This window comes from Cyprinus carpio, chromosome A10 (assembly GCF_018340385.1).
Source record: "Cyprinus carpio isolate SPL01 chromosome A10, ASM1834038v1, whole genome shotgun sequence".
NCBI classification, from domain to species: Eukaryota; Metazoa; Chordata; class Actinopteri; order Cypriniformes; family Cyprinidae; genus Cyprinus; species Cyprinus carpio.
In genome coordinates, this window is record NC_056581.1 from 4,243,818 (window position 1) to 4,367,104 (window position 123,287).

General features: G+C 36.6%; 9 protein-coding genes and 1 long non-coding RNA gene across 14 annotated transcripts; 4 read left to right on the top strand and 6 right to left on the bottom strand.

The window, feature by feature from the left end:
• Positions 1-9,603: 9,603 nt before the first annotated feature.
• On the bottom strand, positions 9,604-12,543 carry LOC109065230 (NADH dehydrogenase [ubiquinone] 1 alpha subcomplex subunit 8-like). Its single transcript, XM_019082231.2, has 4 exons — positions 12,365-12,543; positions 11,690-11,853; positions 10,038-10,203; positions 9,604-9,913 (listed from the first exon to the last, which is right to left on the bottom strand). Exons 1-4 carry the CDS (start codon positions 12,413-12,415, stop codon positions 9,776-9,778), a joined length of 519 nt encoding a protein of 172 aa, XP_018937776.1. The 5' UTR covers positions 12,416-12,543; the 3' UTR covers positions 9,604-9,775.
• Positions 12,544-12,912: 369 nt separating this feature from the next.
• Positions 12,913-38,059, top strand: LOC109079164 (MORN repeat-containing protein 5). Its single transcript, XM_042764794.1, is given in 5 exon segments — positions 12,913-13,001; positions 13,335-13,437; positions 13,539-13,670; positions 21,646-21,739; positions 37,809-38,059. Coding segments are annotated over 5 exon segments (423 nt in total). The 5' UTR covers positions 12,913-12,920; the 3' UTR covers positions 37,822-38,059.
• LOC109079163 (LIM/homeobox protein Lhx6-like) lies at positions 23,243-38,366 on the bottom strand. Of its 3 annotated transcripts, none has more exons than XM_042764789.1 (9): positions 38,055-38,366; positions 37,360-37,431; positions 36,731-36,898; positions 34,877-34,998; positions 27,445-27,662; positions 27,257-27,357; positions 26,242-26,337; positions 25,968-26,142; positions 23,243-24,815 (listed from the first exon to the last, which is right to left on the bottom strand). In XM_042764789.1, exons 1-9 carry the CDS (start codon positions 38,130-38,132, stop codon positions 24,736-24,738), a joined length of 1,110 nt encoding a protein of 369 aa, XP_042620723.1. In that variant the 5' UTR covers positions 38,133-38,366; the 3' UTR covers positions 23,243-24,735. The 3 variants fall into 3 exon arrangements, with proteins under 3 accessions (XP_042620723.1, XP_042620724.1, XP_018949875.1); XM_019094330.2 differs by having other exon boundaries at positions 23,245-24,815; positions 27,445-27,665; XM_042764790.1 differs by lacking the exon at positions 37,360-37,431 and having other exon boundaries at positions 27,445-27,665; positions 38,055-38,189.
• Positions 38,367-40,305: 1,939 nt separating this feature from the next.
• On the bottom strand, positions 40,306-53,122 carry LOC109079150 (probable RNA-binding protein 18). The gene is made up of 6 exons (XM_042764793.1): positions 52,961-53,122; positions 51,547-51,660; positions 45,646-45,772; positions 45,016-45,096; positions 41,629-41,717; positions 40,306-41,427 (listed from the first exon to the last, which is right to left on the bottom strand). The coding sequence occupies exons 2-6, from the start codon at positions 51,651-51,653 to the stop codon at positions 41,265-41,267; spliced, it is 567 nt and encodes a 188-aa protein (XP_042620727.1). The 5' UTR covers positions 51,654-51,660; positions 52,961-53,122; the 3' UTR covers positions 40,306-41,264.
• A 26-nt stretch (positions 53,123-53,148) lies between these two features.
• Positions 53,149-70,723, top strand: LOC109079133 (ribosome-recycling factor, mitochondrial-like). Of its 2 annotated transcripts, XM_042764792.1 has the most exons (8): positions 53,149-53,284; positions 57,122-57,306; positions 57,637-57,789; positions 62,500-62,618; positions 65,862-65,953; positions 68,932-69,091; positions 70,105-70,199; positions 70,249-70,723. In XM_042764792.1, exons 2-7 carry the CDS (start codon positions 57,138-57,140, stop codon positions 70,180-70,182), a joined length of 771 nt encoding a protein of 256 aa, XP_042620726.1. In that variant the 5' UTR covers positions 53,149-53,284; positions 57,122-57,137; the 3' UTR covers positions 70,183-70,199; positions 70,249-70,723. The 2 variants fall into 2 exon arrangements, with proteins under 2 accessions (XP_042620726.1, XP_042620725.1); XM_042764791.1 differs by having other exon boundaries at positions 70,105-70,723.
• An 11,535-nt stretch (positions 70,724-82,258) lies between these two features.
• On the top strand, positions 82,259-87,740 carry LOC109083037 (annexin A3-like). 2 transcript variants are annotated; one of them, XM_019097858.2, is made up of 14 exons: positions 82,259-82,378; positions 82,788-82,832; positions 82,975-83,022; positions 83,122-83,209; positions 83,358-83,452; positions 83,541-83,654; positions 83,769-83,859; positions 83,950-84,029; positions 84,135-84,191; positions 84,897-84,990; positions 85,161-85,256; positions 85,383-85,441; positions 85,589-85,711; positions 87,018-87,740. In XM_019097858.2, exons 2-14 carry the CDS (start codon positions 82,818-82,820, stop codon positions 87,078-87,080), a joined length of 1,023 nt encoding a protein of 340 aa, XP_018953403.1. In that variant the 5' UTR covers positions 82,259-82,378; positions 82,788-82,817; the 3' UTR covers positions 87,081-87,740. The 2 variants fall into 2 exon arrangements, with proteins under 2 accessions (XP_018953403.1, XP_042620729.1); XM_042764795.1 differs by having other exon boundaries at positions 82,338-82,372.
• Positions 87,741-88,825: 1,085 nt separating this feature from the next.
• On the bottom strand, positions 88,826-93,290 carry LOC109083035 (progestin and adipoQ receptor family member 3-like). The gene is made up of 7 exons (XM_019097854.2): positions 93,117-93,290; positions 92,481-92,679; positions 92,246-92,408; positions 91,998-92,153; positions 90,735-90,932; positions 90,544-90,634; positions 88,826-89,702 (listed from the first exon to the last, which is right to left on the bottom strand). Exons 2-7 carry the CDS (start codon positions 92,663-92,665, stop codon positions 89,560-89,562), a joined length of 936 nt encoding a protein of 311 aa, XP_018953399.1. The 5' UTR covers positions 92,666-92,679; positions 93,117-93,290; the 3' UTR covers positions 88,826-89,559.
• A 366-nt stretch (positions 93,291-93,656) lies between these two features.
• Positions 93,657-104,360, bottom strand: LOC109083034 (anthrax toxin receptor 2-like). The gene is made up of 18 exons (XM_019097853.2): positions 103,889-104,360; positions 103,520-103,591; positions 103,022-103,093; positions 102,830-102,911; positions 102,637-102,741; positions 102,341-102,409; positions 101,649-101,729; positions 101,504-101,564; positions 100,464-100,562; positions 100,093-100,162; positions 99,585-99,663; positions 98,661-98,756; positions 98,511-98,561; positions 98,331-98,426; positions 98,075-98,248; positions 97,884-97,964; positions 94,325-94,391; positions 93,657-94,240 (listed from the first exon to the last, which is right to left on the bottom strand). Exons 1-17 carry the CDS (start codon positions 104,023-104,025, stop codon positions 94,353-94,355), a joined length of 1,464 nt encoding a protein of 487 aa, XP_018953398.1. The 5' UTR covers positions 104,026-104,360; the 3' UTR covers positions 93,657-94,240; positions 94,325-94,352.
• A 2,391-nt stretch (positions 104,361-106,751) lies between these two features.
• LOC109083031 lies at positions 106,752-108,645 on the top strand. Its single transcript, XR_006161036.1, has 4 exons — positions 106,752-107,146; positions 107,221-107,409; positions 107,852-108,059; positions 108,609-108,645. It is a non-coding gene; the product is annotated as an uncharacterized LOC109083031 (long non-coding RNA).
• Positions 108,646-109,845: 1,200 nt separating this feature from the next.
• On the bottom strand, positions 109,846-119,198 carry LOC109083036 (ras-GEF domain-containing family member 1B-B-like). The gene is made up of 15 exons (XM_042764796.1): positions 118,858-119,198; positions 116,390-116,579; positions 116,172-116,294; positions 113,920-114,057; positions 113,338-113,562; positions 112,327-112,401; positions 112,115-112,207; positions 111,740-111,846; positions 111,651-111,664; positions 111,532-111,593; positions 111,080-111,175; positions 110,894-110,989; positions 110,683-110,806; positions 110,374-110,446; positions 109,846-110,277 (listed from the first exon to the last, which is right to left on the bottom strand). Exons 2-15 carry the CDS (start codon positions 116,570-116,572, stop codon positions 110,256-110,258), a joined length of 1,431 nt encoding a protein of 476 aa, XP_042620730.1. The 5' UTR covers positions 116,573-116,579; positions 118,858-119,198; the 3' UTR covers positions 109,846-110,255.
• Between the last annotated feature and the right edge of the window lie 4,089 nt (positions 119,199-123,287).

Here is a 123,287-nt window from a genome sequence, read left to right on the forward strand (position 1 = left end):
ATGTTTTATTATTTTAAAGAAATGGTAGGCAAGTGTCCATATATTTTATATTGTTCACTTTAAAACAAACATACTTATAGGTGGATTGGAACCATAGTCAACTATTGGAACATTAAAGATAAAGAAAGTCTTGAAAGTGGACATAAGGTGAAAGGTTTGGGACTCCCAGAGCTCAGAAGCGTGTGGATCACATCCAGGACTGGAGTGGGAGGTGGTCCACAGTGACTGATGGCCCACCACGGCCCAAGAAACTCGAGTTGCAGGGAAAGCTTAACACACCTTGACATCCATAGGAAACTCAAGCCCAGCTCCAAGCAGAGTCAGATACGTACCACCAAAGCAGCTCAGCCGCACCGCTCCGCTCAGCACAGCTTTTAACTCAATCTGTTTAGATGAGCGCACAGAAAAAGAATGTCTCCATCCTGCACCTCCTCCCCTTTACTGCTCTCTCCAAAAGCCCTGAAACCACATATACAAATGCATTAAAATGACATGTAGGCAGATACGTATGGGAAATGAGCAACAGTGCCAACCAGTGAGCTGACATGAGATCTCGCTTTATACGTTTGCTGGGGAGCAACAAATATAGGCTGCTGCCTACAGGACGGTGCCAAGATGTTTGGAGAAATCAAGGAAATAGCCCTACAGGAACATTTCAGTATAGAAAGACAGCAAATAGTTTGAATAAAAAAACTGTAGAGGTTTGTTTGATGATCGCATGCATTGGCTGGAGAGCCTGATGTACCTCTATCTGAGAAAGAAAATGAAAAATCAAAGGCGTGGATGGAAAGATAGACAATCTCGGGAATAAAGCGAGTTTAAGTGCACCTAAAAATAGCCATTATTTACTTGCCCTTGTGTTGTTCCAAACCTGTATGCTTTGATTATTTACATGGAGAACTTGGCTCTTGACTTTTTTAGTCACTATGATAATAGTGGAATAACAGTTTTCAAAAATTCTCATTTTATGTGTTTCTCAGACAAAATAACAGCAATTACATGAGGGTGAATAAATGATGACAAGAAGTTTCATTTTTGGCTGAACTATACCCTGAACATCTCAGTTCATCCTCGGTAAAATCTTGCCTGAGGATACTGTGATTATTCTCCCTACATTGAGTGAAACCAATGAATCGAGGTTGAAGTTTCAACAAACAATGCCATATATAACACTGCCCCTCTGACAAGAAATGAGGGTAAGGAGTGAGAGAGAGAAAAAAAGAGAGAGAAAAGGATTCGGAGCTTGCACGAACACTGTGGCCAGGGCTGTAAATAGTCCTGAAAGCTGTATCTCAGAAGGAGAAATGGGAGGCTGGTCACAAGCCAACACAAACACAGGGCTGGCCCAAGAGGATCTGCACCGCTGGGCCCGTTTTCCTCCTTTTCAAATCCAGAGCCCCATGCCCTCATCAGCTGCCCTCCTCCACATCCCCTTGCAGCTGTCAACAGCTGGGTCTGTCATTCACTGGAACCTCTTTTAATGAGCAATCAATCACTCTGCTATTTGTTTATCTATCTATATACAATATGAAGTCAAGTATGGAGCCTCCAGCCAGGCTTGTTGCATTCAAATCATGCATACACTCCAGAGGACTCGGTTATGTTGCCACATGCATACGATGGACGGAGCTCTGCAATTAATCTTTGGAAAAAGCGTGGTGACACCTGTAGGAAGGCCGTGATGCGTTTAGACGTCGCGTGTCATCACATACTTCAGTAACGGTTTGCAAAAGATTTGTGACGCACTGACACTTTTCAAAAACTTTTACTTGTGCCGAGCGCAATATCGCATTATGCGGCCAATTCAGAAAATAAACAAGCGTTCATACGCCGAGAGCTTTCAATTTCAACACGCGCGCCTTCGCGCCAAAATAACGGTTATTGTGAGAGCGCGCGCTTGATAAACAAGCAAAAGTACGGCGGTTTTCTGCCGTTGCTCAGGTGTGGTCAGGACGGTACACACGTGTGCTGTCTTGTCCCGGTTGTAGCACCTCGTTTTGGCTTGTAAAAAGAATCGATAAATGGATAGCTCTGGCAAAGCTGTCACGAGCCTTTTCAAAAAACAGAAAAGCCACTTCACACGCCGTTTGGATTTCAAAGAGCGAAGTGGCCATTAGTTATCAGATGTCTTAAAGTGTCTTTTTTTTGAAAGGATATACTGGAAATTCATGCAAAATCACCGCGGGAGGTCCAAGGATGCTGCCGTGTCAGCTGAGGTAAAACCTGGGTGGAATTTAGGGTAGGCAGAGTACAGTAGACTGCTTTTTAATCACTACACGAAAACTAGATGCTAAAATGAAGTGATTTTTCACATGATATTTCTTTTGCTTATTTACTTAAATATCATAAATTGATAATAGCCATAAGCAGTTTATATTTTCCACAATTAGCTCATAAACATAAGGTGTATTTTTGTCTCGACTGTACCAATATAGAGTACAGTTGAAACAGTACCATGGTACACTTGAGACACCCATTCATTATGCTCTAAAGCTGGCTAACCATTTATTGCAAACGTAATGAATTACATTTGTGCATTTTTTTTAAAATTGCATTTAATTATTCACTTTATTTAATTCATATTCAGTTAAACAAAATAGCAACAAAATATTTAACACTGGAAAAGATACGGCAAACAGTACAAATGTAAACAGTACACTCAAAAAGAAAACAATCGTGGCGTTTTCTGTGATCGTGGCTCCTAATCGGTTGTCTGTCGTACAGAGAGAGAGGTTCAAAGATGGCCGTCGTCACAGTCTTGTGACCAAAGATAGCCTACGATAATATTCTTGCAGTGTCAGAAATTCAGCATGTTCAGCACACAGTGTGTTTGCAGTTACGACCCACGTTTACTGACCAACCAGTAAAAATGTGACATGAAATAAGCTCAACGTGGCGCTAAAACATAAAACTGCTTATCTCAAGCTCTTATTTCTTCCACTTTCGCCGCTCTCCCTTTTATTTCAGAACGCATAAAAACTACAACTGTCAAAGTGTGATTCATTATGCTCTTTTGTTTACCACTAGCGCATGCTAATGACGTTTTATTCTTCTATAGCCTACGAAATTCGCCTACGAATCAGTAGGTATCATCATCGTGCAGTCTACATGCATGTCATACCCAAGTTTATTAGATCCATATCGCACAGTGTGACCAGTAATGATCTTATAGGATTGTTAAAATCGTGCAGTGTGTAGAAGGCTTAACACACACACTCACACACACACACACACACACACACACACACACACACACACACACACACACACACACACACACACACACACACACACACAGGTATTTCTAACATTATAGGGACATTACATAAGCGTAGTGCAGACAGTAGACATTTTATCCCCCTACATACCAGTAAATTCTATAACCCTATACCCCTAAACCCATCACTCAAAACTTTCTGTATTTTTACATTTTCAATTATTCTGTATGATTTATAAGCTTGTTTCCTCACGGGGACCTACAAAAATGTTTGCATAAGGTTAGAATTTACTAGTTTTACTATACTTGTGGGGACATTTGGTCCCCATAACAGGTGATACCAGTACACACACACTCACAGCCTCTGAATATGCATTTTATTTTCTATGATTGAACTGTTACTACATACATAGTGACCTATAATGGGTGTATCAACTGTACCCACTTTACCTCCTTGTATATTTCACAAAATGCTAAGTTATCCTTTTAACAGTCATGTTAGAAAATATGTCCATTAATAATAGACAGTTGAAACATCACAAATATAATTTTTAAATATAATTTGTGTAGCATGTGTGTAAATTTGATTTTTAACCTATTATCATAACACTGTACAATGAAATAACATGTGTCGCAATAGGACACCAATTCAGGTACAGCTAATACGCTGCATCACAGCCGTACCTCTGACATACTCACACATTTCTCTAGATTATGCAAAGACCTTGCATGGCATGATTTCACAAAACATGTCTATATTAAGAGCACAGAGTAACATTTGCAATGATATGCGTTAAGTTTAACAATCATAAAAGGATAATAAGCTATTCATTGTGGAAGGAACATGGTGAAATGAAAATCTTACATTGGAGAAAACCTTTGCCGATATCTTCGGAGTGGAAAGTCGCACACCTTTCAAATTTCCCACGATCAAAGAGAACGCTAATATGCATGTGTGCAAGTTCTTTAAGGTGTTTTAACTGTACACATTTCCCAAATGTACTCAAGTCCACCTCTACTTGTTAAACTTTCACAAGTAGGTTTATTTTACATTAATTAATATATTTAAGATTTTATCATTCTAACCAAAATTTTGCAAAATGTGTATCCTTCCTTAGAGTTGAGTGCTTAATGATCTTACCCCACTTTAAGCGACAGTTCACCTAAAAATTAAAATTCTGTCATCATTTACTCACCCTTGTGTGGTTAAAAACTCATCTGACTTTCTCTATTCTGTGAATCACAAAAGGAGAAATTTCGAAGAATGCACTGGCTGCTCATTTCCATTGAATTACATTGAGTGGGGACTAAAGCTTTCAAACTTGAAATGACTCAAACATACCACAAAAAGTTTTTTTTTTTAAATTCTAGTATGATAAGAGTGGTATGATCTCCAAAGTAAAATCCATGCTCTGAAGATAAACCATTTTAGTGGTTTAAAAGTTACCAGACTACTTATAATGGCCAATTTCTTAGATATAAGGAGCTTCACATGTGACATGTCAGGGAAAAAATGGATTTCATAGCTATGAATGAATAATTCCTGTGACTTATTAACTCATGACAATGTTTTATTAATGAATTCCCTCATTTTAGTTAAATCGTGGCCATGTTTTCCTAATTTGTCCCTCATTTTAGTTAATTTGTGCCGACACTGTATACTAATTAATTCCCTCATTTTAAACAAGGTAACCAATTAGTGCCATGATTTACCTAAAACAAGACAACAAATTAAGAAGCTGTTGGAACAAATGATTAATTCATGACCACAATATCTTGTTTTCCCCCCATAATTATCTGTACTGCCATGTTCTTTAGTGCATGCTTCAATGGTAACACCTTTTTGGTCAAACAATAGTCCCTCACTCACACACACACACACACACACACACACACACACTAAAGTACTCAAAAGTATTACCTTTGCATGTAGGCTACCACTGACATCCATGCTGTGCTGTAGTATTTACATGGTACTCTAAGGTCCTTCCAAGTATACCATGGTACAACATGCTAGATCCAAATATCATGGTAGTACAATGCTATTGATGGTAATATATCATGATATTTTGATAAATGCCATGGTACTGAATGATTACCACAATATAGTATTCCAAGTATTTCAAAATATTACAATGCTATTATCATCAACTGTAGAAAAAATCCATGACATCGCTATGGTACTTTTTACTTTAAAAGTATGATGTAAACGGCATGCTATATGAATCTGATAATCAGATGGTACCTTAGTATGAGCATCTCAAAGTTGTTCCACAGTTGTACCTTATAGTCACAGTACTTTTTTTGGTGGAGACTGTCAAGGTGTTCAATGTGTTTCTTGTATTCTGCCAACCGTCATTTGAGTTTGCTTGTGAGAATGAGTAAAATCAGTCTGTCCTGTCAAACACATGACATTAATCCCATTAAAATGCAGGGTCCATTATACTTATGGTATGGATCAAGTGGTGCGTTATCCTGCAATATACATGTATTGTTACACACAGTGACATCTGGAGCACTTGTCTACAGGCTGTGGCAGCCTGTGTATTTTACTTAGACCTGCATGTGAGTTCAAAGCCACTTGAGTGAGAGGCCATTTTAAGTGGAAACATGAAAGCGCCTCTTAACACGCCAGATCAGAGACGAGGAGAAAGCCTCAGGTAAACATATAACATGCAGCCTTGTCGTAAACAGATGCAACAAGGAGTTAAAACTACAGCAAGCCACGTACACCAGGACAAAACCACAATCGATAGGTTGTTTCAACATATCACACGGGCAGCAGGTCCAGGTTCTGGGGGGCCTCTGAGCAGGTCATAGCGCACACTTCATAACATTGCATCCCCTGGCTCGTGTTCATGCGGCCCGATGACTGAACGATAAGGTAACACCAGGCAACAAGCCGTTTGTGCACATATCGCTACCTCAAATATTTATTTGATCCTGTCAAAGTCAGCAGCGAACAATAGGAATATTGACAGTTTGGGAATGAGAATGAGCTCGTTTGTTTGAGTGTTTTAGCACCATGGACTCCCGTGCGGGCTGTTGCTTTGTGAAAGTCCAGTATTGTATTTCTTTCCGCTGCCAAAGCATGCTTCCTGCGCCGGGGCAGAGTCGACCAACACTGACCTCCATTTCCTTTGTTGAGGTCTGAACTAGCGCTGCCACGAGCCCCCGGGCCCTACCTCCAGACTCCGGCCTCCCTGTGTGGACCTGCGAAGCGGCCCAGGTCACCGCCACTGCTGTCGACGTTTCCTGCGGGAGTCGGTGGATCGGACCGCACCTTTGGCTATCTAGGGGGAATTTTGCAGTTAGACACTTCTGGCGTAATGACAACAATGGTGCTTGACTTGCTAGACCTTAAAGGGATAGTTCACCCAAAAATCCAAAATCCATTGACTGTGGAACACAAAAGAAGATTTGGGAAAATGTCTTACATTGAAAGTCAATGGGGTCAGATATTTTTTGGAGCCCAGTCTTCTTCAAATATCTTTTTTTGTGTTCTGCAGAAGCAAGTCATACAATAATTTTAATTTTTGGGAGAATTATTCCTTTAATTGAACCGCATCACAAATAGATGTTCAAAGGAAAATAGCCACTCATGGGTTAAGACAAAATATCAGGCCAAAAAGCATCCAAGACTGGCCATGCTGGTCTGATTTCATGGTGTTATAATGGTTTTGGGACACTTTTTAGCTGGTCTGTTTCTATATATATTGAGTCTATCCAGTTAAAGCCTAAGGTATATTTGTATTTTTTATTGTCCACTAAAAGTGTACATTTCAGTTTGAACCTCTGCTTAAGTTACTGTATTATTTGAGGTGATCAGATCATTAACCCTTAGTATGAGCAACAGTTTAGTGATGCTTGTATTAGCCATGACCAGTAATGTTTGACATGAAATTGACCTATTGTGAGTCACTGGTTAAGCACAAAAAATATGACTGCCAGGATGTCTTTTTGCTCTTACAGCTCTGGTCATAAGGGTGGAGTTTTAAATTCATTTATGAAGAGCTCTAACATCTATCACTGTGTTTTTGGACAAACACATATTATATTGTTCTATGCTTACAGGATGGAAACAAGGCCATCTGTGGACCTTAGCAGTCCTGTTAAAAGTCAAATCAATGTCACATATAAAACATTTATCTACTGTTTCCACCTACATTTACCAAAGAGAAGATTTATTAGTCCAAACTAATTAGTGACGGTTCCAAGTCTCTATTCTGACTGGATTTGCTGCAGGGTTGTCAAAGTTAACTTAAAAAAAAAAACTTTATGTACTAAATTAAAAAAAAAAAAAAAAAAAATTATATATATATATATATATATATATATATATATATATACATATATGAAAAAACAATAAAAATGAAAAAAACAAAAAAATACTAACTTAAAAAAATATAAAAAGGAAAATATAAAATGAAAGACAAATTTAAAATATGAATAAAAATTATAGTAGTATCTCAATGTTGCTAATGTATCTGTCAATGAAACCTGCAAACAGCAATAATAAATGTAATTATTTATTGGAGATGTTTATCATATTTCTGCCACCGCTTCACATCATGCATGTGCAGTAAAGTTTCTCATAGCTTATGGCTTTATCTCAAAACTGTTTACTGTAGTAAGTGTCATTGCCAGTGAGCTTCAGCCAGGGAGACCCCATAAAAATTTCTCCCAGGAGCTGGTAATTTAAGCAATGACCCTGTTGTAAAACATTAAGGCGATTTTGTTTTATAATATTGTTATTATATGTTTACATTTATTGTTTTGCCCCAGTGTTAACTGGTACTCTTTATATTTGTCATACTTCCCTTGATCTGATACCTGCAGGGCTCGTATCCCATAATCCCTCAACTGGCACAAAGCTGGCCTTGCTCTGTTATGTTTCTCTAGCCAAGAAAATGTCAACGCAAATTCGCCAGTGCCTCTCAGGCTGCAGTCTGACATCAGCTTACTTTTGTTCTTCAAAGAGTATGAATTTCATCCAGAATGACGTTTGACTTGTATGGGGTAAGAACGACTCTTGAGCTAAATTTGCACATATGAGGGAAAAAAAGAACAAATTTAGTTCCACAGTTTGATTAAATTTCACATGTGGGACCTCCCAGAAAATGCTCGATATTGATAGAGAATGATACAGCACCACTTTACTGGGACAATGAGCGTCTTTTACCTGCATGTCATAAAGGTTAACGTTTGAAAATATGCTGCAAAATGGAGCTTTGCACACAGGTTTATTTACTTAAGACAGCAGTGCTGTTGCCTGTAGGGCCAATTGACCTGTGCTGCTCTGGCTGTGCACTACTGACTCTTTGAACTTGTAGTGTTGTTCAGACAGGCCTGCTCCAGGGGCTGCTAAGGAAGTGAGGAGGGAGCTCTGGGGGAAATTGGCCTTTACCCGAGGGGACCGAGTCTCCAGCCCAAGGTCCATGACACTACACAGCCACAATCTGGTTTTGAAACACACACACCATACCTCTGGATTAAGACAGGAGGTGATGTCTGGCCAGAACAGAAGGCCAGGTTAATGAATGAAAGAATGCACCTTTATAACAAGCTTTTAGGGTGAATACGTGATTGTATGAACACTTCTCACAGTCACAACACAGTTACAGAAAACACAGACCAAAAACTTACAAGCTGTAGAAGGTAGAGTACCTGGACTATGTGCTTGATCTCAAAATTCAGCACTGTATTTAATCTCCATGGTATTTGTTGATTGCTGTCAATTCGAACAAACTCGCTTGTCAGCTTATAAACCAACAGATTTAGGGAATAATACACTTTCAGTGGAAGTCAATAGGTAAAGGCGTCACACACTAGAATAAACAATACAGAATAAAACAAGAGAATTTTGTCATTTTGAAAGATCGCATTTAACAGTGCCATTACATTATTAAGCTTAAAGGGTTAGATGGCAGCAGAGGTAATATAAATGTGAAATATGGGCAATAAGCATGCACATTTAAACATTCAATATCTGACGATACAAAATAAAAATCTTTAATATTAGCTGAAACAGTAATAACTATTAGTTGATTAAATATACTAAATTAATCTGTATACCAAAACTGTACATTTTTTCAATTAAACATTATTTTTTAGGAAAAATAAAAAGAAATACATTAGGCTATCATTATTTAAATCTTATTTTTAGCATTTTAATTGCAATTAGAAATAGATTACTTAATTATCTTAAAAATAATTTATTATAAATCATCCTGCAGCTGAGGAAAAACTGGCCTATAACACTAGGACAACATTACATCTCAAATTATTGTCTGTGGTCATTGATAGAATGCATTGAGTTGTATTGAACCTAGAATATTCTTAAATCAAAATCATATGAAGTACACATAAAGCAAACTGAAGCCAAGTTTAAATTAAATCTTTTTAATTCGATAACATGTTTTGAGTGAACAAAATTTATAAACATTTCTACACAGTACGTTAGGATTACAGCACATCCACAGGCACCACTGTCTCTCGTCTGGTCAGAAGCACGGAGATGGTGAACATGATATAAATAGGACAGCAATTGGCCCTTTTTTACCAGTTCCAGAAGAACATACGGCTGCCGTGCTTGGATGGCTGTAGCTCAGCCTCAATTGGAGGATTGGGCTCAGGTCTTTGTCTCGAAAGGTAGGGGTTTTCAGGCAGAGGCCGAGAGGTCGCCACCTTGGTCACCTGTGGCAGAGGTCAAACGTTTAAAGTACAGGATGTGGACCAGGAGACCAAAAAGACATCGAAACCACTTCTAATATAAATTGGCTAATTTTAAAATAACAAAGTAATGGATATATTGACCCACTTTGGACAGGTCTCCTAGCTCTGGCCTCTCCCAGCTCAGCTTTTCCAGCACACAGTTATCAAACGCCTTCTGCTGTTTACGGCAGTGGCGCAGCTCAGCCAGGTTAGAGTAATCCAGACAGGTCCAGTACTCTGTGAAGGACTCGGCGCAGTTCCCCTTTATCTGCCTGAGGGTCAAACAATATGTGATTAGAAAAAAAAAATGTAATTACATGCTAACAGTGGGGTTTACAATCAAAAAAGCATGGGTTTTTGTTTAATTTGTTGTAAAATATCTTGAATAATGATTCCTGTATAACTGCTTTCTGGAAATCTTTCAAGTTTAACCCTTACAATGTGTTGTGGTCTTACTGACTCTATTCAACTTCCCAAACTTTTTTTTGATACTTTTTGTATTTTTGGAACTTAACCCATCTTTGTTAAACTCTCCCCGGTGTTCATGTTCAAAAATAACCTACAAAAATTGCTTATAAATGTCTCATTATACTATTTTATTACAAATATTGGATTACTTTTTTTTTTTTTTTTTTTTCAATTCCAGGTTTTGTATTTCTTTTTGGAATTGATTGATCATAGGCCTCATTGATCTGAGCTTATGCACCTCCGTTTTTTTTTTTTTTTTTTAACTCAAAAACTATGTGGCATAAGCGTAGATCAATGAGGCCTTTGATCAATCAGTTCCAAAAAGAAATACTGCTAACGTGATAATTAAAAGGAGGCTTGAATCCAAGATTTGGTGATAATATAGCAAATATTAAGAGATTTACAAGTAATTTTTAAAAGGCTGAACATTTTTAACCTGTGAATACCAAAGTAGATTTAAAGATTTTCAGCATAGCACAAGGGTTAATATAAATGAAGAGCAGGACTTTGGTTTAGTGACTTTTAAGGAATGGATGGTGCTATTCGGCTCAACACCGCAGAACAGTTACTGGCAAAATGCAGCAATGCTTGTCACTTCTTGTGTCGCCTCTGCTTATTAGGCAGGTCAGTACAGTATTTATTCTACTGCAAAAAAAAAAAGGTGTTCTACATTTACTTCGATTCTGATTCTATTACATGGAAAATGTTAATGTTGTTGGTAAAACATCTCATCCACATGATCAGATTTTGGTATTTTTAGAAGTGCATCTTTCTGTACACTTGCCCATTCATGACAGACAACAGTCACACTGCAGATGCATGACAATATGAAAATACAACACAGTCAGTAATTCACCTGTTTGCTTAGCTAGTGATGAGCAAAACATCTCGAAAAACAGCTAAGTGATGAAAACATGTACTAGTGACTCATCTAAACATTAGCAATGATTTTTTTTATTACCCCTTATTTTCTTTATGCAAATAATTAATTTCAAGTCACATCACGACAATTTGTTGTATGTTATTAGAATCACAAGTTTACTTCATTCCGATATACTGCAATAAATCTCTGTATTACTGTGTATTATTTAGCATCTTGAAAAGGATCCCAACGAGATATCAGAGAACGATAAATACTGAGAATTAAAATCTAAAGGAATTTCTAATTTGCTTACAAAAAAGTAAGTGTGCATTTTGCTTCACAAGTACAATGTGCTCGTAATAAAAGAGAGCACATATCTGAAAGATTCTGAAGCAAAGTCAGGACAAACAGCTAAAAGAGTTGAGTACCTGAAGAAGTTGAGTGCACACTCATTGACTTTCCTCCCTTCTTTCAGACACTTTCTGGGGTCTTTCTCTTCCCAGCGGCACAGCATGAACTCTTTGTTGGCCTTGTCACATTGAGAGCCATAGTGATGAGCAGCTGCCTTCAGTACGGCTGACGAAACATTAACCTGCACAGAAAACAGCAGAGTCCTGAGAGCACGTATAATGCAGCACAAAATGATTCACCTTTCAGAGAAAGCATTATTTTCTCCAGCAAGAAATACATGCATGACATTAATGAGATCTTGGCTATTAATGCACAATGTCTGATGTTAAAGTCTTGTTATTGCATTAGATATTAATCTCCAGAATAATATGGATTGCATGGCATGCCTTTTCACCCAATAACCTATTGCGTCTATAATAAGCCTGCTATAGTAAGACAAAGGCTGTCAATGTTAGTTTTATTTGTTACCTATTATATTACCCTTACCCTTACCCTTACCCTTACCCTTACACACGCACGCACGCACGCACGCACACAGATATAGTAACTTTCTGATCTTCACTAACCAGCAAACACTGTAATACTAGCTGAACACATTTAACTGAACTTCACAGGTTAACGTTAGCAGTGCTAACGTTACTCCTGCGGCTTCAGGCTAACACCTGGTTGTGTTTTCACTCTTTCAGACGTACCTCTTCGACGGTCAGTTCCTGCAACGTCGGAACCTCAACCACATCGGGCATGGTGCGACTTTTTGTCCACCAGAACTAACCCAAATAAGTTTGACAGTTCACGCAGCAACACAACTCAAGGACCTCGTCTGCAGCAGGACGAGGCCGCACGGCGAAGGTCAGTTACCTGCGCATGCGCGAAAAATTACGGGCGCCTTTAAACGACGTCATGCATGTGGAAACTGAGAAGCTGTAGCGCCATCTTGGCTCCAAACGCAACGCAAAGTTATGGCACTACTGATACCTTTCAAAACATTTACCTAATTCTAGGATTATTAAATATTACTTATTCTTTCACTTTTTTCATGCATGACAGTGGCATCTGTCCCAGAGGAGTGTTAATGTTAATAAATGTAGATTCTCGGTTGGGTTTCCTCATTACTTTTCTAATAACAACAACATTGTTGTATAATATAATAATAATTTCCTTTTTGCAATATGTTCATATCAGTTAGCAGTTATCTTGATTGATATATTAAAGATTCAGTAATTTTAAGAATAAGGACGAAGTGAATCAATGTTCCATGGAAAAGGAGTGCTGTATTTCCCCAATGGAAGCAAATATGAGGGAACTTGGGAGAAAGGAATATGCAAAGAGGTCTAATGTTAATGTTAATAACGTATAGCTGTTGGCAACAACATGCAATATTTAACAAAGTTTTAAAAATATATTCTAACATATTTACAATAATAAAATAATGGATATACTGATTAAATTGAAGACAAAAAGTACAAGATTCTGGTTGTAAACATTTAATGGGTGATGTTGGTAGTTGATGGTTTGAGCTGCACCTGTGGTTAGTCTGCTACTGAGTGCATTTGAACCGATGACACTTGATTTGATATTTTGTATTTAATGCAATTACATTTTTAAGTGTGTCTGTGTGTTAAGTGTCCAAATACTTGGACTAAATATTTTTGTTACACATAGGGAAGGTACACATTTTCTGATGGCCTGGAGTATAAAGAGACGGACTGGGATTACTAAGACAGGCGGTTCTTCTCTGAGAGGTGTAATGGGCTCAAACCAGCAGGTATGGTTGAAATTATTGGAATTATTGTGTGTGATCATTTATAGCTAAGCAGCATGATTCTCTAAAAATATAAGAAAGAAAACAAGTCTGTCTTTGAATAGGAGAATTCCTGTTAACTGATCGGGACCCCCTGCAGGCCATCCCTGATGGTTGCTATGACAGCGGCGATGGCTTTTATGATCCCAGCACTAGAGTCGTCAAAGACTATGATTGCAATTTTCTCAGGAACACAGGTAAGAGAATGCGTCATGCAGTGCCAGAGCAAATTTTAGTCTGCAAGTGTGTCACAGAGTGTGTGTAGTCTGCGAGTCATTCACAATTTCCTACACAATGTTCCATGAAATCTCAATATATTTATATATATCTTTTTCTGATCTGAAGTACCTTTTAGCAGACATTTGCCTTTGGTCCTTCCACCTGGAACACATAAGACCACAAGCATTAGAGTGGCATAAATGGATTAGCTAAATGCATGTAGATAGTGTAGGGCTAAAGACTGAGCTGTGAGATTGTAAGATAACTCATCTGTAGGTCTTTTCTCTCGGGCAGACATGCCTCTGTGCTGTAGTCATTTGAATTGTTTTCAAGGAAAATGTAAAACACATTTCCCAGTGCCCGACGTGGGATCTCTGATTTGAGGTGAATTCATTATGTCAGCCTTATAGATAGGAGGCCAGAAACCCCTATCAGCACAAGACCAAGACATGTTATTGATTAGAAGACGTTGTGGAATTAATAATCCTTTCGTTACCTGAATTAATTTATTGAATGTATCTATGTTTGTATATGTTTTGAGAAAGCTACAAGCTATATATAATTGTTTTTAAGGGGCCAGTATTAAATAAATATATAACTACACAACCATTCAAAAGTTTGGGGTCAGTAGGATTCTTTTTTTTTTTTTTTACAAAGAAATTAATACTTTTATTCAGCAAGGTTGTATTAAATTGAACAAAGGTGACAGTGAATATGTTTATAATGTTACAAAATATTTTTATTTCAAATATTGTTTTCATTAACTTTCTGTTATTCAAAGAATTCTGAAAATGCTTCTTGAGCAATATATTAGAGTGATTTCTGAAGGATCATGTCAGAAGACCGGAGTAATGATGTTGAAAATTCAGCTTCGCATCACATAAAATAAATTATATATTAAAATAATAGTCATTTCAAGTTGTAGTGATATTTCACAATATTACAGATTTTCCTATATATTTTTTTTTCAAGAATGTTTTTAAAAAAACATTCAAAATCTTACCAAACATTTGAACAGTAGTCTAGAGTCTAGCATTTATTTTTGCAGTCTGAGTAGAAGTGCATGATATATTATTATTTGCTTATTGTGAAAATATAATTACCCTCATTAGCAAACAGTAGAATTACATTCTATAAATGTAACCTATAATGTGTTATGGTATATTTGCTTGTGCGGTTTCTGTAATGTGCACATAAAACATAACCAGTCAAATGTGTTAATGTGCACAAACCCAGAAAGATTAGCATGTCATGTTGTAGTTTGCATTGGCTAGTTTTACTTAGATTTATCTGCAGTAGTTATCAATATGCCATATTGCATATGATTATATGTATTCCATCTGCATTTTTTAATTTTTTAGTACTGGCCTATGTATACATGTGTCAGACTCACATCTTTAGCTGCTGTGCTATTTTTTCTGCTCTCATATCCAGGTATCTCTATTTGGAAGGTTGCTTGGAAATTATTTGGCAGTTTGCTGTATTTTCCATTATTGTGAGATGCAGAATTTGGTAAACACTGTCTAAAGCAACTACATGCAACACGATCTGCAGCCCCAGCTTTCGTCACAGTCTGACTGTGAGCTTGCATGACTATTTCATACAGTTACTATAACATAGGAAGACAGACACATCCTGAACAGATGTCAGAAGAGTTATGTATCAAAATGCATACAGATTTTCTTCTGCAAAGCAGAGCTCATAACAGAGTAAATTGGAAGCTGTTTATTGATATTGTTAAGAAACAGGATCCGTGCGTCACTGTAGATTTCTGTAGAATTAAAACACCCATCATTTACAAAGTGTTACAATCTCCAGCCATTTAGTGTTTGTGGCCAGTCTGTATCTATTTGCTTTGAGACCAACTATTAGTAAGAATATTGATATTACTTCTGAGCTTAGCTAAGGTGCTCTTTTTCCCAGACACGTCCTGGCCAGGATTTCTATATTACCTGAAATATCCAGGTTTTGGCTTTGTTCTCCTGTTTTCATACTTGCTGAAGTTAGTGATCGAAAAGTAGTTTGACCAATAACATGTCAAATGCACGTACATGGTGTGTTCGACTTGAAGCAGCGGTTGAAGAACTGGTACCACGAGTGTGATTCGAAAGCATAAGGAGCCGTCTACTCTGTATAGCTTTCACAGTACTTTGATGTCAAACACAGATCAGTCTGTGCAGCGCAAACAAAGCCAAAACCTGGATATTTTAAGCAATATAGAAATCTCGGCCAGGACATGTCTGGGGAAAAATGGCACATATGGTCACCCTAGCTTAGCACAGTCTCAGTGTTTTGAACTTTAACTTCCAAGTTACACTGATATGTGTCTTTATATTGGACAGTTATTTGTGTGCCTGGTATATTCGTACACATTTCCATGTGTCAGTCACTCCATGCCTCTTTTCAGGGTTAGCAAACACACTGTCACTTCTGCGTCAGTGTGGTACTTGTTCAGTCTTCAGATCAGATAATTTCCAGGCCTCTGGGATTACATCCTTACCACATGCGGCTGGAAAGTGAGAGCAAACATCAGAGACCGAGACTTACACAAGAGTGCAGACCTGTCACATTAAACCACATCCTGGTTATGACTCCCAGAGCCAAAGCCCACCCGCTTCCACAAGAGTCCACATCACAGACTTCATTTGCATTTACATTCATGTTGTAAGTAGAAGCTTTCAAACCAAAGCCACTTACAATAAAGTGGACATATCCCATAAGCCGTAGTTACCAGTTATGACTGCTCAACATAACAATATTGGCTCAACCTATATCAATAAATATTTTTTATTAGTTAATGTTGTTCCAAACCTGCATGAGTTTCTTTGTTCAAAACACCAAAAAATTTGAAAATCTGAAAATTAATACGGGTTTGGAACGACTGCTGGTTAATTATCCCTTTAAATCCCTGGTCCTGCTTAGAATTTTTGCTATCTGTTTGTCCGACCAATGGCAATTAAACATGATGTCTTGATTAAGTCCCACGGAGCAGGAATTGAGAGATTTTTCACATAGACTTCATAGCGGAATTCCTATTCAAACATAAATCAATGGCAATTCTTACACTGGAACGTATTACAATATGGAATATTGTGCATCCTATGGATTTATTTTTATCGCCTGGAGGTGATGGTGCATTTGTCAAAATGGGTGTGAAGACAGAATTTATTGCCAGTAGCTTCCCTTCAGGACGAAGGATCACAGAGGGCGCAGACGCTGAAGAGGCAAACGAAGAGGAACCACATTCCCTGTGTGAGGATGTTTTTGGGAGGAGAGGAAAGAGGGACAAATTCAACTACAGCTGTGAGGCAGAGAAACAGTAGGATCCAGGAGGTAGGCATGATGGGGGTGGCAATCCTAGGCAGCAGCAGCCCAGGCTGGACAGGAAGGTCTGCGGAAATGCCCAGGCTGTAAGCCAACTCTGAAGCTGGTTGGAGAGCACGAGAAAAGCAGATGGGAGGAAGCCCTGAAGAATCTCAACACACTGGTCATTTGAAGTCAGGGAGGGTGGGTTATTACAAGCAGCGGTTGCTGATGGTTGCTGATCATGACGGACTGCCCCTTGAGATGGGTACAAGGCAGACTGGGTCTCCTCCATATGTCCTCTTCTGCCCTAGTTGACCAGATTCCTTTGTCTTCAATCCAAGCACACCAAAGCACAGTAACTGTATACCCATATAACTTGTCTTTTCAAAAAAAGGGACAATTATATGACCAAAAAGAAAAACATTTAAAGGGATAGTTAACCCAGAAATGAAAATTACCCCATGATTTACTCGCCCTCAAGCCATCCTAGATGTATATGACATTCTTCTTTCAGACAAATAAAATCAGAGTTATATTAAATAATGTCCAGGCTAATCCATGCTTTATAATGGCAGTGGATGGTAGCCCAAAATTTGAAGTCCAAAAAATTGCACCCATCCATTATAAAAGAAGTCCACACGGCTCCGAGGGGTTAATATAGGCCTTCTGAAGCGAAACATGCACTCCCATTATAAAGCATGGATTAGCATGGACATTATTTAATATAACTGATCGCATTCATCTGAAAGAAGAATGTCATACACACCTAGGATGGCTTGAGGGTGAGTAAATCATGGGGTAGTATTCATTTTTGGGTGAACTATCCCTTGAAATGACCAAAATAACAGTAGATACATAGTTAGTGGTATTTGCTCTTTCACTTTTGTCTCTTCTAAACCTCCAACCCCAAGTATTCAACATTGGCGTGTAACCGTTTGTGTTGCGGAGATGAACAATACCTCAAATCTTGCAGCTTGTTGAGGAGAGGTGAGCTGGAATACACCAAAATGACTTTTGCCCAGATTTTTGCCCCAGTTTAAAGTCTGGATGAGTCACTACTAGCAGCCAAATGTCAGAGCCAAGTATGATGCAGCTGGAGTTGACATATCATAAAAAATCTTGTAGTGCATGATGGGCGCACACCCTTAGTTTTTTTTTCGTCAGATTATGATCCCATCCAGTCGGAGGATATAAAAAGTATTTGATATTTTGAGTTCCTTTCAGAACACTGTATTGTATGATGCCCCTTTTTAACTGACTTAACGGCACTTACCTCCATCTCCAGCTGAGTTTACCCAATTTTTTTTTACTTAGTGACTTGCATTAAAGGAAGGACCCAAGCCATATCTAGGGATCAGAACAGCTTAGAGACTTGGGAGGACGGCTCTTTTGACTTTCACTAGTAAGTAACCAACTCACAATCACATTGCATTACGGGGTCATCTTTTGCACAGGAAGTACTCTTTTCTGAAAATGTAAAAAAATCGTTTTAATTACATTACCCAAATCATTCCATAATGACACACTTATTTGTCATTACACAGATTCCTGGAGAGGAAGTTTTGCCTGGAAGACTGCTATAAGAACATGGGATGATTCCTCTGGTTCCTTCCTGACTAGAAAGGCTTTGAAACATGAGTGGGGGTGTCACTAAAGCCCATCATTATACAGAACGTTTGTAATGAGCCTTGCCCAGCTGAGGTAGCAGGATTATAGGCTTTAGGGAGTACATAGGGTGCCTCGGTTGTAGCAAACTACCTGGAGCCAAGCCGGCAGTAGGAGGCAGGCGTTTAGTTTATGATATGACTGGAAATCCTGTTTACAACCAGTTTTAATAACACTGTGTGTAAATGAGCGAAGGAGGTTGATACACTCCATTTACAGTAATTAAATTTGATTGACCTGTCAAGACATACTAATGTATGGACCATATCTAGTACTATCCACAGTGTATTTTCATACTGAAAGTTACTTTTATAGTTTTTTGAGTGGTGATTGCCAATGCAGAACTCCACTGTGGATGTTGTGTGGTTGCCAGGGGGTTGCTATTAGGTTGCTAAAGTGTTTGGGTGGTTTTTAGTGCATTGCAATGTCATTGCTAGGTGGTTACTTACTGGCCCAAGTAAAAAAAGTCCACCCTAAATTTCCGTAATATTCTAGTCTCTATAGATATGATTTAGATCCCTAGTCTATGAAAGTTTTGGGCTATTGTATATTGTGTGTGTGTTATATTGCTCTATCCTGTTAAATATTTGGAGATTTGATAGTGATTAAACATTTTAAACAACACTATTTGTCTTGTTTTAATGCATGTTCTTTGGTAACACATAACATAAGCCGGAAGATGTACGGCCATATGGTTTGCAGTGGTTTCCCGCTTCTGTGATAATTGCTAAAGGTTCATGGTCTAAAAACAGCCTAGGCCTGATCAACTTGTCACTGTTTTAATGTAACATCAAACCTTGTCAGGAGATGATCCTCCAGCTGGTGAGGATACACACACTCAGCTCTTCGAGCCTTTGAATAATTTCAGATGATCAGAGATCCTAAAGCCATTAATAAAAAAAAAAGTGCAGCTCTGGAAGGAAACACTTTTCTTTTTTACTGTATTTTAAGGATTAAGATAAACACCTTCTAACAAGGTACAATTACTGCTTTCCTTCTGATTCCTGGGCTTTGATCGTGGAAGACTGTGTATCATATTTGTTAGGCCACCTAAGTGAGGGGGCTAAACATGAGCAGAAGGAGAGGAAGCTCAATTAACTGATTATTACTAGAAACAAAGAAATAATTTGTTTTGTACAAAATACAGGCACATAACTGCAATACATTTGGGGGGGGGCAAATGTTGGGAAAGTGTAAAAAAAATAAAATAAAGTCCCAAAAACAGGGATTGTATAAAACGACTAACACAAACAAGAAAAATGAAGAGAAAAGACAAGAAAAAAAGCTAATAAATTGATAAGGGTAAAATCTGAATTTTAAAAAAGCTGCAAGAAGAAGGAACTAAACATTAGTAATGAAAACAAATAGATGGTTATATGGGTTACGGAAACTGAAGGAGATGCATTTCAGCAAAGTTTGAGGACGTATGAAGGCTACGACAGTTCTTTAAACAGCATTCCCACAATGAATGTGCAATTGTGAATGACTTATGAGTGACTATTCCAGTCATTTGTGGTTACTGGACAAGGATTTAAAAAAAATCATTTAATAGAAATTGCATTCAAAATATTGTATAGAGCAGACAGTTCTATTACTGAAAAACACAATTTGAACATTCATTTTTCCATGACAGTGGGAACCCTGTGAGAGGGGCCATTAAGACTTGTACTATTTATGAAATTGTGAATTGCCCCAAAGATGTCAAGAAGACAGAACTTTGCACTGAAATAAAAAGACTGTGGCCTGTTAACAAATAACAAATTTTCCAGCAGGAACAATATTCAGGCCTATAGATGTATTTTGTTGTAGTGCTTGTTGAATTGATGCTGTTATGCTATATTATAAGAACTTTGCTTTTGTACACTTTTTTTGACGTCTACGGTGGACACACAGACTTACCTGTAACGCAGTTCAATCTGAAACACTACTGTCATGTAAATCGCATGTCAGAAGTATAATTTACAGACCCTTTCAGCCCTCGAAAACTGATACGGAGGTTGGTTTATTTGTAGTAGATTTGATGTGAGTGACACGTGTGCTCTGAAATAGGATTGTATTCGCCTATGAATTTAGCAAGTGCATGAATGCCAGGCAAACAATAAGCACTGAGGTGCTAATTTCGTGCAAATATAACCGTGCGAACTCAGTCCATTTACCAAAACTCGTTTACCGAGACGTAATTGTAGACCGACCTTGTCCATCAGCCATTGGTTGAAGCGTCCACGGAGGTATTAACTGGTTTAAAATAGTGATGAAATGTTCCTCTCGAGTGTGACCTCCATGTGGAGAGCGTGAGGTGGGAGCGACTGAATGAAGTGAGGCGTTAGCATGCAGCTGTCGCAGAATGGAACGGTCGCGTGCTGGAAAAGTCTCAATTGCCCGCGCGCGGGAGCCAGGTAGAAGTGGCGGGAGGCGCGTGGAGAGGCCGTTTAGGGCCATCGCGTGCAATTACCGACAATCAGAGGAGAGCTTAAGACCTGTTCTCAACAATGGGCCCAGTTCGCCACGTTCATGGGGGTGAGCGCTCAAGTGCGTGCAGCTGCGCGCTCACATTCAGCACCAGCAGCAGAACTACCTCGCACTCCGCAATTAGCAACTCCTTTCAGTTTTAACCATTTAAAAAAAAACCAGTATATTATCCACTGTTTTTGGTTGCGGAATCATCTCTGGGAAGGGGAAGAAAAAAAAGAGAGTGATTGATTGTCGCGTGAAGTAGGCTGCTGAGAGCGAATTTTCATAATTGTTGTCTTAATCCCGCACGTAAAAAATGTAAATTGCCTTTAACCGCATATGAATGAGTTTGACACATGCCTTTTGGAGCTCGATTTTTGACCAAACAATTTTCAAAAGGAAAAAATAGCACGTAGGCATATCTCATTTACAAGCGTGCTATACGCGTGCAGATTTCTTGCTTTTATTATGAATCTAAAAAGCGTTTTTCTTTATCAAAATGAGTGAAATATGTATTGTCTGCCCTTGTAGACGACCAAGAACACGAGTGGATCGTGCAGACCTGCAGGAAGAGCTGGGATGAGTTTATTGGCCGCTGTCCAAGAAGCAACACACTAGAGGAGAAGTGAGAACACTCACACACACGGGCAGGCCATGGTTTATAATGACATATTAATGCAGCTTTGTGCTTTTTAAATTAGTTTTGTCAATGTTTTCTTTTCCAAAACTGAACTAAGAGTTAAACCTAAAATATTATCACATTAAAAATATATTTAAAAAATGAGTAATTATCACCAAACTGACATCTGCAAAACTGCAACCCACAGAAATCATGCAATATGAATGAATGCTTAATGGAAAAATAGAAATAAAACATGAGTTTGCATTAAGTGATATAAGTGTATCTATATGCAAAAGCTTTATATGTACAAAATATATTCTTTATATTTTTAAAAATGTTTTAATATAGGCTACAGTTAGCATATGCATTAAATGTGCTTTATTCTCTGTTTTTTATTATTATTATTATTATAAGTGAAAAATATCTCAACTGAACAGCTACATAGCAAACCACAAAAGAATAAAATATTGTTGAGTGAGTTTAGGTTTTAAAAGTCATTACATACTTTACAGTTTATTTTAATTACAAAATTATGTTTGAATACTTAATAGTGGGTTTGGGTACAAACTCAAGTAAGAAATGTTACATCATTGCTGTATTCTGCCCAAGCAAATGACCAGTACTGCGAAAACATTCAACAGCTGAATACAGCTCAGTGTTCTAATGACGTGAATGAGTCAGATTCCTGCTCGGCTCGAAAAAAAATAAGTGATTCAAAATCTTCTGCATTTAAAGAAAAGTGTGTGCATGAGTGAAGAGAGGATAGTTTAGTAAAATATTATGTCTCAGTGGGTCTTTTGAAACAGAACACGGGATACAGGATCATTCCTGTGATGTGGACTGACAGGGAATTCCTGTATGTGATGGTGATGGAATCAGTGATGGAGTCATTACTGCACACACTGGCCCGTGAAGGGCCTGCCAGCTCCTCCATCAGCCTCTGATTGCTTCCTGCTTCACTCGTGCACACAGACCCAACACTGGCCCATGCATTTATACCACAGACAGAAATTAACCAGATCTCAGGGCAAAAATACTACTTAAAGTGCCAAAAAAAAACAACATCTAGATATTCTTTTCGGATTATCTGTTACCTGTAATATTTAGCATATGTCATAATAGCCTATCCTAACTTGTCATCATGTTCCCTTGCAAAAAAACACTGTGCTGGGAATGCAATGGCAGTGAATGAAACATATTTATATGTTTACTTCAAGAAATGTTATAAATGTAAATAAATAAATAATAATAAAATAAACTGTTTTTAGAGAAAATGTAATATTGATGTTTGTTTAACTACAGATATTCTGATTCATTGTCAACTTTATTTTGTCAATTTTTATTTGAATTATTCATGAAGTATTTAACAATTGGTGCCTTGGTAATTTTGAAATAATATATATATATATATATATATATACAAAAAAAATAATCTGATTTAATCATTTACATTTTTTAACTAATTTCATTTATTTAAAAAAAAAAAAATGATGCACAGCCAAAGAAATAGTTAATTATTTTTTTTATTTTTTTTTTACAAAACAGACATGTGGAAGTGGGGAAAAGTGCTTACAGGCTACCTGTCATAATAAATACAAGAATTTAGAGGCCTTGTCCTCCATTCAGAACACAAGTTACAATTTCAGACTTTTCCCCCGGTTTCAGACCTGTACACAGCTCCTATCTGTTAGTATACAACACTCCCGCTCCCTCGTCACAGCTGAGGCATATACGGCACACATGTATGAAGAAAACAATGAAACACAGACACTTTCGTCTCCCACATAAAGTCAGGACACTGCTTAAATAAAAATACATTACATGTACATTTTCTTTACATGTAGCCATCTTTACAATTTACTCAAGTGCTCTTTTTAGTCTCAGTCTTCCTCTTATGCACAAAATACTGTTGTTTGTCATTGATAATCCCTTCTTGATCCTCAAGTTTAATATTTGCTTTACATTTTCTTGTAGGAAATGTTCAGAGCACTGTTTTTGATTTGAAATAATCTCACACTAAGATCAGTGTCATTTGTAGTCTATGATTGCAGGTAAACTGCAATGACAAGAGTTATTGAAATTCATTTTGGAAACGAATAAATATTAGGGAAGAAATAAAAGCTTTTGACATCTTTTTAAACTATAGAAATTATTATTTAACATTTAACCTGGGTCTAAAAGGAAACGATTTCACTTTTCTAAAACTATCTGCTTTCAAAACAAGATGTCGTCAAATAATTGCAGAAACAATTTGCAGTTATGTTTACAATTAAGTGATGGACTTTAAGTCCTTTAAGGAATTGAAGTACAATTATTTTTAAATTGAAATATGTGGACAAATCAAGCCTGCTGTTTTTTTAGGCCCAAGGAAACGCATATGCTTTGCATACGGGTGTAAGAACAAGAAAGCAAGAAAAAGTGAACTGAACTGTAGCTTAAATTCATTTCACTGGCTTAGTACAGATTCCATGTTCAATCGTGGTGTGTTTCGGCAAGGAAAAAAAGATCAGATTTGTCTTACCACCTGGTCCAATGCCATTTATTTCCCATCCACATTTCTTGTGCTTTTGCCTTTTTCAATCTAAATGTTTAACACTGATGCTGGTAACTTTACATTCCTTTTGAGTCTCCAAACGCTGAACACGAGTCAGATGAGACTGTCAGAAGAGAGGACGCACCAAGAGCGCTAGTCTTTTACAGTGTGTGCTCGAGTCTTTTTTTTTTTTTTTTCAAAAGTCCAGATCCTGGTCTTGGTGACAAAGTCCTAAATTCACATGTCACATATGCGGGTTTCCTTAACCGAGAGTGACTAGATGCAGGTGAATAAAATCCTGTCCAATGAAACCAGAGAAAGGAAACAGTCTCTCTCTTTGCGAGTTCAGAGGTCAAGAGCAAAAGGGACCGTGACCCTCTCCTCCAGCCAGATCCGACCTCTGGGGTCGGCGCTGTGGGACGGAGGTTTGAAGCAGGAGGTCAGGGGTCAGTGCGAGGCGGGGGTGTTAGCGGCTGAGAGGGAGCTGCGGTAACGTCATGGCCTGATGAGGGAGGCTCTGTGTAGTGAGCACTGAAAATGGATGGCCTGTGAAACCAAAACAAAATAAAAACACCATAATATTAATCTTTATCTGTATTAATTCATTTCTACATATTTTTAGATCGGCGAACGTAAGTAAAAATGCCACCAGTTTGGTTTGAAAAAAATGATCACTACTTTAAAGTCTTCAGTGTCACATGAGCCTTCAGAAATCACATTAATATGTGCTGCACAAGAAATATTTGATCAAAATGTTATCGTTTTAGTTGTGCTGCTTAATATTTTTGTGGAACCCATGATTCAGTTTTTTCCAAGATCCTTTGAAGAATAAAAAAGTTTAAAGGAACATCATTCATTTGAAACAGAATTCTTCTGTGAGATTATAAATGTCACTTGATCATTTTAATACATTCTTGCTGAATAAAAGTATACAAGTATTTTTTGTATCTTACTTACCCTAAACCTTTGAATGGTAGTTTCTCACAGTTTTAACAAAAATATTAAGCAATTCAACTGTTTTTAACATTGATTATAATCAGAAATGTTTCTTGATTAGCAAATCAGCATATTAGATGACTTTCTGAAGGATCATGCGACACTGAAGACTGGAGTTATGATGCTGAAAATACAGCTTTGCATCAAAGTTATAAATTACATTTTAAACTACATTACAATAGAACACCGTTATTTTAAATTGTAATATTTCACAGTATTGCTGTTTTTACAGTATTTTGATCAAATAAATGCAGCCTTGGTGAGCATAACAGACCTCTTTCAAAAACATTAAAAATGTGATTATTCCAAACTTTTGACCAGAAATGTGTATTAAAATAAGGTTACACTTTATTTTAAGGTACCCTTGTTAAAGTGATGTATATATATATATATACATATAAGTACTGAGTAATATTAATTAACTACATGTGCTTACTATATGGTTAGAGGAAGGATTTGGTTTGTCTTAAGGTTACTTGCATGTAATTATGCATAATTAATTGTTATTATAATAGTAAGTACATGTAACATGTAACAAGGACACCTTAAAATAAAGTATTACCCAAAAATAAATACATTTTATATATTATTATTATTGACATTTTATATTATTATCAGTAACAGTTGAAATGAAAAGTGCCACTGAATTACAGTTTTCTTTCCTTTGGCTTTAATAACAGCAGTTCTTGAGGAAGCACTCACTTTCGATGTACCCGTGCAGGGCCACCATGCGTGCTCTCTCAGGACTGCCGAAAGGGGAGTAATGCAGCTCGTCGGGGAGCGAGGGGGGCATGCGGGCCTGAGGGTGAGCTTGAGGTGGACCGCTGTGCTGTGGAGTGTGCTTTTTATGTCTCGCTCTGCAGTTTTGAAACCAAACCTATGAAAATACAACCGTCTGTCAAGATAAGCGGTCTCTTTTTATTTCATTTGAATGGAAGCATGAAGCACTAAGGAAACATTAAGAGAGTTTCGTCACCTGTATGACTCGTCTACTCAGTCCGGTCATGTCTGCCAACTTCTGCAGGGTCTGAGCGTCAGGGTTGTTGTCCTGTGCAAACTGCGCCTGCATTACCTGTGCATGCAACAAGTCTCACATAAGCTCATTTACTGAAGGGACATGCATAGTTGTAAAGAATTTATACATTAAATATATTAAAAATAATATCAACAATTTAATTATAAATTATTATTTTTTTTTTAATGGAACAGTTTATTGAAAATTTAGACAAAGAGATTGCATGTGTTTTTTGTTGAGTATCATATTTGATTCGTCAGGCTTTTATGGCTCATACAGTATGATATATGAGAATATGGAGCTTACACTCAAGGAGAAAAAAAACCCCTCAGTTTTATTCAGAAGCCCAAACTGAGCAAAAATGTGCAATTTTGTGCAGTGTTGTTATGTCAAATCATATAATGCAATGCAGTACAATGATGATTGAGAGACAAACAAATAAATTCCTCAAATGTCTGATGATCATATTTAATACTCCTATTTAAAAAAAAAAATTTTTTTTCTAAAAAGTGATATATGGATAATCAAGTAAACCTGAGTTGCTTCAGTCCAGTAAGTGTTCGTCTTGAAATACTAACAATATAAATTATTCTTATGTTAACTTTATAAAATCAGTCAAGATTTCAAAGCAAAAAGACTCATGAACCACAGCCTGGAGGTGGATGTTTTTGCAATTATTCTAAAAGGCATTTTACTTGCTAAGAATAAACGATCACTCAGACGACAGAAAGCATGTAGTAGATTGTGAACAAGAAGTTTTGATCATGTTGATCATTTAGAGACCTTATATCAAATATGATACAATAGGCTTTATAGGGTTAATATTATAATATTGGTTGCTTGCTGATAGTGTCACGTGAAAAAGCTGTTTCAATGTGTTTAAAACATTAAATGGAACTGAAATATGAATTAATATTGAACAAAAGCATAAAGAGGGCTTTGCTTCCTCATTTCAGACACTGTTTGATCATCTTACCTGCAGTTGTTCTGCAGTGAAGGACGTTCGTGCCCTTTTAGCCGGTTTTGGTTGACTGTCCTGTTCTGACGGCACCGCCCCCTCCAGAGTGAGTCCGCTTCCTGCGTGAAAACCCAGGAAAAGTGGTTAAAACCAAAACTTTTCAGATGAAGGAGATTTAAAGTGAAATGCATCTGAAACACACGTACCGCTCTCAGCAGCCCGTTTCAGGTTCTCCACCATTGTGTCGTAATGGATCCGACAGAGTACTTTCTCCTCCACCAGCCCGAACTCCTCGCCTGTGGACAGCTGCCGTTTGCAGGAGAAGCAGGCGAAGCAGGCCAGATGGTAGGCATTGCCTCTGGCTCGCCGTACCCAGTCGCTGGCGTAGATCTGCCGGCCACAGCGGGCACACTTTGTACCAAACCTACTGTGAGACAGAGAAGGGCTTGAGCATCAGTACTTATTCAATAAACAATTAAACATGTTACGCATGTGCTTAGTATTACAACCCATAAGCTAGTATAATGATAGACGCATTTGTGCATTTTGCTTCTTGTTCTGAATATGTAATAGAAGGCAGTTTAACAGTGAAACAGGTATTTTCTCTCTCCACAGAAAGCTCTCTCTGGCAGAAGACAGAATACAGATAGGCTGAACCGTGTCCAAAAGATAACCGCTAAGCGTGTCAGACACGGCTGTAAAACTCTCAGCACAAACAAACCACGAGTAATTCTCTGAACCGCAGGTCGACAGGAAATATCTGCTGATAGGATCCATAAACTCATGATTTTATCCAACAAAGTGCGTAATACATGTACGATTGTCTATTTTTAAAGCACCTTCACTTTTTCTTTTGTGTAAAGGACTAGAGATCTAATTTAGAGACATATGTAAATTAATAAAGGCAAGGTAGTGATATATTATCTTGTTTAATATATGACACAATATTAAACAATATATTTTAATAATTAAAAATATTATTAATTTATTATATATGTATGTGTATATACATATATAATATATGTATATACATGTATTATATATATTGCATTGTTTAATGTTATATAATATATAATAAACTATATATTTTAAATGTTTGAAAAAATATATAATTAGCTTGTAGTATTTTATATATATATATATATATATATATATAGTATGTTATATGAAAATACTATATAATATTAAACAATATATTTTACTTACAATATATTAATTTATAAATGTATATAATTGTAATTAACATTATAATTATTATATATACATTAATATATAATGTCTTTTCAGTTGAATTTAAAGGTTAGAATTAATCAAACATTTTCTGCAATAAATTTTACTCTCTCTCTATATATATATATTTATATATATATAATTTTAAAAATAGAGAATTGTTTGCAATAAATTAACCTGAAACTGCTTACATTACATACTTAAAACTCTTTTTTTTTTCTTTTAGCTTTGTTTAATCAATCAACTTTTTTTTAAATTCCAGATTATTGTACTATCTATCTGTTTGTTTGATTATTTATTTATTTATTCTGTAGTTTATTCACTTACATTACTAGAATATCTGCCATTCACCATTAGTCATGATGTGATTCAAATATTTGCGAATGCGATAGGTTCTCTTTATTGCAATTATTTGCACACTACATTGTGATTGGCCCTTTCCGTTTTTCATCGGTTTAATTATATCTAATTATACAATACACTGCACAGTTGATGCAGAAATGGAGTTAAGATGCTGCATGTTATTGGTGTTACTGCTGATGTTAATCATCACATTTTCAGCCAAATGTGATTCGTAAACCACATACATCCATATTTAATTCAGCCCTGCATTTTCAGCAACCGCATGGCCATGTAGTTGCTCATAGCACCTCTTCTGTTATCCTGCTATCAACAGGACTCGATAAACAACCCTGTGGCGATACAAACCAACAGCAAGTACTGCCATAATGAAGCGTTATTTTGGCTGGACGGGGTTGAACATGCCCTTTTTTTTTTTTTTTTGACCCAGACATCACATTTGGGTGACCAAAGAGAGATCCAGTGTTGAGAGGACTAGAAGAGACTAATGCTCTGCAGATGGCCAGGCACGGCCCTTTTTTGGCATGAATCTGAGCCCCCCTCCACCTCTTCATCTCTGTCATTGGGAGCCCTTGTGTAAACAAAGTGTCACACACAACCTCCTCCGACTGCAGAGAAACACGGGATATTAAGATAGCCATGCATGTTTCCCCCGTATACGCTACTGAAGAATGATGACACTGGCCCCGAAAGTCCCACAGTGAGGCCCTCAGGGCGTTCATCCACTGGAAATGACATCATAGCCCACCAGGGAGACCCCCGGGGCTCAACAAACCAGGAAATTTGGACCGGCACTTGTGTGTATGTATAATAATTTGTCTGTGCCGATCAGCACTTGGATGCAGGATGAGCCAAGAAGCAAAAACAAACCTGAATCAAAAAATATTTACAGTCCACTTATGTGCAAAGTATCGACACATAAAACACACCTCACGTATTAATGCCTGCATAAAGCATTCAAAGGGCTTTCTGTGTACATTGCACACCATATTCTGACAGCATCATCCCAGACAAAGAATACAATGTTTGAGTAATGATGCATTTCAGACATGTGTTTAGAGGAGAAACATTGTGGAACGGAGCCGTAATCTGTCATGGCAGTTCATTTACCGCAAAACCTTTCAGAAAAGCCATAAAGATCTTAAGGGGGTTTTGTTTTTGTTCAGATCTGCCGCACGTCTGATTGTGCGTTGTTGTGCTTATTCTGGATTTATTTCTGTCCTGCAGATCATAACTCGCCGAGGAAAATTCCTGCAGCCGCAAAGCGTTTCCCTCAGCATCGAAGGAATTCACCTTTGGCTGGAAAAGAGAAGCTTGTGGAAGTAGAAATTCGCTAGATTAAATTTGATATACTCTTGGAGTATTATAATCTGGGGGAAATCTCCCTCTCAGAGACTGCTGAGACATATTAGTGGTGTTTGCTACGGCAAACATCGCTATTACTATTGCTCATGGTGGTTTTTCAAAACCCCAAACCGTGAATTTGGTATGTTACTCTTCCCATTCTATTGCTTGTGCAACAGGCATAAATAATACCACAAATCTTACGACTTTCTGAGGTATGCTTTTCCATTCCTTAGCGATTGCATTGGCGAAACCTGGTGGATGATAAATTGTCCGAGAAACAAGGTAGACACATATCAGCCATGTCAAGAAAGCATAAGAGAGACTTGTATCTAGTTTGCCAAAAAAAAAAAAATATATATATATATATATATATATAAAAATGAAATTTAGTCATAATTTATTCACCTTCTTGTTGTTACAGACTTGTATTAATTTCTTTATTCTGTTGAACACAAAAGAAGATATTTTAAAAATGTGTTTAACGAAACAGTTGCTGGTAGCCATTGACTTCCACAGTATTTTTTTTAATACTATGATAGTCAATGGCTACTAGCGACTGTTTGGTTAAACATATTCTTCAAAATATATTCATTTGTGTTCAACAGAAGAAAGAAATTCACACAGGTCCCTTTAATGCATTTGAAAAAGCCTACTTCCACAGTAAAATAGTATGTGAAAAACAGTACTGAAAAGAGTTGTACCTACAAATTTATAGTATTCAAAAAACAGTACCTGGATTATCTACTACTTCTGTCGAGTGTCTGAAGTGCGCATTCTATGGACTATCCCATGAGGCCATGGGACAGGATTTGTGGATGGCAGTGAAGCAACCAAGTGGCAAACTTCCAGTCTCTCTCGTGAAACCAACACGGAAGTGACTAAAACTGCAATTCATCTACTGGCCGCTAGAGGCTGGCTCCAAAAGCAAGTCAGTCCCATAGACTCCCCATGTTAAAATACCCAACTTTACAGCAGAAAAAAAAAACGTTTACAGCATGGTTCAAAACATGATTTTGGTCTATATAGCTAATTTTGCCCTTCATGACAACTGTGAGGGGGGTGAATTTTTTTTATAACTCATCTGTTTAAATTATATTAAGCCTTAAATTACTGCATAATTAAGGGCGTGGCCACTTGAGTGACAGGTGGATTGCTGCTGTCACCGCCATAGCGCTAGGTGGGCATGGTTTCAGCAACCAGCTCCCACCTCTTTGCCCATTTTCGATTATCCGGGAGTGACGTGCTGCCAAGACGGCGACGGCCCGCTCCGTCCACTTTAGGCTTCAAAAACGCTCTTCAGAAACCTTCAGGTGACGTCACGGACACTACGTCCATGTTTTTATACAGTCTATGGAAGCAACGCAACTGACATCGTAGGTCACATGACAGTAACAACACGCCAGATGTCTGAATTTTATTCATGCTAAAAATTTATTCTATATAAAACATACTTTTTTTTTGTTCACAAAATATCCAACCAAATGTAGTACCTAGCAGATAGTATGAGATTTTGGACAACCTAGCAACCTTAGCACTCATCTACAGAAAGAAATAATAATAATTATATATATATATATATATATATATATATATATATATATATATATATAAGTTTTATTCTCAAACATATCCATGTTGAAGCCATTTTTCTCTGTTAACCAGAAAAAAAACACATTTCATTTTGCCATTGTAATTTCAGTCACTCGTATAATTTCCTGCATTCTCCAGCAAGTTATGAATTACACAAGCTCTGTTTACTTCTGTTTGCATTTAAACACAAGGAGTCCTGTATGCGCATATGGCCATTACAGTACGTCATCTCCTCCAAATCTAGCGATCGCAGCTCCACACAAGCCCACTCGGGTTACCGCCTTACTCCATCACCCTGTCCTTATCCTTTGGTTCCTCTGATTAACAGCCTCCTCTGACTTCCTGTGTGGCCTGATGCTCGTGCCTTTGTGGCTGTTTCTTTTTAGTGTAGGTACAGTCTCCGCTCTGACCCTTACCGCCAGATCTGCCCCCCTCGCATACACAGCAAACCCCCATTGATTTCCTGTAATTACACTCTATTAGAGCAGCTGTCAATCTGGCCCAGATGAGAGACTAACACAAATGAAACATATCTCCTTATGTTTTCTTTTCTTTTTTTTGCAAGAAATCAATGGAGATCCTTTTTCCTCCAAGCATATGATGGCCGTCTTTTATTAGTGTTGTGCAGCACCAGCGAAACAATCCAGCTGCCAAAGACAAACATGGCATCATGTTCATGAGCCTGTGCTACAGGTTCACCAATCACAAGTCTACTTATTATGTTAGTGGCCAAAGAAAACAAATAATTTCTAATCAAACTGATTCATAGAATAATTTGACCATGTGGCATGACATCTAAACTTAAAACCAGTTTAGGGATAAATTTATGTCCAGTTAAATAAATAATGGGCTGAAAAATGGTTTTCACTGTTTTCTCAGTGTGAAGAACATTTTAAAAATCTAAAGAAACTTTCCGATATAAAGAATCTTTTATGGAATGAAAAGATTCCATGAATGTTAAAGGTTCTTTATGGAACCATCGATGCCAATAAAGAACTTTATTTTTAAGAGTGTGGAGATAAATGTACAGAATTAGTTTCAAGCAATTATGTCGAATGCTGCGTTCTGCTAACTGCTAGTGGTTATGATCTCAAACTCTTTATATGAAATATATATAAAGGGTTATCAAGGTGAAATCCGCTTATGTAGGCCTACCAAGAAACATTTGTATTTGCAGAAGACTTAACAAGAGGGATGTTTCAATGCCACTGGAGAAAAATACATGTTCAGTCTACTTCAGATCACTGAACCGACTCCACAAGCATGGAGCTATTACTGTCTCTTTTCAAGGCAAACGTGAGTCAATCAGTATTTCGCTGCCGGGGATGTTCCTGCAATTCCATGTAAAAAAACCGTTACCAATATATATGATTACGTTTCCTGATAAACTCAGATAATTAGGGAAAAACGCTTCAATCCGAGGCTGCATTTTGTTATGCCAAAACCAACATAAACCCCTGCTGCTTTGACATACAAAACTGTTGAGAAACATTGATATATATTAATATTTTTTGATATCACATTAATATAAAAAATAGAATACAGTTAAAAGAAAAAACTTTTTGTATGTACTGTATATATAGCTATTTTAAACATCTGGAAAATAAAATAAATGCTAATTTCCGGTATCCAATTTATCTGAATTTTATCTTTTGCTTTTATTTATTCGTTAAGCTACAAATCACACTTTAAATTTCAAGATCAGTTAAAAGAAACATGAAAATTAATTGCATATTTATGCTAATACAATACTATATATTAAACATTTGTAAGAATTTGTAAAACCCTTGTCCATTTCATTGAACTGCCGTCATTTCAGATTTCTATTGTACTAAACCACAACTCGCCATCTACAGAATATGGTTTCTTCCATAAAAAGATCTATAACATAATCCCCTATCAAATCCACTTTGTGGAGTTTTCTTGCATTCCTTTCTACATCTTCTGTGCCAAAGTTCTCAAAGTTTTGTAATCATGGATAAACAGCCTGAGAGATCCTGACGCTCTAGACTCAACACAACCGCTCAGTGTTGCTCAGTGAAGATCAAGGCATTGATGCACCATCTTGAGGAGCATCTCTTCAGATTATTGGCCTTAACGTAGAAAACAAACCCTCTCCTGCAAAACAGCATTGACTTTAAAGGGGCCAGTCATTCATATTGACAGGCAATAAGCAGGGAAGGCTGGCCAATATCACACTGCCATTCACAGGCCTCGCTAAGTGCTCTGCAATCATGCCATATCCCAGCCCTTCTAGCCTCAATGCAATCTCACAACTTCCCTGTCGGATCTCCCTCACTCCATGCCTTCCCATCAGCATATTACTGGATCTAAACCAGAGCTTGATACTTCTGAGATTGAATTATGTGACTTGTGTTTGATTTCTAACACTATTCAGTCGCATACAAGGAAATACTGGCAAATTTAACTCTACTAATAATCAAGTACTATTTATACCTCTCATTAGCTATAACTATTGACACCATATCCTTTTGTGGGCAGTAAAAGATTTATTTATTTTAATTTATTTATTTATTTTTGCATAATCCAATGCACACAGCAAAAATGTGCTTCATGTGGTAACATCTAAATTAGTCAAAAATATGATTTAATATGACTGAATCAGAAAGTATTTTAAGTTGTAAAATAGCTATTTAATTAGAATAAGCTACAACTTTATTATTTTGGTCTCAGATCAATCATTTTTGTTTACGATTATAATATAAAACGTAGTTCTAAAGGCGCTTTAGAGAAGACAATATTTTCTAAATGATAAATAATCTGGCTACAAATACTTCTAATAAATCGATTGATATGAATATTTCGGTTCATGATGTTAGCAATATTTAAAGTGTTGTATGAGGTCTTTTTTCACTGAGTTTATAACTAGACAATTAACTTAATTAAACACGGCGTAGTACGTAATGATATGTATTTGTTTCGGTAAACATTAGATTGCTACTTTTTAAGCCAAAAAAAAAGAAAAAGTATTTTAGCATTTAACTCTACCACGCGACACGCATTTTCAACTGTAAATAAATAATTAGGCAGTATTTCGTTTATATGCACACCTGATATTTCTGAGGACAGAAAGTGAAAAACTTACCCTACCTGAAATAATCCATTTTACAGAAGATTTCCTTATTTTTAATGTAGCAGCTGCTGTGTTGACGTAGTGACGTCCTGCAAACGGAACACTCCAGACACCTCACGTGCCAGATCAGATTATTAACCTGTATCAAACAGAACAGCCAAAATGAAAATATAATAATAATAACAACAACAACAATTCAAAATAATGAAATTAGCTTATTTTTTCTTTTAAAAGGCTACCTTTATGTAAGCTAGGCTACTTGTATTTTTTGCATTTCATAAAATTCGTGCATATGTTGTAAAATGAAATGTCAATGTGCATTAAAATTCAATCGAACCGCACACGTTTCTATATGCACAGTCTCAAAATGACTGCCACATAATTATGTGATAGGCTACTATAGGAAATGATTTGTTTAGAATTAAAGTTGTGATTTAAAATTCGATTCTGCTAAATATTTTGTGAAAATGCCATTTGAATTGCGCTGTGTACAAAGGTGTATGTAATATAAATGCAGATGTATGCACATTAAGTAGCCTATTTTGCTCTATGTTGCAAATGGAAAAAAAATATATATATAAAAATGTAGGCTATAATTAATCATGTTAATGAAACTTGCAACATACTCCGTCTTAGAAATTTGTAATAATTGGTATTTGAAATGTGATTATTGATAGGCCTATTTGGGATTTAAAATTAAGATTTTAACCATGTCTTCTATGTGGAACATTTACAACACACGGGAGGTCCATTTAAGGAATATTTATTTAAAGATTGTGTGTGAAAAAAAAAAAGTATAATTAAGCTCTCAGACCCCAAGAACTGAGAAAAAGGAAAGTGTACAAAAAAGGGATCCAAGTTTGTTCATCCTGAATAAATTGTCATAAACTCACGCACTGTTTTATTATTTTCCACAAAAGAGCAAAACACGACGGTCAGAGGCAGCGCGCTCACGCGCAACACACGCACTTCCTGAAAAACAAGCAGGCCGAGAGCACATGCACGCGAGCTGGAGCACAGCGATCCTGTCAGCATCTCCACTAAACACGGCTGCTCATTTCTATTAAGCAAAATGCAGACAATTTATTCGTTGAAAAATCTAAATCTAGCCTATATCCGTAGTTTTAAAAAAATCGCAATATTTTTATCCATCATTCTGCTGAGATTTACTTTTTTTACGATGAAGCTGTGTAAAATAACAGCAATTTCGAAATTAACCTCTTTTCCCGTTCACATTATTATATAATGCTCCTTTGACCAAATCAAAACACACGCAGACATTACAGAAACCTGAACCCATATCAAAGTTGGCATGCATTTTTCAGAAATATGACTGGTTCTAATAACGTTTCTGCTTCTGATCCATCTGACCCTAGCAAGAAAAATAAAAATAAAATAAAAACATTGTAGAAAGTACAACAAAACAAATTAATTTTTTTTTTTTTTTTAATTACTCATAGGCATAAACAAGGGCTCTGATACCCAAAACATAAGTATCCTCATGTAACATTTTTTTATTGAAGCGTTTAATCAAAAATCTGTTTAGAATCAGTTATCATTATACGATTAGACAAAATCACACGTTAATCAATTATTTAGTCAATCACGTTTAAGTAGCCTATATTTTTCGATCTATAAAATTGTCCGCGCTGTCTCAGACCCCAAACATGAGAGCTAATACAGATAATAATTAATAATAAACAAAATTAAAATATATATATTTTTAACAAAAGCAACAATTCAGGCAAAGTATGCTATAGCTACTATATCGTTCCAACTAATTTTGTCTGCATGCGTTTTACGAAAAGTCATTCAGAAGCTCCAGTCCCAACACTAATATCACTCACAAACACACACTCACGCCCTCGTACCTTGAGCAGATATCTGTCCAGGATCTCGAGACCGCAGCTCGCGCACACGTTCTTCCCGGTGGACGGCTCGGAGGAGGCGGTGGACGTGGGCGAGCAGATGGACGGAGTCGAGGGCGGACTGTCGTCTTTCTCCATATTAGACCTGTGAGATTCTCCGTCAGACTGCGACTGCAAGAGCCAGAGAGGAAAAAGCGCGATAAGCATGACGTTCAGAAGGTTCTTTTATTGACAGGAATATTCTGTTGAAAAAAAAAAATCAACCCAATGTAAAACTGAAAACATAGAACAGTAAATAAATAAATAAATAAATAAAAATACGTCACATTGATTTGCTGCACTTTTTCGAACATTTCGAATTTAATTAGCCTACTTATAAAGAAAATCGAAACAATTCTCAAGTAGGAAAGCCTGAAATAGTCGTGTCAACTCGGAAACAATATTTTCTAACATATACGGGGAAATTCAGTGACATCTAAAGCGCTCTCTAAGCGCAGTAATATAAGAGCCAACATGCATTACATCAGCAGAGAGCTTTCTGTTGTGGCTGAAGGCCTTTTCTGCAAAAGCAAAACTCTCTGAACTCGCAGGGACGCAACGAAGGCGCATTATCGCTCCTCGTGCACACTCACCATCGCGCGTCCGTGTTGTCCGTCCACGCAGCGTGATGCTCCCGGTGTGCTGTGCGAATCTGGAGAGATCACCTACAACACAGTCAAGCCACAGTGCTCCATGTCAGGCATGGTCCCTGCTCTATATATGCGTCAAAAAACAATAAAAACGCTTTTAACTGTGCATTGAGAGCCTCGCGACAAAAGCCTCTGTTTTAATGAAGCGATTTCAATTTGGATTTTTTCCCCCACACTTAACCCGTGCCTCTTCCCATAATCGTATTTCCACGCAATCCAGGGAGCTGAAAAAAATAAACTACCTGCAATTACAAATAGCTTGAAATGCTCGCGATAAGAGGACCCTAGAGTGTCAATTTCAGCTGCCAATCAGAGAAAGCAACGGGCCACCCAAAGAATTGCAAATTTGATTTTTAATGGCAGTAATTAAAATCTAATTTTTTCCTCTGCAGACTTGGCATGTGAAGAGGATGGACCGCAAATCACACTATTCAGAATAGATCCTGATTCTCGTGACATCACTTCAAGGTGAAGATGTTAAAGGCTGCAGGAGATGAAACCGAGGACTTTCACATCGAGCAACATGTTGGCTACTTCTCCGCTGAAACCAGCCTTTTCTATCCATGCAATTAAATGGAGAATAATAAGCATAACTGCATTTTCATCCACACTTGAACAGGATACGGTAAAAGTCTTACCTGTTTTGAGGGAATTCCTTCGGAGAGAAACTGATTTCCCTCTGATAGAGGGGCCAAAGCCTCATTTTTCCAATACATTTGACGACTTCAGCTTCTCTTTCGATATCTTCAGATTGCTTTAAGCGTTTTCTGGTACAAATGTGTTATCCCATGCGGTCAAAATCGATTTGATGTGAACCCAGGTCGCCGTTTCCTTCCGTACAGACAATCAATAGCGATCGGTAAAGTAATAAAACCGTCTAAAGCAAGTCTTGACATTCGTGCTGGGTCAGTAAAGCGGCAGCAGACGCGCCGAGCGCGAGCGGTTCGTCGGGACGCCTTATTTAGAACCGTTTGCAGGATATTTCCTACTTTTCCCCTCTTTTGGGATGCAGTTGCTTGAGTACAGGAAGTGGAGAAAATTGAGGGGCTGGCAGGTTTGGCTCCTGCTCTCCTCATAGGCAGTCAGAGCACAGCCTACCTTCTGAAAGTTTACAGATCAGAGGGGAGGGAAGAGATGTGGCCTGAGTATGTATCGACATTTTGTAACGCTGAAACCTTGCATGATGTTTGGGTTTTAACTGTCTGACAAATTAGCGATTAAAAATGATAGGTCGATATTTAGCCTACCAGGGCTGTTATTGGTATCGAGTGTATTGAGATTTAATTACATTTTTTTTTTTTTTTTGCCTATTAATATATTATTACATTTAAGAGATTTCTAAGAATATTTCATAGATTAATAAACTGGAATATAAAATAAGAAATATGCACGATTTTAAAGAGTATAAAATATAAAACAAAATTAATTATATTTCGTTAAAAAAACATTATTTGAACATCAGAATGTTATTCGTAAATTGGTAGGCTATAATAGTTAGATAATGGTAATAATGTGCTTCAAGTTTTTGTGACGACAACAAACTGACATTTCTCCCTGGGGCCGTTTATGAAATTTCCAAACCCACATAATTTTTATTATATTAGTATTTATTTTATTTGTTAAGAAGTCCGCTCAGCTATGTGTCGTATTCTGTCTATTTGCAGTAAAATCGTTAATGTAGCCTATATTTATTAAAAAGCCAAACTGTAGGCCTACATATTAAGGCTAGTCTATGCAGTTGACTGTATCGCAAACTATGCATTCACAATGTCATCTGTTTCTTGAATTGGTTTAAAATGGGCATGCGAGATAAAAAAAAATATATATATATATATATATCCTTTACCAAGCCTGAACCCATTAAGCTATTATTATGTCGGGGAGAAACAGCGGAAAAATACTTTCCATCAGATAATATTCAGGTAGAGGGAGCGGCGTACACCTTTTCTCTTATGCAACAGTTGCATTACGAGGAAAAGATCGTCTGGATATATGTTGTTAGAATGAAGGGTTGCATGAGATGTAAGAGATTAGAAAGGAAAGAGCTCAGGTTCAATAGGAGCAGCAGTTATAAAAACCCAACTATTACTTGTCTTTCATTTGAATTTTAACTATAAGCCTGTTGTTGTTCGGGGTTTGGAAATGAATACGAATAAAAGAGGAACAATAGTGACGTGACCTAGCAGAATTTAGTTACATCAGCATATTCACCTAATGATTATTTTACCTCTTTACACACAAAGGTTACAAAGTGGTTGTTGTTTTGTGCAGAGATGGCATAGAGAAAAAAAGAATATTTTTGGTTTTCCAAAGAACTTTTTTCCCCAGTGTGGAGAACATTTTTTTTTTCTACTATAAAGAACATTTTGTAAGGGAAAGGTTCCATGGATGTTAAAGATTCTTCGTAGAACCCTCAATGCTAATGAAGAACCTTTATTTTTAAGTGTGCATGGCGGAAACTTGCCTCGTTAGTCAATGTGACCACTTATTTTAATATCACAAAAAAAAAAAAAAAAAAATCAGGAAAAGTAGTAGTGCCGAAAAGTCCTCTAATGACGCACGCTAATCCGAATTTAAAAACGAAAGTTTTAATAGAGAAGAAAACAGATTCTTTAAGGGTTCAACTGATAAAAATAATTAAATTCTGCTTATGTGAAGAGACTAACTAATTATACTCATCACTAGGCCTGTTCGTAATTGAAAACGGTCGCAGTCTAATAAATAAACGTAGGCTACTGAGACAACGGTGCTATAAAAATTGTAAATAGGCTACAGCACTATTATCGAACATTACAGACAGTTCAAAGCCATGCAAAAACGGCACAGCGGACCTTTCTGTCATTTAAATACACAAACATGTCCATTTCAAATAAAAGCACAAGAATCCAGTTTGGACACCTCACAGGAGGACCGTTTCATTTAATTTTGAACACGACATGAGCAAAATCTATCAAAATACCTGGATATTTACACTTGATCAAAACTGTTCATGACATCAGCTGCCCTGATGCCCCCTCTCCAGATCATATTATAAAAGCCCTTTTCACTTAAGACTTAAAAAGGCAAGATATTAATAGTTAAATAAACAATGCATAATATTGTGCTTCCTTTACACATACAACAGTGTAACAAAGAATTGGAAATTCTGAGTAGTATGTAGATTTAGGATCATAAGAGTCACAACACAACAACACTTTCGAAAGCAGTATATTGGGCAGTTTACAAGTGAATAAAAATCCATGTGTTATATATATAGACAAAGGATATATAGAAAGGTATGTAAATTGCGATTTTGAAAAGGTGCAGAACTCTAAAAAAGACAGTTCAGCCAAAAATGAAATCTCTGTCCTGATTTAAGTACCTTCATGTTTTTCTGAAGCCGTACTCTTGTTTCTTCTGTGGTGCACAAAAGGAGATATTTTAGGGTTCAAACAACATTGGACCTCACTGACTTGACAAAAAACAACAACAACAACAACAACAACAGACATTTATCAGAATATCCTCTGAGGGCGAGTAAATGAGGAAAGATCTGTCATTCTTTGACTGAACTATCCCTTTAAAACCTGAAGAACTGAAATTACTTGGGTAACAGCAACAATTGGAAAAAGGAAACACTAAATTCACTAGAATTTTGTGGTTAGATTTTGCTTACATCAGCTTTCTTTCACAGTAAAAAGACTCCTCCGCTGGCTGAGAAACAGAACAGCACTACCAATCGAAGGTCTTGGACACTTTCTTCTCATAATACATTATAGTCTCACACTGGCCAAGAGACAAGAGCAGCTTATCTTCGCACATCTCACAGTCCGCTCAGTGCAGAGACACTTGGCCAGTTGTTGGAGAGGTCATCTTCTGAATTTGCGGAACTGCTTGTGGTAGGGTTGGGACCGTTTGTCTCTCTTTTCAGGGGGTTTGTTGTAGATGTACGCAGATGGGCCGCAATAGTCATCTGGGTTTTCTTCCATCATCTGCAGCTTGGCTTCGATGGCACGGATCTTTGCATTAACACTTTAAACAGTAGAGGAAAGGGAATCAAGAGAAAAGAAAAGAGCATTAACCTTCTTATTCAGCCCAAATGGGTCACTTTCATCAATGGAAAGTGAATGGTTGAGAACGAAAACAAAAACAGAAAGGAAAGTGAACAGGAGAAATTCGAAACATTGAAGAAAACGAAAGGCAACAGAGTTTTCGAGTGGTAATGTCCCAAACCTCAATGTGGTTGGCAGCTCATCTGCTTCACTGGATGAAGGCTCCAAACTGGCAGGCAGATTTTTGTCCCCTCTGAAGGGTTCAAACTTCTGAAAGACAGCAAACACACACAAGGATGGATACAAGACAGTTTCTGAGACAACATGCACTGAGAGGTTGTTTAACTTTGGGCCTTTAGTAACTTAAATTCATTTGGTTGCATTAGAGACAAGAAAAAAAAACAAGAGTTGGCTGCTTATTAGTCATATGCTCCCATGGAACAGTGTGGGAAAAGTTGGACTATGCAACGTCATAAACATTCATTCCACTCAAAAACGTCCATCCAACAACCCTTGCGACCATAAGGATGATGATTGCTCATGGGAATCTGTGGGGAATAAAAACAAAGAGAGATTAGATGAGAGACTAGAAAATGCTTTACTACTGGTGAAGACACTTTTTTTTTTTTTTTTTTTCTAGAACTATATGTCACCACCTATTGTAACAAACAACTTGACATTGCAAGAAAATATTTCTCCAACCCTTGGATTCTATACTGTATCGAAATGCAATTAAAAGACAATATAAAGTTGCTTTCACAATGCATTTAACTTCCATAACGTTTGTGTTTATTCACAACATTTATTGAGTTAAACTGAATATTAGAATATAAGAGTGTGGGCTGGGACTTTTATCTGCTGGGATCGATTTTGTTTGAATAATAAAGAGTTTGCCAATGTTCAGAAGTGCTTGCTGTTCCAAGTAAACTTTGGTATGTAACTACTGCACATTAATTGTTCATTATGAGCGGTGCTATTGCTTTTCGAAAAAATCAGACCTGGAGGATGATAAAACAGGGAAAAAAAAAAAAAAAAAACCTTACATTGAATGACATCTAGGGACCAAAATATAATAGATAAAGTGACATTCTCCTTTGAAATCAGGAAAATAATTTCACAACCCCATTATACATCCATATTACGAAAAAAGAACACATAATTCATTCATTAAGCTTATAAAAATATTAAATTATTAAATATAAAAAAAAATAAACAGGAGTCCACAGTTTGCATTTGCAGATGAATGTTTTACTGAAAAAATAAACTGTATTTTACTGTACTTTATGTCAGAATTATATTTTCTCAGATAATCTTTTTTTAATATTTTTTTTTATTGATAACATTTTGTTCAGTTGTAACTTTTTGTTAAATAATGAAAGGAATGAACATGCATGATTGATTTGCCAGCAAGGCAAACATACTATTACATACTATTAAACATACATTCATACTATTAAGAATTAAAATGTACAGAAAAAAAAAAAAAATCTAAAAATAAATGAATAAAGTATTTTCATCCGATTTGATTCATCCGATATTTGGACATTAACACAATTGCTTCATTATGATTTTTTTTCTTCTTTTTTAAAAAGTAAAAATTTAGTTTACTTAGTATTTTGTTTAGTTACGTAAAAAGGATCAACTTTGTTTTCTTCTTTTGTAAAATCACATCTTTTTAAATAAAGAAAACCATAAAGCAATGTTCTAACAGCCTGTTTCTGATCCTTTACATTAGGTTACAATCATTTAACTTTTGTTTATTTTCCTTTAGATAGTTACACTCCACCCAAACAACTATGTATAAAGAGGAAGCCATTTTTTTAAATACACCACATTGATCAGACAGCTTCACTGAACCAGAGGCCTTCAAAGGGCAGGCTGATATAAACACAGCGCTGAAGAGTGCACTGATACCTGCACACGACCTTTAGTCAGTGAGATGCCCAGACGATTCGAACACATTCACCAGCCTCACAATGAGCACAGTGTTGGGTGGAGGACCTGGAACCAGACCTGTCTGCTGCTACTTGATGTCAACAACACTGCACTGTTGACCTTGACCCCCGCCTGGTGTCCCGCTCCCCTCAGACAGGGAGGGGCAGAGGGGGTGCGCAGGAGGGGCGCGATTCTCAACCATACAGGATTTCCTCACTCTCAGCGTCAGCTGCCTATTGTTAAGGAGCCGGGCAGCTTCAGGAGCCCCTCGCTTTAGCTCTACTATATGTGTGATCCATGATCTTTATGTTCTGTTTTGTCGTAGCGGCACCCAGATATTCCATGGAACAACAATAGAAGCATTTATTAATGTCCATGTCTGTGTTTTCAGGTTGCTGCTTTGTGGTTGCTTAGGTGCTCTGAGTGTTGCTAGGATGTTTTGAGTGGTTACTGGGTGGGCTTGATGGCCCAAGTCAAAACAGCCCACCCTCAAGTCTACATGGGACCATTCATACTTTTCTAGATGCTTTTTAAAAGGCCAGTTCTATGCATACCTCTTTAAACTCACCATGTGTAGTATTTATAAACTACCGTTCAAAAATGTGGGGTCAGTAAGGGTTTAAACGCTTTCATTTAGAAATGTTACATTAAATTGATCAAAAATTACATTTGTAATGTTACAAAAGCTTTCTATTTCAAATAAATTCAGCTCTTTTGAACTTTCTATGCACCAAATTTAAAAAAATTATCACAAAAATATTAAGCAGCAAAACCAGATTTCAACACTGATAATAATAATAAATGTTTCTTGAGCAGCAAATCAGAATATTAGAATGATTTCTGAAGGATCATGTGACACTGAAGACTAGAGAAATGATGCAGAAAATTCATCTTTAAATCGTGGGGGAAAATTACATTTTAAATATATTACTGTAGATAACAGTTATTCTAAATCAAAATAATATTTCACAATATTAACTTTTACTGTATTTATTTATTTTTTACAATGCAATCTTGATAAGCATAAGAGACATTTAAATGGGAGTGTATATTTGTGATCTAACAATTTCTATATTGTGAGAAAAATACTAGTAGGATTAAAGAACAGAATCAAGAAGTTGTCTTTTTTTTATTTAAAAATTAAGCTCAGATATTTTTATTTAATTATCAAATTATTTCAAGTTAAGCAAATATTATATAAAATAAATGTTAATTTTATTTGAGCAATATTGTGTGTTATTTACTATTTTTTAATTAAATTGGGTGATATATCTATAAGCTTTATATCAGCCAACCTGCTCTCAAAGTTATCAGTATTAGCCATTAAAATGTCACACAACAAAAAATGAAGACCCACATGAAATTCAGTCTGAACAAGGTCCATGATATTCTGGTCTCTAGAAATGGCCTTCCTTCAATATAAGTTGGATTTTGAATTTTGTCCTGTTTTATGATCTTTCAGGTGAAAGACTGATCGCTTAATAAAATAATTATTTGCACTCCTCCAAAAACTGAGCAAAATGAGTTACATGGGATTGGAGATTTTAACAGACCACTAACCTATAGCATGAGTGATAGTTATAGTGATGATTGCCTTAGCAAAGACCACAACTTACGCGACACCCACCTTTACCTGAGCATGAGCCCAACGCACCACTAACTTCTTAGAAAGTGCCAGTTTTCCATTCAGACACTGAATAGCCCGTTCAGCCTCCTGTGATGGACAGAAAACACTGATGATCACAAATGTTATGCTTTTATGATTATCATAATCATGCATGCTTCGCTGACACTATCAGGATTACAAGAGTGAATTATTTCATGTCTATTTTTGAAATCCTCCAATAGTCTTGTTCAAAGATTGTCTCTGAAGTGTCTGGATCCTGAACCTTTGTGTGTGTGTGTGTGTGTGTGTGTGTGTGTGTGTGTGTGTGTGTGTTTGTTTGTTTGCTACTTTCTAGTTTCTGGCTGTTGCTGGAAGCATGGCGTAATGATAGGGAACAATAATGGCTGATGATGGATCACTAGTTTTCCCAAGCTCTCACAAAGGGCGTGAATGAGATCTGTAAACACACATTTCCCCTTCAACAACACCCTTGGGACTGCCTCATATTACACTCAAGAGAGCCAACAGCTCCTTATCTGCATCAGCTGTCTGGGTGCCTCTTAAAGACTTGCATATCATTACTGCATCAAAACTGAGACTTCCTTCGGTCGTTTGAGTTGTTAATTCTCAGATGTTGTTAAGAAGAATGGACAGAACCTCTTTGGTGTGGAAGTTGACAAAGCAGTATCCTCTTGGCTGGCCCTCCAGAGGACCTGACTTGTGGAACAGGAAGTCAAACTGCTTCACTTGGCCAAACTTCTCCAGGAGCTTCACTAGGTGGTACCTGCAGGAACACAGAGTGGTTTTATTTTAAGTCTATTTGCAACATACTCCCAAGATATAGGGGTTCAGCACTCATAATGACATAACCAAGGGCACTAGAATTATGAGCGATTGTAATCGTGATGCTTCCTTTAACAAATGACTAATAATTGTACTGATCAAGAATAAAACAATGAGTTATTAAAGCCACAAAGGAATAATGCATGTCATGGTATCATAATTCTTTGTTAGCAAGCCTTGATCAGAATGACAGGTCTCTTTACACCTTTTTAGCTGCTGTAAATCTCTTCTTCACACAATACAAAGGATACAGCAGGGGGACAATGAGGACATAAAAAAGCGGAAGACTGAATTCCCTCAAGAGTTTAATTTAAGACAAACTATTATGACAAGTACAGCTTCTATAACCTGCTGTCATGGAAGACATGAGTCCCTTATTATTGGCAAAACAGCACTGATTATTCCGTTACTTAGTGAAACACGTCTATATAATGAAGTTCAATGGGGTCCAGTGTCATTTTGGACTCCACTAACTTCCACTGTATAGACCAAAACAGCTCAAACATTCTTCAAAATATCTTCTTTTGTGTTCTTCGGAAGAAAGAAAGGCCAGATTCAAATTCACAATGCCCACATGATCACCATGGTCCTATGTGTTGGAGCCTGTCAACATGCAATGGCATTTGCAACTTATTTGACTGAAAGTGGGATGTGACTTCATCGAGATTTGAACTGATTGTAAAAAGTGGGTGTTGCATATAAGAACAGCCGGCTTGATGTGGTCTCTATATGAATAAACGTTGGGGAAAAAATAGAGGGTTTAAAGACATCAGCCAAAAATGATAGAAAAGCAACTGGTCAATTCTTTAATACAGCTAAGTGTATAGGCAGAGAGCTCCCGTAAAACAAGAATCACACTGAACCTGTGCTATTCAAACAAAGAGAGCTTCGTACAAATAGGCTTCTTCAAACAACCATATCCAGAGCATTCAAGAGCAGTCTAGCATGCAGTCCGTGCATAAAAGAGAATGTTTGCAAGTATCCTTGCTTCTGCATGTTCATCTGTACGTCATCCGAAACCGTTAACATTTAATGTGACTTAACGCTGCATGAACACAACTGTATTTGCACCTAAAGTTTTTTCAGTATGTTGGCAAAACAACATCTGACGAAAGCAACGTCAAGGTTCAATGACATGACGCTCATTTTTTTGTCCAGATCTATGATTTTATCAAAAACACAGTAAAAGTGCAATTTCTACAACCAATTACTTGAAAAACAAGAGGTAATAATTAAAAAAATAAAATAAAATAATAATAATTACGTACAACAGCTCTGCTATTACAATGAAGAAGAAAAGCCTCATTATAAGAATGAAACTCTTGAAAAGAAAACATTTTTAAAAAACTTATGTCATGTGGTGCAACCAGTGTGCAGAAACACGAAGGGGAAAAACAGGACATGGTATCAACCTCATGACAGTGTGTCAAGGTCAGTAAGTCTTTATCTCAAGTATATGAAGCAACTTGTCGCTAGTGTTGGCATCATCTCAGTGATTCACCTTGACGTACGATGATGAATGAGGCATCACATGGGCATCCCTGAAACCAAATTCTAAAGACTTGAGTAATGCAGCTCAGGAAGGCATTCAATTTCCTTCAGCTGGGAAAAGGCTGGGAAAGCTACAGAACTGAGTTTCGAGAATGTGCTCAAGACATGCTCGAGATAAACAACAATACATTTGTGAAACGTCTTGCTATATTGTTGTTCTTCCAGCATGACAGCCGGAGTGGTCTGGGAGTTGCCTCCTGCACAGAGACAAGGAGATGCCGGGGATTTCTTTGTTTTGGATGGTTGAGGTTATTTTTATTCCTGGAAAGGTAGGAACACAGATAGAACTGGGGGTCCTGGCTTTGGTATTAATGTTTTCCCCTCCTCTCCCAGGAGCTTTTCTCTAATAGTACTTCGCACTTTCCCAGCCACCACCCTCTCAGGCTCGGGTCACAGGATCTTCCTGACTTGCCACAGATTGAAGAATTGACAGTGGTCCTGATTCAAAAGGACAACCTGTAGATTTTTCTCAGGCCACAATGCACACCCCCAGAGGGCCATAAAATGTGCAGTTGGGAGGAGAAAGAAGGGGTCCGTCCAAGGAGCTTGGAGTATTTTGTGAAAGAGTTCATGTGAGCCAAGCATGTCATCTGTTTGGGCCAAAGAAGTCGGAGTGCTGCCCACCCACCTGCAGCGTCTCCCGTTTCAGTATCGCTTTGCAGCATACAGACCCGAAGACCTTGAGAAACATTTAGCAGCACAGAATCAAGAAAACAGCACGGATATCAGGTCAAGGCGCGATTCCATCAGACACGTGTCTATTTTAGATGACTGGAGGGTGTGGTCTAAGGCCAGTGCTGTTTTCCTCCTCGGCCGTCCCATCGGATAGGCCTCCCGTTCCCTTCTTCCCGCATAACGGACAATGCAAAGCAGGCCTCCAAATGCACAAACAACCTGCAGCACATGGTAGATCCATCACCGGCCCTAAATAGGCCCCAGCGGAGCATGGACAGGTCAATATGTCAGCCAGTTATTACGACAGCAGCTCCTGCTTTGTGTGAACAGCCGCGTCCACCACAGGTCTCAACTGTGGGAAACCAAACCTGAAATAAAGTTTGTATGTTTGTGCATGTGTGATGGGGTGGAGCTCTGAAAATCATTAGATGGAAAATGTCAAGAAATGTTGTCATCACTGTCCTCAACATGGGTTGGTCGAACTTTAGCACCTGGCATCTGAATGTCACTAAAGCTGCAGGATTAGTGAAGGTGGATCTGACAGATGCCAGAGTGTTTGAGAACTTGTGAAACACCTGTGAGGTGGTCCTTTTTAGGCTGTGTCCCATTATACTTCCTAATTCCATAAGCTGTATATCTGTACATCGGAAATTGGTGATATTGGGACAGAGATGACTAAGTCTGTGGTGGTGAAACAACTTTTCAGTTTTAGATAGATTTGGACAATGGGACAGGTCTAGAAATGGCTGACTCCTTGGGAAGTGTACTTACCTCATTAGCGGATTGAGACACACCCTGGATAGAGCATCGACACTGGGCTGATTGGACAGGTGGAAAGTGCAATTTCAGTAATGTGACTTTCATGGTGCCCAAGCACTGACTATACCACTAATCAGTGTCATACATTTAAACCACATTTCAATGGAAAAGAAATGAGAGGAATTAAGCAACTGTGTCCAGAAACTGTAATTTTTCCATCTAGCTACAGCTTGTGATTAATGTAACGATGATGGTGAAACTTACAGTCAGTAAGGTAGATGGATTAGCACTCAGGAGAGACTGTTTACAGTGAAAGATCAGAATGATTTTCTTTTTGTCTGACTGAAATTTGTTAGTGACAATTTGCAGAACTGTAAATATGTACTTCACAGACTTTTCCAACCCTGTGATGTGTTGAGATTAATCATATTGAATAAATGAGGCTGTTTGTGAAGTGATGGAGTGTCTGACAAGAAAAAGTGGTTTTTCTATAAAGTACCGTTACATCAGAATCTAAGCATGAAGGCTCACAGTGGATTTTTCCTAGATTTTAATTTCCAAAATGTTACTTTACCTTGCTAATTTATTGCAAACTGACAGATGAAAATTGATTGTTAATGCACAAAGGCCAGGAAAATAACATGAGAATAACATTAGACAGACAAATGAAGTGTTCGTACTGAGTTTTTGCTTTCAATCCCAAAATCTACTTGGTAAACTCACGAAAACTGTCAAGAAATGTCATATTTCACACAAATACTTTACATTAAAAAATGAAGGTTGTATTTAGGACCACTAAATTATTTTTTCATCGTGACATTATTTTTATTATAATTATGCACCCTCCTGTGCAATATTAGGTTACTATAAAGCCAAAAAACATTTTTTACTACTGTAATACAAATAAAAAATGACATATGATTTAAATAATAAAAAAAACTATAAATATAAAAAATAATTATAATTTATAGTAGTATTTGTTGCATTAAATTGTAATGAAAATAATGTCCCAGTGCAAAATAATAAATAAATATAAATGATCTTTATTTATTTAATAAAAAAATACAGCCTTTTTTCTTTTGATTTTTGGGTAAAATATAATAGACATTTTAGCGCAAGATTCACCTTATTATGAGATCTGCCATATTAAGCTATGTGGACATTTCTGACTACTTTATTCACACCTGAATTTAGCACTGACCCCTAGTTGTCACCAAATAATTCAAAAGCCAAAATATCGACTGATATTTGGCCGATATTTTAAAATTATCGGCAACAGTAATTTTGATCTGTTTGGCCGATAATTGTCAGAAGTAGCTTTTTAGACAGTGACAGGACTTTTAATTTTGACAGTGCTAATAACAGCAGCACCTGTACACAGATATGAGTGTAATCTTTAAACTCTTGATTTCAAACTTTGCTGAGTTATATCCAGTTTGCTGATATTTCATATGTCAAAGTTTACTGTATATAAAATTAGCTTTACCTGTTTTTTATTTGAGAAAATAGGATTTCCAGTGCACATAAACTTAACAGAGGTTGGTTACAGCGTTTACGTCCTTTTTATTCCATGTTTAATAATTTTGTAAAAAACAAAAGAAAATAAAAATTAATAATATCAAATAAGTTCAAATTATTTTTTTCATATTGATTAATTTCAGATAATTATTTTAAATTTAATTTAATTGCAGCAATTGTTATGCATTGCATGTAAAATTATATAGTGCAAAACCATACTGCATGTTATTTAAATTATACAGTGTAATATAGGCTTTACATCAGGCATTGGTCACCCTGCTCTCTAAGATCTCTAAGGTCACCAAAAAATAAATAAATAAATAAGTTCATTTCAGTTGATTACTACTGACCACTTGTTTTTGGATGACCAACGTAGCATATTAATAGGCGTAAACAAGATCAAAATGCCTAAGCGTTGTAAAAAGTCATTGCCACCAATTCTTCAAAGTTTTTACCTCATCTCCATGGTTTCTTCATAAATCTCTCTGGTGATCTGTCCACAGCTGCTACAGTGCAGTACCTAAAGTACCTTTTCACCTCCCCACTCAATTACTGCTCTCAATTATCCACTTACTTGGAAACCCCAGGAAAAAGTTGCCTTTGGGTGAACGCTGACCTCACATAGCAGGACTCCACCACTGTGTGTGTGTGTGTTTGTGCGTGTGTGTGTGTGTGTGTGTGTGTGTGTGTGTGTGTGTGTGTGTGTGTGTGTGAGAGATCTGCAGGACGCTGAAGTGGAACTCGCTACTACAAACACTCCCAGCATGTGAACTAATTAATCTTCCCAATCACCAGCCTGTGGGCACCACGGCTGTTTTCATTCAAGCAGGTTACTTAAAGAAAAACAGAGGAGAAAGGGAAGGAAACGCCTGTCTAGACGCCAGCCCGGGCAAGCCGTACATTTTCCAGGGGCGCTCCAGCAACGTGTGCTATTTCTCTGGCGCTTCCCTTCTGTGTCACCCAGCCACCCCCTCTCCACCTTGAGCAGCCGCTACAGGTTCACTAAGTAAACACGCCAGGTGAATGAGAAATGATGGCAGCCCCTCAGCAAAACAGGTCTCCACGGCCGAGTGGCTCTCTTTAACACGCCTTGTCGTCATCTGCTCATTCTCCAGCACAAAGACACACTTGGCTAATCAATCACCCGGGCAGCTCCGCAGGTCTGCCTGGGAGGCAGCGCAGGGCTGGCTCACTGCATGGGCAAACACTCACTCTGTGATTTTGGGGTCAATGTTGCCGATCCAGAGCCGATGACCGTCCTGTGCCGAGCCACCTGACAGGATGGAGGCATTCTCCACAGTCTCTGCAGCAGACTGCATTAGGCTCCTGAGAAAAGACAGAGAAAGTTTCAATGACATTCGCATAAGTATGTGCCACAGGAATATATATATATATATATGTAACTTTCTTCTATCTATCTATCTATCTATCTATCTATCTATCTATCTGTCTGTCTGTCTGTCTCTGTCTATCTATCTATCTATCTGTCTGTCTGTCTGTCTGTCTATCTGTCTGTCTATCTGTCTGTCTATCTGACTATCTAACCAACCAACTATCTATCTATCTATCTATCTATCTATCTATCTATCTATCTATCTGTCTGTCTGTCTGTCTGTCTATCTATCTGTCTATCTATCTATCTATCTGACTGTCTAACCAACCAACTATCTATCTATCTATCTGTCTGTCTGTCTGTCTGTCTATCTATCTGTCTGTCTATCTATCTATCTATCTGACTGTCTAACCAACCAACTATCTATCTATCTATCTATCTATCTATCTATCTATCTATCTATCTATCTGTCTGTCTGTCTATCTATCTGTCTATCTATCCAACCAACTATCTATCTATCTATCTATCTATCTATCTATCTGTCTGTCTGTCTGTCTATCTATCTGTCTGTCTATCTATCTATCTATCTGACTGTCTAACCAACCAACTATCTATCTATCTATCTATCTGTCTGTCTGTCTATCTATCTATCTATGTGTATTTGTCTGACTGTATCTAACTATATATCTATCTGAATTTATCTCTCTCTCTCTGTCAATTAATCAATCTATTTATTTCTATTTTAACGTCATATCAGCAACAATGGCTGTATTCATGGCAACAATAACAATCTCATTTCAATACATCATTTACAATGATATAACATTTCCTTAAGAAACAATCATTATACAAAAACATACAAGAAACAACAACAGTATTGCTAAAAATCATATACAATCAAACAGATCGTATTTACATAACTGATCTGACTGGCAGCCATAAAAGCTCTAATCTCAACATTTCTTCTCAAACGGTTTAAGTATAAGACATTCTGTTATAAGAGTGTGATACACGCAGAACGGTTTTATTTTAGGACCCTTAGTGTGAAAAGAATCATTAATATTACGTTAAATGCAGTATGAAGACGATAATAACATCAACGATATTTTACAAATTATGTAGTTCATAAACAAGCACATTTAGTACGCAAACATGTCATATTATAGAAAAACTGTAACTGATAAATAACATAAACCTAGCCGAGAAATAATTCATTTTAAATATGTGAATGGTTGTTGTGCTAACAGCTAGCAAGCAATGTTAACAGATTACACGGATTAGCAGAGCACTCACCCTCCTCTCTTGTTCCTGTCCTCTTCTCTTTAAACCTAAGCTAAAGATACTGTGTGTAAAAATTTGATGGCAATGCCTCAAATCCTAAAATACATCGCGTATATCTGCCACACGAACGTGTCAGACAAAACAATTGAGTGAAGCCCGTTAGCTTAGCATTCCTGACATCAACAACGGCGCCGGGGAGTGACGTTAACAACCTGTTCTGATGACGCAAAACACTAAAATGCGGTGACGTGTGCCCTTGAGCTGCCCATGTTGTCAGAAAGGGACTGTACTGCAAGCCATGCCTGCTAAGAAGACACACTTTTCTACATGAGGAAAGTGAGTATGTGTGGATTACGCTTGCGTTGTTTATCACGTCGGAGAGTTTAAATTATGTGTAGTCGCTGTGTATGTTTTTGTTTGTAGCAATGTGTGGGTTTGATTCCTGCACTGTTCATAACGTAGCCTAGCAGCTCGTCTTCGTATTCATTGTAAATTATTTCTTGGGTAATGCCTGGAAACATTGTTATTAATACCATAGGGCATAAATAAATGAAAGGCAGAGTAAAGCATGTGTTTCTTTTTTAGTTTCAGAACATAATATCCATAAATCATTGTTTAAAGTGTTGTTATAGGTTGATGAAGCTGAAGATGAAGAATTGTTTTTGCAGAATTGCACTTTACTCTCATAAATGATGGATTAAAAACCGCTCACTTCTCATTACTATGTGCAAAATACAATATTTAATGAGCTAGAGGGTTTAGATAAAAAAATGAAATAAACTGGAAGATAAACTGAATGCACTGAGCATACTGTACATTATATAATTAAATAAAATAAAAGCATTTCTGTGATTAAAAAAATAGAACATTTGTAAAATTAACATTGTTCAACCAGTTTTATAATGATTATATATATTAAAAATAACTGCACATCATTATTATTTTTGTAGCAACTCTCACTTCTCTATTTTAATGTTTTTTGTTTGTTTGTTTGTTTTTAATTAAAGGCATAACTCATGTCATGTCATTGTTTATTTCCTCTTATTTTTTATTATTATTCTTTTTATTTATTTATTATTTTATTTATTTGTCATTTTAAACGTAATATTTAATAACAATTAACTTATTAAAATATACATATAATGCATATAATATAAAAACACATTGAAATACTTCTTTAATAATGACTTTAACTGTATGATAAATTCGTTTTTTTTTCCGAATTAAAATTCAATTTGATCTTTTGGGACATAAATACCATAATATATATAATAAAAAAAATGAGTTTTTTTTTTTTTTTTTTTCAGCAACTGTATTTCAAGGCTTGTTAATTAAAAGCATAGCTCACCTAAAAGGAATATCATGTCATTATTTATTCACACTTATGTATTCCTCTTCATTTTTCCGGTTGAACACAGAATGTTCACAGAATGTTCATGCTGCACTTTTCCATACAATTCAAATGAATGGTGACCAAGGGATGTTTAAAGGAGTATTTCACCCAAAAATCATTCCGTGATTCTCTGACTGGATTGGTGTGGATTACGTGTGGATTACTGTTATGTTTTTATCAGCTGTTTGGACTCTCATTCTGACGGCACCCATTCACTGCAGAGGATCCATTGGTGAACAAGTGATGTAATGCTACATTTCTCCAAATCTGTTCTGATGAAGAAACAAACTCATCTGCATCTTTGATGGAATGAGGGTGACTGCATTTTCAGGAAAATTAAATTTTTGAATGAACTATTCCTTTAACAACCCTTGATTACCATTCACTTGCGTTGTAAAAGAGCAGCGTGAACATTCTGCTAAGCATCTCTCTGTTCAACAGACGAAATGAAGTTGAATAAATGGGGGTGAATAAATAATGACATGATATTTCTTTTTGGCCAAGATATACCTTTAATTAAAAAGCTTTGAAATACAGTTACTGCACAATGTCAGTTGCGAGCAGTGGCTTATAAATCATGAAATACAACCACTGGTTTACATTACCGCAACCAAACTGATATGCAACACTATCTCAGTTTTTACAGTAAGAACTTTTAGAGTTCACACTGTAAACATTTCTTTTATGAAGCGAGCTCACGCAATGAGGGTACGCCAACCGCTCTCATTCCTAGCGGTATAAATCAAACGGCGGCACACTGTAACCCACAGACCACCTGTGCAACAGTTTTTCTGCTTGACGTCCTCTCTAAAAACTGCCATCACCTCTTCTCCATCCACACCCCGTGGACCAAAACACCCGTGTCGGACAACTCCCATCTCCTAAGGACGACAAGAAGAGTCACGCTTTTCATATTTTTATCTGCATCTAACCAGAACAGCTGCTGCTCCCATTGAACCTGCAACATGCATCATCAAGGGCCGATAAAAATCGCAGCTTGTGCGTGTTTGGGGAAAAGCTGTAGACCCGTGCCATGAAGTTATCTTTATCACAGCAACTGTAAAAACACACGACCAAACTTGTTTCAGTAGCTATCCTTTGGAAAAGCAGAAGCCTGGCTGTATTTTGACTAGCAGGATACCTCATGCTAGACAAAACAAAGAAGCAATGACAGAGGCGCAAGCAACCCATGAGCGAGCTTGTTCCAGAGCACCTGCAGAACAGCGCTGTTGTTACAGTCCACGCTGATAAACAACCACCGTTTGGAGATTTATGCTACTAAATGGTGGGAAATGAAGCAGCGGTGACACACACATTGCAGGACTCCGAGTCTCCACTAATGAGCTGATGAGTTGAGTCAGATGTGTTTGATTAAGGAGACATCCCTAATGTGCAGTGTTGGGGGACCTCCAGGACCAGGATTGAGGAGCACTGCCCTAACCCTGAGTATTAAACTCAGCACTGTTTGTGCTATGGACATGAATGATACGTCAAATCGTGCGGCTGCAGGGGAGTTGTGCTATTACTTTTCTAAGCCATCAGACTTATAATTTTCACCTGGCGGACTATAAACAAGTTGAAAAAATGTATAAACTTACATTGAAGAAAGGTCCTGAACCACATCAAGGCACTACAATATCATAGAAACTCAGGGGTGGACTTTTTTGACTTGAAACCACCCAGAACATGCTAGCAGCATTATAAAAACAAAAATTGCTAAATTGCTTTTTTTACTAAATTGCTAAAATGCCATTGTGGTGGCAACAGTTTGCATGCACATTTCATCTGAAAATGTAAAAAAAAAAAAAAAACATTTTTGAAATAGATTGTTACAAATATTATATATAATATTGAAATGTTTTATTAATTTAATTAAAATATTTTAATAATTAAAAAAAAATTTTTTTAAATAGCAATTAACACAATTAAAAAGCACAAAATTAAGCTTAAAATTTAAAAACAATTCATAAATACAATGGAAAAAATTATATTTTATAATAACAAAATTAAAAAAACAAAATTAAATTTAATTAAAATATTAAAAACAGTTCATAAATACAGTGACTTGAATAAAGCCTTTGTATGATCCATTTATTTTTAATTTTCCTAATTAAAATTAATTTTTATATTTAAAATAAAATGGGATATAAATAATTACAATCACAAAGAGGACCCTCATAACTGTTTGTCAAGGTCAGTACATCTGTTAAAGTAATTTGACCATTTTATGACAATAAGATACTAAAATTAATAATTAAAAATAAGTATTCAAAAAGGTGTTATTCAAAGTGACATTTTCACATGACACTTTCTGAGTCATTACATTTAACCTCTTTTAAAAAATTATCTAAATGTTTTTATATAAAACCAACATGAATGCAGTAAGTTAATTTCTATGAACTTTGCACATGCATTTTAAAGTAGATGTTTAAAAAAATGTTCCTTAATCCTGAACACTCTTATTTGCCACTGATCCACTTTTATTTGTACTAAATAAAAGCTATGCTTTGGAGTTCAGCTTGACTGTATTGATGAAACTGCTGGTTTGCTTTTCTGTCCCTGTGTGGGTCTTTAGATTTAAGAGACGCCCCCTGGTGGAAATATCGAATGTTAGCTAGTGTCTAATGTTCTTTGTTTATTTTTTACATTTTATTATTATTTTTTATTTATTTACAGATCTTCTTTTTCTTATGGAGTATATCAAAATCTATGTTTTATGTAGAGTTGCTCTACGTGTTTATCATCTTTGCATTAAAAAATTTTCCTCCATTTTTTTTTAGTATTGTGACCACAGACATGGCAATGAGTCATCTCAACCTCCTGCGACCAGTATTGTGCAGATTTCTGCCCTCCGTTGTGAGGACCCCGCTAGTGACTAGTTCAAGAGTCCCCTCTCTGCCCCATTCGAGCTGTCCCGTGCTTCTGCCAAATTATGTCCGGCATTATGCCACAAAGAAGAGTAAAGGTGAGTGGAGCACGGCCCCTACTTATCCCTCACAGAGCCACAAGAAAGAACATCCAGCATAGGGGTAGGAGTGGATATTGTGTTTGTTTTCCATTGCAGTGCTTGTTTAGGATCACTCAAGTGGGCTTAGAGCCCATATAAACGGAGGAGAAATTCCTTCTTTCCCCGTCTGACCTCCAAAACCTGCTTTCATTTGTAATTGCAAAGACAAACAGCCAGCATGCTGGTCACAGTCTTTCATTTCTATCTCCAGCTCTTCTTTTGAAGCCATCAGTGATGAAGACATTAATGTTTCTTGCTTCTTTGTTGTTGTTGTTTTTTTTATGTTAGCAAAGGCAAAAGGGCAGACAGCTAAAGTGAACATCAATGCAGCATTGGTGGAGGATATTATCAGCCTGGAGGAGGTGAAGGAAGACATGGCTGCTGTCCTGACTACTCTGAAAGAAGATTTCAGCCGCAATCTCAGCATTCGTACATCACCAGGTCAGGACCTTGCAAGACACTGACACACAGGCAGTCCTGTCCTTTTAACCCGATGCTGTGGGTCAGAATTTGACTAGCCCCCACAGCTAGATTTTATTACTACACCATCTTCTTGGAAAGTCATTCAAAAATATGTGAATATTCTGATGAAATGCATTCTTTTGCAAGCAACATTTAACTCATAAGTATTTCATTATTATAATGGATGTAATATCAGTGTTCAGTTATTTTTGGAGAGCTCTTAAAAGCATTGAACTGGAATTGGCAAGACCTCACAGAAGTTGAATTAGAATGACAAAGTGGAACTGACTGAATAGCAACTGATAATTCTACACCGTCACACAACAGAGGAATTACATAATTAATTCTGACTAATTATGCCTATTTTGTCATCGATATGTAGAGTACATTTGTTTCTCAACATATTTCTCTAAGTTTAAAAGTTAAATACTGTCAAAATAGTATTATGATTTTATATTTGTCTACAGCACCACAAAATCACAAAAAAATTTTTTTCAGACCTTCATTTCAAAGTTGAATCAATTTATTACTATTATTATTATAATAATTATAATTTATGTTATAAATACATTAAATACCTCGTGTTTGATTTATGATAATGTATGATGACATTTATACATCATTTATACAAAAAATATGTATTAAAATAGTAGTTACAGCATATTTTTGGATTTAATTCCAAAATTGGAACAAATCTTTTTAGCCATTTGATAATATCTAATACATTTTTATATTTATATATGTGATTTAATCAGAATTAAACAGTTTTATTTCAAGAAAAAAAATTTATGTAAAAATGACTTTTTTTAATGGTTTTCATTAAATTAACAAAGGAATAATATTTATTTTTATTATGTTTTAATTAAATGTTTTATTATGTTAAATACAACGTTTCCTTTAGGCCTTGCTTAATTTTTGAGTAACAAAGTGAACAAACTATTAAATCAGAGAAATAAGAAATCACAGAAATAAATGTGACTTCTGAAACCATAAGAAGCTTTATTCACTAAAAAGCTTCTCTCATACAGGATCGCATTTTCATAAATACTCAACTCAATACTCAATTGTATATACCTTGTGCTGCATCACATTCAGTTACAAGACACAAGATCCAGTGCTGTTTGGTGTCAACAACCTTGGTGTACCATGTCATCTCCATCAGAGCTCTTAAAGGGTTAGTTCACATAAAAAAAAATTAGGCATCCTAGGTGTATATGACTTTCTTCTTTCAGATGAATCCAGTCGGAGTTATATTAAAAATTGTCTTTGATCTTTCAAGCTCTATCACAGCAGTCAGCAGGTGTTGCATTGCTTCAGTCCAAAAGACGTGAAATAAAAAGCGCCCTTCCAAAAATGTCTCTCACGGCTCCTGGGGATGAACAAAGGCCTCCTGTAGCGAATCGATGTGTTTTTGTAAGAAAAATATCCATATTCAAAACTTAATAATCACTTAAATCTAGCTTGCGCTCACTGTTGTAAATGAAGCAGTTCCGGGGGAATTATGTATGAGGTCAGCTTTGCGCAGGAAACGCAGCGGAGAGATCAAAACAAAACAACGGTCACTAATGAGAAGTACAAAATGAGGATTTGTAAAGAAGAAAAGATTTCGATATAAGCCAAGAGGAGACTGGTTTTTATTTGCTAAAGTAAGGAAACTTTGCTTCTTTTGATCCTGTAAACAAACGTTGGTTTTCACGAGACTCATGTGCAACGCTGACCTCCATACGTCATGCTCCCGGAACTGCTTAGTTTACAACCGTGAGCACAAGCTAGATTAAAGGGATTATTACGTTTTGAATATGGATATTTTTCTTACAAAAACACATCGATTCACTACAGGAGGCCTTTGTTCACCCCCCGGAGCCGTGTGAGACACTTTTTTTATGGCACGTCTTTTGGACTGAAGCAATGCAGCATCCACTGAGTGCCATGAAACAGCTTGAAAGATCAAAGACAATTTTTTATATAACTCCGACTGGATTCATCTGAAAGAAGAAAGTCATATACACCTAGGATACCTCGAGTCTATTCCTGGAGGGCCAGTGTCCTGCAGATATTAATCCCAATGTAACCCACCTATCTGTAATTGCAAGCAAACTGCACACCTTTATTAGCATTTTCGGGTGTGTTTGGTTAGGATTAAAGCTGATCACAGCAGAACGTTGGCCCTCCAGGACTGGAGTGGAAGAGCCCTGGTCTACTTTATACATGGTCTACTTTATCAGTACTTTATCAATGCCACTGAGGTTACACAAGGCTAGAGGAGTACTGTGTTGCCTCGTCCTCCCATGAGGATAAATGCACAACGATCCACCTTTGCATATGTTCTGACCGTGACCATTGTTCCACAAGGTGGGTCACCCTGTTTGCGATCCTACTTCCTGAAATACATCCAGGTCAACCCCGACCACTCCAGCCCAATCCCTAAAGACCCAACAGTTGGGCATTTGGGATTTGGGGTAGTGGAGTCCATGTTCTTTTCTTTCACCTCTTGACCTTTGCCAGTCCTTCCCTCCCTGCTCCTTGATCCAGCTTGGACTTGGTTCCATGGAGTGAATATGGAAGGTCAGTGAGATGGCAAAATGGAATGATGTTTTTTTTAAGCAAATGATGGAATCATCTGGATGTAATTAAGCAGCAAGTTTATTATGAAGGACAGGAGAATCACCTTAGCCGGGGGGAACGAGATTGCGGAGTGCAGGATTAATGTGGTGACCTGGTGTCTGGGCACACTACATGAGGATTACGGCCTGTCAGTCTATCATCTATAGGATAGGTCGCTTATGCTTGGATCTCCGCAAATATACCTTCTCTTGTTCCAGATAAATCTGCCTTCAGAGGACATCACTTGGACATTTGTATTTTTTCAAACACCTCATCGGTTTGGTGTTTTCAACAAAAGGCTCATACAGCCATCGTGCTATATGATTGTTCTTCTGCAAGCAGGTAAATGTAACATCAAGCAAGTGTTGCTTCTGAATATTGACTAACCTTTAGGTTCTTGAAATGGAGAGAGCAACAGGTGGTACCATGACCAGGAAGAGCCCATTTGGCTAATAGCTTCCCTGTGAAACTTCAAGGTTTTTTAGTGGAGGAAACAGCAATATGTTTCATGGAAGCGTTCGCAGATGTGAAGGCTTCCAGGTAGCACTCACACAATCCAAGGTGGGATCCAGGGCCAAATCTCTCCATACCTTTACTCATTATGAGATCCCATATGCACTGTTCAACCCATTAGAGATTGGACAGAAGCTGGTTTTCAAGGCTAGCAAAGTATGATCTTCTTAGATGTAACTGTTCACAAGCTGACTGACAAAATGATGCATATATGAAGAATTAGAAGTTCTCAAGTGTTTTCTTTGGTCAGAAAGGCGCATGCAGGTTCTCTTGTGAAAGTGCAGTGCAGTGCGTCTCAGCTGTTCTCCAGACTTTCAGAAGTGTGGGATAAAGTAAGGTAAGACTGGGGACAAAGGGCGGGAGACAGAAACATTTCTGTGTGAGGTAAGGCAGATGAGGGAAGGAGACATGCTGGCGAAATGTTCTGGTTTTCTGTCTGGACAGAAGGGAATGGGTGCTTTCATCCCTCAAGGAGAGCGAGACATGTCGTCACAACAGACATCGAAAGGTGCCTCTTCTTTTACAACCTTTCATTTTTTTGAGACTTTTTTGGGAAAGGATACAGAATGCAGGCAAATATTTAGTTGTCAGACAGTGAAGGTAGTTATTGCATTGTTTTTCTTGAAGGGATAGATCACCCAAAAATAAACTCTGTCTTACGTCATTCCAAACCTGACATTTTTTAAAAATGTCTTTTTGTACACACAATGGTCCATACAGTGTTGTTTTGGGCCCCATTTACAGTCATTGTACGGACAAAAACAGTTGCAACATTCTTGACTTCAGAAACATTCTTTTTCAGTTAATGCATTTCCTGAGAATGGAACCGATGACCTTGCTGTTGCTAGTGCCGTGCTTTACTCTTTGAGTTTCAGGAACGCCCCTCAATCATGTTTTATGGCCTAACTAGCTGAAACTGTCAGCAGCTTTGAACGACATCTTGTCACTTGCTTACTTTCCTTTTTTTCATAACTCACTGGATAGCTTCTCCACAGTGAAATGTCATTGGTCCAGTATGCCATGGCAAATAGCTATATATCAAACATTTCATATACACTCTGATTAATTGTGACTTTTGATGCTTTTTGCTTTCAGTGAGGACAAAAAGTTTTGGTAATGCTTTAGTTTGGGGATCAATTCTCTCCATTAACTAGCATGCATATTACTAGCAAATTGGCTTTTTATTAGTACTTATAAAGCACATATTAATATTATTAAATGACCGTATTTTAGATCCTTTAATCCTATCCCATACATAAACTTAACAACTACCTTACTGCCTATTAATAAGTAGCCAATTAGGAGTTTGTGGGAAAACTCTTAGTTAATAGTTAGTTTATAGTGAGAATATGTTTCCAAACTAAAGTGTGACCAAATTTTCCTATAATGTTTAGTAAGAAGGAGGTGTTATGAAACTATGATTTTATCATTTTATCAAACTAGTGTATTGTAAGTTTATTGCTATACTTTTTTATTTTTTTCTATTTTAAGTGGCAAATGGTTTAATAACTCACTTCAAATTGTGGAGAAACACACTGGTTAATGAAGGATTGTGTTCGTATGTGTTCTCAGGTGCGCTGGACCACATTACAGTCACCACAAAGGATGGCAAATTTCCACTCAACCAGCTGGGCCAGATATCTATGAAGTCTCCTCAGCTACTTGTGGTCAACATGACTGGCTTCCCAGAGGTACGGAACCAAACTACAGATGGCTTCCTAGCAGAACTTCTAAGTTCATACTGCTGCATGCAAATTCGAGCACACACACCCCAAAAACACACTCTTTCTCCTACTGAAACCTGAGTGTGATGGACTCTTTCCAGCCTGGTTTCAGAGAAATTGATTGATTGTTGGGGGAAGCCCTTTGTTCTTGGAGAACGATTGAAACGTAGGCCAAGACTCTGTGGTTAGCTGTCAGGCCAGGAAATGACCGCAAAGTGGCCTCTGGAACTTAGACCTGAGTTAATGTGTGATATCTCTCTCTCTTTTCTTGGTCTTTCTGCCTCTCTACACATTACAAGTCAGTGTCTTTCTGTTTTTTGTCGTCTGCTCCTCCCGTCACCACACTCTCTCTGTTGATATATATGAGTTCTTTCGTCCTGATGTTCAGATAACCCTAATGAGATTAATGCTCTCTCTTCTTGGCCTATGTCCACTCAATACCAAAGGCTCTGGTTTCCTGGTGGCTCTAAAACCCACCAATCTACCTTCGTCATCCATCCTGGGAGACTTCAAGCCAAAATTGCATGTATGTAAGGGATGATGTTCAGTCAGCCAGTCATTATTGCATATGAACCTTGATAGGATGATCAAAATCAAAGCACAGGGGTTTTGCATCACCCTGAAGGTGATACATGGTTGCTTGTAGCTTTGGCTTAAAGCTTTGGCCTGAAGCTTCTATTAAGAAAAATAGTCCATTACAACATATCAGTCTCTCAATAACACTCCAATTATATATATATATATATATATATATATATATATATATATATATATATATATATATATATATATATATATATATATATATATATATATATATATATATATATATACATTGTGTTATATTCAGAGATGCACATAAGTGATGACCAAAATAAAAAATGCATGGAGGAAATAACTTCAGATCACTCATTAGCGCATCATCATTATAAAAATGTATAAGATTTACATTCGAACTGAAAGGAAAAATCTAGGCTATGCTCTGCCAGTTTCAGAGCAAAACACAAAACTGTGACTTTTCATTCACTGACACACTTCACTCACAGCACTAAAACTGGCAGTACATATACTTTCTTGCTGGCAACCCACCAAAATAAAAGCTAGCTGATTTTAGGTTTGAAAATGTTGAAAATGCATATAAAAAATAAAAAAGGTAAAAAGAAATTTAAACAAATTGAAAAAAAAAATGAAAATGTAGGTACTATTAGCATTGTATTTCTTTAAGTGTACTATAAGTATTTAACTTTTTTTAAATAAAATAGTATTATCACACTTTATTTTTTTTATTTTATTAATATTTAATGGGTCACAATATGTGCAGTGTGAGCACCAAACCAAATCTGGTGCTCTCATAAGAACCAGACTAAAAAACTTATGTAATGAATACAGAAATATGACTAAATATAATTTTTCCTTGTGTTAGCAGCAGCTGGGGTGACACGTTATATTATTGATTTAACAATTAACCATTTGTAAATGAGTTTGCCTTTCTATTCATCACCTCCATATTAACATAATACTAAAAAAGACTATGCACAGTTTTAAAGGGTCGGTTTTCATGCTTGGATGACCATAATGCCATATTGCACCCGTTTAGGGTGTCAGGAAAAACTGGCCATTACCTAACAGGCCTGCAAAAAACAACACAGAGGTGACTGGCCTGGGCCGAAAACAAACAGCTTCATGATTGTTTTAATCCATTACATACTCTTTGAGAGGCTGTTGTTTTCAAGTCATTCATTAAAGGGCCGGAGAAAGTGCAGCCTTGTTGAGAAACCCCGGTGGCTGTTGTGTGTTGTGGTGCAGACAGCAGTCATTAGCTTTCGCTCTCCATGTGCCTGTGTGGTATTCAGAATCATTAAGAAAGTGAGTTGTTTTTTTTTATCCCACAGTTTCTTGAGCCGACTTTGAACCCTCTTCGCTTTTTAATCACAAGTACAGAGGGATACAGGTCTTTTTTTCCACTCACTAACCAGAACAATACTGGTTTTACCGTAAAATTATGAACCACCAGGAAGTAATGATGGATGACGATCAGAGAGAAATCGCACGCACACAATGCCTCTAAGTGAGTCAGACTTCACAAGAAATGCATTTAACATAAGAGGAATGTGTGTACAGTACATGTGTGTATACTTGTCTTGCCTTTTTCTGCATGTTCTGCAAGGTCAAGAAAAAGGTTAACTTTTGTGGTTACTGTTTTTTCTTTTTTATTATTATTACTGCGATAGAAAATTGATTCATGTCTACATTATTAACTCCATAGACTGGATTGATTTGTGACCTGATCTCAAACAACAAGCCCAAAGTGCTTATAATAAGTGGACATGGCAACCCTTTAAGAGCGTGCTCTGCAAAATAGTCTTTCGGATACCAAACGTGTGAGATGCCAGAACGTGACATGTTATCAGGCATCACAATTTCAAGAGCGAGTTCTGTTCCGTACAAACACAAAATTATAATTTAGGAGATTCACTCCTGTATTTAAATGTGGTTGTCACTCCTACACACAGTTTGTGTACAGTGTGTATCCAAAATGAAATATTTCATACTGAATTAAACATGCAAGGTGGTAATGGGAGAACTTTATAGAACACTACTGTGCTAAACATTTGTTGTAGCATACTACTTCACATGCAGTTTTAAAGAAATAATAGGCATACAGAGTATATACTGTGTAGAATGCAGTAAGCGGGACACCAGTATTTCAGTCCAAACAGCCTAAATCCACATCCGTGAAACCAGCCCCCATGATGTATACACACTAGACTGCCTGCACACAAGTTCAGAGTGTAATCTCAGGATAGTCTGGCCACAGGAGTTGTAATAGGTTATGAGGTGAACAGGCAGAAACCCCCAACACAGGGTCACAGTGGGTCATCGCCCTGCACTGCAACCTCTCAGCTCTGTCCCAAGGGATCTCTCGCTGACAGCACCCCGCGGCACTTCCTACACCACACACTCCACCCCTCTACCTCACTCTCTGGAGCGCCATCAGAGGGAGATGCTGCCCAGCTCCTTCTGGATCAAAGGGCCCGGGGTCGGGGTACTCCACTGATCTGGAAGGGGGTGGTCTAGTGAGATATGAGGGCTGGAGAGATGCAAAGGGTGTGTGAAGGTTTGCAGCAAGTACTGCAAGCCCAGCTGTCTGTCATTAGCTCTGATGTGTGTGTGTGTGTGTGTGTGTGTGTTTGTGCGATGTGTCCTCAGGCCATGACAGCCGTCACCCGTGCCTTACAAGACAGCAGCATGGGACTCAACCCGGAGGTGGAGGGCACCATCATCAGGGTGCCTGTTCCCAAGTGAGTGTTTTAACGCCCAGGGCCTGAATCCTCATGACCACTCTCACCCTTCCTATTGACAGCACTTTCTACAAGATTGCTTTGCTTTCACTCCAGGTCCTGTCTTTCTGTCTCACTCTCATCCTGTTTGTCTGTGCAATACTAATGTCTCTTTAATGTGTTTTTAGCTTGTTAAGGTAAACATTTCCATCACTGTTGGACATTTTGGTTTTAGAGTGGTTTTGGGCACTTTTCAGTTGGCCAGACCAGGAGACCATCAAGACTGGCTAAAAACCTGCTCGATTGGTCTGGGAGACCAGCTTAGGCTGGTTTTAACTTTCCCAGAACACATAGCAACAGCACACCAACTCACTAGCAACTACCCAAAACACACTAGTAACCTCACCTTGGGAACCATCCAGAACAATCTATGAACCATATAGCGATTCTCTAGTGACCACTCAAAGCACTCTATCCACTATATAGCAACTCCCTAGAAACCATCCAAAATATTCCATCATCTATATATCATCACCCTAGCAACCAAGTACACTCTAAAAAATTATTCAGGGGACCTTTTTACCACATCATAAATAAATGCATGGTTACAAGTTAAAAATTCCAATTTAAGATTTAATTAAACCTTGCAAACATTATTTTTAGTTCAGCTGACAGAATAATGACATTAACTTAATATTGTGCATAATTTAAACTTAAATTTCTGCGTTAATCAAATTTCTTTAAAAATTAAGTGGTAGTAACTGTATAACTGTAGTAATAAATTTCTGTTAACTTTGGAAATTGGGAAGTGGATTTCTATTTCCCAGCATGCTTTGCATAGGACTGGATAAGGAAAGTAAATGGTAAAATTAAGTGTTATTTTATGTGTTTTTTTAGTGAAGGGAAAGACCTTGTTTAATGCTGTTATGTTTGACATATAAAAGAGTTTCTGTTATGTTGAAGTTTTTATGGTTACCATTGTGCTGAAGAGTAGACCACATGAAGGTAAACACTACATTGACTCTATTAGCAATGATTGCACTAACCCTAGTGACAAGTAACATCTTACTTGCTCATTAAATATACAAGTAATAGTATACAAATACAGATATACTCAATGTAGAGCTAACACAATACATTTTAGAGTTAACATATATAAAAAAAATAAAAAAAAATGCAAAACTGTTGCATTATTGTGTTGTTGTTTTTGTTGTTATTGAGCTAACAAATTATTATTTAGAGTGTAGTATCACCTTAGTAACCATTCAGATCAATCTGTCAGCCACATAGCAACTCTATCCACTGCATAGCAACTCCCGAGAAACCATCCAGAACAATTAATGTCTGTCATCTGTATAGCAGCACCCTAGCAACTGCATAGTAGCACCATATCAACCATTCAGAACGCACTATCAACCATGGTGGCCCAGTAGAGCACAACATAACAAAATTTAAACAACAAAATCACAACACAATGGAAACAAGCCTCAACACAAAGGAAACAAACCAGAGTACAACAAAACTGGAGTAACATTGGAGTAACACAACAGAAACAAGCCACAGTACAATGGAAACAAGCAAAAACACAATGAAATTGGCACAACAAAACGGAAATGAGCTACAACACAGCGAAATTAGCGCAACATAACGGAAACAAGCCGCAACATCGAAATTGGCACAACACAATGGAAACAAGTGTAAGTGTTGAATGAGAGGGATCTAATGATCTAACAAAATCCAAAGTCCGATCATTACCTCTGGTATAAAGTCCTTAGCTTTAACGCATCCTCTACAGTATAGTGGCCAAGAAAGGGAGCGGGAACATTTCTGTTGTGTTGTGACCTGTACCGTTATGCTGTGGCTTGATTTCGCATTGTTAACAACTTGTATTTGCTTATTTGATTTTTGTAGTGTTGTGCACTACTGGGCTACTGTACCCATAGCATCTCCCTAACAAAACACTCTACTGACCACATAGCAACCCCCTCGCAACCATCCAGAACACTCCTTCACATGCAAAGCAGCACTGTAGCAACCAACCAGAACACCCTAGCAAACACATAGCACCTTAGAAACTGTTCGGAACAATCTCTCAGCCACATACCAACTCCCTAGCAACCATCCAGAACACTCCTTCACTTGCAAAGCAGCACCCTAGCAACCATCTAGAACACTCTAGCAGTGCTTGCATTTCGTTTCTTTTTATCTCAATCCAATCATGTCCTGTTTTATTCATCTGATACATACATTCAAAATTGTTCTGGGAAAACTCGCCTGTTCTGTTAGTGTTTAAGATGGCTTTGCCTTGTAATTTTTCATGTTCCCTTCTGTGCTCCATACACTCTCTTTTATATGTGATACAAAGAAGCTAACGCAGTGGTCTTGAATCTCTGAGCGCGGCTGCTCTTCCCTGCCAAGCCAAAGAGTCTCGCCGCATGGCCTTCATTCTACAAACCACAAAACTGTTTGATTACGAGGCCGCGCTCCAGCTCCAGCAGCAGGTGCTTGTCTGGCAGCGCGTACGGAGGGGCCGAACGTCTCGCCCGTAATCAGCACAGCCTCCTCGCATGCATTTGCATTTCTAAAGAGAGCGGGAGGCTTGATTGGCTCCGAATCAGTAATTATGAACATTGTTTGCAGTAAACAGACACTACTCTTGGACTGTTTGCAAATGGCTGGCAGCAAAATGCCAATTATAAGATGGGGAAACTTCTACACCTACAGCAGAATTTGGGCGTTTGTCAAACTTTTATGTTTTATTTTCAAAGAGCGAGCTTGTAGCTGTTTCTGGCTCACAGTCGTATCATAAACACAGATTGTCTGTCAATACTGTCATAATGTCAAAGTGTAAATAACAGTCTGGACTATCAGATTAGTAATTCTAAATGTTATTTGGTCTAAAAATATAAATCCGCACATCTGATCTGAAGACGTTTCAGTGATCATTATGATCTCAGATAAGTCATGTGAGTTAGTTTAACCATATTTCTGACTTCCAGAGTGACGCGAGAACACAGGGAGAATCTGGTGAAACTGGCGAAGCAGTTCAGTAACAAGGCCAAGGACTCGCTGAGGAGAGTACGGACCGGCGCCGTCACTCGAGTGAAGAAGTCCAAAGAGAGTGTCTCTGAAGATACCATTCACTTGGTAGAAAAACAGGTGACACAAATGAGGACGAACTAATAAAAATATTTGGAGTATTTAGAATTATTATTTTTCTTAGTAATAGTGAAAATATTCTTGTAGTAGTAAAAATATTATTAATAAATAAATATTAACTTGAAGGTAGTGAAAGTAGCAGTAATGTAGTAGTAATGATAATAATAGTAAATATTAATACTTGTTTATTAATAAATTCATGTACAACATTATCAATAGTAGGAGTAGAAGTATTAAAAAAAAATCATGTTTTAATTGTTAAGTACATAAATATTAATTTAAAATTAGCAATACAACAGTATTAATAATAATAATAATAATAATAAAATGGTAATAACAATTACTACAATAATAATTATACAAATTAGAATTATAATAAAAAATACAATATTATTATTTTATTAATAATAAATTAATGTCCATTAGTAGCAGCAGCAGTAGTAGTAGTTTTAATACTTATTATTAATTATATTTTTAATTACTGTTTTAATAAATACATATTAATTTGAAAGTAGTGGTAGCAGTCGTATTAATCATCATCATCATCATAATTTATTTCCTATTAATAATAAATGAATGTGCATTAATAGTAATAGTAAATAATTATGAATATTTTGTTTTATTCATTTTAATTAGAATGTTTTCGAAATATTACATATATTAATATAATAGTATTAATAATAAATATGAATACTAGTCTAATTATCAATAAATTAATATAAATTATTATTAGTAGCTGCAGTAATGTTAATAAAATAATAATTTAAATATTATTCATAATATAATTGTTGTTTTCTTAATAAATAGACAATAATTAGCAGCTTGTAGAAGTACTGATACTATTAAATAATAAATATTGTTGTTTTATAATAAATAAACAAACAAACAGACCAATAAATACCCACAAGGTATTTTTTTGCAGTCACACAAATGTGTAATCGTGTGAATATTGTATGGTATGTATGTGTTACTAATAACCACATGTTCTGTCTTTTGTTCTCCAATATCTCCAGATTCAACAAATGGCAGACAATTACGCGGCAGACATTGACAAACAGCTAGCCACTAAAACCAAGGAGTTACTCGGATGACAGCGAGGCCTTCCAGACTTTCAGAACGCCCCTGGTCCGTTTGTCTCGCTATCATCAGGTCAAAGGCAGTCAGCTGTTCTTGTGACTGGAACAAAAATCCCCCAAACAGAAAACAGTTAATGATCTTGGTGATGGAATGGTGTTTTGGATGGTGTTTGGGTGTTTTTCTCATGCATAAACAAATGTCGGCGTGGCACGCCAGTGGCTTATTGTGCTTCTTGTGTTCACATCTCCAAACAAACAAACGCAGGACAAATGAAGTTTTAATGTGATTTGGGGTACTCCTCCTAATCAAAGCGATGCCACAAACGTGGTGTTTATGTAGAAAGCACCGCACTGAATGTAAACGCTGTGGTCTTTACAGGAGGGTGAAAGTCACACAGGATGGAGGATGAAAGCACAAAGCAACATGCTGCCAACATTTGTTTCACATTCACTATTGCATCCCAAAAATAGTCATTATTTTCATCTGTATGATCAGATCTAGCCATGTAAGCTGAATAAAATGCATCAGTTATTGTCCTGGTGCTGTAGTCCGTGAGTATGTGTGTGTGTGCACGTCTTTTGAATCATATTTCCACATCCGCTGTTCTTTGTTTATTAGTGTTGAAACTTAATCCCTAAGATTATTCTAGAATGGCAATGTGAAATATATCTTCTTCTCCCACAACATTTCTGAATTCTCAGTGCTCAATACTGATTCTGATTGGTTGATGAATGTTCCAAGGTTTTTTGGCTACACTCTTCAAAATGAAATGGCAGCAAATGCTATGGAAGAACCATTTTACGTTTCCCAAATAACTTTTCAGTGAATAGTAACCATTTTTAACCAAATTTTTAACCAAAACAACCATTTTTCCTGAGTGTAAAGCATATTTTAATAATCTAAAGAACCTTTCTCACTATAAAGAGCCTTTTATTCAATAAAAATAAAGGTTTGGTGTCAGTGGTTCAATTTAGAACCTTTAAAATCCATGGAAATTTTCTAATGCATAATCAATACTTTATAGTGGAAAATGGTTCTTTAGATTATTTAAATGCACTATGAAAAACAGTGGTGCTTTTATGAACTGTTTACTGAAAGGTTCTTTGTCCTAGTCAACAGGAACTTGGTCTGTTTCTAATCAGTTACGTAATAAAGTAGTTTTAGAGACAAAAATGTAAAAAAATAAAAAGCTTTGTGATAAATATGAATAATAACTGTGGTGCGAATACTTGACTCTGGGCCATTGAAATAGTTCAAATGAACACACACTTGTGGTCTAACAGCTTTGTGGTTGCATTATCACCTCTTTGTTGCGTAAGTTTTTAATAATACACCATTACATCGTCAGTTATTCCTTACATATCCAGCACAGTTTCTCGCATGCCACTGGCAGTAACCGAAAAGCATTGTCTCTAATTGAGGAAAACATGGGGTCGCTAAATAAACAAAAGTTTAGAGGAGCTAGTTCGCAGGCAGAGGAAATGGCAGGTTTCCCCCGGTCCATATGTCAGTAATTTGGGGGCATTGTATACCTTGGCCTGAGAGAGAGGCTCATGATCGATGGAGGGGTGAAAATCCCGAGTCGCTGGCTCCGCGCGCTGCCCCGAAAATTGCTTTCAGCTGATAGTTTCATTTCACTTGACATTTATCAAGTGGATTACTGTGTGTTTCTCTGTTTACCACTACCATGATGGAGAGGACTGCGATAGCAGCGGGGAGACCAAATGTTTTTCCTTCTGTGTCGCTGGAAATATATACATGTAAATTGGCTCTGTAAACTCTTGAATTGACAGTAAACTCGCATCACAGAAATATATACACTGCGTTACGTGGACCGTCACCTCTTGACCCTTGTCGGAACGGGGTCGGTGCGCGCGCAAAATCTTAAAATTAACCGAGACAAGTATCCAGAGGCCATTTATGTCTTGCCATGTGGAAACGCATAAAAATATTGCATGTTTCACTCCTACTTTGCATGCAAATGCGTTAGGACTGCACTGCATTATTCATCCTCTCAGTCTCGTGACAATGCTAGAACACTGATCTGCTGGTTAGGTGTGAATATGAGCACTTTACAGACAACGGGGTCTCCAGCGAAGGAGCAGAGCGGTGCTATTATACTTTCCCTGATTACGGTCCACGCACGCATCTGTGCGGGGAGATAGTTACCGGAGGCCTCGAGAGCGCGTTTAATCACTTCAGTGGCACCGAATTGGCTCCCGCGCGCTCGACGCGTCCTCGCCTGAAGTGCGCGAGCCACCCCGACCGCCTCATCAAGAATCCAATCAGTTTAAGCGCGAGATGCACTTCGCTGGAGATGAAAAGAGATTTTCCGCCGGCATGTCAGTGTCATAAGGGCATGAGCACTGCATATGCAAAGTGGAAAGGAAATTAGCGCGGATTCTCTTCCCTCTGATAGTCATGCATTTATCAGGGGAGCGTGTAAGGAGTTCAAAACGAAGCCTTTTCTAGCAGATGCATTATTCATTCTTGATTTCAGGTCAATCTGAGCGCTTTTTAAAGAATTACACAACTTAATATGTGGCTTGGTGGGGACTGCATTGTAATGTAGGCATGATGATAGCCTGCGCGAACGCGCGGTTAGATTTAACTGCCGCGTACTCATGTCACTTCACACATGAATTGGACTTCGAGCTCGCTGCTGTTATTCGATATCTGCCTAACAAACTTTTCCTCCTTGGTCATTTATTATATTGCCTGTGAGGAAGCACAGAATCGAAAGCCTTCTTTTTCCCCTATTTTTTCTACAGTTCATGGAATCTTTCAATTAAGGTTCATATAGTGGAAAAGGTTCTTTAGATTATTCAAATGTTCTTCACACAAAGAACAATGGTTATTTTAAGAACTGTTCACTGAAAGGTTCTTTGGGGAACTAAAAGTCGTTCTTCTCATGAGTCGCTGTAAAAACTATGCAACCTTTATGTTTTTGAGAGTGTATGAATGTTAAAGGTTCTCCATTCTTTTTGAATGTAGAAATATGATTGGTCATTTATTTTTTGCTTCACATTATTTAACGAGCTCAGTTTTCTTTCCTTGTGTTTACATACTTCATTTTGAAAACAGAAGTTGAGACAGGACAGATTGAATGACTTATACCTTAAAAATGTCTTTATAATAAAAAATAAAAATAGCTAGTAGCCACAGCTATGAACTATGATTTGCTAGTGATTATAATCAGGTTCAGGTGGTACTGGAGGAAGTAGAGGGAGGGACTTGTTTATTTTGGGGCCATTTGATTGAACAAAATGGGTCATCAATATCTGTCAGTTTTCCATAAAGTGGAAATAATGATAAAAAATTGCCTATTGAAGCTCTATTCTTTTTTTCTTTAAGTGTAAATTGCTTAATATAATTTTTAGGACCTTTTGCCTATTTCCAAGCACTATAAATGCAAATCTGATTTGTACAAATGCAAACCATTGAGCTTAATCAGGTTAGAATATTGAATTTAACATGGAAACCAGGCTGTGAGAGCAGCACAATCCATTGAACACACTGTAGACTCGTTTTCATTCTATGGCGCAAACCTGACTTAGGTCTATTCTAGTTGGGATTTTAGTCTGTGGAAATAGTTTCCTTCCGGTTGCCCTCCATCCAACCTGAACGACCTAAACCTGCGCTATATGTGCAATTAAATCCCGGCCCAGGGTGCGCTCATTAGATGGATCCTATTGAACAGAAACGTCTTTGAGTTTGAAGTGGTTAAACTGTCATTTCAAATCGTCTGGACCTTGTGATTACCGGCACGGGAGGAATTATATATTTAGCTTTTAGTCCGTAGCGATTTCCTGCCCCTGTCTTGATCCTAAGTGACTGGAGCTCTAGATACCCCCATCTCCACGGAGTCTCGATATCCCCGCGGGAGGACTGTAATCAACGGCTCAAAGCAAGGAGAGATGCGAGATGAGGCGAGTGGGGGTCACGGCATACATGCGCGCATGCACAAAGCTGTCTGTGCTAAGCGCGTATTATTCATAAGTCTTTACTGCACAAACGAGAAGGAGGCACCTGCAATGCAAGTTAGTTAAAGACACACGCGACTGGGGTGAGAGGCCCTCACTGAGCCCCTGATCACAAGTGACAGTGCAGCTAAAGCCGAGGGGAATGAATGTGGACTGCAGTTTTGAGTCACAAACAGATTTCAAGTTTGGCAGTGTGACTGCTGTCTAAGGCCACCAAGATTTCTCAGCCAGTAACATCCAAAAATACACTTGAGGTATGAAGTTGAAGTGGTAGGAGTCTCACACACTGACTGAAAAAAGGTTCTGAAAGGGGGGTTTTCGTACGATAGAACCATTTTTTGTTCTGAAAAGAACCCTTCAGTGAACAGTACTTAAAAGAACCATGTTTTTCCTCAGTGTGAAGAACATTTTAGTAATCTAAAGAGCCTTTTGTCCATTGGGAAGATTTCATGGATGTTAAAGGTCATTCATGACATCATCAATGTCAAATAAAGAACCTTTATTTTTAGTGGCATAAAGTCTGGTCAACTTTGGAGCTTATTAACTGCCACAAGAACGACGTGTAAAGCACCCAACCACATTGTATTTTGTTTTCATGTATCAATCAGAGGAGGTTCATCTGAAATAAATGACTATTTCAGAATAATAGGCCGGAATATAAAAAAAAATAATAAAAATTAAAAAGTCAGTCATTTTTGTGTGGAAGAAATTGGCGCAAATGTGTGTAGATATTGTGTTCAGAATTTCTGTCTGGAAAGATCTTTTAAAAATCTAGCTTATAACACATGTGCCAAGTTCTTAGTAAATGTAGCCTCTTTCATATTTGTTTCATACAGTTTTGAAAAAATTCAAAATGATTATACCAGAACTATAATAATTTTAAGAAAAGTTTCAATTCAATGACTAAAAATGTCATGTGGTGCAACCATCAATTAAAAAGTACTACCATATTTTTCTTACACTGTGAGTGTACATATCTAGTCAATATATAAAAAAAAGTTTTGAAATATGTTTCAAGGTAATTTTTTTTTTTTTAAATATTATGAATTATTCATTCTTAATTGTTACATTGAGGAATCACATCACATAACATTTTAAAAACGGAACTAACCTTGTCTGTGTATAAAATAAAAATCAAATTATGTGATATTATATTATATTTATATATCTACAAAAACACACAAAAAAAGTGTCTCCGAATCCCCCCCTTAACAATTTCCTTTTTATACTCCCCATATTTTTTTATTATTATTATTTATTTTTATTTTTTTACATTTTGCTGGACCACATGCCAGATTTTTTTGCTTTTGAATTTTGTTAAAATACTTAAGGAATTTCATTTTTAATCAAGTTTTTCAGGATGGTTGTATCACATTTATATTTTTGACAAATTTTGATACATTCTCATCATAGATGCAAGCCTTTGTATCTATGAATTGCATTTGAAATGTTTTTTTATTATTATTATTATTATTTTTATTTATTATTATTAATAGATAGGACAAAAAAAAAGCCATATGCTAATCAGTTACAATGTGAAATTAGTCATAGGCTTATGCCCCCAGAGTTCAATGTCATCAGAGAGCAGACTCATGATGCCTTACAGAGCCCCTCTTATCAAACACTAAGTCACAAAGAAGAAGGATTAATGCATCTGAGTCAAATACATGATAAGCTTCATTAAAAAGAATTGTCTATTCGAGGGTAAATGCATGGAGTGGACAGGAAGTCTACTAATCTGTAACCTGATGCGCAAGGAAGGAAGGACTCAGGAACCAGCCTTCAGAGCTTTCACCAATCATATTCATCACAGAACCCAGTCCAGCCTCATTAGACCACAGCGCTGCACTTAACTAAACATCTTTTCCATAAAATAAATGCTTCCAGGTTACCCTCCGAGCAGGTCACGCTCCCATCTGATCTCAATTACCGCCGTGCATGGGTCGAGGCTCGAGCCCAGCCGATGGCGCAGTGCTGGACCTCTGAATTCACCGGCCGAAAGCGTCAACCCCGGCGTACATACGTCACATTAAACAATGGGGGCTGGGGGTCTTATTGAATAATTGGTTCCTCATGGGTTCTTTCTCGAGGAATATTAATTATGAGATGATTAAAACCTTTTTGGGGTCTTTGGGTGAGCGTTGTGAGGGGAAGTAAGGCCTAGTGCAGGGACCCTGCACCGTTTGATGGGTTTAACTGTCATTTTGGGAGAAGATCGGACATTTGGTTTGTACCTCAAGAGGAGGCATTTCTCTCCGAGGGTTGAGAATTTCATGTGGATTTAGATTTTGGCAGTGTTTCCCAAATTAATAGAGTCTTTCAGCATCTAATTTTTCTTACAGTACTGGAAAAGTAGAAAAGAAAACAATGAAGGGCTGCACCACATATGCTTTCTGCTGGCACAGAGAAAAATACTTGTTTTTCTCTCAAACAAGATGCCAAAATAAAAAAAAAAAAAAAAAAAAAAGTTGAAGGAGTTTGTTTGTCTGTCTCTCCTGTGGTCTTTGGATCCTTAAAGACACATATCAATTATTCGTCTTTTTAGTCTAGCTGTGGTTAGTCTTTAAGGCAGCATAGCCTTCATTTAATGTGTTTGATAAGAATGCAATTTTAGCTCCTGATTTAGACAAGACTCCACCATGTGGCAGCAAACAGAACAACAGCCTCTCAGCTGCTCATCTGTTATCCTTCAGAGATGAGCATTTTTTTTTTTTTGACCGTATATGCCATATTTTTAAATTCTGATGTGAAGATGACATCCTGTGCTCAGAGATATCATAATAATAAATAATGTTTTGGGAGGTTGCATTACATTATACTGTTGCATAACAGTAGGGGTATGGGGCTATAGTTGTCACACTTTGTAGTCCAATATTTTTGAGGGTATAGGTTTATTTTTTTATTTTTTCTCTCAGAACATACAAAAAAGCTAATGAACATTTTTATTGCCATTAAAAATAAATAATACAGTTAATTTAATAAATATTACAGTGTTGTGTCACAAATTAACCTGCCATTAAACAGCATATTATAGAGTTTTTTGTTAAATATAAACAGTAAAACAAGTTTGAAACACAAAACAAAACAATACATTAAAAAGCAAATAAATAAATAAAAGAAAGAAGGAAAGTACATAAAAATACTATATTATTATATGGGCAAATATTTGTATAAAACAATATTTATTTATTTTTTAATTTAAAAATCTCTATTTCTGCTAAAGCTGTTGGGTTACTTGTGAAAGCAATGAAACTATAGCAGCCATTCAGACAACACTCAAATATAATGAGAGTAGATTTAAAACTTAAGGTTGACCTGTATTCTCAGGACAAGAGCATTTCTTTGTCGGGGCAAGCTTACACGTTTGAAATGTTATACGTTTATTTGAATTAAAGTAAAAAAAAAATTAAATATAATAAATTAACATGGTTTTAAATGTATTAATATATTTATTTTATGCCTATACAGTCATTTAATAGTAAATATAGTTCTGTAAAGTGAGAAACTATAAGCAAAGTTTGGTTCTTGTATGTTTAAAAACTGTGATTTTTGTGCAAAAATGCTGAAAAACTCATGCTTATTAAAGGCAGGCACTACTAATTTATATGCATTTATTTAACCGATTAAATAATCTTTTATGAACATCTTTTTAAATCAATCAATCAATTATTATATCAGAGGATGTTAAAAAAAGAGAAAGAATATTAGCCCAAAACTAAAATATGATAAATATGATTTATGAGTAAATGGTTTTGCCTTTATATTTTGTGCTACAAACACATAATGCCATGAAAATTCTAAAATCCTTTTAATATCTGATTTATGATTTTTAAATATTCCACTGTACTCACTTTATCCATTATTATTATTTTTTTAATTCTATATAGGCCTATCATATTTCATAAACAAAAAGTAAATGACTTTGGCTTGTGGATTGATGTGTTTGCCTCAGCTGTAGTGCACAATCTTCTGAGAGCACACAGCTCTTCTGGGCTCTCTGGGAAGGACTTGGTATCCCACAGTGTTCAGGATCAATCTGCACATTATTCCGTTATGTTATTCCGGTTTGGATCGTCCGCTTCTTCCTTTAACCCACTATTTCCTCAAAGGTGCTGGACTGGAGATTGGACTATAGATACAATAGGACCGGTGTTTTACATACACTCAGCTGGGCTCTCTGAAATTGAAATATTAATGTATCTACTGCAGTGTTGTGGAGAACAGGTGATTTAGTGAGACTGTAAACTTCAACAGCTCTTGACAAATGAGAGCTGACTCAAAGATGCTAGACTTTCATCAAGCTCTTTGGTTTTCACACTTTACACCTGTCACGTTTCTCAGAGATTACCACGAGATCAGGGCTTTCGAAAAATCAAGCTAATTTTGTATGTTGCACAGTAATGTCCGGCAGAGGGAGACAGCAGACAGTCGGTGCTACAATCTGCTGTTACAGGGAGACCGGGGTTAGTTGTCACAGACCTTGAATCTCAGTCAGAGTAAAAGCTTTTTTTTTTTTCCTACTTAATTCTGGCAGTGTTTTTTTATGTTCTGTTCAAACGTCTAGTTCATTTAATCCCTTTTAAATAACTAAACTAAAATTATCTACAATATCTTCATATTTTGTAATAGGTCTGAACAACTGAACATAATAAAACTACACAAAATCAGCTATAGGGCCTATATACGTAATGAAGGTTTTTTTAAATACAAGGTCAATTATAATAATAATATAATTATTATTATTATTATCATTATAAAAAAATAATACATTACAATAACAGCTAATTATAATTATAATGATGGCCAAAACAATAGTTTGACCTTTTTTTTTTTTGATTTTCCCCCCACTTTTTTCATTGTTGCTATTTCATGAATTCTTTTGTTACTTGTTTTCACATTGCTAGTAAATTAATCATTATATATATATATATATATATATATATATATATATATATAAAATTTAAGTAACACACTGAATTAAACATGAAATTTTGAAGTAAAAAGACTTAATTTTTAAAGTGTTTTCTTGTAAAACTTACTCCAATAATATTTTATTTACAATTTAAGAACATTTACAGTGTATAATTTCAATACTATAAATAATATTCGGTATGTTGTGCAATATGACTTTTGTGTAATGTTTCAAAAAAATTAACATTTCAAAAATATTCTTCTCTAATTAGTGTCAATAAACAGAGGCTATTGTGACAACTTACCCCATACAGTATTCCAACATGCTCTGTTAGTTAATGTGTTTAATGAACTATATCATTTTCCTGAGCAAATATTGCAGAAATACCTTGTTTGGACGATGTTATGTTCCAGCTGTCAGTAGTACTGTTATGCAAGCGTGTCATTTCCTGTGTATATTCCTTATTTATGTGTGAATGTATATTGAGTTGTGCTCCAAATATACTATTGTATAACAGTCTGTGTTTGTTAAGACTTTAATAACTCCCTCATATTTTTCCATGACGTGAAAGTGATTTTTGTAACCCTGCTATCAGTTACTTCACTCTTCATGTCTGCTTTTTGTCCTGAAGTAAAGATGCAGATGGCACCTGTTGTTGTTTGTTCTCTATGAGACGGTCGGTTGTTTCTGTCTTTCTTCTCATCTGTATCGATTCTCTGCACTTTACACTGTGGGATTCAAAAAGAGGACAGTCACATGGAAAACACTGACTTTGGAGACATATTATAATGGGCTTAATGTAATTTGCTAACATCTGTCTCTGGTAAGTATTGTTTTTGTTGAGATTACTGATTGGGCTTTTTTCTTATAAATGATCATTTAAAATGGACATTTTTCTTTCTTCTGATTTTATAAACACAGGAACACCCACAAAAAAAAATAAAACAAAAAAACAATAGAAAAACACAAAATTTTTTCATTCAATTTATGAATAAATAAAAAAAAAATGTCTCTTCTCTATAACACTATTAGTACTTTTTTAGGAAAAGATTCTTTACATAAATGTTTTTTTTTTCACAAATGTTCATTAAATAGCTCATATATAAACATATTTATATTAGATGTTTGATATTATAGTTTTAAGGCTGTGCTAACAGCTGCTAGTCCTGGCTGAAGAACCAAAGTTAATAATACAACCAGTCAGCTTCCTTATTTGCACAGGAAATTATGAAATTTTGTTTAAGTTGGCTTTTTATCCAAATATGAGATTTCTTGCTCATTTTGGCATCAAGCCTGACTCATTAAACTCTTAGATAAATTATATATGTATGTCAAATGTCAAACTGCAGTCCATTAAAACCAGCTCTAATGATCTGAACTCTGCAAAATATTTATGTATTTATTTAAAAATAAAATAAAATAAATGAGCATGCAGTGTGCTGAAAGAAAATAAAACTTTAGTACTGTAGTAATAAGCCTACGGAAGTTCTAAGCGGCCATCCATTATAATTTTTTTCCTTTTTGTTTTCTCGTTATAACGACTTAATTTTCTCGTTATCTCGACATAAACAAAGTCGTTTTCCCCTCCCCATCGTTATAACGACTTAATTTTCTCGTCTCGTTATCTCGAAATAACGAAGTTCGTTTTTCTCGTTATAACTACTTAATTTTCCTCGTTATCTCGAAATAACAAGTTCGTTTTCCCCCCGCTCGTTATAACACGACTTAATTTTCTCGTTATCTCGACATAACGAAAGTCGTTTTCCCCCCCGTTTATAACGACTTAATTTTCGCTCGTTATCTCGACATAACGAAGTTCGTTTTCTCGTTATAACGACATGAAAGTTTTACTGTTGCTATAGAGTAACGAACTCAACTTTGACAGGCATCTGATGGACAGCCATGCAGGCGCTCTTACTGTAGCCTATATTTCAGCAAATTTTGCTTCGCCTAGGTAATAATAACGTCTACAATACTGTATAAATACAGGCTGATCAATCACTGTTGATTTTTTTTCCAAAGACAGTACAACGAACGTTTTTTGTTTTTGTAATTAACATGTTTTAAATGGCAACACCCGCGCCATTAGAGCTGCTTGGATTAAACTCACTTTTAATTTTCCCTTTACATAAAAAAAAAATATATAAAAAATATAGTTAACAATAAAGATTAGTAATAAGATATCATGTGTGTTTATAAGCTTCTGTTTTGAAAAGAGCGTTTCATGTGTACGTGCAGTGTATGTGTGTGTGTGTAGAAAAAAAAAACCATTACAACATTACAGAACAAAACTGAATTAAATTAGCCTATGGATTTTACATATACATCACATTTCTCATCAATATGGTTAACGATAAAGATTAGTAATAAGGAAAAGAAGCACATCAGCCTACATCGTTAAATCCCGTCCTACTGTAGATAAACAGAACATCTCCGCTTATTAACTACCTAATCATTAAATTACAATTAAATTTAAATTAATCATGAGCCTAAAAGGAAGCACAAATATAATATATATTGGTGCAAACAGAATACAGTGATGTCAACCTTGGTTTTGATAAGCAGTTATTGATGAAACAGAATGCGTTGGTGAAACTCATCTAGCAGGAACTTAATACACAAAATATTCATATTGATTCAAGCATTTAACATTTATGAATTAATTAAATGTCAGTAATAAACAAGACTGCACAAATTATAGCGATCACGAGGAAGGTCCGCGTACAATAAAGTGGATAGTATACAACACCCCATCAGTTATATTCAGGTCTATAGTGCCACCTGCTGGCGCAGTTTTGTAAATTCTTAGAGAAAATTAAGTCGTTATAACGAGAAAACGAACTTCGTTATGTCGAGATAACGAGAAATTAAGTCGTTATAACGAGAAAACGACCTTCGTTATGTCGAGATAACGAGAAAATTAAGTCGTTATAACGAGAAAACAAAAAGAAAAAAAATTATAATGCATGGCCGCTTAGAACTTCCGTAATAAGCAATTTATAATGCTGAAAATATAATTCATAAGCTAAAAATATGTATATTTAACATTTATGTATACATGTATACATATTTTTTAGAAAATAAAATTACATAAGGGAAAAAAGCAAAATATAGAAGACACAAATAATCTGAAATAATTGGACCCCACTGCACATTTTAACTCGTTAATCACCATATTTATCACATAGACTGGCTATGTTAATCTGTTTCATGACCTCAGACTGATCTCATATCCTCTGGTGTGTTTGGGTGTAGTCAGAGACCTGTGGAAGGTGTGGCTTAGTGCACGGACGACGGCGCTTAGCAAAAGTAAAGGTGAGAGTTTTGTTCCTCTTTCTATAGTAATCACTGTCAAAACCTTACCACTTACCAATATAGTCGAGTTTGATGCTTTTGTCTGTTACGATATGTGTTGCCAAGTATTCATCTGTAAAAAAGACGGCAGATTTTCTCGTTATGTTGGGTTTGCTCTCAGCGAGCATGAACTGTGATGTTAGCGGATTTTGTCATGCTGTCGTGAATCGCATATTAAATTACACAGAGAATAAACTTTGCAGTGTGTATTATGTAATCGGGATCTAATCCCCCATTTCGACCATATGCGTATGACAATGCTGCTTTATGCCTTTGTAACCATCCAAACTTTTGTTAATAGTACGTAACTAAAGAACATAAAGCATATTCATTTACATTTATGTTCAATATAATTAATATCTGGTTACAGAACTCAAACCCATCCACAAGAACAGCAGGAATGTCTTCTGTATGGGTCAGTACGGTTGTTTATTTCCCTTTTACTTTAACCATTTCAGGATAAAATCAATCTATATTTACATTTCTTGCTCTGAAAGTGTTGTTTACTTAAGATGATAACGTTTCAGAAGATTTATTACTTTTCATTTTATTTTCAGGATGATTTGGATCTTCTTCTGGAGTCCCCCTCCTCTCTGACTGTAAATGTAAGATTGTCCTTGTGATTAAGGTGGATTTATACAGTCATACATTTTATATAGAAGGTTAAACAGGTTTATATATCAACATAATCCATGTTTTACTAATCAACAGCACGTGGCACCATTAAGGAGAAGCCGGGCTTTAATGCAGGCGAGGATGCTGCTGCTTTAAGGAAAGCTATTGAAGGCATTGGTAAGTCACTAACATGGGTGTGGACTTGTTTGTGAACTAACACTGCACACATCCAGCTGAGATGCTGGAATCCTGTTGCTTTCTGTTTGCTGGCTGTTGACTTTATGTCACAATGAGGAACTGTGTGTTTGCGTTTGCAATCCCTCAGGCACTACTGAAAAGACTCTTATTGACATTCTGACTCAAAGAAGCAATGCCCAGCGTCAGCTGATCTGTAAAGCTTATCAGGACGCCACTGGGAGGGTAAAATACCATATTACCTGGACACATGTTGAACTAACTATTGAATGTTGCCTGACATTTTAAAACATGCATATGTTGTTCCTCTTAGACTCTTTGCGATGCCTTGGAAGGTGATACACATGGACATTTTGAAGATATTTTGGTGGCCCTCATCACTCCTCCTGCTAAGTTTGACTGCCAAGAGTTTATACAGGCTATAAAAGTACAACACAATGAATTTTCTTTTTGACTGCTTATAGTTTAAATGTCTTTATTCAGAAATTAAACCAAGATTGAGTCACTGATTGAGTTGTAAAAACATTGAGTTTGATCACAGGGTGCCGGTACAACCGAAAGCATTTTGATAGAACTGTTTGCATCACGCTCCAACCATCAAATCAAGGCTATGTGTGATGCATATTTGGCTGGTTCGTATCTTTTATATAAAAAAAAAAATCCACAATATTGTTAGGATTCTTTGACTCTTGGATCTCATTTAAATCTTGTCTGTTTTCCAGAAACCGGAAGAGCTCTAATTCACGACCTGAAATCTGAAGTGTCAGGGGACTTTGAAAAGACCTTGTTGATCCTCGCTGAGGTTCAGTCAAATCAGTTTTTTTTTTTGGTCCTGCGTCATACTTAAATTCATTCAAATGAGCGATGCAGCTGTCTCACTTACAATATGTTGTTCTTTCTAACTAAGGGCAAAAGGGATGAAAGTACAAATGTCGACGTGGCAAAAGCTAAAGAGGATGCCAAGGTGAAGTGAAAACACTATTGTTGATGTTTTATTAGGTGTATACATAAGTACAACCAAACTCCGCCAAAACAATCGAATGAATAAACAAAACATACTTTGGTTATTATGCGCATGTATGCCTGTGTATCAAAGGGACAGTCCACCCAAAAATGAAAAGTCTTTTATTATTTATTCACCATCATGTCATTCCAAACCTGTATGCGTTTCTTTCTGTCATGACAACTCTTGAAGAGTTTAGCATGGTAATGTTAATGTGTTTGTAGTATAGTATAGAGTAGTATAGATCTGCCATGCAGCTGCTGCGGCAGAGCAAGTACTGAGACTTGCTACTGCCGATGCATAACATACATGAAATTACCCTGTAGCAGATCTATACAGGTGGAGCTGGGGAAGGTGGAGGGTTTCTGAGGCACACTGCTACAGTGAACACTAGCCGAGTATCTAAATGTTGAAAAGCAAGCTCATTGGCTGCTGATGTGAAAAGAAATCAGTCAGCTGTACCATGTGAATAATGATGTGATTATATTAGATTTAAGTTAAAACCTACAGGCTTGCGCCATCTAGAGTTTCATGTCAGAACTTTGTATTTCTTCTGCAGAACATCAAAGAAGATCCCATTGACTTCCATTGTATTTTTGTTCATATAGTTTAACATTCTCACCAAAATTCTTCAAAACATCATCCTCTATTTTCCCCACTGTGCAGATCATGTACGAGGCAGGAGAGAAAAATTGGGGAACAGAAGAGAGCAAGTTTATTGACATCCTCTGCCACAGGAGCGTTCCTCAGCTCAGACAAAGTACACCTGCTGGCTTAGTTTCATATCTCTCATTTTATACACTATTTTGTAATAATTCTGACAGAACTGTAACTTAATGTGTGAGTACTGTATTGAACTGTAGTTTTAAAACCACTGAGTGATGATCAGTGTTCCTGTGTGTGAGATGTGTTTCAATCTTTATCTCTCAGCTCTGGTTGAGTATAAGAGTCTGAGCGGAAAGACTCTTCAGGAAAGCATTGAACGAGAGATGTCTGGAAGACTGGAGGAGATTCTGGTGGCTATAGGTGATTATTAAGTGGTGTTTGTTAAGGCAATTGCTATTACTCATAAGTAGTTTTAATTTGAATTGTTTTAAGATCTATTTTTTATTTTATTGTTTCATGCTCAACTTGAAAATGTCTCTGCTTTAGTGAAATGTGTGAAGAGCGTCCCAGCATACCTTGCAGAGCGTCTGTATAAAAGCATGAAGGTTAGAACTGTTTTTCTGTATTCACTTCTCCTAATTTGTCATATGACAAAAATCATGTACAGTGAAATGTCTAAAACCGTGAAACATGAATCTGCAATGACTCTATAAGCAGACTATTTTTGAATAAGAAACATTTGTATTTTTTAGGGTGCCAGTACCACTGAATCTACTTTAACTAGAATCATAGTGAGCCGTTCAGAGGTTGATCTGCAGGACATCAAGGCAGAATATAAGAAGCTCTTTGGCACTTCTTTATACTCTAACATTGAGGTAAGAAGTATTAAATGAAAACTTGTATACTGAAAAAATGTGGTGCTTGTGCTGGTAAACTCAACAAAGAATTGGCAAGTAACACAATGAATTAAATGTAAAATTTTGAAGTAGAAAGACTCAAATAGTATTATCCTGTAAAACCGACTCCATCAAACTTGAAAATCTAGATTCTAAGGCTTTGTTCAAATTTTTTCCTGCTTCTTTCCTGCTTCTATTAATGTGATTGTAACAAGACCCTGTTCAATTTTCTGATGTACACCTTCAGTAATATTGGCTCTGGTTGAAGTGTGAGGTAGGGAGTAACCTTGACCAGTGTCTGATAGTGATTTGCTGATGAAATGATTGACATCTTAAGTGGGCGGGACTGGTGATTAGCCCCACCCTGTAGCCCCACCCAGCTATAGCTGCCTCCAAGTCATGTGTTTATCATCACATTTTCAAACTGAGTTCACATGAACACCACTGCAATGTTGTGATTACCAGATGCAGGCTGGATTTCCTTTATCTGAGTTGGGACGTGACATTGAAAAAATAATGAGGGATGATAAGTGATACAGCTGGTTAGAACGGGTTTAAGAGGTTTATGATGGGAAACATTTCCCATCATTCTCTGTGGCTGCACAAGAATTGAAAAACGCATAGAAATGCATGAGTTGCACACCTAATGTACATCCTTTGCTTTTCAGTTTGCTTACAAAAAGAAAAAAGAAGCCAAAAAGCATTCCAACTTGGTCAAAAAGTGAAAAAGGAAGAATTAAATATGAGATTGTAAAAAATGTCCATTATTTTCTGACCAAAATCACTTGTAGTAAAGATTATGACTTCTGAACACGTATAGTAGGATCTTCCCAGAGGACTTGTGGTTGATGCATCTCTGCATGACAACATTCAAAGTAATGCCGATTTTTCTGAGGTTCATGGGTAAAACCGAATGGGAAAACACATGAGAGTTTAACATTGTCCTGCAGCATTCTTTTGACCGGCATGTGTGCCTTAGACCATCAAACACGCTTTGCACTGTGACCTGACAAGCCCATTGTAATAACAAATCTGCTGCTTTAAAGCATTGTCATTTTCTTTGTTTGCTCTCTTCCCATACATTACTGTTCCTAGTTTACTATGAAGATGCTATTGCCCTCCAGTCTCTTAATTTTTGCCACACTAAAACCAGTGGTTTTAACAAAGATCATAAATATATTTCTAAATAATAAATAAATACAGGTTCTAAATATTTAGCAAGTGCAGTATGAGGTCAAATGTCAGTAGTCCCATTAATGATGTCCTTTTTATATCTTTTTTGTAGTCTGATACATCAGGGGATTTTCGTCAAACCCTGCTGAAGATCTGTGGTGAAGATGGGAAATGAATGTATCCACTGCCAAAAGAAGAATTCATCACCTCTGATGTGCTATAATCTGAAAGAATGTCCAGATATCAGTTTATTATAATTACAATACTATTAATAAATCAGAAGAGCTTTATGAAATGTATTCTTGAACTAGCTTGATTTTTTTTAAAATCATAGATAACTTGGTTTTACAATAACCCTAATATAACACAAAATATTTTTAGAATCAGAAACTACACTTTAATTTGTCACATTTTTCATTACACATTATGTCTAGATGGAGAATGAATAGCTGACATTTTTTCCATGCCATTTTGCGTTTTGAGATAGTCTTCAATGTGTAGTTTTGTCCCTGATCAAGCAGGTGGCAGTAAAGTACATGCATTTAATAGCAAATTGGTCAAACATTAAAATCTCTTGGGATTTCAGTGGAACAAGCATTTATGTGAATGCTCATTTTGCCTTGTCACTCGCTCATAAGTATGTAAAACCAGAATTAGGATGACGTTTGGTTATAATTCTACTGCAGAAATTAGACTTTCATCCTCATTTAGAGATTATTAATATCTATTCCTCCAAAAACAATGCAGATTGCGGTGAGGAAGTGATGTTTGCAGATGCTGCTAAAGCCCACAAAAGGTTCTTAGCCCCTTTCACCAATAAAGACCACTGATAAGACTTGAAACGTGTTTTAATTTGCTATGGAGCATCTGTGAGGTCACAACGACAGCTTGTAAAGTGATTTGAGGCACTGAAGTATGATTTTGTATCATCATTTTCATGTGATATAGCTTGAGAATGTGTTAATATTACACTTGGTAATAAATCAAGACTAAATATTATGAGCAGTAAATAACTCTTTATGCAATGAAAACTCATTTTACATACAGTAATTTGGGTTTTTGTTGAAATTCATCTCCATATTAACATGAGCATGTGTAAAAACAGTATGCCGAAATGAAAACTCACAGATCATCTTAATTACTGTTCATAATATACAGCTGTTGTTACTTAAGTAAAAGAAAACCTGACCTCTAAACCACATTCTCTCTCTTCAGACAGGAAAAGAACAATGCCCTGGAAAATCCCTAATGCCACTAGAGTAGAATAAAACAGTAGGATTAAAACAGATTTCAGAATATAATTAAGACAATTCAGCTCTTTTATTGTCAAAAAAAGACATTTGGCATCATTAAGGGATTAAAGAAAGGCCATGGAACAAGGTCAACTTTAACAAGGCATACAAAAAAACACTCTGTCCTGAAGGATTATGATATTTAAGCAATAACTTGTAAAATACAGTATGCTGAATACAGTTCTGATATTAAATTGTACAGAGAAGTCGGATTCGTTCTGTTGGATTCGAGTCTATTGAACCGATTCTTTTACGAATTTGACTGAATCGTTCAAGGACTCAACATTTGGAGTGAATTTAAGTTTTGACCTACGCTACGAAACGTTTTTATACTTTGTTTTTATTATAAATGTTACAGCTTAGTCATACTGGAAATATGCATATATCTTGAGTGTTTTAAATATTATTTTATAAAAACGTGCACACGTGCATGGAGTGGGAGCGCGCCATGATGGAATAATGATTATAAAGTTTTTATACATTAAATATTTTGTTCACTAAATAAGGTAACTGACATTCCAGAAACAACAACAAATAGCTTCAAATAAAGCAGAAAACCTGGAAATAACAGCTGGAAGTGACCTTGACGAATTTACTTACTTTTGACGACTAAAATACACACAACAGGTGCAAACAAGATTTCTTTTTATTCAGTTTCACCATTCAGATCGATATTAATTCAGGCAGTTTCTATTATTCCAAATAATCAAATAGAGAAAATCAAACCATCAACAGAAGTTCAAAAATTATGAGAAACAGTAACATGAAAGGGTTTTTTTTTCGATATATGTTCATATGCAATTTAGTGCAACTATTGTGATTTTGACCCATTGTTCACATAAAGTACTGAAGTAAGGTTTCTTGGTCATTTAAATGCCCAGTTCCCAGTGCTGCTTTATACATGAACTCAAATGTGTTTAATACGTAAAATCAAAAAAAAAAAGAAAATCTGATTTACAGTATTCTCCTCTAGCATATAATTAATCAGTTTCAGAACAGTGATAGTTAAGTGCATTTCAATTAAGGACATTCCAGAGTGAGGCATATTAACAGCATGTATTGTTTCACAACCCCAATGATACAATGGGAAAAGGCTCAGTAGAAAACATAAGACATAAAGTAACAGACAAAGACTCTTGACATCCAGCAGAGAATATGTATGAAACATTTGTTCAGGCAGAAAAACTCAACTGATTGCACAAAACGTGATTTTCATTGCACGTAACCCTACAGTAGGATGTTCAAAGGCAGATGAGAGGTAAAGTTTCATTATTTGACTCGATTTAGCACAACTTAAAATAATGCCAAACAAAAACCGAATGAATTCATTGAACATAAACAGCTCAGATGATTTTATAATGTTTAACCATGACTGCTGTAGTCTGTGCAGGACTGATTGTGTCTGTACTTCATGATGTAGACAGCGGTTTGGTGCCACCAGTAGAACATGACCACCACCAGCACGTGCCAGAGCTGGTGACTGGCTCCAAGATAGTTCAGCTGGCCTGTGAGGACAGACATAAACATGTGGGTAAATATTTGTTCTGACAATGTATCAGTGTGATTCTTGACTAACTTGGTTATAATTTTATTTGATTAGATTTCAAAACGAATCATTAAAAAACAAAAAAAGACACAACATGTAACCAGAATTAGATTGGGGATCTGGATTTGATAGTTTTTAAAAACGTAAAATCTAACATCAGCATTTAAAAAGTTTTTTCTTTTCCAAATATGTGGGTTGAAAAGAAGGGCAATTTATTTTTTTATTAATGGAATAGTTGTACAGGCCATTCAAGATGTAGAAAATCAGAACAGATTTGGAGAAATGTAGCATCACATCACTTGCTCACCAGTGGATGCTCTGCAGTGAATGGGTGCCGTCAGAATGAGAGTCCAAACAGCTGATAAAAACATCACAATAATCCACAAACAAAACCATCAAGATGTTTTTAACTTCAAATCATTGCTTTTGGCTAAAATACAAGTCCTCTATTCATAATACTGCATCTGAATCAGGAGATAAATATGCAGTTAAAAAGCCTTAATAATGGATTTGTTTCTTACAAACACGCAGCTTTTCATTTCACGAGAAATTCATTAATGGACTGGAGTGGAGTGGATTATTGTGATGTTTTTATCAGCTGTTTGGACTCTCATTCTGACGGCACCCATTCACTGCAGAGGATCCACTAGTGAACAAGTGATGCAATGCTACATTTCTCCACATCTGATGAAGAAACAAACTCATCTACATCTCGGACGGCCTGACATTTACAACAAATGTTTATTTTGGGTTGAACTTTTCCTTTAATAAAATACAGCAATTTAGTATAGACAGTTCACCTGGAAAGTATCGTTCTGGGACTTTACTGACGTAGAAAAGGAATGCTGAGGCGGCAATCAAATACATGATCATGACTCGAGGAAAAAACACCTGCAAAGAGATAAAGTGTTTGGTAATAATAGCACAACCTTCACTGGTAGAAGTGATATGTGTCTCCAATAATACATTATGCAACAAGCAGATATATCACCTTTACGATTTCAGAGTCAAATCCTCCGTTGATCCAGACCCAGTGGCAGGCTGGGACGATGCCGTATCCGGCCACAGAGCAGAACATGACAGAGCGCAGTTTCTTCCACTGCTGTGTGAGGTAGAGCGGATGAATCTGAGCCGCAAACACAGCCAGGATGAGAGCCAGCACCGTCAGCAGGTACACCTGCCTCCAAAACTGAAACAAATGTCATGTGTTACTTCATCCGCAAAAGAGATCAAAAAATTTATTCATACTCAAATCTATATATTTATACTTAAATCAGATAACCATATCCATCTCTACACAAACCAAGCTTTTAAAGCCATGTACAACCAACACATGATCTTACAACAGACTCAATTATTTCTTATAAGATCTTAATATATTTATGAAGACTTACAAATAAATATGTATAAATAATATGTATATTATATACACTACTGTTTGAAAGTTTGGAATAATTACGTTTTTTTAAATGTTTTAGAAAGAAGACTCTAAAGTTCACCAAGCCTGCATTTATTTGATTAGAAATACAGTAAAAGCAGTAATATTCTGAAATGTTATAATTTAAAATGACTGTTTTCTACTGTAATATTTTAAAATGTAATTTCTGTGATCAAAGCTGTATTTTCAGCATCATTACTCCAGTCTTCAGTGTCACATGATCCTTCAGAAATCACTATAATATGCCGATTTGCTGCTCAATTATTATTAAAAACTTAAATTAAGTTTTCCTTGATGAAGATCACTTTTGATCACTTTAATGCATCCTTTCAGAATAAAGTTTTAATTTCTTTATTGTTTAAAACAAAATCTTACCACTAATTTTTGAATTGTAGTGTATCACAGTTTCCACAAAAATATTAAGCAGAAAAAATAAATGTTTCTCGAGCGGCAAATCATCATATTAGAATGATTTCTGAAGGATCATGTGACACTGAAGACTGGAGGAATGATGCTGAAAACTCAGCTTTGATCACAGCAATAAATTCTGTTTTAAAATATATTCTCATAGAAAACATTTATTTTAAATTGTAATATTATTTCACAATACTACTGTTTTTACTGTATATTTTTATCAAATAAATTTAGCCTGGGTGTCTTTCAAGAAAATAAATAAAAAAAAAAAAACTATAAATAAATAAAATGTAATTTTTATTTAATACATGCAATAAAACATTTAAATAAAAAATACAAATACATTAAAATAAAGCTGTAATAAGAAACCATGAAGTCTCTTATAAAACACATCTGTCATACACTGTTGCAGTAGAAGGCATAGAAGACTCCAGGCACATAACATCCCAAAATCCCCACGGATATTCCAGCATAGTCCAGAGCAAGCCAGCGGCGACACGTCTTCTCCGAGCGATGACAACAGAACAAGTGATAGCCCACGGAGCACAGCATGCAAACCTGACCATAGAATAAAAAAATAAAACCCATCAATTAATATGTAATGCTTATTTGTATAGGTAAAATTTCCTCCCGCACATTTTATATATTACCTGAAAACAAAACAGTCCTATTGAATAAATGACATAGTCCTCTCGTGACGCCCCTGCAGACGGCAGGACTGTGGCCATGTCATTCACTCCCAGCGAGAAGAACAGCAGGAACCCGAGCAGATGACTCCAGATGTTCACCGTCTCATTGGACAGAATGAATATGCTGTAGGATATGAGAAATAATGAGTAAACGAACGGGAACACATCTACACTAGCAAAAGGGAAAGAAACGCACCTTTTGAGGCACAGTTTGGATGGCAGGTGTGCTCTGTATCCATCTGTGATGTACGGATTCTCCTTCAGAAACACTGGGATCTGTTCGTAGGTGTATAATCGGATTCCTCGTGGCACGAGCACAGGCCAGTACTGGTAGCTGCCCAGCTCGATGTAATGAGTGCTCTTGAGGCTGTTCTGAGGCATCTTGCTTCATGTGGCTGCAGGAGAAAAGCAGATGCATGTTTCATTCGTTTCAATAAAATACTACGGCTGTCTCAAAACAGCGAGCTCCCTGTGCACACACAGTATCAGGGAAGCCTAAAACCAGCTCCAGCAAAAACCTTAGAGATAACTGTTGAGAGTTAAACTAGGACACACTGTGCTCCGGTTCGAGTTTAAATAACTTTGCATGTATTGAAATCTATGGCTAGTAAGATACATTCAAATACAAAAGTCTCTATATTTTCCTGAAAACTAATATATCATAAACACAACCAAACAAGCAAAACATTCCCGTTTTCTGCACTACAGATTCGAACGTGTATAAATGTTTTGTTTGTGCCGCTGATGTGAAGCGGCTAACTGCGCTTTAACGAGGATTAAATTAGGCTTTTAAATCCATTAAATCTCAGTGTAAGTACGGCAAACCTCTCACCTCCAGGTAAAGGCATGCCGTCTATCCCATTCAGCTCGGTCTGTTCCTTAATTTCTGCTTAATATCAGAATATGAGCGTCATGTTGATGACCGGCCGTTAGCTAAAAGCTAAAGAAGCAGCGAGTGCGTGACATAAAAATCCTGCGACAGACACACAATGCGACGACACGTCACTCTCACTTCATGAATGATGGGTTTATTTTAAGGAAAAGGCATTTTTATGCAAAGAAATTAAACAATAATAATAATAATAATAAAAACTTAATGTTATATATATGTTATGTGTGTTATATGTTACATAAAAGAAACATTTCGTATATAATTTATTATATTTAAATAACGTGTCTTATTCTCAATAACCCTTTTACTTTGCAGCAAAATAATCTTTCATAATATAAAAGATTAGGATTATAATTTGGAATATACAGACATTGTAACATACTATAATCAGACTTTATACAGTCAGACTAATCTCTGCCAAACTGTGATCTTTCACTATCAGACGTTAATAATCACACATATTCTATCAAACCATTTGAGTAATCATGTCAAGAATTTATTGTTCATAGTATCTGCTCATAAATTAACCATCTGACATTTTTTTTAAGGGTAATACAGGCTGTTACATTTCAAACAATCATTTATTACATCATAAACCATATAGGCTCACAAGTGAACTACTATAATTTACTTTAATGGATTTAGATGCCATTTACTTCATTAACAAACAATGTCACGTAATCTATCAGATTGTTATAAATAAATATAAAAACAAATAATTAAATAAAAATCTCCATGAATTTACGGGATAATTAACATCTTTACTTATAACGATGAAAGAAATAATTATGAAAATAAAAAATAATTTACATTTTCTTTCCTTGATAAACCCATTCATAATACACTCACAAGAAGGCACTGTATTGATTTGTAACTAGAAAACCTTAAAAAAAAATTAATTGTTTAAAAGTAGTGGATTCATCCATATTCAAAGACCTATGCAGAAAAAATCAGCAGGATAGGTTTATAAAGGTAAGAATTAACACTCAAAGGTTTAATTCAGAAGTACAGTTGCACACTGTTTTCCTGCAGCTGTGGATTCCCCAATCCTTGTCTGAACGTACCTGAAAAGTGACATTTATATTGTGAATCATACATCAGAGTTTCTGGGCTTTCCAAATAGTATCTTAAAATTGATAAATACTCACTTTAAAGTAAAGGACACTTCGTGTTTGGTTAATGACTTTGAACCCGGGTGAATTTGATGCAGCGCCCCTGAAAGACAAATAAAAAAAAAGAACAGAATGTAACTCTACATTACAGATCCATAACGGAGGACCGACTCTTCCACCACCCGCTCTTACAATCACACTCATCTCAATGATCTCTTTACCCCATTATCTTTTATTAATTGTGAAATATGACCAATCAAATCCCCTAATGTCTCTGCTCATGTTGCTTGATACACTCATTTTGAGACTGGTGAAAGATCCTTCTTCCACTATTCACTGACTAGTCCATATCACATTAACTCAAAACTCATGCTAAATCATCCACGCTGGGGTTTTTAATGCTACTCATATGGTTAAAAAAAAAAAAATTGTTTTGATAATATTTTGTCTCACTGACATGTGCAATAATTTGGAGTAATTGAGTTGAATTGAGAGGAGGTTTGATTTTAATTGGTGTTAAGGAAGCAGGAATGATGGAGGTCAGAAACCCTGTTTGGACAGATCTGGTACCATGAATGTAGAACAGGTACCAGTATTAATAATTAAGCTGTATTTACAGCAAGTGTGAATCTTTGGCATGAAAAAACATGCTCAACAATATTTTATATAAAATATTTTTCATATTTTCTAAAGAAAATGAGTGGCTTTTCGATGAAAATCCTGCAATGGCATTGCTATGCAGCTGGTTGCTTTGTATCTGCTTACTGATCCGAGGGCACATGTTATCATTTGGCGGACATGAACAAGCTTTAACATTAACATTACATTATATATATATAAGTTTGGGATCAGAACAATGTTTTAATGTTTTTTTAAAGTTTCTTATGCTCGTCAATGCTACATTTATTTGATCAGAAATACAGGAAAAATATGTATATTGTGAAATATTATTATGACGTAAAATAAAATTTTTCTATTTTAATATACATTAAAATCTAATTTATTCCTGTGATGCAAAGCTGAATTTTCAGCATCATTACTTCAGTCTTCAGTGTCACATGATCCTTCAGAAATTATTATAATATACTGATTCATTATGCTGAAAAATGTTGTGCTGCTTAATTTTTTATTTTTTTTAAACCTGTGATACTTTTTTTCAGGATTCTTTGATAAATAAAAAGTTAAAAAGAAGAGCATTTATTTAAAATAGAAATCTTTTCTAACAATATACACTACCATTCAAAAGTTTGGGGTCAGCAAATTTTTATTCTTTCTTTTTTTGAAAGAAATTAAAACTTTCATTCAGCAAGGATGTGTTAAATTGATAAGAAGTGATAGAAAAGATTTATATTGTTAGAAGAGATTTCTATTTTTAATAAATGCTGTTCTTTTAAACTTTTTATTCATCAAAGAATCCTGAAAAAAATATCGCAGTTTTCAAAAAAATTATTTGGCAGCAAATGTTGCAACATTGATAATTCGAATAAAGAAATCAGAGCTTTTAGAATGTTTTCTAAAGGAGCTCAGTACACTTCTGGGGAGTAATGGCTGATGGATTCAGCTTTGCATGTTACATTTAAAAGGACATTCCATACTTTTATATGAACGCAGATTACTGTTTTTTTTCTGCCTAGAAGGATGTTCAGTTAAGCTCAAACTGAGTGTGACGGTGCAATCAGTAAACACTTCAACAATATAAAAACATCTACTGCTGCCTATAGATAAAGTTCAGTCAATCCAAAAAATATTCTCACTGTGCAAACAAGGATGTTCAGTTAAGCTTCAGTGTGAATAAATCCACTCTCATTGAAGTGTCAGACACTGCCGAGCATCATGACAACTTGAACTCTGACAGTCAGGTCAAACCAAAGAGTGTAAAAGTTACGACTGCCATCTCATGAGAAGTGTACACAGATTCACCACCAATAACAACACACACAAATACACCACCATAATGACATGCAGTCACAGGACTGTCAGCCTTGTTTTCTTCAAACTGTCAGCCTTGTTTATTTATTATTAATGAGCCTTTTCAGCAGACCAAACGACCATGAGGCAAATTTCTCTATGTTTTGGCCTTCCATCCGAGATGCCGTTTTTGTCCTGCGGAAACAGAACATTTAGAAAACACATCTATTTCTCTATGTTTTGGCCTTCCATCCGAGATGCCGTTTTTGTCCTGCGGAAACAGAACTTTTTGAATAACCACAAAAACATATATGTGAAAACCATGATGCACTTTTAATTGTGATGCATATTGTACCTATATGCAATACTGAAATTTGACGCATATTGTACCTATGGTTATACGGGCATTTGCCAGCTATGTGCTGTTCACTTTCACAGTGTTGCTAAAGATAAATGTTAACTTGTATAATCTTCATATTACATTCCTGCAAATATGACAAAACATGGCAGTTGCATTTTAGACCAACCATATAATGGAAAAATACAACAAGAACGAACCCGCAACATCAACTCATTGATATTTTATTACATTTTATGCATGAACATTAAGTTGATTTAAGCACTTTCCAACATTTAAGTGAGGTTATAAGAAAAAATTCTAAAACTCCTATTTAAGTGAGGTTATAAGAAACATTTGGAAAATGCTTAAAATGCTGTTATAGACGGACAGCATTTTTTAAATGAAAACACCTTCTGGATCCGAATTAATGTAGACTTGTCTAAGATGCTGTACCTCCTTTTGACAAATTGCAGATTGCTTTACAAAAAGAGCAATCCCATAATGCACTGTGACAAGCTCAGTGAAAAAAAATCAATCTGAGAGAAATTACCATTAAAAATATACATAATTATAAATACTATGTATAAATGCAAAATATCAACAAAAAAAGTTAAATATATACAATTTCACTTAAAATTTGTGTTAAGTATTTTTATGCTTGTTATAGTCTCACACTATTATCTTAGTAACATACACCAAATTTGTGACCCTGGAGCACAAAAGCAGTCTTAAGTCGCTGGGGTGTATTTGTAGCAATAGCCAAAAAACATTGTATGAACATTACAAAATTATCGATTTTCATGCCAAAATGATCAGGATATTTAGTAAAGAAGATATTTTGTAAATTTCCTACTGTAAATATATCAGAACTTATTTTTGATTAGTAATATGCATTGGAGAATTTGAACACTTTGAATGTGATTTTTCTCAGTATTTAGATGCACCCTCACAATTTTCAAATATTGTCCTATCCTAACAAATCATACATCAATGCAAAGCTTATTTATTCAGCTTTCAGATGATGTATAAATCTCAATTTCGGAAAAACTGACACTTAAGACTGGTTTTGTGGTCCAGGGTCACATTTAATTAAAAGCAATAGAGAACTAAGTGTATAGTGATGTCTTTGTAGGTGGAGTGCTATTTATGTGAGACAAATTTGTTGTTTCCTGTGTAGAGCGTTCCATGTATGTCTTTGCAACTCCTCAATTTACTGTTTTCTTTACTTATTCCTACTGATTGACTCTAAAAAACATGAAAAATGTCTTTCTTTATTGATACAAACCAAAAGCTCCTTTCTTGCTGTTTATAATAAAATACAGATTGCATAAACCAAGGCCACCGTACCTTGTCATTTGCTGTGGGTCTCATGATAGCAACTCTGTCGTATTGTCTACGCAGCAATGCTAACACAGCATCAAAACGTCCCTGAAAACATTCACATTAAAGAAAAATACTCAGAAGCACAACAGTATTTTTAAAAATACATATTACCACAGTCCAGTAATAAAAAGCCAAAGTATTGACAGGAAACTTACTTTAATGGGTGTGTACCATTTGTCTGGGACTGGGGCCTGATATATTAGTGGTGGTCTGGGTGGGGGTCTTTTCACGGGTTCTTCAAACTCCTCCTCTGGCATTTTGACTACAGCATTTTTAGCTTTCGCTAACCGTGCCCCTTCCTCTGTAGAGCCCTTTTCACCCCAGCGGACCTGTGGATGCTGTGAGCTTCAGCACATATTCATAAAACTTTTTTTCTATGTTCTTTTGGATGGTGTTGGATTATTGCCTTACCTCCATGGGTGTGATGCCACCAGGCCCTCTGGCACCATAATAAGATGCATCCACTGTAGGCCATTTCTTCTTCGGCAGAGGGTCCTCCTCAGGTTCCTATAAGATATGTACCAAGCATTTCAAGAAATGGGCAGTTCTGCAAATTAAAATTTATTTCAAGCCCCAATGTACTGTACTAACAGGTATTGGGCATGGAGGCGGAGGGTGAGATGGGGGTGGATCTCTGATTACCTGTCACAGGAGGAGAAAAACAGCACTTATAAATCGTGATATCTCATTAATATACACATTTGTGGAAAATAACATAAGATGTGTATCTGTATCGCTCACCACAGTGCAGCAGAGAGGCCAGAACCACCAGAGCACAATTAAACCCAACAACACCAGCAGCAACAGGATGACAATCACTATCAATATCCCATCAGACTATAAGAAATTAAAACAATATGTTTGATTTATAATTATAAAAGTTGTGTACAATTACCTTTATTCAGTAAGGATGCATTGAATTGATCAAAAGTGACATTAAAGATATTTAAAATCTTACAAAAGCTTTCTATTTTAGTTATATTCATCAAAGAATCCTGAAAAAAAAAAAATGTATGCAATTGTTTTCAACATAATAATCATTAATAGTAATGATGCCTGAAGGATCATGTGACACTGAAGATGTAGTAATGATTCTGAAAATTCAGCTTTGCATCACAGGAATAAATTGTATTTTAAAATATATTCAAATAGAAAACAGCTATTTAAAATTTTAATAATATTTTACATTATTACTATTTTTGCAAAATAAATACAACAAATGAAAAATTAATAAAAAAAAAATAAAACAAAACAAAAAAAAAATTATTATATATAATTGAAATATATTTAAAAAATAAATACCACATGGGAAAAATTAAAACAAAAATCAGAAATTAAAACAAAATAACTTTAAATACTAAAATTACTTCAACTGAAATAAAAATAAAATCAAAATCTAATAAAAAGAAAAGCTCATAAACTTACTGAAAATAAAGCAAATGTTTACTCAAATATTACAAATATATATATATATATATATATATATAAAAACACTGAAATAACACTGACACTGTATCCAATGTTTTAAGAGAACATGCAATAACTAACTAATTTGGTTTAATTCTGTTCCAATAATCAGACTGTTTATTGTGATATTTACTGACCTTCTTAGTAAACTTTTGTATTATTAAAGTTGGTTTGCTAAGAAATGTATTGTGTACTTACACATGTGGTGGCATATATTGTGATTGGACTTGAAATGTAAGACTGGCCATTATTCAGACTAATGAGCACATCGAGGGAGCTGTTGAGAGAGGAAGAGTCCGTTATTATATGACTGAATGCCAAAGACGGAGCATAGTTCATAAGACCAACAGCACTGTGCTAAAGTATTCTTTTTAAAACAACAAGATGAATGTCTCTTGAAAAGTTTCTTTCATCTGTCCAAAACAAACTTGGCCCATGACGAAAAGCAACCGGTGAGTCATTTTGCATGTCTCTATAGCAAACAAAAATGTGCTGCCATCACACACGCTGCTTTGTTTCAGCCCTGCACTGAGCCTGCTCCTTATCAGTTATCTATTAGCTAAGCTATAAACAGAAACTGAGATAAAAAATAAAAAAGCAAGGATAAGATGATGAACTCTTTCCCTTTGCATGTCGGCTTGTAACAGCTGTGGCTCTGAATGGAGAGCCACTGTTCTCCAACTGAAGCTGGTCCAATGCCACTTACTGTCCAACCTCGGTCAGCACTGGAGCTGGACACAGCACGTAATTATCCTTCACTGCACTCGGCTTCTCATCTAGAAGGAAGAGAGAGCAGCATGAGACTGCCATAAAACGCCAAACACAGGCTGAAACACAGAGGCATTATTTAAGGATGTGGCTGCATGAAACTTCCCCATCAGCTAAAATAAAAGAGCAAGAGCCTCTCGAGGCCACACAGAATTTAGGATCTCTCTTGCTAACAAAAAATAATAACATTGTGGCTTACTGTGGCATTTATTCATTTGCTAAATGGGGAGGTGAATTATAAGGCTTGTTTTGTAAGGCGTATCATTGTGGATATGTTTTATAATAGAAGGAATGCATTGAATGGCTTACTGTAAGAATCCTGTTGATTGACAGATAATGTGCAGACCACACCATCTGAGGTTCTTCCCTGCGTGAATCCCCTTCCTCGCAAAACAATGTTGAACGTTTCTAAAACACAGTGTTTACACTAAAAATTAGTCATGATCATGAGTTCAAAAGGATAAAATCGGGTTTACATGGACCTTTTTGGCTACATTTACACTGCAGGTCTTAATGCCCAATTCTGATTTGTTGACAATTTTTTGGACAAGCAGCTTACATCTTTTAAAAGTGACCCATAATTAATATCTGCATTTATGCTATACACTTTTTGACTTTCACTGCACGGTAAATGATATGAGAACAGTTCGCTATTTAGGTTTGTAGACTAGCAGAACGCTAACGTTAGCTATTTTTAGCCAGATATAACTTGCTGATGCACAAGATGACATTAATGTTCTGCTTGAGCAGATGAAAAATGTAACTTAATAAGAGATAAGTTACATTGCCTATAATAAGATAAGTTACATTGCCTATTCTCTCAGGATAACTGGAATTAGTGTTAAAAGTACCCTAAGTACATAGTTTTTCCATTTTCGTAGCATAAACACCATTAAACCGATGCAAGCTTCGGATCTTCCAGTGTTTCTCTATGGCGCTGAAACCTAAAGATGTCCGAGTTCCACTCCCCGTGCAACTGATACTCGACTGCCATTGGCTCATCTGCGTTCGAGGGGAGGGGCTTACTGATAGGTCAATTGGGCTACTTTTACACTGTTGCAATTTCGATGGAGGGGACCCCCGATGGATGGGAAAACAGTGGAAAAAAACACAATTTGGGTAGTTTTAAATAGCAACTGGGATTTGTTTCGCAGACCTGGCAACCCTGGAATATCCGATCTGTTCGCTTACATGGCATATGCAAATTCATGTGTCTGATTCATATCAGATTTATTTCAACAAATATCGGAATCCATGTGCTTTTTTCCTGCTTACACGTTCGTGGGTCATATCCGATCTGTGCCACATGGGAGGAAAACCATATAATGTAAATGCAGCCTTAGACATACCATTGACGCAAATGCTGGAGGGCTCAAGGTTAAAAATTTCTACACAGGATTTCTTTAAAATCTGTAAATACAAATACAAGTCAGTTACAAGGCAGCATACATACCGCATGCAAGAAAAGCAATGTTTGTTTGTGCTAAGCCTCACCGAATTTACAATGGTTTTGAGGGCCTGGAATCCATCCACAACAGGAAACACTTGATCTTTGCTGTCTGCAATATCTATAAGCTATGAAAACATTAAAACTGGCATATCATGTCAGATTTTTTTTGTTGTTGTTTCATAATCTCACATCGCTGAAGCTGCCAATTTCTGAAGCATTCTTGCTATTTTTTTCCAAGCCAGAATCAATCTCTCGCTAATGTAAAATGGGCCGGATATGTTATCTGCAGAATGCAATTACTGTCATCATCCTAAACGGACAAGCACATCCACCAACGTCAATATAAAGGATCCCTCTGTTACACTAATGCTGTTACTAATGCACATGAAAAAAACAATATCATTAGTTTTGCTCGCCAATGTGAAATGCAATAATGATGCTAGGATGGTGTGGGTGGCTGCCAGGGTGTTGCTCTGGGGTTCAAAGTGAATTTAAGCATGTTGATATGCAGTTGCTAGGGTGTTCATGGTGGTTGCCAGGATGTTATGTGGTTGCTAAGGTATTCCAAGTGTTTATAAGGATATTTTTGTATGGTTTCTAGCTGATTGCTTAATGATCCAAGTCAAAAGAGTCCACTTCCAAGTTTATATGACAGTGTAGTCTCTAGATATAATATACAATGTAAGTCTATGGGATTTTCCATCTGTTTTATTATCCAATAATAGAACATTCTTACCTGGTTTGCATCAAAGTCCTTCACACCAACACAATATACGCGTGCACCATACTGCCTAGCCTGATCAGCCTGAGAAAGCGAATGGGGAAGTCATTAAATACTTTATTAAAAATTAATATGCATGATATTAACAATAATAAACCCAGAACATGTCAAAAGTGTATTGCGAATTAAGGTGGAAGTTATTAAGTAACTCAGCATACATTTCAGTTCAAACATGTAATAGTTTCCATGTAATAAATTCTCCCATTGGTTATGCAGTATTAATATTTCATATATGTAGTATGGTGCTTTACCTCTTTCACAGCAAGGTCATATGGATAAATCTCCAGCTTCCCATCAGTCAGTGCAATAATGATGCTGGATGCTCTCGCACCCTGGGTGGTCATTTGTTTTAATACCTAAAATGTTTTTATTTGTTATGATGTCAGAAATACATAGAAGAAATATTCAATACATGCTTTTGGTGATAATATATCATCCACTTACCTTTCTTAACCCCTCGTGCATGTAGGTTTCACCAGCAGGTCTGATCTTTCTCAAACTTTGCAGACCACTATCAATAGCTGCCCTAAACAACCAGGCAAACACATCAGCTGTATACTTTTTATCTGTGTTACAGTAGGATTTATACTAAAAAATACTACAGTACAACTCAAAATAGACTGAATGAAATCTCACCTGTCTCCAGTGAGAGGCAAGACTACTTCTGCACTAGAGGAAAAGACTATGAAGGACACTCTCATTTTCGGGCTAGGAAGTAGAAATAATAAGTTATGAATTGTAAAATGAAATTGACTCTCTGGATGGGTAAGAAAAATGTTGTTTTTTGAAAGAGTCTGATATATATAACTTTATAGTGGTGCAGTGATTGGTGTAAATTACTACCGTGACACTATTTGAGGTTGACCATTGTGCCCTAAATTGCATTAACTAGGTCACCATACCACACACTAATCCAAACATACATCTGACACAGAATGAAGTTCAACATAGTAATCTAAAATTAAGTTTATATTTAGTTCCACACATGTGCAAGAGCTTGAGACTCACACAAGTGGTTTGTGCCGTTCAAGACTTCGAGTGTGGAAGTGCTGAAACTCTTCAGTAGCTTTTTGTTATTTGTTTGTTATTTGTTAGTGTTTATAAAAAAGCAACTTTTAACTTGTAGTTTCTTACCTTACAAAACGATTAGTAAGCTGTTCCACAAATCCATAGATCTCCATCCAGTTGTCAGAAACACTGCCTGACCTAGAATGATGGTGAACATTTGGTGCTTCACAAGATAAACAGGGCCATATAAGAGCTCCTGAGAGCTATGTAGAAAACAAACAAACTCTAGGCTACCGAAATATACCAGAACTAATAAAGAGCTTACTGGAGTTATTATTTTTATTGATAATATTTCAGAAGTACGCGCCGAAAGAAAGTGAGAGAGAGACAGAGAGAGAGAGAGAGAGATAGGGGTGTGCGCATGTTTGCACGTTTCATAAACATACATCCAATAAAACATATAGAGCCAATGAAACGCTGTCAATCTAAACTCACCGATCCAACACAAAATATAAATCAAAGGCTCCATGGCAGGACGCATCTTCTCCTTTCCCAAAGAAAGTCAGGAGAGAGATGCAGAAAAGTTGGAGGACCCAAGTCGCTTTAATGGCATGATCGCTGTCTCCTTTCATTCCTGTTAAGTGATGCACGGTGTTGGTATGGGAACACTTCAAATCCAGTGATAGAAACGCAGCTGACGCGCGTGGACGGAGCGCGCGGCTATTTACTCCTGCATCACAGCACGCACACCACCGAGCAATAAACAGCCTTTTCAATAAAAAAAAGCCACTCCTGCTGCGGTCTTCAGGAACTGTTATTGTCTTTTTCTTCCGTTTTCAAAAAATCACATCCAGATTAATTTCCTTCGGATAAAATTTTCTTTTTTTATTCAAACGGGTACGGTTTCGCTGCACATGAACCCGATTCAGTGCGCTTGCGCTGACTGTGTTGCGCTCCTTATCCACACAACAGCGTGTGATCTTGGAGCTGCATAAAAAGAGCAGGGACAATAGCAAAAGGGTGCTGCTGGCCACATGGGTCATTCCTACTGTTAGATCCTTTTGGGCTTTGAACCTTTTGAACCGTTTTCAAAAGCCATCAGGTAAAAAGAAATGTAAATAAATATATCAACCTTATATATATATATACAGGTCCTTCTCAAAAAATTAGCATATTGTGAAAAAGTTCATTATTTTCCATAATGTAATGATAAAAATAAAATTTTCATATATTTTAGATTCATTGCACACCAACTGAAATATTTCAGGTCTTTTAATTGTTTTAATACTGATGATTTTGGCATACAGCTCATGAAAACCCAAAATTCCTATCTCAAAAAATTAGCATATTTCATCCGACCAATAAAAGAAAAGTGTTTTTAATACAAAAAAAAGTCAACCTTCAAATAATTATGTTCAGTTATGCACTCAATACTTGGTCGGGAATCCTTTTGCAGAAATGACTGCTTCAATGCGGCGTGGCATGGAGGCAATCAGCCTGTGGCACTGCTGAGGTGTTATGGAGGCCCAGGATGCTTCGATAGCGGCCTTAAGCTCATCCAGAGTGTTGGGTCTTGCGTCTCTCAACTTTCTCTTCACAATATCCCACAGATTCTCTGTGGGGTCCAGGTCAGGAGAGTTGGCAGGCCAATTGAGCACAGTAATACCATGGTCAGTAAAACCATTTACCAGTGGTTTTGGCACTGTGAGCAGGTGCCAGGTCGTGCTGAAAAACGAAATCTTCATCTCCATAAAGCTTTTCAGCAGATGGAAGCATGAAGTGCTCCAAAATCTCCTGATAGCTAGCTGCATTGACCCTGCCCTTGATAAAACACAGTGGACCAACACCAGCAGCTGACATGGCACCCCAGACCATCACTGACTGTGGGTACTTGACACTGGACTTCAGGCATTTTGGCATTTCCTTCTCCCCAGTCTTCCTCCAGACTCTGGCACCTTGATTTCCGAATGACATGCAAAATTTGCTTTCATCTGAAAAAAGTACTTTGGACCACTGAGCAACAGTCCAGTGCTGCTTCTCTGTAGCCCATTTCCTGCACACGCCTGTGCACGGTGGCTCTGGATGTTTCTACTCCAGACTCAGTCCACTGCTTCCGCATGTCCCCCAAGGTCTGGAATCGGTCCTTCTCCACAATCTTCCTCAGGGTCCGGTCACCTCTTCTCGTTGTGCAGCGTTTTTTGCCACACTTTTTTCCTTCCCACAGACTTCCCACTGAGGTGCCTTGATACAGCACTCTGGGAACAGCCTATTCGTTCAGAAATTTCTTTCTGTGTCTTACCCTCTCATTTGAGGGTGTCAATGATGGCCTTCTGGACAGCAGTCAGGTCGGCAGTCTTACCCATGATTGCGGTTTTGAGTAATGAACCAGGCTGGGAGTTTTTAAAAGCCTCAGGAATCTTTTGCAGGTGTTTAGAGTTAATTAGTTGATTCAGATGATTAGGTTAATAGCTCGTTTAGAGAACCTTTTCATGATATGCTAATTTTTTGAGAAGGACCTGAGTATATATATGTATATATATATATATATATATATATATATATATATATATATATATATATATATGAGACAAAAGCATAGAATGTCACATTTAGCGGTTTCAAAACATGCATGTTTTACCAAATAAGAAGGAAAGAACTTTTAGAGTTTCATCCCCTATCTGATGTGAGCATAAGTATTGGGACAATTGAACTTAAAGCAAATATAAAAAGTTTAAAAGCTTACATTTAGTTGCAGATCCCTTGCATGCCATCACAGCAGTGAGTCTGCGGCTCATAGACATCACCAGACCCTTGGTTTCATCCTTTGAAATGCTTTACCATACAAGCCTTTACTGTTGCTTGTTTTGGGGAGTTTCTGCCTTTAGTCTGCCCTTCAACTGATGAAATGCATGTTCAATATATATAAACAGTATTTAAACCCTTCACAAAGGTCAGGTCAGAAACTATAAATAGTATATTTGAAAATGAACCATTTGAAAATAGGTTTTAAATAATGTAAATATGTTTTTCAAATGATTTAATCAGACATGTTATGCCAACAATGATTTTAGCACTGTTATGAAACGTTTAATGTGCTTGTCTGCAACAAGGAAAGTGAGCATTGCAGTAAATCAAATTGATACCATATTTAGTCTCTCTCTCTCTCTCTCTCTCTCTCTCTCTCTATATATATATATATATGTATATTAGGAAGCCCACGGACTAGAACAATCAGTTGAAATTTATGTTGTGCATTTCAGAAAACACTTTTAATTCATAATCGGCATAGATAGATAGATAGATAGATAGATAGATAGATAGATAGATAGATAGATAGATAGATAGATAGATAGATAGATAGATAGATAGATAGATAGATAGATAGGCCTGTACGTGAAGGCTCATATAGCCTGTATCCTTACACTGGTTAGTGATGATTCTCGCCCGAGCGCACTGCTGTTAATATGACAGGAACGAGCTCATCCCAGAGATCTCAGGTTAGACGTTTGAGCCAAAGATCAGTGAAGAAATCAAGCACACACATCCACGATAAGCGACACTGAACCAGAACGACTCACAGAGCACAGAGGGAGCGGGACAGGTCAGGAGGTTCGGGGGCGGGGTCTCGTCATTGTTTCCCGCAGATAAATGATTGCATTCCTAATTTAGAAATCATCGCTCAGAGCATCAAACTCACTCCAAGACACCGACTCAATGGAGAGGATTTTATAGCCTGTGCTTAAGATTAAATTGGTAAGATGCGTTTATGATGATAATTAAAACTCTGTTTAAAACTACAGAAAGTGAATTTCAAAGTTTTGTCTCAGGGTCCAGAGAGAAGAGCGCGTTTTCTGCTGGACGCAGCGGCTGCGCTGAGCAGCATCAGGACCTCTCGAGCCGTGCCTGCAGGAGCTGTGCTCGCTCCATGTGCTCTGACACACACCTCCCTCTGTGACAGCATCGCTTTCATCGCCCTCAAGTGCTCGGACAGACGAGATACCGCCTGTGTGCTGCAGGTAATGTGCGCGTTATCATTATAAATGACTTGTAGACCGGGGCTGGTTGTCACGCTTTTACGCGTGAGTATTTCTTAGGATGAAAATTTATTTCTGTAGACTACAGGTAGGACATATAACTTTGCTATATAAAGTCTTTGCTAGAAAGACGATATGTTCACCATTATTGCCTAGGAAAGAGATAGAGTTCATTCAACACACGTTACGGACACTTTACAGCGGGGCATGTTGTCAGAAGTCGGCACAGTATAGACTCCTGTTTATTTTACATTTGACAACTTTTCCTTTAAATATTTAAAATCTAAAACTGTATCTAAAATAAAAGGTATCTATGCCCTTTAGGCTATTATGAAGTATGTGATTCATTTTTGTTGTATTATAAATAGTAAATGTAGGCCCTATTAATTTTTAGATATTAAGGACATTATTTTGCATTGTTCAGATGGACCCATCAGCGTCCAGCCAATGTCTGCAGATGATTCAGTCAGCCAGGAATGCAGAGGAGCAAAATCTAGAGGCTTATATGAGGAACCTGCATCTATTTTTCAGAGCCTTTAAGGATGTTCCTGAAAACACAGAGCTTTTAGTTTGGTATGGAAGAGATCTAACCAAACTGCTTGGCCTCAGCACAGAGCAAAATAACACTAAAGGTTTGAATGCATTATTTATTATTTATATGACCACATTATATTAAATGTAGTGTTTCAGAATCAGTGTTTCAAAATAAATTTTTTTATATACATAAATCAGTTAAATTAATAATCCAATGACTCACTAATAAAGACAGTCACTTGTTTCGTTCATGAATGCATCAGTGTTTTTGAACGAATTGGCTGAATGAATGATTCAATGAATCAGTGTTTTTGAATATTATCTAAAATAAGATAGATAAATATAGATCTATATCAATTCTATTAAAAGCTATTGTTATTGATTTTCACTTGAAACTGTAATTTAATTACATTTTTAAAAATATATACACATACAAAAAAACATGAAAATACTGTTGAATGTGAATAAACAAAGTCCTTAAAAAACTGTCTGAGTTTCAGTAAGTCACTCAAAAACACAGATTTATTAGTTTCTGAATGAATCAGTGTTTTTGAAACTGTTAAATAAATCATTCAGTGACTTATGTATGAATACATAAACATTACAGAAATGTAAATTTACTTTAATTTGATGTCTTTCTCTTTTAGGTTTGATTTGCTCTGAATGCAGACAAGAGTTTTCTCTCAAAACTACCACAAACTTCAAAAAATAGATTTTTCTGCATAAAGAAACTACAAGCTTCTTGAAGGAACTCACCCTTCCAATAATTTATTCAGTGAGTAGCAAACCTACCACAAACTTCCACAATTTAGCACGAGAGCAGGGGAACTGCAAGAAAAACTGTCCTCCAGATGCAAAGCGCCCTAAAAGAAGACGTTCTCTAGATTCTGACACAGACGAGAGTGATGGCGAAGAGATGGAGATGATGAAAAGGTATTAGTGAAAAGTTTTTGTGTTAATGGGGTGAATAGATGTTCCTGGTCATCTGCCAGCAAAAAGCCTTTCAGTAAGGGCCAGAATTCTCAGTGTAGCCAACCACAATGCCATGACAACTGCAGGACAGGCCCAGACAACCAGGATTTAAAATCTACAACAAGAAGTCTGCATTCACACCTAGAGTGTCAAAAGATGTTCAAGGTGACAAGAACAAAAAGAGTGCATTTAGAAATGTTTAAAGAGCGTCATCACCTCTCACGTCATGTGACCTCTCATACATAAGCTCATGTAAAAAAAAAAAAAAAAAAAAAAAAAAAAAACCTTGTATTTTGTGATATTATGTATTGTTATATATTTTTGCATTAGACAATACCAATACTATCAACTGGGAATGTGGAGGGGCATCACTTAATAAACAAAAATTGTTTTTAATAACACACTGTATTTTACTTGTGGTGTGACTTTGTGTTATGCTCTAGTTTATTTAAAATTACTAAATAAATACTTTTTGCAAACAGCTGTACCATTAATTTGTGTTAGAACACTATTTGATGTCTAAAATGTTTTTTAAGCAACATATTTGTGAATATTTGTATCAAATAACCAAATAATAGTTTTTAACCTGCGAAACAGCATTCAATTCCACTTTTTTTTTGTGTGTGAAATAATCCTAGAGCACATTCTTTATGTATTCGTTCACTGAAATGCATGTTTATCTAAATTGGTCACAAGTCGTAGTAGTAGTAGCAGCAATAGTAGTTTGACCACTAGGTGGCGCAAAAGTACTTGTTTATTCACTATCAATCTCTTCTACACCATCAACTGACTAAAACTCACGTATCCATAAACTATAAACAATATACAGAAATGTAAAAATAAATAATAATAATAATAATAACCATCCTTTATGATTGAAAGGATAAAAAAAGTGACCACACAAGAATCAGCTTAATTCAGAGATCCTTTATAGTGAAACATACACACTGATCACATGAAACTATAATACACATAAAAATATCTTTTCTTAATATTGTAACAAATATGTTCAGTACACAAACTATTAATACCACTTACCAAAAGCGAAAAACAAAACAAAACAATGTAATAGTAGAACAGGTCAGCCAGCGACATGCTCTTAATTCACCCAGGAGAGCTATAGCATGTTAATAACACATTTCATTAAGGTACTTGAGGTAAATGAGATGAGTATGTTTCCTTTAGCATAGTGTTACTGTCACAATGAGAATCCAGCCTCAATTTCAGCGATGAAACCACAGAAAAGTGAAATGATATAAAAGTCCTTCAAAGTCTTCAGTGCCATCAGTCCTTGTGTTAGGACACGATCCCAAATTCACCGTTCACATTCTACTGAGAGACGACCTACAGCAAAGGGAAACAAACGGGAAATTAAATTGAGTGCGCATATACAGAAGTGGCTAGTCATTGTTGTTTAAAAATGATAACTCAATGTCAAACCTGAGTGAACGGCGCGTGTCCCTCTCCATATTGTTTTCAGGACCTTCACTCTCATATGAAGCGAGCTGGAGCTCTGCGACACAACGCAAACCCAATTAATTCACCCAAAACCATTTTATGCAAAGAAATATTGGTAACACTTTACTGTAATGTGACAGTTACATGTACATACTATAGTACATTACATTATTTGAATACTGAATTGTGATTGGTCCTTTCTTTTCTTTTTTTGCAAACCACCTATAGCCACAATCTAGTTTTCTAAGAGCAAGAAAAAAAAAAAAAAAAAAAAAAAAAAACACGGCTCACCATCTTCACTGAACACTGGTGCGCTGATGAGATACTGCAGGGTTTTCCTGTCCCTCTCAAAAGGACAGATCACCTGCCTCCAGGACAGAAACTCACTCACTTGCTTGGCCAGCTCCCAAAATTTCTGTCACACGAGTAAACAAAACTTTATTTTCCAAGCAACTAGATAACCAAGTGATACAGTTTTAAAGAATATTACATGCCAACTTACCTCAAAATTGATGTGGCCATTAGGTAATCTATTGACACATCCTTCATTCAGGAAGTAGATATCCTTAATTAACAAGCTAAAGAACGGGATAACAATCTGAAAGACGAGAAGAGTGCATTCATATTAAATTCACATGGAATTCATGTGAAATGATGTAAAGTTTGTATAAAAAGCACACAAAATTACCATTTCTTGGCTTGTGTGTGCTGTACTAGACCTCTGAGTCGCTCCTCGCAATGCAGTGCGGTAGCTGTAGAAGTTACTAGATGGGTCCATTTGGTGCTAAAAAACCAAAACAACCAGCAAAATGAACTGTGTTGATAGAATAACACTTATAGATAAAAGCAAACATATATAGTGAAGTCAAAAATCTGAGACCACTTGTAATAATAAGACTTCAATTTTTAATTTTCTAACATAATTCGAATTCAAATAAACTTCATTTGTGCAAATCACAATGTCATTGTGACCAATTGTGTGGTGACATTTTTTTTTTTTTAAATATACCTTAACTTTATCACAATGTTTCTTTGTTTAAAAAAAACATTGTGTATTTCCAGGTTTAAATTAGACGGTGGTCTCAGACTGCTGGACCCCACTGCGTATCTTTCTCTCTTCCTCATAACAGCTTTCCTTACCACCAAGATGTCAAACTTGTCTGTGTTGACTTTATTCCAGGTTTTCTTCAGTCTGGATACATCTCACATTATCAACAAAGCAAAACAATAAAACAGCCATAAATAACTCAAATTATCACAATGCAAATCAAGACTGTGGCTAAGAAACTTTATTTCCAACACTGCATTTTAAAATGAATAGTTAATAACAATAGAATTCAATATGTACTCACTAATAATGGCCATTAATGAGTTGAAGTTGCCGATGTTGAAGCATTCCTGTGCCACGTCTATAAAGAACTCCAGCACTCTTGCTCTGTGTTTCTTCTTCACCGGCTGAAGACAAACCAGCAGAGGGCAGCATGTGTCAGTGATTGCAAAGCATTGCTTTCAACTGGTTTTGCTTCAAGATGCAGATTTTACATTGGAAATGAAGTAGCAAACCAACACCCTCGGATCATTCAAAAGTAACAAAATGAACCGCACAGGCTCAGAATTTTTACAAGGTTACACAACCTTTGACATCAACATTAAAAATAATAAGATTTTTTGCCTGATAGCACTGCTTTGCTTTATTCCCAAAATAGATGAAAGGTGTGCTCACCATGCAAATTTCTGTGGCTATCAGGTAGCTCAGTCTATTGAACCATTCAACATAAGCCTCCAGGTTACTTGCTTTTCTTTTGCTGAAGAAACTCTGTAGGACAAAAGTTCAACTGTCATTGAAATAGTCAAGTTGCTTCTTTATCTGTGGCCATTCTGTTTCCATTTTTACAGTGTCTTATATCTTTGACTAAAGCTGTGTGACCAGCTTACCTTATGGTTGTCCGAGGGTCTTTTCTTAGCAAACGCTCGAACGAATTCTTCAGGGCCAATATAACTGAGTCTCTCCTGCATGCAGAAAACATGAGCGCACGTTTAAAGGATTATCTGGTAATAACAAATTGCTGAAAACTTGAAACCAAGATGTAGATGAGTTTATTTCTTCCCCAGTATATATTTGGAGAAATGTAGCATTACATCACATGTTCATCAATGGATCCTCTGCAGTGAATGGGTGCCGTCAGAATGAGAGTCCAAACACCTGATAAAAACATCACAATCCACACCACTCAAGTCCATCAGTTAAAGTCTTGTGAAGAGAAAAGCTGAGTGTTTGTAAGAAGCAAATCCATCATTAAGGCAATTTAACTTTAAACCATCACTTTTGGCCAAAATACCAAAAGTCCATAATCATGCTTCCTCCAGTGAAAAAGCCATCACCTGTTGTTCTCTCAAAATCCACCCACATATTTATTTAGAACTGTTTTGCACTGTTTTAACTGACATTAACTGATGGACAAGATTCATACTTCTAAACGGTGCTTGATCTGTGCATATTCTCTCCTGATTCAAACAAGACAACTTTTTCAATGGAGAAAGCTAAAATTATGGATTATGGACTCGTATTTTTGCTGAAAATCCACCCAAAACTTCTTGATGGATTTGTTTCCTACAAACACACACAGCTTTTAAGTGATGCTTAACTGACATTAACTGATGGACAAGATTCATGTGGATTACTTGATGTTTTTATCAGCTGTTTGGACTCTCATTCTGACGGCACCCATTCACTGCAGAGGATCCATTGGTGAGCAAGTGATGTGATGCTATATTTCTCCAAATCTGCTCTGAGGAAGAAACAAACTCATCTACATCTTGAATGGCCTGAGGTTGAGTACATTTGCAGCAAATTATCATTTATGAGTGAACTATTAAAGACTGAATCCATGAAGTACAGAACAACAATACTGACAGCCAATCAGATCAAACCTTGATGTCACTCACCATCTCAATGTGTGTCAGCTGTTGGGCGAAGACAAAAGGGTCATCGCACAGGTTCAAAACGCACTCGTCTCTGCGTACTAACTGCTGTTTGGACTTGAGGGCGAGCGGTCTGTCCATCGCGGCGGCAGTGGCGCTGGATGTCGCCAGAGACTCTTCGTACTGTCCGAGGGTGGTCAGCTTGCGTAAGAGGCGCTGAATGAGTCTCTGCATGGCCCTCCGTGAGAGCTAGTTTAAAAACAACAGAACCATTTCCTACGTCAGCATTCTATTATCCATTCGTAACTCTAGCCAAAAATAACATTTGGTAACTGTAAGCAGTGTTGCTGATATCACAGCTTTAGCAAAAAGGAAATATGTCAGAGGGTTTGAAGCCAAACAGCGTACATGCAAATCCAACGCATTTGTATTTGGCTCTATAACCAAGTCATGTTGTTGTCCAATATAGTGATATCCCAATACAACAGCGTTTAGAATTTAGTCAATATGTTACTGTTCATTTATTCAAGATTCAACTCAAAAACAAACAATAACAGGATGCAATCATGATGTTTCTGCTAGATCACGAGGATCATCTCTGCTGACCTCATCTCCGAAGGCAAGACGATGGGTCATCTCTTTGAGGCTGCGCATCATGCGCTCATCCCTGAAGTCATACGGAAAGGTCTCTGTCCATTCTGTGAGCAGCTGCACGATTTTCGGTGCTATTTCCCGTATTCTCTTCTGTGGAGTAAAGCAAGACAATTTAGCACTGAATCACCTATGGCTTGCTACAAGATAGTAGCTATTAGGTAATATCTACTAAATAATCTTTTAACATTATCAAGTATCATTATCAAGTATATTATAAAAAACAAAATAAAAACACACCCCCCCCCAATTGAATAAATCACTTTTCTATTATGATACTGAGTGTGTATTAAATCAGTATATAAAGGGATAGTTCACCCGAAAATGAAAATTAGCCCACGATTTACTCACTCTCAAGCCAACCTAGGTGTATAAGACTTTCTTTTTGCAGACAAATACAATTGGAGTTATATTTAAAAATGTCTTGGCTTTTCCAAGCTGTATAATGGGTGTTGAGATTTTGAAGCAAAGTGAATTGCATCCATCTATCACAAAAAAAGTGCTCCACACGGCCCTGGGGGGTTAATAAAGGCCTTCTGAAGCGACGCGGTGCGTTTGTTTAAGAAAAATATCCTTATTTAAAACTTTATAAATCGTAATCTTTAGCTCCTGCTAACTGTCATACACGCGTTCACAAAAGATTGGCGTCCAGCGGATGATGTAGGATGCAGGTGTAGCGTAAACTCCGGTGAGAATATGCTAGTCTCACGAGAACCAAATTTTGTTTAGAGCAAAGGAAAACCAGTGTCCTCTTGGCTTTTTTTTTACAAATCCTCATTTTATACTTCTAACTCATGACCGGTGTTTTGCTCTCTCCTCTGTGTTTTCATGTTCGTCACTCACGAACGTCACTCTCTCATGAACAGTGAGCAGAAGCTAGAGATTACGGTTTATGAAGTTTTAAATATCAATATTTTCTTAAATAAACACATCTATTAACTTCAGAAGGCCTTTATTAACCCCCCAGAGCCATGTGGAGCACTTTTTATGATGGATGGATGCAGTTTTTTTTTGGCTGCAAAATCTCAACACCCATTCACTGCCATTATAAAGCTTGGAGAGCCAGGACATTTTTTTTATATAACTTCAATATAACTATAAATTTAATATAATTTTTTTAATATAACTGTATTTGTCTGAAAGAAGAAATTCATATACACCCAGGATGGCTTGAGGGTGAGTAAATCATAGGGTAATTTTCATTTTTGGGTGAATAAATAAAGTTAAATAAATAAATTATATAGATAATTACAATAGTATGTCAACATTTCAAGTGTTCCTTGGGGGTAAGATCCTCGCAAACACTATTTTTCAGTTACTTTCTGGTGCAATAAATGTTTTTTTTTAAGGTATTTTTTTCTTGCCTAAGGTTCTCCAGGAAAAGTATTTAAATGATTCAATGAATGTATTTAAAATAATAATGGGTAAATACTGAATCAATATAGAAAAATGTTAGATTACATTGAAAACCAGAGACCTTAAACCTCACCTTCACCTAAGAATGAAAATGTTATCATCATATACTCACCCTCATGTTGTTCCAAACCTGTATGAGTTTCTTTCTTCTGTTGAACACAGAGGAAGATATTGTGAAGAACGTTGGTAACCAAACATTTTCTGGTCCCCATTGACTTCCACAGTATGCTTCGGTTGCCAACATTCTTCAAAACATCTTCTTATGTGTTCAACAGAAGACAGAAACAAGATAAGGCTGAGTAAATGATGACAGAATGTTCATTTTTGGTTGAACTATCCCTTTTATGCATTTGCTATGATCCCAAAGATTTAAACCCCTAACGGGAGTGATTTAGTTTTAATGTGTTGTGTCACATGGTGTTGCGGATATTTTGGCATATTAAAATAGAATTGATTCATGAGTTGTCACACAGGTGTGTGTGTATCGGCAATTTTAAAAATGATTCAAACGTGGTTATCATTTATTAGGTATGACTCTTTTAAATCTTCTGTTCAAGCTTTACATAATGTGAATGTGTTTTTGCACTGATGCCAGACTTATTCATTCATTTGTTATAAATAATCTTATCTTTTGGTTTGCATCCATCAAATACCTTTCACTGGTGAATTAATTCACTGGATTATCCAAAAACTGACATTACCACATGGTTATGCAACACATCTGAGTTATATTTTCAGCACACATAACAGTATTATGACATAAAAATACTAATTTGGTGATATAAGATTACCTTATCTGTCTGTGGGTCGCCAACCCTGTGATGGTCCACACAGAGATAACAAACACGAGACATGAGCTCAAACGGATGCAGGAAGAGACGGGAGGTTAGCAGGAAGGTGAAAATATATGATCTCTGAAAAATGACAGGCAAATCTCAAGCGTCAGTCAAACTTTGACATTTACCATGCAACTACTAATTATAACAGGCAGCGAAGGCTGTATACTTACGTCAGGGTAATAGTCCACAGTAGGGACTAAGAGCTGTATCAGGGCTTCCAGAGAGCCAGACACAAGCTTATTATCACGGTAGTGCAGACCCCCATAGTTCTCCTCCACAGGTTGGCGGTGACTATGATTGCTGCTGTAAGTGCTAGGGTTGAATTTGCTTGAATATGGAGTTGTCTGTGGCATTTTGGACCTGTGGACGAAAACATTAGTCAGCCAGTAAGAAAGTTTCATAGCAGCATCCCTCTGAAACAAGGTGTGAAATGAACACCCACCACCAGATGAACACAGATACATGCATGCAGTCTATATTTTGCTTATCTACTAGCCAACATGGCGGCTAAATGTCCCGAATTGACATTTAGCTGTCGGTTTAAAATAAGTAAATAAGCCACAGCTGGGATAAATTTATAAACACACATTTCTTGGAATATTATTGATTTTATTATTTTCTTTTGTTTAATAAACTTATGTTTATGAACTTTCAAGGTCAATATTAGCAAAACATCATCAGAGAAAACCATGTTTAACCTTTTAACTGTCACTGGGTAAGTGGTAGGCCCAATTAACCCATTGTTAACCTTCCTAATCAAGACAAATTGTATATCATTGGAAAGCTCTTTTCATATTTGGTGATTTCCCCCATCTATTTTCTATTTATAACTTCATTGATTTCAATAATGTGCAAAGTGCTTTCTAAACTTCAAACCATCCAAGATTTACAGATTTCAGTTGGAAATGTTATTATCAGGTCTATGCTGAAACAGTGGGGTAGTTAACAGGTTAAGTTTAGTTGTCGGTTGTAAAGGCACACATATTTGGTCAACATACGCTAGTTAGTAACAACACAGCACCAATAGAGCAAGTGACACTTTTGACAACCGGCCCAAACCTCTCTCAGGTTGAACCCTGGACAAGAATATTGTCACTAAAAGTGCCCCAGATATTTACAATGTGAAAATCTAAAAGTGTCAGGGAGAAGAATTGAACATGCATGAACAAAACTCCAAAGTATTGCACAATTAGTACAGAATATAATGATTCAGTTTACAGCACCTTTGTCACATGAATAAAAACAGCAAAAGCACACCCAATGTGCATTCTTAATTCATGATTTGACATCGTAATTACAACTTCCCAACTCGTAAATATGAACTTCCCATAAGGAACCGAACACATCATTACCACCAATCAGGAACAGTTATCAGCCAATGCTGACTCTATAATTATAAAAAGTTCATTTCTGATATTTCAATCCATTTTAAAGCAGTTAAAGATGGGTGGACACAAACCAACTAATAAAATGCAAAAAGGCATTTACCAGGTCAGAATTTCCCACCTGCTCTGGAATCTCTAAAGCTCCTGTATACTAGGTGCACTCTTCACTCTAAACACTGTAATTTGGATTAAGGAAGAGTCTTGTGGTCAAGCAGGTTTAATGGCAGGAGTCTTTTCCTGAACCACTGATCTCCATTACGACACACACCTACTGCTTTGCTCCACTCCATGTAGAAAACACAATACACAGGGAAGAACTGCTCATTTGTGAGATAAAAATCTACTTGAAATGAGCCGAAGTGCTTGTGGTTGGAAGCAAACGTTCCAAATTCTGAAAAACAACTCATTTGACTGGCAACGATGTTTCTATGACAACAGTGACTCACCGACCAACCACGTTACATGCAAATCTTCCCTTTCGAACGAGTCTCGTGATTGTCTTTATTCATCGATAATTAAAGAGATATTATAATAACCCTGTCATCATGTACTCATCCTCGTGTTGTTCCAAACCTGTAAGACTTTTCTTTCTCGCGTGGAACAGTCTTCCACTGTATGGAAAAAGATTCAATGAAAGCGAATGCTGACTGAGGCTGTCAGCACCTAATATTCGGAATCCCTTTTGTAGCAAGAAAATCATACATGTTTGGAGCAAGTGGATGAAGTACTGAATTATTATATAGGATGAAACTCTCCTGTAAAGGGGTCCTTGGAGAAGCATAGTAAACAACTTCAATGCAAACTTTTCTGTAACAGGTCGTGACAGACCTGGACAGTTTACAACAAATATACACGAAATGAAAAGGAAGAGATGTTAAACAGACGCTGCAGTGCGTGTAATTACACGAATCTGCCCTTCACTTATTTCACAGGCACTGACTCATCAAACCAGACCGAAAATCACAGATGGACGATGTGCAACATGTATGAGCAACAACGAAACAATAACAGACGGATTAGAAAAATAAATAAAAACTTTCGACAGCTGAAAAGTGACACAGTTGACTTAAATATGCAGTACACTAAATGTCTTTTTAAAGCAAATCTAGAGACTTAATTTTACGTGTATCTTTTGATTGCACAATAACACATTCAGTAAGTACAGAAAACAGCGATTATTCAGTAAGTACAGAAAACAGCAATTATTAAGCACGAATGGCAGTTTTTTGAAAGACGGTGATTTAGAAACTTACCACAGAATTAAAAAGGTAAATTTACGAGAAAGCTAACTATATGGATATCCAAGGACGTCCAGCAGAAAGACTCCAAAACGCGTGCGCACCCCAGATCAAGTTGCTTTCTCACAATGAAAGCTCGCTGATTTCTTCTCTTTCTCTTGAGCGCGATAACTAATGATTAGTTCACTGTTAGCGTGGCGCACATGAATACTCTGTGGTGATGATGATGATGATGATGATCGACGGTCCCCATTGTTTTACCAATAATCCAGATCGTGAATATGAGAAACTAATCTCGAATTCCTGTAACACCGAAAGCATTAAGAAGGAAAACCGGAAAATGCGGTCTCGCCCACAAGGACGCACCGACCAATCAGATGCAAGAAGCAACAAATTGAAATTTCCCAGTGATCTTATTGGCCAGCGCGATGTCCATCAACTCCCAAGACGCGCGCAAACACGGACAAACTAAAACAGTGAGGAAGGATCAGGACTGAGGCTGTCTGTTCACACCCTTCACTTGTTTTTATTTTCCAGAATACGTCAGCATTCGTTCATTTTGGCTCTGTGAGTCGGAAATCTATATACAGGGTGTAATATTATGTATATGCAAACAATACCAGGAAGGCCTATTGTATTCCCTGAGATTTCGAAGTGTGCAAAAAGCAAGCTTTGCTATCTCATAAGGCCTGAAGAGTCACCAGTAGTCCAAAAATAGCACAAGGTAAGAGTTACAGGCACTTAAATTACCACCTGAGGAAATTGTTAGGCAACACATTGCATGTAATGTGTTGAGAATGCCTACATACACAACATACATAATCAGTGCTCAAGAAATTAGCTCAAGAATACTATGAGAATAGAGCTTTTACGGTGATGATGTGCATCAGCTTGGGTTTTTTTGACTAAAACCCAATAAGATTTTTCCATTGGCTTTTATGTAAAAGTTGAATTACAATGCAGATAAGAGATTTATTACCAAGTATGTTTACACACACAAGGAATTCGACTGGAAGCCGCTGTCGCCAAGTCAAATTCCTTGTGTGTGTAAACATACTTTGTAATAAAGCTCTTTCTGACTTCTGAATTATAACAGAAAATAGGCTCTGTGACCAACATTCTTACATGTTTTGTTTATCATGATAATCTTTAAATGACTTACACCACGGTCTCATGACTTCAACATCACCATTACTAAGCTTTCGCCAGTTATTTCAGTCTTCATTTAAGAAACATTTCCCTGAAAGTTCAAATTAGAATAGTTTGCAAGAGCATAATCATAACCACAACGAAGCTATGAAAGCAGCGTGATGGTGTTTAACTGTCTCTGACAACCTGTGTAGTCCCATTTAGCTACTTTTAGCAACCGCCTTTTTCAAGACAAGCAAAAGCTTTAAAAGAAACCACAAGGGGGTATTACTAATGGATTTTAAATGTAATCTTGAACTTGTGTTAACCACAGACCTTATTTCAGGCATTAACCCAAAACTCCCATTGACCCAATGGTCTAAAATGCCAACTTGTTAGTGGGTTTTGGCCTACAAAATGTTGCCATCCCTGCAGCATTCTATGCAAACACAACTATTAATTTCAAACAGGTTTCCAGAAAACTTCCCCAGTCTGCTGGTCGGTCAAAAAGATACTCCTGCCCCAAAATTCACATCATTGGTTGGGCAAATGTTGCTGTGTGCAGTATTCCCATGGTAAACACTGCCTTCCCACTCTTTCCAGAATCACTTATTTTTTATTTCTGTGGGTGTGGTCGACTCTAAGTGGGAGTTTTGGGTTATGTAAAAGTTGAATTACATCAATGCAGAGGTAGGCAAGTCTCATTTTATAAGTAGGTGGATTTCATTTCGATCCCATACCTCTCCAGCTCCACTCAACAAAGTGTCTGTAAGAATAATTCACCCCTGCAAGGCCTTTTCTGAATGATGTGCTTCGCCCACACCGTTAAGAGGCACCTAATGGTGAGAGTTTGACTTGAGCTCAGTAATAGTGCTTCAAGCTGAAGCTTCTGTTGGATTCCACCCACAGCGCTGAAGCCCTGAAACCTTCTGGCCCCTGCAGGGCTTCAGCTACAGAAGGACGGTGTTATCACACATGGTAAACACACATCTTCAGCTTACACCCACAAAGACTCAACCAACAGAGCAGAACCCGTTGGGAACTCCAGTCTTTTATGTCACCAAACTAGCAGTGATTATGTTATTCTTTATAGACTGGGGTTACATAACCGGAATCTACGTCAGCACACACTTCACAAGAAAGTTTCCTTTGCTATTTTTTCTTGCCAAAACTGCAACAGCAGTGTTATGACCTTTTAGTTGCGTATTAAGTTTCCTGCATAAATAAGCATTTTGCCTGGACTATCTCTGGTTATATTCCTATGACTTTCACAGCAGTATAGTCAAAGCAAGTAATTTATAGAATAGAATAAAATAAAACTTAATAAATAAAGCTTTACTAATTTAAACCTCTAAATGGGATAGTTCACCCAAAAATGAAACTTTTATGTTTATCTGCTTACCCCCAGGGCATCCAAGATGTAGGTGACTTTGATTCTTCAGTAGAACAAATGGACCATTGACACTCTATTTACAATTTCAATTAGGAGTTTCAATGGTCCATTTGAGAGATAGGTGGCAGTAATGCACTTATAAGTCTGCGATCTGCTGTAAAGCAAGAAGAAGAAGACAAAAACGTGCTCAGGACGGTTTGGATATTGCGGTGAATCAGAGGTAAAAAACAATATAAATACTGTTCAGTTTCTTGCACAGACCGATCGTTTCGTGTCTTAACACGTCAGTGTATCGTCAGGAGCCGCAGGGTTTAATTTGTTTTTGTTTGTGTATGTTTCTTTGACTCTCAAAGCCGTGATTCCCATTCACTTACATTATATGACTGACAGACTGCAACGGTTTGAGTTCAAAATCTTTGTTTGTGTTCTACTGAAGAAACAAAGTCACCTACATCTTGGATGCCTTGTGGGTAAAAGCAGATAAACATAACATTTTCATTTTTGGGTGAACTAACCCTTTAAGCTGTCTTCCAAATTTGAGGTTGATATCTAAAACAATCTTTGGGTGCAGTACCAACCATTTCCACTGGATTAAATTCATTTTATGCAAACCATGATTTAAAAAAAATAAAAATGAATTAAATTTTATTTTTTGTATGGCCCATTTCCGCCACTGAATAATTTTTTTTTATAAAGCTAAATGTGACTCAGAATTGCGAAATGTAAAATCATGATTGTTAGAAAAAAAGTCAAAATTCTGTGATGAAAAGTTGCAGTTATCTTTTTGATTTTTTTATTCAGTGATGGAAATGGGCTTCTATATTTTTGTGTTTACATAGCAAGTGCCAAAACCTTTACCAAGTTTCGTACCACTCCGATGAAGTAAAAAAAGTTCTAAAAAAGCAAAACCTAAAATATTTTGGCTGATGTCAGAAGAGCTCCAGAGGGTTTAGAAAAATAGGAATATACTATCTAGTTGTTATCTGTTTGTACTATACCAAGACAATCGAAACAAGCAAAAATGCTAAACATTCACTTAAGGGAAATTCCATGTGACAGTGGAAATGAAACCTGCAAGCCATTAAGGATGAGTGCAGAAACATCTGTTGGGTCGACAATGGTTAAGCTTGAATAATGGGGGTGGGATTGTGACTCACTGCTTTCCAGTAAGAAAGTGATTCAGCCCCCCGGCTCATTGACCTTCAAACATGGTGCCCTCTGTGTGCAACTGAATAGTTCAGTACCTCCCTCAGCTGTCCCCATGTTCATGGTGATGCCACCGCAAGTGCATGTCACATGCACACACTGATGAAGGTGAACTATTCATGTCTGGGTCGGCTACTGAAATAGTTTTCTGATGAGCACAGTTCTAAAATCGCTTCCCCCCTCCCTTTTTTTTTCAGTAGGAGTTTCCTGTAAATGTACATATGTGTGAATTATTGAGAAAATAATAAATAATTAATGTTTTTGTCATCTAAAATAGACGTAATTTGAGTTGTGTGGTAATTCTGATGATGACTAATTGCAGTTTGTGTGATCAGTCCAGACCAATTCGCAACAAGTGCCACTCTGTTGGAACAACCAACCCATTTTATACCTGCTTTGGTTTTGGTTGCTTTGTCTTCTAAGTGATAATTGTTTATGATTTTAACATTTCTTGGTACCCCTTCCACTTTGTAACTTAATTTCTGTCTGCTTTGAATTCCCAAAACTAAAGGCTTATAATGAACAAATAATACAAATTCCTATAAAACACTTAAAACCAAAAGTAAAGTGTGGATTTTTTTTCCCCATGAAACATAACAGGAGACGTTGTGAAGAATGTTCATGCTGCTCTTTTCCTTAATGAAACCATAAAGTGACCATGTGTTGTCAAGATAAACAAAAAGAACAAAAAACATAAGAAAATAATATTTTGAAGCCA

Coding starts and splice junctions, on each gene's coding strand:
- LOC109065230 (XM_019082231.2), bottom strand. CDS start 12,415: ATGCCCGATGTGGTTGAGGTTCCGACGTTGCAGGAACTGACCGTCGAA. Junction 11,854..12,364: donor AGGAACTGACCGTCGAAGAG/GTACGTCTGAAA, acceptor TTTTCTGTGCAG/GTTAATGTTTCGTCAGCCGT. Junction 9,914..10,037: donor AGCTAGGAGACCTGTCCAAA/GTGGGTCAATAT, acceptor CCTCTGCCACAG/GTGACCAAGGTGGCGACCTC.
- LOC109079163 (XM_019094330.2), bottom strand. CDS start 38,132: ATGTATTGGAAAAATGAGGCTTTGGCCCCTCTATCAGAGGGAAATCAG. Junction 27,666..34,876: donor TGTAAAATGGATTATTTCAG/GTAGGGTAAGTT, acceptor TCTGTCTCACAG/TAGGTTTGGTACAAAGTGTG. Junction 24,816..25,967: donor CCTGCACGGGTACATCGAAA/GTGAGTGCTTCC, acceptor TTGGTTTCACAG/GCCATCCATTTTCAGTGCTC.
- LOC109079150 (XM_042764793.1), bottom strand. CDS start 51,653: ATGCAGTCTGCTGCAGAGACTGTGGAGAATGCCTCCATCCTGTCAGGT. Junction 41,718..45,015: donor TGCGTTGGGCTCATGCTCAG/GTAAAGGTGGGT, acceptor GCTGTCTTTCAG/AAGTTTGAACCCTTCAGAGG. Junction 41,428..41,628: donor GAGCTGCCAACCACATTGAG/GTTTGGGACATT, acceptor TACTGTTTAAAG/TGTTAATGCAAAGATCCGTG.
- LOC109079133 (XM_042764791.1), top strand. CDS start 57,138: ATGGCAATGAGTCATCTCAACCTCCTGCGACCAGTATTGTGCAGATTT. Junction 57,790..62,499: donor CAGCATTCGTACATCACCAG/GTCAGGACCTTG, acceptor ATGTGTTCTCAG/GTGCGCTGGACCACATTACA. Junction 62,619..65,861: donor ACATGACTGGCTTCCCAGAG/GTACGGAACCAA, acceptor ATGTGTCCTCAG/GCCATGACAGCCGTCACCCG.
- LOC109083037 (XM_019097858.2), top strand. Junction 83,210..83,357: donor GAAAGCTATTGAAGGCATTG/GTAAGTCACTAA, acceptor GCAATCCCTCAG/GCACTACTGAAAAGACTCTT. Junction 84,030..84,134: donor CCTTGTTGATCCTCGCTGAG/GTTCAGTCAAAT, acceptor TTTCTAACTAAG/GGCAAAAGGGATGAAAGTAC.
- LOC109083035 (XM_019097854.2), bottom strand. CDS start 92,665: ATGCCTCAGAACAGCCTCAAGAGCACTCATTACATCGAGCTGGGCAGC. Junction 92,409..92,480: donor TCCAAACTGTGCCTCAAAAG/GTGCGTTTCTTT, acceptor CATATCCTACAG/CATATTCATTCTGTCCAATG. Junction 89,703..90,543: donor CCCAGAACGATACTTTCCAG/GTGAACTGTCTA, acceptor CTGTCCTCACAG/GCCAGCTGAACTATCTTGGA.
- LOC109083034 (XM_019097853.2), bottom strand. CDS start 104,025: ATGAAAGGAGACAGCGATCATGCCATTAAAGCGACTTGGGTCCTCCAA. Junction 103,094..103,519: donor CTTACTAATCGTTTTGTAAG/GTAAGAAACTAC, acceptor TCTACTTCCTAG/CCCGAAAATGAGAGTGTCCT. Junction 98,249..98,330: donor GTGGCATCACACCCATGGAG/GTAAGGCAATAA, acceptor CAGCATCCACAG/GTCCGCTGGGGTGAAAAGGG.
- LOC109083036 (XM_042764796.1), bottom strand. CDS start 116,572: ATGCCACAGACAACTCCATATTCAAGCAAATTCAACCCTAGCACTTAC. Junction 113,563..113,919: donor GTCTTGCCTTCGGAGATGAG/GTCAGCAGAGAT, acceptor TTTTTAAACTAG/CTCTCACGGAGGGCCATGCA. Junction 112,402..113,337: donor AGCTGACACACATTGAGATG/GTGAGTGACATC, acceptor TTCTGCATGCAG/GAGAGACTCAGTTATATTGG.